General features: G+C 39.6%; 3 protein-coding genes and 1 pseudogene across 3 annotated transcripts; 2 read left to right on the top strand and 2 right to left on the bottom strand.

The window, feature by feature from the left end:
- Positions 1 to 14,680: 14,680 nt before the first annotated feature.
- On the bottom strand, positions 14,681 to 85,535 carry LOC127651356 (mitotic spindle assembly checkpoint protein MAD1-like; annotated as a pseudogene).
- An 8,128-nt stretch (positions 85,536 to 93,663) lies between these two features.
- Positions 93,664 to 99,324, top strand: LOC127651807 (phosphomannomutase 2-like). The gene is made up of 8 exons (XM_052137829.1): positions 93,664 to 93,853; positions 94,966 to 95,077; positions 96,525 to 96,601; positions 96,724 to 96,815; positions 97,064 to 97,163; positions 97,252 to 97,327; positions 97,451 to 97,566; positions 97,728 to 99,324. Exons 1-8 carry the CDS (start codon positions 93,779 to 93,781, stop codon positions 97,830 to 97,832), a joined length of 753 nt encoding a protein of 250 aa, XP_051993789.1. The 5' UTR covers positions 93,664 to 93,778; the 3' UTR covers positions 97,833 to 99,324.
- Positions 99,325 to 99,940: 616 nt separating this feature from the next.
- Positions 99,941 to 110,921, bottom strand: ints15 (integrator complex subunit 15). The gene is given in 9 exon segments (XM_052137828.1): positions 99,941 to 100,512; positions 100,515 to 100,651; positions 101,542 to 101,581; positions 101,684 to 101,885; positions 103,306 to 103,607; positions 103,743 to 103,908; positions 108,471 to 108,692; positions 108,853 to 109,055; positions 110,803 to 110,921. Coding segments are annotated over 8 exon segments (1,425 nt in total). The 5' UTR covers positions 109,051 to 109,055; positions 110,803 to 110,921; the 3' UTR covers positions 99,941 to 100,354.
- A 4,218-nt stretch (positions 110,922 to 115,139) lies between these two features.
- LOC127652051 (regulator of G-protein signaling 11-like) lies at positions 115,140 to 141,965 on the top strand. Its single transcript, XM_052138106.1, has 17 exons — positions 115,140 to 115,278; positions 115,930 to 116,026; positions 120,210 to 120,260; positions 121,480 to 121,586; positions 121,731 to 121,782; positions 122,541 to 122,599; positions 122,776 to 122,852; positions 123,283 to 123,364; positions 131,018 to 131,083; positions 131,398 to 131,421; positions 131,745 to 131,806; positions 131,916 to 132,029; positions 133,323 to 133,438; positions 134,560 to 134,647; positions 138,050 to 138,188; positions 140,771 to 140,853; positions 140,964 to 141,965. The coding sequence occupies exons 1-17, from the start codon at positions 115,216 to 115,218 to the stop codon at positions 141,097 to 141,099; spliced, it is 1,416 nt and encodes a 471-aa protein (XP_051994066.1). The 5' UTR covers positions 115,140 to 115,215; the 3' UTR covers positions 141,100 to 141,965.
- Positions 141,966 to 144,179: the final 2,214 nt, after the last annotated feature.

Raw genomic sequence — 144,179 nt, forward strand, 5'->3', positions numbered from 1 at the left:
TACATTTTGTATCATCAGACTAGAGGACGTTATTTGTCCCCATGTGCACTTTCAAACTGTAGTCTGGCTTTTTTATGGCAGTTTTGGAGCAGTGGCTTCTTCTTTGCTGAGCAGCCTTTCAGGTTATATAGAAATATTACTTGTTTTACTGTGGATATAGATACTTGTCTACCTGTTTCCTCCAGCATCGTCACAGGGTCCTTTGCTGTTGTTCTGGGATTGATTTGCTCTTTTCACACCAAACTACATTAATCTCTAGGAGACAGAATGCATCTCATTCCTGAGCAGTATGATGGCTGTGTGGCCCCATGGTGTTTATACTTGCGTACTATTGTCTCTACAGATAAATGTCCACAATAGTTTTTCTGAGGTCTTGGCTGATTTCTTTTGATTTTCCCATGATGTCAAGCAAAGAGGCACTGAGTTTGAAGGTAGGCCTTAAAATACATACACGGGAACACTCCAATTGACTCCAATTAGCCTATCAGAAGCTAATAGTCTAAAAGCTTGACATAATTTTCTGTACTTTTCCAAACTACTTTAAAGCACAGTTAACTTATTGTATGTAAACTTCTGACCCATTGGAATTGTGATACAGTCAACTAAATGTGAAACAATCTTTCACTTTAAAAAAAAATAAAAATACTCATGTCATGCACAAAGTAGATGTACTAAACAACTTGCCAAAATTATGGTTTGCTAATATGAAATCTGTGGAGTGGTTACAAAATAATTTTTAATGACTTCAACCTAAGTTTATGTAAACTTCTGACTTCAACTGTATGTCTATGACGAGACTATGCTAACCTGAGGTTAAGAGCACACTCCATAAGCGCTTGATCATTACAAATCAGTTTTGCAGAGTCGCTGAATAATAGAATTAACAGATGGACTGAAATTTGCCTCTGATTCACTTATTGTTTCGTTTAAAAAGACTTAACTGCAATTATCGTGTTGTTATAATCCCAAAACAAAAATGGGATCAGCCGTTGAACTGAGTAGGCTGGGGTGTTTGTGTAAAAGTGGTACCATATGTATATTGAGAGAGAGAGAGAGAGAGAGAGAGAGAGAGAGAGAGAGAGAGAGAGAGAGAGTGTGTGTGTTTGAGTGTGTGTGTGTGTGTGTCTCAAGGTTAATAAATATTGACAGCGAATTATCTTCAGCAGCAGGGTCACAGGTGGCTCCAACAGGCCTCATTTCACAGGCTGAGACAACGCGCACACAGACACACACACTAGAGGGCTAGACTGCCTCATTCATGCAATATAAAACTGCCAACATCTGAATTGAAAGCACTGCTTTACTAGACAGAATAAAACATATTTATTTATTTTCATGAGTCAAATTCAGGAATATCTTAGGTCAAATTAGGATGAAAAGCACATATTTAGGTGAACAGCCTTCTTCAAAGTAAAAGTACACACAAACAGTAAATCTAAGCCCCTATCTAAAGCTCTGGAAACAATTAAGATTAAGAGATCACTGCAAAATTATCAGTTTCTCTGGATTTACTATTCATAGGTATGTGTTTGAGTAAAATGAACATTTTTGTTTTATTCTATAAAGTACTGCTAACATTTCTCCAAAATTAAAAAAAAACATATAGTCATTTAGAGAGCATTTATTTGCAGGAAATGACAACTGGTGAAAATAACAAAAAAGATGCAGTGTTTTTAGACCTCGAATAATGCAAAGGAAACAAGTTCATATTCATTTTTAAACAACACAATACTAACGTTTTAACTTAGAAAGAGTTCATAAATACATTTTTGGTGGAATATCCCTGTTTTTCAATCACAGCTTTTATGCATCTTGGCATGCTCTCCACTAGTCTTTCACATTGCTGTTGTGTGACTTTATGCCACTCCTGGCACAAAAGTTCAAGCAGCTTGGCTTTGTTTGATGGCTCATGGCCATCCATCTTCCTCTTGATCACATTCCAGAGGTTTTCAATAGGGTTCAGGTCTGGAGATTGGGCTGGCCATGATAGGGTCTTGATCCGGTAGTCCTCCATCCACACCTTTATTGTCCTGGCTGTGTAGCATGGAGAATTGTCCTGCTGGAAAAAACAATACTCATAGTTGGGAAACATTGTCAGAGCAGAAGAAAATGTAACGTGTGTAATGATCCATCGATCTGGATAGATGTATCAATCCAATGACCAATGATAGAGTGTTATTGATACAAAGCTAAAATATCGATATAGGCATTTTTTTAAGATGTACCTTTATTTTAATACTCTAATGTGAGCCACGTCCGTACACATTTCCGGCGATGAAGCAATCTTATTACATTCCTTTGACTTTATGAGTGCTAAATATGCTTTTCATATAGGACACGGATAAGATCTTGCAGTCTTTGAAGCCAACTTGTGCTCTGCTATCCGTGCGGCGTGTGCACGCGTTAATCTGGCTTCCTGCGAAATGTGAGCTCCATTGACAGGATCAAACGCAGAGCAACTCACATGCAGGATAAATTCGGGCTTCGATCAATATTGTTGCGCATGTGACCCATTTGAAATTTACATGAGAATTTGCTATTTTAAAGTATCATGGAGAAGTTCAACCATGTGAAAAATCTTGACAATTCCAACATTCTGAACAGCACTAACAAGGGAAAAGAAACACCTGGTCAGCTCCAGCATCAGTTATAAGACTTTAAAAATCTACACATCAACACCCATACTAACATTTATCCCAGTTAACTGTAACAGAATTTTTCATTACAACTGTGGGAGTTGTAGCCAAGAAAACCACGGATAGCACGTAATGTTGGAAAGAGGTCATGGGTATGTAAATATTTTGAATTGGACTAAACTAAAATATTAGCTGTCATCAAACGAGTGATGATCACTTGTGTGTGACTTTTTTCATATATATATACAATTTATCTGTATACTTTTTTCAACATCTGAAGTAACTTATTTTGTTGTGGATGTCCCAATGTGTATACTGAGAGCTGAATAAAATAATCAAACAAAACAATTTTATTGTGTAAAATAGGCATATAATATCGGAATATCGACCGCAGGCCCTTGAATCAAATCATATCGCGGCAGACTTTGAAGTGTTGGCAAATATCAGATTGCAGGCCAAGAGAATCGATTCAAGATTGTATTGTGATGAAAAGTCTGATTTACACCCATAGAAGAAAGCAAGGTTGTATGTGGCTTGATTCATTGATTCGCAGGCATGTGAAAGACTCTGCCAAGAAGAATCTGCCCAATTCCAGCCTTGCTGAAGCACCCACACATCATTACCGATCCTCCACCAAATTTCACAGTGGGTGCAAGACACTGTGGCTTGAAGGCCTCTCCAGGTCACCGTCTAACCATTAAACGACCAGTTGGAGGATCGTGATGAGCTGCTTGAATTTTGCCAGGAATGACAAAGTCACCCAACAGCAAGGTGAAAGACTGGTAGAGAGCATGCCAAGACACATGAAAGCTGTGATTGAAAATCATTAGCTAAACATTAGCATTGTGTTGTTTAAAAATGTTCATTTTACTCAAACACATTCCTATAAATAGTAAATCCAGAGAAACTTATAATTTTGCAGTGGTCTCTTAATTTTTTCCAGAGCTGTATATGTCTATGACGTTTTCTTGATTTACAGTCAGGGAAAAATTAGCTGAACTCTGTCAGATCCGTGATATGGTATCATCGAATCATAAATTATCTCTTGATTTCCTCTAAAATTGTTGATCCAAGACATGTGACAATTACGAGCCTCCTCTTGTGCTTATTAATTTCCTGAAGAGGTTATTAGCAAATAGTTTCATTTAGCCAATTAAAAAGTCTGCATGGTCTCTTTAAATGTGGAGCCTTCCATGAGCCTCAACTTTAAGAGGCTAGAAGTGCCATGAACACATTATTCATCTACAGTACTTGAGAAGTGCACCATTAATCTGTTAAAATATGGGATACTTTCTGCATGTAATCTAACTGTGCGAGTGAATCTTGTGCGGCATTCCTCCCATATAAGGTTAAAGAGGCAGTAACAATATACCAATTTGTTTGTGATCGAAGGAACAATTTGTGACTGTTGACAATAATAATAATATATTTTTTTTAATTGATGTACTAAAAAATGAAGAAAAATGCTGTGGTCACACAATATCTGCCATTTTTTCCTCCCTAATTTGCATTAAAGAACATTTGGACGTGCTATTGTAATATAACACAAAAAATGGATTGCATAGAAGTCCTGGTTCTCCAGGTTGTTAAAACCAATCCTTTTATAAAGAGCTGCAAAGTGCAGTCTCATTTACATGTTGCTAATGTATCAAGTAATGCCCCTAATCTTTTCGCTATGAAATGTACTCCTGCACTCTCACTGTTAACCAATACAGACAGTCTTATAGACACTTTATTGATCTCTAAGGGGGAACATCAGTATACCCCAGCAGACTCTGGCAAAGAGAAGGACACCACATATTGAGCTACATATTCATTGCTGTCATATAAAGCATGAGTGCAAACGCTGAGTCATCACCAAGTTTAATGAAAAGTGCTAATATGAATATCATATCAATAATTGATGTTGTGACATGACCACTCACTTTTACAGAGAACAGGAAAGGATTGTGTACTAAAGCATAAAGTCTTCGCATACATACTGCAGTATGTAGAGAATATGGAACCACAACATGTTTAAATACATTTCAAAAATATTTAACAATACATTTGGAAAAACTATGAGCTATACTATAAAAAAAACATTTTGCTTGTTTTGGGGGGACACAGGCCTCAAAAACAGCATAAAAAAACAAAAACCAAAACATGGACACAAAAAATAAGATACTCTTGATTCTAATGGATTTTAGTGTCACTATTAGTCAGATAAAAGAAAAAGGATTAACTGAGGTTGCATGTATTGAAGCCCTGATTTAACTTTGTTAGAAACTGACAGTTATATAATTTAATTTCAATGCAGCGATTTTAAAAGCACCCACGTCGGATTTCTCATTCAACATGGAGACATTGAACAAATGTTTTTGCTTGTTATCATTTAGCAACCCACTCGAAATGTGTAGATCACTTTCCCATGAGTTAAAAGCTTAATCAATCTGTTGTTTTTTAAGTAATCAAAACAAGGAAGATATTCAATTTTTTAGGCCAATGACTCATACAGTACATTGACAAATGAGGGGAGGGAAAAAAGACATGGCTGTGTATCTCATTATCTTTTTCACTTTCTCAGACAGATATGGATCAGGATTTCAAAGCAGATCTTTGATCATTTGGGGATCAAAACATGCCATAAATAAAGCAAAATATTGCTCAAGTCAACATTGGGTAGAAAAAAGTGAAAAAGAGACCAGAATTATATACTAATATATCTTTGAGTGCCCAAGCTTTAAAAACAATTCAATGTCAAAAAATATGCAGAGAAAGAGAATGAACCATCTGTTCAGAAATTGCACATTCATAACATCATTCATAATGATCAAATTTCAGTAATTTTTGAAAATGTTGTGAGTATTGTGCAAATCTGCATGTCTCTGCAAACGGCTGCTGTGATTCCAGACTCTGTAATATTGTTAGCAGTTAACTGGCCAGTAGATTTTGCCAACCAAAATTCTACAACTTCTTGCCTGGTCCCAACTGAAAGTGTTTTTTATTTCCTTCTCTCTCCAATAAAATAGTAAGTCAAATAGTTTGTAAATGGAACTGCAAAAACGGCTTATTTTAAACTTTCACAATTTTCTGACACAAGACAGATGAATACATGAACACCTGGCCTCCCACATTTACACTTCAGTGTCTAGTGGTGGAGGTTTTGATTCATCCAAGTGGCTTGGGTCTTTTAAATCCATTAACTAAATCCATTCGTTCAGATTCATTCACTGATTCATTAAGGGACTATTGCTGCAAATTACGCCTTTGCAGCAGTTGGTGGTGACAGTCACATTTTTGACTGTGTTGAACCAAAATCACCAAGTCATTCATGACCAAAACAAGTCTAATTATCATTTATTACAATTGTCTTTTGAGTGTCTACAAATCTGCTAAAGAGACTTTAAAGCAACCGAGCGTTTAAGCATCATAAGCTTTTGCCCCACAAATGACAACACATTGGCTATCTATCTTTTTGTAAAAAGAGCATGATTTTTAACTAGCTATATAAACAAGACACTAATAATAGCCATAAAATATAATTATGAGTTTCAATAACGTCAATCACTGAATGTACGACATGCCTCCTCTCGTTCAGTTGGTCAGCATATCCTCATTAATGAATGAGATCTTATGGAGAGGAGATTTTGCATTTAAGATGTTTCATAAAGGCACAGCAGCAAATAACAGACAGGTTAACTTGAAGTTCCACCTGTTGCACTAAACAGAATTGCAGAAATGATCAGGTTTCCCCAAACACTACTCTTTTCATCCCACTTCCATCTTACATTGTTCCGACAAATAGGTTAAGCAAGAACTGGAAAGGTTGGACTGCTCAAAAAAATATGTTTAAGCCAGTGTGCTGAAAGTGCCACAGAGCTTGTGTGTGACAGCGGGGGCATGGTCAAGTGCCCGTCTGGATAGAGAGAGTTATGGGCAGCTGCCCGACACCTGTGTGTATATATTAAATTATCATTTATATTGTCAAGCCGGTTCTCGCCTCCTCCTATGTTACACTGGTGATTGAAGTACGCCCCATGGGGTACTCGCAGTTGGTTCTTTGAGATACTGCAAGCTCAAGCAGAGGACCGGCATGCGATCCGGAGCCTCCTTGGCCAAGAGAGAGCCCCGACAGCCCCCTGCCCCCACACATGCTCCTGAAGATGGGGGCGTAAGATGGTTCCGAGGCATTCCTCGATTTATTTGAGAGAACTGCCGAGATCTAGGGCTGGCCACATGACCAGTGGGTGGCCAGGCTCCTCCCATTGCTGGGAAGCCCAGGTTGCTGCTCAACAGTTGCCGGTGGCTAACCTCCTGACCTATGATGACCTGAAGAAGGCTATCCTGCAGCGGGTGGGTTGTAGCACAGAGCAGTACTGCCAGCTCTTCCGGTCCTTGAAGTTGGGAAAAACCGACCGCCCGCTTGCATTCTCCCAACAGCTCCGAGACGCTTGCCGTAAATGGCTGCTGGCGGGGAATCATGACGTCGGGGAAGGGATCGACCAGGTGGTACTGGAGCAGCTTATTCATCGATTGCCAAAGGGGATGGCGGAATGGGTCCAGTGCCACCGCCCGGCATCGCTGGAGGAACCTGTCCAACTCACGGAGGACCATTTGGTGGTGTATCTGAGGGCAGAAGATCCCTCTCCTCTCTCTCATCCCCCTGTGTATGCCCCGTTCTCTTCCCCCTCCCCACTTCCCTTTCACTCTGCTCTTTCCCCAGGGCCCATTCCTGCCACATGGAGGTGGGGAGCCCTGCCACCGAGGCCAGTTCCCCACGCGAGGTGTCTGCCGACACAGGTGCGGGTGTGGTGTCTGGGCCAGCCTGCTGGAGTTGCGGGGATCCGGGACACTTCCGGGATCAATGCCCAGTGATGGAGATGGGGACGATGGTCCAGATTCCCGACCCTCCGCAGGCAGCCTCCGACTGGGCCGGAGCATGCCGGATTCTAGTAAGAGTCAACCAAGCATTGGTGGACACAGGTTGTAATCAAACCACTTTCCATCAACACTTGGTTCAATCTGAAGCATTGGGCACAGCTAAGATTTTGAGGGTGAAGTATGTGCATGTGGATATTCACAACTACTCTGTGGTGACACTTCTGATTAAATTTTGGGGGACAAAACAGAGTCGAGGCCACGGTTAGTTCCCGCCTCACCCATCCGCTGATTTTGGGGACTAATTGGCCTGAATTTTGTACTCTTTTAAAGGGAATATGCACGGATAGGTCCTACACAAAAGTGATGAGATGTGAAATGAGCGATGCTCTGGCGGGGAGGCAGAGCCGGGGCCAGGTCCGTCTTCGTCGGCTCCACGTCAGGATGACATAAGGGTGGGGAGAGGCTGCAGTCCTTCCCCATTTGAGCTACTGTATGGGCGTAGCCCGCTCGGTGTGCTTGATGTCTTATGCGAAGCTTGGGTGGAGGGACCTTCAACCAGTATAAACGAAATTCAATACATTTTTGATCTTTTAGCAAAACTCCACACTTTGTGGCGTCTAAAACATTAGAATTTGCTCCAAGCCCAAGAACGACAGAACCGGCTGTATAACAGGGAGGCTTGGCTACAGGAATTCGCACCAGGAGATAAAGTGCTCGTATTACTCCCCACATCAAGCTCCAAATTACTCACCAACTGCAAGGACCCTTTGAGATCACACGACGAGTGGGGGATCTCGACTATGAGGTAAAGTGAACCGATAGATGGAGCGCAAGTCAAATATATCACCTCAACCTCCTGAAATTATGGACAATGACATTGCTATGGTAGTTCCGGAGAGGGTGGAGCTCGGGCCAGAGGTAAATACAAAACCTAATCATAACACCCTGGTCACTTGCGGAGACCATCTCTTACCTTTTCAACTCACAGATGTTGCCAAGTTACAACAAGTATTTGAAGACCTGTTCTCCCCTCTAGCGGGTCATACGAACCTCATACAGCACCACTTCAAGACCGAGCCGGGAGTGGTGGTACATAGCCATCCCTATCGTTTGCCCGAACATAAAAATAGTAGTTCAGGACAAATTGGATGTAATGCTCGATATGGAGTTAATGGAGGAATCCCACAGCAACTGGTCCAGCCTGGTTGTTCTAGTTCCCAAGAGCAATGGATCTGTACGATTCTGTGTGGATTATAGAAAGTACAATGTGGTGTCTACATTTTAAGCATACCCGATGCCCCACGTTGATGAGTTGCTCGATCGGTTGGGCACTGCTCATTTTTATTCGACACTGGATTTGACAAAGGGTTATTGGCAGATCCCCTTGACACCAATTTCCCATGAAAAAACATGGCGTTTGGGTTGCACCAATTTGTGGCGCTTCCATTCTGATTGTTTGGGAACCCGGCTACATTTCAGCATCTCATGGGCCGAATCCTCAGACCCCATTCAGCTACATTATAATTTACAGCAATGATTGGCAGCAGCACATGCGGCATCTGAGGGGGGTCCTAAGATCGCTGCGATGGTCGGGGCTCACAGCAAACCCCAGGAAGTGCGCGATTGGCAGGTGGAGGTATGATATCTGGGGTTACACTTGGGCCATGGGCAGGTGCATCCCCAAATTGACATGAGACCCAAGACCAAAAAGGGGGTGAGACAGTTCCTGGGGCTGGCTGGCTATTACAGGAGGTTGTGCTAATTATTTAGATGTCACCAGCCCGCTGACTGATCTCACTAAAAAGGGGGCTCCAGAACCGTTCCAGTGGACGGAGCGGTGCCAACAGGCATTCACGCAGGTTAATGCCGCACTTTGCGGGGGGCCGCTTTTGCATGCACCTAATTTCTCTCTCCCTTTCCTATTGTATAAGGACGCTTCAGACATAGGACTGGGGGACGTACTCTCACAGGTGGTGGAGGGGGAGGAGCGCCCTGTTCTGTACATAAGCCATAAGCTCTCCCTGAGGGAAAAGAAGTACAGAACTATGAAAAGGTAGTGTCTGGCCATCAAGTGGGTGGTCCTCACTCTCCAGTACTACCTGCTGGGAGGGCCTTCACCCTCTGCTTGGATCACGCCCCACTCCAATGTCTCCACCGCATGGAGTATTCCAACACGTGGATCACCCGGTGTTATCTGGTTCTCCAACCTTTTAAATTCAAGGTGGTCCACAGACTGGGGGCACAGATGGCTGTCGCTGACTTCCTTTCCAGAAATGGGGGGGATGGTAGGCAGGCTGGATGGCTCCCTGGCCTGAGTTGGGCGGTGGGTATGTGGCAGCAGGAGCATGCTCAAGTGCCTGTCCAGAGAGAGAGAGAGTTACAGGCAGCTGCCCGACACCTGTGTGTGTATATTTGTCTTTTTGGTTAAGTTTATTATTAAATTATCATTTATATTGTCAAGCCAGTTCTTGCCTCCTCCTTTCCATTGAACTGTGTTACAAAATATTTGCACTCTTTGGGGGAAATCATCTTTTCATTGGCTTACTTATAGGTGTCTCCGCACATTAAACTGGAAAAGGAGATAGTATTATTAAGGCACCATAAATAATGCATTGAGCTTCAGTTGAGCTGGAGTTAAAGCACAAGATATCCAGTTATTCTTATCATTAAACATACATCCTGTCCTCTTTGTGGCTTTTTACTTAGTTTCCATCAGTCTGTTTATTACACGAGCACATGCAATTCAATGCACAATTGCACTCAGAGGGAACTATTGGGAGTGCACTTCAGATGTGTCAACCAACAGCCCACTGTAGACACTTCAATTCCAACACAAACTGCCTGACTGACATTTAAATACATGAGTCCCTTCCGGGCCTGAGTGCCAGCCAAGATGCTGTATCTTAACTGCAGTGACAGAACGTTTATTTGCTTTGAACTAAAAAAGCAATTACAATAAGGATGTGGATTTTGGAATTTTTGACTGCTTGAGTACACTGATAAATCAGCCAAACAACTTAAGGCATAAGGCTTAATTGTTGGTCCTGGTACAGTACATATGCATCAAACAGACGGCTTCAGCCATTACATTGTTTTTTCAGCATCCCACGTCATTCGTAACATTCTTAGCGTATCAAGCTAGACATATTTCTTATCAACTTTTAAAAATACTTAGAGACTCTTAGATCTTACTTGATATTGGCCAAAGATACAAGACACCAATATCAAGTAACTTTGAGAGTTTCATGTTTTTTCTTCTCCAACTAAAATATTTCCAAAACATGCCAAAGCATTAATCTTTGCATGTCGCCAAGCAACGGACAGACCAACAGCCAACTGTTCAATCAAACTAGAGGACTGGAATTAGCCGTAACATTATATTAAATTAACATCGCATAACTAGATACAAATGAGCACATGTGAGTAAAAATGCTGAAACACACACACACACAATAACAGTCAATGCAGACTCACTGAAGCATTACTGCACCTAATTAAACAGCCTGGGGAAATTACCAATCAAATAACAGAAACTTAAATGTAATTATTGTGCTATGTGTGTATGCGTGTCTATAAGGAATAACTGAACATTTCTCCAACCCACAAAGGAAGAGCATTAATTAAGAAAGATACATTACATTTGCAGGTACAATATTGAAAGAGCATGCACTTTCACCCTGAATATGCATTTTGTATCAGATACAATGAATTAATAAAACTTGTTTTATTACATATAGACCTGACCAGAATTAAAAAAGGTTCCCCTACTAGGTTTCTATTGCTCAATTGGTGGATCATGCTGCTAACAATGCCAATGTCATGGGTTTGATTCCCAAAGAACAAATGCATAAGAGTAAATGCAAAGACTTGTCTTTTTTGCATTTAAAGCTGCACTACCGAATACTTTTTGGTAAAAAAAATTATATAATATTATTTATTATAATTATAATTATCATTATTGAATACAGTTGAAGTCAGAAGTTTACATACACCTTAGCCAAACAATTGACTCTTAGCCTGTAAGAAGCAAAATTAGGCTTGACGTCATTTTCTGGAAGTTTCCAAGCTGCTTAAAGGCACAGTTGACTTGTGCATGTAAACTTCTGACCCACGGGAATTGTGATAAATTCAAATAAAAGTGAAACAATCTGTCTGTAAACAATTGTTGGAAAAATTACTTGTGTCATGCACAAAGTAGATGTCCTAAACGACTTGCCAAAACTATAGTTTGATAATATAAAATCTGTGCAATGGTTACACAATTAGTTTAAATGACTTCAACCTAAGTGTATGTAAACTTCTGACTTCATAAAAAACATTTCTCTAAACAATGTCCTTACCTCCCCCCAATTGACTAAAGCCCAAAGTAGGCTTCACACTATTCTCTGCGGCATCCACGCACAACTCACTACACACCCCTCCGAGAGTGAACCACATTATAGTGACTACGAGAAGGTTTCCCCATGTGACTCTACCCTCCTTAGCAACCGGGCCAATTTGGTTGCTTAGGAGATCTGGCTGGAGTCACTCAGCAAGCCCTGGATTCAAACTCGCGACTCCAGGGTTGTTGCCAGCGTCTTTAATCGCTTTAAATTTTAAATAGAATAACATAATATTAATATAAAAATGTCATGGTTACTGTCATAACCTAAGGGAGGGAACGAGACGGTGTGTCGAATGAAGTGACAAAAAGGGTCTTCCTTCGATGCCGAATCGTACCTCTGAACCTGAGAAAAGGCCAATGTCAAGTTGGCAGACAGAATTTGCATACCCGGCCCCGGACATACGGGTATAAAGGGAAGCAGGTCAGCGAATGCCAGTCAGGATTTTGCACTGAGGACCTGACAAAACACGAGACGAAACCAACTCAACCCTCAGATTGTAAAACCTGGCAAAGGTATTGGGTGTTGCCCAGCCCAATGCTCTGCAGATGTCTGCTAAGGAGGTGCCATGGCTCAGTGCCCACGAGGATGCCACACTTCTAGAAGAGTGTGCTCGAACCTGCAAGGGGGCGGGCATGGCCTGGGTGTGATAGGCTAAAGCAATAGCATCAACGACCCAGTGGGCTAACCTCTGTTTGGAGACGGCGTTCCCTTTCCACCATCCGCCAAAGCAGACAAAGAGCTGCTCAGAACATCTAAAGCGCTGCGTGCGGTCCAAATAGGTACGCAAAGCACGCACCGGACACAGCAACAAAATGGCTGGGTTTGCATTGAGAGATCCCAAGAGAGGAACAGACTAGGCCAGGGAGGATTCTGTCTCTGGGCGCCTTTCAGGAACCTGATAATCAAGTTGTGCTTACCAAGGGACTTGCCGTCTACTGCGTCGTGGTGGGCTGCGATAGGGGCCAGATGTGGAGGATCCAGAGGTCTGGGTGCAGATGCCAGAGGGTGCCCCATCCCTGAGAAAGAAGGTCCTTCCTCAGGGGAATTTTCCAGGGAGGGGCTGCCTTGAGGAGCGTGAGATCCAAGAACCAGGTGCGGGTGGGCCAGTTCCTCGTCCTCCCTGATCTTGCACAGCACCGATGCAAGAAGGCTCACTGGGAGAAATGCATACTTGCGCAGCCCCCGAGGCCAGCTGTGTGACAGCGCGTCTGTCCTGAGAGGGGCTCCTGTCAGGAAGTAGCAGAGCAGGCAGTGGGAGTTGTCTTGGGAGGCAAAGTGATCTATCTGTGCCTTGCCAAATCGGTCCCATATGAGCTGGACCCCCTGGGGGTGGAGACTCCACTCTCCACTGGGCGAAACCTGTCGCAACAGTGCGGCCGCCATCGTGTTGTGGTTGAGTGGCTTCAGTGGCTCCAAAGGAGGAGATGGCGGGCGAGTTGTGACATATGACGAGAGCGTACGCCACCCTGGCGATTTATGTGCGCTACCATCGTGGTGCTGTCTGAAAAGAACAAGACGTGCTTGCCTCGGATTAGTAGGAGAAACTTCCGTAGGGCAAGAATTACAGCCATCAACTTTAGGCAATTGATGTGCCAACGCTGCCGGGGTCCTTTCCAGGGGTCAGCGGCAGCGAGCCCATTGCACACGGCACCCCAACCCTGTCGAGATGCGTCTGTGGTTACCACGACACGTCTGGACACCTGCTGCAGGGGGTCAGCAGAAAGCAGAGGTCTGTCCAAGGGTTGAAAGTCTGAAGACAGGAAGGGGTGATTGTCACACGGTGTGTGCTGTAGCGCCATGCCCATCTCGGGACTCGAGTCTGTAGCCAGTGCTGTAGCGGTCTCATATGCATCAACCCGAGTGGCGCGACCACGGCTGAGGATGCCATATGCCCCAGGAGCCTCAGGAATTGTTTTAGAGGAACCGGTGTGCCGCCTTCGAGCGAGGCACCTGAGCGGTGAGCCGCGCTGTCATTGAGACTGAGTCTAACTCCATGCCAAGAAAAGAGATGCTCTGAACCAGGTCGAGCTTGCTCTTTTCCCAGTTGACCTGAAGTCCTAGACGGCTGAGGTGCCTGAGCACCTGGTCCCTGTGGGCGCATAGTAACTCTCAAGAGTGGGCCAGGATGAGCCAGTAGTTGAGGTAGTTGAGTACGCGGGTGCCCACTTCCCTTAGGGGGGCAAGAGCGGCCTCTGAGACCTTCGTGAAGATGCGAGGCGACAGGGACAGGCCGAAGGGGATGACCTTGTACTGATACGCCTGCCCGTCGAACAAGAACCATCAAAAGGGTCGGTGTCACGGCAGAATGGAGACGTGGAAGTACGCGTTCTTCAGATCTACCGCCATGAACCAATCAAGCTGTCGAATGCAGGTGAGAATCTGTTTCTGCGTGAGCATTTTGAACGGTGCAAAGCCCAGTTGAGAACTCACAGGTCCAAGATTGGTCGCAACCCACCACTTTTCTTGGGTACGATGAAGAAAGGGCTGTAGGAACCCTTCTTCATCTCGGCTGGAGGGACAGGCTCTGTCGCATCTTTGAGGAGCAGGGTGGAGATCTCTGCTCGTTAGGCACTGGCTTGTTGGCCACGCACAAGAGTCGAGCGAATACCGCTGAAACGAGGCGGGAGCCGGGTGAATTGAATCGCGTAGCCGAGTTGGATGGTCCTGGATTGGGAAGTGAGAAATTGGGCTTTCTCTCGTGAGAAAAGAAAGCCGCGACCACAATGCTGCCATGGCTATGTTCTCGCACTGAGAACATGAACCATTCATAAAACGCTGCCTGCGTGTGATCGCAGCTCAGGCATGCGAGGCAGCTTTTATGACTGTCAGAAGTGGAGCGAAATCATCACATCCAGGAACTACACAGAGGCAGAAAGGCATCTTGAAAAGACACGTTGAAACTGAACACAGTCAAATTGGTATTGAGAACTGTGAAATTTCACTGGTATCGGTACCGACTACTGAAATTTTGGTATCATGACAACACTAGTATTGAACAATATTTAAACTTAAATTATAAAACTGATAGTGTCAATTCTGATTATGAACCGCATACAAAACCGTTGTAAAATAAGGCAATGAGCCACTAGAGGCTGTGTTACAATTATTATACGACGGCTAAGAGATCTGCCTAAAACACCCTTACCTGTGGTAAAATCACAGTATCATGGATAATAATTGGAAAAGCACAAATTTTCCACAAAGTAATATAGTAGATTATACTATAGAAATTAATTGTTGCAAAGCAACTACATCATAATTTTCTGTAAAGCTGCCTTTAAGCTATGTTTAATTTGAAAAGCGCTACACAAACAAAAATTGCAATCTATTTTAAATCAATTGTTGCATTTCTTCCATTTTAACATTTTGCCTACAACACGCGTACCTGTACTATAGTGCACAGCTTTTAATCACATCTTGCTTCATTCTAAAGGGGAAAACTAACATCTCACCAACACTTTGTTCTTCAGATGCACTGCTCAGCTTGTTCATATAAGGTACCACACAACAGCTCACTCACGTGATGTTCAAACAGTAGCTTTTCAGACGCCTGACCTCGGCCTTTGGGATCTAAAGTCTTCATTTTGATTTTCATGATTTTCAGACTTTTTCAGACCAACTAGTACAAAACTCCATGCTGCTCCAACATGGCTTTCATTTTCACACTGACATGGGTTTCGCCAAGGCAGCCCTTCAAAGTCATCCCATTAAAGAAAATGTCAGTGTTTTATAATTTAACAAAAACTCAGCATAAAGCCTTTCATAACAGGTGTGTTTTATCTTTAACATCTGCTCAGCTTAGACAGGGACATAAAATAAAGAGACCATAAAATCAGCACATTCAATCTAACAGCAAACTACATAACAGAGATATATCCTAACAACTGTTTTAAGTATACATTTAGCTTTGTTTGACATTTTCTAGGTCCTTTGCACACTGAATTTTCTTCTAGTTTGTACTGTAGGTCTTTTAGTTTGTTGTCCAAGTACATTTTTAAGTATAAAACCCATGCACTTTAAAACAATGGATTATGTACAGTAACTACAGACACATGTACATGTGGATGAACTTAATTTAAACAACAGTGAATCCTCCATGTGCTCCGAGTACACAGGTGAGAGTCGGTACTGGATCTCCACAGTAATGTCGATCTGGTACCCAGTCAGAATGTTGCATGCAGTGCAGAACTCATGAATCTTCTTCTGGAAAACTTCCTTCAAATGCTGGTTCTTCAGTTCAGCACTTTGTATTTGCTTATGCAAGTCTGAAGAACATTTAAATAAGGGATCAAAATGTAGAATAATTGAATACATTTCTCATTAATATGGACCTGACAAACATTTGGGATTCAAGCCGGGTCAGTTTTTCTATTATAGGGTCTGGTTTGGGTTTGTAATTATAAAAAAATTAAATAAATCAGCATTAAAAAATTATAAAAAAACAAATTGGAGAACGAGTAGGAGTAAATAAACTTTATTTCCCCATCTGTCGCTCACTTCGACGTTGTGTCGAAGAAGCGACACTAGGGGTCTCTCTTGAGCGCCGAATATGCCTCTTATCTATGAAAAAAGGGCAATGGGAATTAGGCAGACAGTATTTGCACACCCCACCCCATGACATACGGGTATAAAATCGGGCAAATACGTCGAGTTCATTCAGAAATTTCCTTCAGAGCCGATGGTCGTGTTGCAGTCAACTGCGAGTCACACACCTGTTCCTGTTTCCTCTGATGCTTTTCCTGCTGTTGGATCTATGGCGCACTTCAGCGGCTTTCTCCATTTTCTGCACGGCAGTGCAGTTTGTCCCTGGGTGCTTCAACAGTGCAATAACTAAAAGAGTTTTTTATAAAAGAGTGATTTCTCTGAAAGAGTTATTTTCTCTAAAAGAGCAATACACATTTGGCGTTGAACGTCCTTTTCAGGACACGTCTTTGTAAAGATGCCCTTCCACCCCTGCGTAGTTCCTGGAACAGGCGTTGTCTCGTCTGTCTGGGTTGCAATCACACCAAGGCAGTGTTTGTGGATGGTTCATGTTCTCACTGTGAGAAAATGACCATGGCAATGTTACGTTCGTGGCTCGCTTTCAACAGAGAGCACGCCACTCCAGCCGCCCCCTACATTGCTCCTTCTTCCCACGGGATTGAGGATGGTGTGGCTGGCGATGGAGACAATCTGGGGACCGCCGGGTATGCCCCCTCAGACCACCCACCACCCGATATGCTCGTTGACTCCCGTCCGTGCTCGAGGCAACAGTGGCTTGCCTTACAGCCAGTCTGTCTATCCTCTAGAGCTCGATGTGGATGAGCTCGCCGCTGCATCGGAGAGCGTGGCGTCTGACGCTGATGACTCCCCTGGGCTGCCTCATTCGGGCCAGACCGCACAGGCTGAGGCTGATGCGCAGATGTCCGATATGCTTGCCCGGGCCGCCGCCAGCATGGGGCTGGACTGGAACCCTCCATCCTTCCCACAGCCATCGAGGTTGGATGACTGGTTTCACAGCCGCGAGGGCACCCCTCTACACACGTCACAAAGCCACTCGCTCATCCGCCCTCGACGACGGAGCGGCCCACGGGTACACAGCGAGTCCTCAGGTGGATAGGGCACGTCTCTCCAACGACCGTGCGCAGTTATTGCTGGACTGCCTCTCCACCTTCAGGCCAGGCACAACAGTCCCTTTAAAACTTTTCCAGATCGGGTTGGGGCGCCGTGTACAATGGGCGCGCAGCCGCAGCCGTCGTCTCCTCCTTTGGAGCCAGCTGCGACTCAAGTCGCTGCGCGCCACTCACATCCCCGGTGACCTCAATGTGATAGCGGACACGCTGTCACGACAACTCTGGCCCGGTGGAGAGTGGAGGCTTCACCCCCAGTCGGTCCAGCTGATTTAGGAATGATTCGGCGAGGCCCATGTAGACCTGTTTGCCTCCTGACAGACCTACCACTACCCGCTCTGGTATGCCCGAACAGAGGCTCCCCTCGAGGCAGATGTGCTGGCACACAGATGGCCCTCGGGGCTGCGCAAGTACACATTTCCCCCAGTGAGCCTTCTTGCACAAGTGTTGTGCAAGGTCAGGGAGGACGAGGAACAAGTCACCCTAGTGGCTCCTTACTGGCCCACCCGGGCCTAGTTCTCAGACCTCGTACTCCTCGCGACAGCCCCTCCCTGGCAAATTCCCCTGAGGAAAGACCTTTCTCAGGGACGGGGCATGCTCTGGCATCCGCAACCACCTGCCATCGTAGACACGAACAGCCAAGCCAGAGCACCCTCTACCAGGCAACTTTACGCCCTGAAGTGGCGCTTGTTCGCAAAATCCTTCCCGGCCAAGCCTGTTCCCCTCCTGGGATCTCTCAGTGGTCCTTACGGTCCTTCAGAGTCCCCCCTTCGAGCCGCTTGAATCAGTTGGACTCAGGGCCCTCTCTCTAAAGACTGCGCTGCTGATCGCGCTCACCTCCATCAAGAGGGTCGGAGACCTGCAAGCGTTCTCTTAGTGACACTTGCCTGGAGTTCGGTCCGGCAGACATGCATGTGATCTTAAGACCGCGACCGGGCTACGTGCCCAAGGTTCCTACCACGCCCTTCAGAGACCAGGTAGTGAACCTGCAAGCGCTGCCCCGGGAGGAGGCAGACCCAGCCCCTTTCAATGTTGTGTCTGGTACGTGCTTTGCATACCTACTTGGACCGCACGCAGAGCTTTAGACGTTCTGAGCAGCTTTTTGTCTGCTTTGGTGGACAGCGGAAAGGAAACGCTGTCTCCAAACAGAGGCTTTCCTACTGGGTAGTGGACGCCATTTCATTGGCCTATCAAACCCAGGAGGGAACGAGACATTGTGTCCTCCCGGCCATGACGCTGAGCCGAGCCACTGTAGTGGCCGGACCATTTCTGGCTCCTCAGAAAATTCCTGAATGAAATCGACGTATTTGCCCGCTTTTATACCCGTATGTCCGGGGGCGGGGTATGCAAATAATGTCTGCCTAATTCCCATTGGCCTTTTTTCATAGATCATAGGCATATTCAGTGCTCAAGAGACACCCCTAGTGTCGCTTCTTCGACACAACGTCTCATTCCCTCCATCAGGGAACGGAGGTTACATCCGTAACCTAGACGTTTTGCTACTTGCCGATACAGACATTAAGGCAGCTTCCCACACTGAAAAAGCTGGTCGTTACATGACTCAAAGTGATTATTAAACTGCAAAAGGCTACCATTTCATTAAATAAGTATGTACTCTGTTATAATCTCACTAAGACATAACATGGTTTTAATTTGTGGGCTGAATAGAATGTTAAAGTAATGACATTCTTATGTCAGATAGTATCAGTTTTTGGTATCTGAGCATTTTTACGAGTAAGGGTACCAGTAGATGAGTGTATTATTATATACTCATATTTAAACAACGTTTTTTTTGCACACACAGACTCATTTACAGACATGCGCAAACCCTAGAGTTAGGAGCTGTTCAAACTGAGAACGTTTTCCTTCTGGACAACACACACTGGATGGACATCACGGTGGACAGACATCAAGACCCCTACATGTTTAGACAGTGTTTAAACAAAAAACTCTGCTTAGTTACATCAACTCATCGAGCCTCCATGAATAAGCAGTAAATTAATTTAGATATAGTTCTTCAGATACAATCAACTCCATGTCATTTTCTTTTTTATTTCCTTAATTCATTAACAACATCATTTTACTAATCATTAGCTCAAATCCATTAGAATGGTTCTTGCAAAAGGCTGCTCTTTTGCATGAAAAGGGAGGGGCTAGACTCTTCCAATCTACTAATAAAATGACTTTAATAACTAATTCAATCAACGTTAACATCCCAGTAAACAAAGAAACAAACAAAAAAACTTCAAGGACCGATCCCATCAAGGTCAAATGACAAAAATATTTTTAATATGTATTTACAGATGAAAAATGTATTACATGAATGGGCAATGAGGAAAACGCCAACTGTGTCTTATAGCTTCAGTATAATACTTCCATATGTACGCGAGAGGCCAAATCTATACAGTGACAATTTTCTCATAGGGCTTCATGAAAATTGTATTGTGTGCACAATAACAGTTCTGCTGGTAAGAGAAAGAAATGTTCTGCTTCTCTCAAGTGTGATTGCAAACCACATCCAAGCAGTTAAATTGTGAAAGTTACAGTCATCACATTACACAAGGTTTTGATGTGTTGAACATTAGAAAATAAGGCCATTTGTTCACTTGACTTTTTTCTTTTAACTGTTTATCAGGATCACTTTTAATTATATATCATGCTAATGTCTTGCCTCTACTGGAAGCTTTTTGAAATCTAAAAAGTTATCACTTTGGTCATTGTAACAGGGTTAAATTGGGCAAGAAGGAGGTGGGAATTGGCTGAACAGTCAAAGTAATATTTAATGTAAACTTAATCAAAAAGACACAAACATAAACACACACACACAGCAGTTGCGTTTGTGTGTATGTGACTCTCTCTCTCTCCCCATCCCTCTCCTTGGCTGATTATCCCAATTGGGGGCCAGTCGTGTGTTGTCACAGCCTGGCCACGCCCTCCTCCTCATCACACTCCTCCCTACTTTGCCTCAGGCCGGGACAGTGAGGGAGGAGAGAGAGAAAATAATTCACGCAATCGTCTGGTCCTCGACCACTTCTCCACACTCTGGCAGTTGACAGACACTCCTACCCGGCCAGACAGCAGAGTCATCTGACCCCTGGCGGATGGAACACCCCTCCACGTTTTGGAGCCACGGTGGCCGGTAGCAAGGCCCTCTGCACCTGGCAGCAGCTCCACCGCTCCAGGCGGCCAGCAGCAAGCCCCTCGTCCCCTCACAGACGGCGGCCGTTCTTCCATGTCAAGGCAGCTGGCAGCAACTCCTCCATACCTCAATGGATGATTGCGCCTGCTTCTTTGGGCACACAGCAGTGACGAGAACATCCCTCCGTCTTCCTGGGTTTCGGGAGCAGGAATCAGCTGAACAGTCAAAGTATTTAATGTAAACTTAAGCAAAAAGACAAAAATAAAAACACACACATGGCAGCTGAGTGTGGCACTCTCGACTCGAACAGAGGCATTCAGGATATGAGAAATATGAGAAACATAAAAGCAAAATAAAACACTTAATAATGTAATGAAACCTAAACATCAACATACACAGCTATTTCCTAGGCTTATGGAATATTACATGTTAAAACCTTTGGTCTGACTATATAATTAGGCATGTATAATGCTATAATTTCTGCTGTGCATGTGTACCCATCTATGTAAATGTAGCTGCTATCAAAAAAAAATTGTTTTTGTTAAAATGTGTGCCTATTTAAAGTTGTTCTTAGTGTCAGTGAAAGACAACAAGCTACAAAGTACTTTTCACTCATTTTGAACCGGATCTGTGAAAACAAACTTGTAATCATGCAGTTGCTGAGATGTAAGGAAAAGGGGTCATAAAAAAAGGAGGGAGAGTGAAAAGGAAATGTAGAGAAAAAGAAGCAACTTGGGTATTTGTTTACTTGTGGGTCTGTGGCCTAATTAGACTCTTGGCTCTTATTGAACTCATTCAAACAGAGGGAGAGAGCGAGAGAGAGAGAGAGAGATACTGTGTATCTCAAAAGAACAATGACTAACATTAGCACACAGCCCAGAAAGATGTACATCAGAAAACCATACATATGGGCTGAAAACAGCACAGAGGTGTACCAGAAAGCAATAAATAGTCAAAAAATACAAGCACACTTAGATAATTTTCTGGATTATTATATCCTTTATTTAACCAGGAAGGTTCCATTGAGATAACACAATCTCTTCTTCCAGGGAGTCCTGGTCAAGACGGCAGCACATATAGTTTCACAATAAAGTTTAAAATATAAATACTCCAAATATATATATATATATATAGAAAAAAAGAAAAAGATATATACAATCATATCAATAAAAACAATTACAATTTTCCTTTAAAACAGTTTGTAAAAGATCTTTAAAATTGCTCAAAGGGGGAAGTATATTTAAATTGATCACATTTTGCTATTCATTCCATGCCCAAGGAGCATAAAATGAAAAAGCTTTATTACCAAATTCAGAATGTACCCTTGGGACTGTCAGCTTAATTTGAGTTGAAGATCTTGTGCAATAGCTATTTGTACAATAGGTTAAAAGATTAGAAACATAAGGGGGTAATTATACCTAAATGTTCCTTGGCAATAAATAGAAACATATGCAATTTTCTCCTGTGATACAAGGATGACCAAGCTAACGATTCATACAAAATACAATGATAAGTACTTGACTCTGCACCACAAACAAAGCGTAGTGCAGCATGATAAATGGAGTCCAGTTTCTTAAGTAAGGATGTAGCTGAATGCATGTATAATAGATCACCATAGTCCATTACACAGAAAAGTACTCTCTACTATTTTTTTTCTAGCCCCATAAGTGAAGCATTTTTTTAATCGATAAAAGAATCCCAATTTTGGCCTTAGCTTTTTCAACAAGTTATCAATATGTACATCGAATGCTAATCTTTCGTCAAGCCATATACCTAAATATTTATAAGAACTAACTCTTTCTATGGATACCTTAGAAGTCGATATCGGCAGATCCACTATTTTAGAGTGAACACGACAAAAAATCATATATATTGTCTTTTTTTAATTTAAAACCAGTTTCAAATGTAATGATGAATGCTGCAATATTTGAAACGCACTCTGCAATCGCAGCAAGGTTTGATTTAAGGAGGGAGCCACTGTATAGATAATTGGATCATCAGCATACAAATTAGTTTTAGCTACATTTATTCCAAGACCTAGATCATTAATAAAAATGGAGAATAAAAGGGGAGCTAAAACAGATCCTTGTGGAACACCATTATTAACTTTAAGAATAGATGACCTATAATTTTCAAATGAGACACATTGGGTTCGTTCAGAAAGGTAGTTTTCAAACCATTTTAGAGCGACTTCACTAAGACCTATATGCCGGAGTCTCTGTAATAATAAATTATGATCTACAGAATCAAATGCTTTTGAAAGATCAATAAATAATGCTGTACAATACTGTTTACTATATAAGGAATTAACAATATCATTTGTGACTAACATAGCTGCTGTAATAGTACTATGGCCTGATCTAAAGCCTGACTGATAGTCATTAAGTATATCATTATAAGATAAGAATTGTTTTAATTGATCATTTACCAAAGATTCAAATACTTTAGCTAAGACGGACAGTTTGGAGATAGGACGATAATTATTTGGATCAGAAGGATCTCCACCCTTTAATAAAGGGACAACCATTAACGATTTCCACATTCTAGGTATAACTTTAGAAGTTAAACTTAAATTAAATATAGAGGCAATAGGCTGAGTCACAATATTTGCTGCAATTCTTAAAAAATAAGGCTCAATCTTATCAATTCTTCAAATCAATTTTTTTACTGTCTAATTTCATTAAAATTTCACAAACTTGTGTGGTGGTAATAGGAGAAAAAGTGAACAACTGCAAAGGACAATGTTGGATCGGCTCAGGACTTCCAGTGGGAGCACGAGCATCTAAAATAATAGAATCAAAAATTGAACCAGCAGAAACAAAATAATTATTGAAATTATCTGCAATATTTGCTCTGCCTTTAATTACATTTTGATTAACATTTCGAAAATCAGGAAAGCTAGTTGACAAACTTGACTCCGAAGTAGATTTAACTATTTTCCAAAACTTTGTGGGATTATTTAGATTTTCATTTATCATTGAAAGATAATAATCACATTTTGCACTTTTTATAAATTTTGTACATTTATTGCGTAATGCTCTATAAGAGATCCAATATAAGGAATCATTTGTTTTCTTTGCTTTAGCCCAGGCAGCATTCCTTTGTCTAATATAAGTAGAAACAGATTCATTAAACCAAGGATTATCTTTACCACTAATCCTAAATCGTCTAAAAGGAGCAAGTATTTCACATATGGCCAGGAAAGTGGATTTAATATAATCCCAGGTTAAATTTACATCTGCCATATGTTACAACACTCAAATCACTGTTATAAATATCATGTAGAAAAGCTTGTTCGTTAAAATGTTTAAAAAATCTAATTATAATTAAAACGCGATAAACTCTTAGGAATCTTATAATTTCTCACACCAACAATTGTGCAGTGATCACTAATATCATTACAAAAAATTCCAGCTGCAGAAAATGTATGAGGTGCTTTGATTAAAATGATATCCAGTAAAGTAGATCTGGCCTAATCCTATGGATTTATGCGGGTTGTTGAATTTATCAACTGCATCAAGCAAAGAATGTCACAAATCTCCTTTAATGGTCCGAGGATGATGATAACCAGTCCCAGTTCAAATCACAGATTTGGTCCAAGCATGGAGAAAGTCAACAAGTAAAATATCTACTTCACTTAGATATCACCTGTACTCAACAAATCTGCAAAACTGTATAAATTAAAAGAGAAAAGTGGACAAAACCATATACTCAAAAATTACAAAAATTGGTTTGATCAAGATTGTCAAGCAATTTGTAAAATACTCAGAATGTTATCTAATCAGCAACACAGAGATCCAAACAACACAGAGATTCCCCTTCTTTACTGTGAAACACTAAAATAATACAAACTCAGAACCAAAAATGCACAATGCACTCAAAAGCAATTGACAATAATTGAGAAATCTGTCAATACAAACTAATTTTGGGACAGTTGGAATAATCTGAAAAATGAACTGATCATGAAGAACTGGCTATACAAAATGGAGAAATATGGGAAACCCATTTTCAAACACTACTTAATAAAGTAGAAACAGACACAAATTCTAAACAACATCAAATAATCAAACAATTGGAAGTACTAGAATTGACAATCAAAGAAAATATAAATCCATTAGGCTTCCCTGTTACTGAAAAGGAATTTAAAAGGCAAAACTAGCCACTTTCACTCTAAAATGATTCAATATGGTTCTGAATGTAGGTTACTTCCCTGCCATCTGGAATAAAGGACTGATAACACCCATATTTTAAATAAATTTGACTCTAATAATTACAGAGGTATTCGTGTAGCAACCTGGGAAAATTGTTTTGTAGAATAATAAATCGAGACTTTTAGACTTCATCATGACACACAGTGTCCTGACCAGAAGTCAAATTGGATTTCTACCAAAATTACCATACATCTGACCATATTTACACACTACATACTTTAATTGAAATACATGTTATCAAAATAAAAGGCAACATTTTTGCATGCTTTATTGACTTTAAAAAATCATTTGATTTGATATGGCACCAAGGATTATTCTACAAACTTATTGAAAGCCGTGTAGGAGGTAAAACGTATGAGCTTATAAAATCAATGTGCATTGAAAGCAAATACAGCATGAAAATTAGCACAAAAAGAACAAAATAGCTTTCCCAGGAGCATGGAGTGAGACAGGGACGCTGCTGAAGCCTAACATTGTTCATTCTATACATCAATGAACTGGCAACCATTCTGGCACGATCTTTAGCCCCTGGTCTCACTCTTCACGACTCCGAAATCAAATGCCTGCTCTATGCAGATAGGCCCTGACAGTCAACATCAATAAGACTGAAATCATGATCTTCCAGAAGAGATCCAGTTCTCAGGGAACACAACGCACATTCACATTAGGAACTAACCAAAGAGCACACTCATCACACTATAATTATCTAGGGCTACAAATCACTTCCACTGGAAACTTCAACCCTGCAGTTAAAGAACTGAGATATAAAGCCTGCAGGGCCTTCTATGCCATAAAAAGACAAAGTCCTATAGAGTTACCTGTTAGAATTTGGTTAAGATTTTTAGAATCAGTGATTGAGCCGATTGCACTATATAGCAGTAAAGTGTGGGGTCCACTGAAAAATCCAAATCAAGAATTCGCCAAATTAGAAAAACCTCCAACAGAGACCCTGCATGCAGAATTCTGTAAAAATAGAATATTCTACAAGTACACTGGCACATAACAAATAATGCATGCAGGGCAGAATTAGGCAAATATCCACTTGGGAAATAAAAACAAATAATAAATGGACAATCAAATTCAGGAAACATCTACAACTCAGTGACCCCCAGTCATACCATTATAAAGCCCTGCAATACCAAGAGCTGAGCAAAGTAAACAGTCCCCTCTCTCAGATGGTCCAGAGCTTTAGTCCTGATGGGTCTCTAACATCCACTGACCCCAATCATACTAAAAATCTGGACCAGAACAGACTAATGAAAGATAATTATATCATCTATTGGGAAAATCAAACTCAACAACAGAGTAAAATGCAAAGCCACCTGGCCCTAAAAAGAAAATACACCATGGTAGACTATCTATACATAGTGACAGATAAAAAACTGCGAGCCACCATGACAAGGTACAGACTCCGTGGACACCACCTCGCAATAGAAATGGGCAGACACAGGAAAATATGGCTGTCACAGGAACAAAGGTTGTGTTCACACTGTCATCAAAACAAAATAGTGACAGAACTGCATTTTCTAACAGAATGCAAAAAATATACAGATATCCAAGAAAAATGTTACCACAAAATTAAACATATACACAGCTCATTTAATAATTTAACAAACTATGAAAAACTGCCCTTCTATTTGGAGAACACAAAGACTGCTGTGTGATAGCAGCACAATATGTGTCTGTCTGCCACAATATGAGGAACAGCGAGTGAACCCTCCATCTGTCTCTCCATTATTTTTACTATGGCTCTTTCTTATTCTTATTAGTTGTTTTTCTTTTTCTTCCTCCTTTATATATTTTATTTGTATTATTTAACATTACCATTTACCCTATTTGTAAAGTATACATTGTATATTTCTTTTTTGTATTATTTAATGTACACTGTTTTGCACTGTCTTCGTTTTGCAGTCTTATTTGTATATGCAACTCAGCTGTTAATGCATTAGCAATACAAATGTACAAATATTTGGCATGCCAATAAAGCACCTTACAAGAACAACAATTGAGAGAGAGAGAGAGAGAGAGAGAGAGAAAGAGAGAGAGAGAGAGTGAGAGAGAGAATAAATGAGTACCAAAGAAATATGGATCACACTTGAATCCAATTAAATATTTAGCGCTGGCTATTTCAAAAAGAGGGCAAGAGAAAAAGATTAATCAAACAAAATGAGTATTTGCAAAAGAGCACAAAGGGTGGATATTAAAATTACACAGTATTTCTTGAGAAGGTGGGATGATAATTGTGGTATCATCTGTTGGCATGCCACCAACCCCTCTATTTTCCGGAGGTGGTCCCTCAGACTTTGACACTCCACCCTCAGCTGCTCCACCTCTTCAGCGCACTGCTGTTTGGCGATGCTGATGGGATTCATCTGCATGTGAATTACCTTCATTTTGACTGGGTCATAGTCCCCCTAATTTACATAGGAAAGATGTTAAAAGGGTAACAATTAAGTAATTAAGAAACAATTTTACTTAAAAAACAAGCCCAGTCATCTAATTTAATTCCCCCCAAAATTGAAAAAAATTATGTTATGATTGCTGTGATTATTTTTGGTGTGTGGTACCAAAGTAATTATTGGCTGATGTAGTCTTTGGTCAATAAAACAACTTTCGAAAATTCATTCATTGAATGCTAATATGCTAGCACTGAATATAGAAAAAGGCATATTGGTTTACAACAATATGACAAAACTGCATTTTTACATGATTATCTATGATTAGAATAACAGGAAAATATGATTGGTGCTTGCCTGTGCCACCACTCACCAGTTGCTATAGGGCGTTGCTAGGTGGTTGCTTATTGGCTTTGGGATTATATTGAATGTTTTAATGTCTGTCCAGCAGGAAATCTCAAATCAGATCACTTTTGATAAACTGGATGGAATGTAATGTAATACACCTCCTAAACAAGCCTTGCAATTTGATTTCATATTTATACCACATATGGTGCGGGACACAAAAAAAATGAATAATGAGGGTTTGGGTTTTGAAACATCCTGGGTCAATGGCTCATTCATCATCCATTACAAATTCTTCTTAAGAAACTTTCATTCTTCAGAAACTACGAAAGAAAGCTAGCTTACATGAAGGGTTAAAAATCATGATATCTTTAAAAGGCTCTCACACAGTAAAAATACATCCATCAAAATTAAAGGGCCAAAAGAATTGATAGTTCATCCCTGTCTGAAACGAAAGGCTTTATCTTCTGTAATGATTCTTCATTTAGGTGTAAAACTTCAGGTGTTTAAAAGCCATTACTGAGCCTTCTGCTGCATTAAGGGCCCTATCAAAGAATAATGCTTCAATCTGAACATCTCATTACTGAGCAAATTACATCACCCTGAGCGGAGTGCGAGAAAAAGTGAGACAGAGAAAAAGAAGAGAGATAGAAGACACAAGGTTAAGATGGAGGTGACAACTCGGGCCTTAAGAAATTAGTTTTATTTATTTTCCCAAATTATTTGTTTTCCATTTAATTTCTTCTGAATTCCGTGTTTTAAAGTTAATATTTATAGCATTAAAAATGTGTAATTTATGTCTTAAAGCTAAAGTTATTTTTTATATAATTTTTTTTATAATTACATTTTAACATAAAAAACTGTTTAAACAATTAAATTATTAGAACTTTAATCAAATGACAAAAGAACAATTATTTTTCAACATATCATTGCATTAATTTTTATTAAATGATGTGCCTCTTTGCAGATCCTCACAACACAATACAAAACAAATTAGAGTTATTTTTTTGTCAAGTACAGTGAACGATCATACAGATGTAGGTATATTTGCACCAGCTCACTAATAAGTCTGCAAGCCAGTGTGTTCATGTTGACTGATCTTGATGGACTGAACAATATAGGCCTCAAACCTATGTGGAGCTCCAGGTCACATCTAATAATGTTGTAGACCAGTGGCAGTAAGAAGGTGTGTAGCAGCCGGAACACTGTTCTCTTAAAGTTCACACTGGTGAGCTATTACAAACCACCAGAACAAACTAAAAAAATACCATAATTTTAGCCAGATGTTGTTCTAAAGGACGTCATACCTGTTCGTTCTTCGATTTCGTTTGAAGCGTACCAGTACAGCTAAAATTAAATTAAGAACGAATAGTAAAATAAAATACAAATAAAAACTAAATTACATATTAAAAACTATAATATTCTTGTACAAAATGTTTTTATAGTTTGTAAAGGTGACAAACCCAAGTAAATCTCTCTAGCCATTAACTCGAATCATGGTATGAATCACAAATAAAGAGACTTGAAAAACAGAAAAGGTTAGCCGTCCTTGAGCCCAAAATAAACCTCTTACAACCAGTGAGTGAGTGGGTGGGTATATTTAACTGTCTGCATGAATTCACTTATTTTTCCTGCAACACTAAGTGTCACAGATAATTAGAAGAAGAGCTCTATAAATATTACAGCTAAAGTCTACGCATGTTAAGCAGCCTCAGCATCTAAGAGAGCAAGATGAATTAGTGACACAGCTCTTGAATTCCAAACTTTTCAGTTTGTTCTTGGCTGGCACCAGTGTTAAGGTCTAATGGAGCATGTCTGACTGTATTTTAGCCAGCTGTTTGCATCATTGAATCAGGAAGTGAAAGAAAGGTAAACGGACGAGATGCCACTGATAAATGTAAAAGTATCACAAAAATTAAAAAACAAATGGAAAATGTCCATACGTTTTCCCTTTAGGTCAGTGGCTATGTTTACATGCAACCAAAAAACTCATTAACAGTCTAACTATAAGCTAAATCTTAATGAAAAGCCTTCATGTAAACACCTCAATCTGGAAAAAAATATCCAACTGAGCTTGATTCGAATGACATTTCTATCTGATAGAAAGTGGTGGTGTAGATCTAAAGTAATCAGTTAAATAAAAGAATATTAGCCATGTAAACCAGACTACTTTCACCATCTGAATTCAAATACCTTGTGCACATACAGTGCATTGGTGAGTACATTTAGTAATTACACTGTACTCACTGCAGTAGCCTAATTTATACACGGCAATGGGAACTTTTGGGGGCTTCTGAACATTCTACAGGGTACCCGTGTTCACTTCAATAATAAACAGGGACTTTACAGGAATAAATTCCACCCTCGTGAACGTGCATTCCACAGCTGTCCGGAAGCAAACATTTTTAGTAAAAAAAATAAAGCTTTAAATATTGATTTATTTCTTACACACAGCTAATGTTTTGCTCCAGAAGGCATTAATTAATCCACTGGAGTTATATTTTATACATTTATTATGGCTATATGTGCTTTCTGGAGCTTCAAAAGTTTGCCGCCCATTCACTAGCATTGTTTGGACCAACAAAGATGAAATATTCTTCCAAAAATCTTCATTAGTATGCAACTTCACTTGCAACTTCCTGATTCAGTTATCATAATTTATAAAGGATTTCTTCTTATCCACAGTCAATATGTGATAGATTTGTTAAGTAAATGTGTTTTACAAGAGATGACACAAAGTGAGCACAGTTAGTAGCCTCCTCCTCAAAACTCATGTTACATTTAGAACATTACAATAGACATTCAATTAAATATTAAAAACATTAAAAATGGCAATATTAATAATAACATCTAGAACTTTTAGACTTATTGATATCATGGGTATGGCACATACAATCAGAATTTAGAATTTGACATCCATTTTATTTATGATCTTTTCTTTTGTTTTTCATCCATCAAGTTCCAAATGTGAAAATAATCAAATGAGATAAGAGTACTTTTCATTTGTTAAAGTATTTAATTCACATGATAATTAAAAGAAATTGGTATTACCACATTTATCTATTATACAAAAGATATTTGTATTTTTTTTCCCAGCAAATGTTTTTTTTTTTAAATAACATAACTATTGCAAAATATGTATATTCCATTGCTGTGAAAAAACTCTTTTGCTCATACTGTTGACCACTACCATAAATATAGCATACAGATACATACACACATACCTAAACAATGTAAATATTTAAACACTAGGCTATGGACTTTATTTCCACTAAATACCTCTGTTGCCACATGCTTGATTGACTAACAGAAATAAGTAAAACAATACACTCTTTGCTTGACATCATGGGTAAATAAAAGAAATCAGCCAAGATCTCAGAAAAAACTATTGTGGACCTCCACAAATCTGGTTCACCCTTGGGAGCAATTTCCAAATTCCTGAAGGTACCACGTTCATCTGTACAAACAATAGTATGTAAGTATAAACACCATGGGACCATGCACCCATCATACCACTCAGGAAGGAGATGCATTCTGTCTCTTAGAGATTAACATAGTTTGGGGTGAAATGTAGAATCAATCCCACGACATAACCTGAAAGGCAGCTCAGCAAGGTACGTAGAAGCCACTGCTCCAAAACTGCCATAAAAGCCAGACTACAGTTTGCAAGTGCACGTGGACAAAGATCTTTGGAGAAATGTCCTCTGGTCAGATTAAACAAAACTTTTACTTTTGGGCCATAATGACCATTGTTATGTTTGGAGGAAATACTTTATATTTACTTAACAAATCTATCACATATAGACTGTGGATAAGTAGAAATGAAAGGCTTGCAAGCCGAAGAACACCATTCCAACTGTGAAGCAGTTCCAACACCATTCCAACAGCATCATGTTGTGGGGGTGCTTTGCTCCAGGAAGGACTGGTGCACAACACAAAATAGATAGCATCATAAAGAAGGAAAATTATGTGGACACATTGAAGCAACATCTCAAGCCAGAAAGTTAAAGCTCTGTCGCAAATGGGTCTTCCAAATGGACAATGGCCCCAAGCATACCTCCAAAGTTGTGGCAAAGTGGCTTATGGACAACAAAGGAATTAGAGTGGCCATCACAAAGCCCTGACCTCAATCCAATAGAACATTTGTGGGCAGAACTGAAAAAGTGTGTCCGAGTAAGGAGGCCTACAAACCTGACTCAGTTACACCAGTTCAGTCTGGAGGAATGGGCCAATATTCTAGCAACTTATTGTGAGAAGCTTGTGGAAGACTACCCAAAACGTTTGATCCAAGTTAAACTATATAAAGGCAATGCTACCAAATACCAACAAAATGTATGTAAACTTCTGACCCACTAGGAATGTGATGAATGAAATAAAAGCTGAAATATCTAATTCCCTCTACTATTATTCTTACATTTCACATTCTTAAAATAAAGTATTTATCCTAACTGACCTAAGACAGGGAATGTTTTCTACAATTAAATGTTAGGCATTGTGAATTTAAATGTATTTGACTAAGGTCTATGTAAATATTTTTGATAAGAACTGTAAACACTTTTAGCACTAGGAATCTAACAGAATTTTAAGTGAAGTTATCACCTGGAGTTTATGCCTCTCCAGTCTCATCTCCAGAATGTTATTTTGCTCTTCCAGTCTCTGACGTTCTGTCTCCAATTCCTCAAACTTCTGCCTGAAATCACAAACATATAAAAATGAACTTTTAGCCCAAAAATAATGCATACTGCTCCATCAAATAGTAAAATCAGACAAGAAATTATCCATCAAGAAGTCAACAGCTTGATTTTCAGGGAACTAATATTATATTCATTGTTATTAGGGCTGTCGATTTAACGCATTAATTAAGTGCAATTAATTTGACAGAAAATAACGCGTTAAAAACATTTACGCAATTAATCGCACCATAATAAGGAAGATTCCTGAGAAATGCAAGCTTGTAGTACCACCTGTTTACTCCAGAGGGCAGTAAGTGAAATTTCAGCTGCGTGAGCAACGCACAGTTTATACAGTGAAGAAAACACATCAGTAGGAAGAACAACGCAAACATACGTTACATACTTGCGTTCAAAACACTTGAAGGAGCAAAAATGCAAACTAAGGGATCTCAAGATGTGTTTAAATATTGAGTATTAAACTATATTTAACTTGAAACAGTGAACTAAACATTTTATGTTTATGATGCAACGCACCCAAGACACTACACAACCTGTCTGACGTAGGTATAAATTGACGGGCTCTTAAACAAGCCCTCATAATAAATCTCCAACTGATTGACAAATTCACTTGTGAAATGGATTGCTGTGAACTGTATGCCAATGATTGGCTTATGATCAATAATATGGTAGTAAATGATACATTGTATTCTAAAGCCACTTTTTGTATTGTCTTATCAATGATTAACTCTTCTGCTATTAGCAATATATATATAATTTTTAAATATTTAAAGATAACTATGTACACTCACCTAAAGGATTATTAGGAACACCATACTAATACTGTGTTTGACCCCCTTTCGCCTTCAAAACTGCCTTAATTCTACGTGGCATTGATGCAACAAGGTGCTGAAAGCATTCTTTAGAAATGTTGGCCCATATTGATACGATAGCATCTTGCAGTTGATGGAGATTTGTGGGATGCACATCCAGGGCACGAAGCTCCCGTTCCACCACATCCCAAAGATGCTCTATTGGGTTGAGATCTGGTGACTGTGGGGGCCATTTTAGTACAGTGAACTCATTGTCATGTTCAAGAAACCAATTTGAAATGATTCGAGCTTTGTGACATGGTGCATTATCCTGCTGGAAGTAGCCATCAGAGGATGGGTACATGGTGGCCATAAAGGGATGGACATGGTCAGAAACAATGCTCAGGTAGGCTGTGGCATTTAAACGATGCCCAACTGGCACTAAGGGGCCTAAAGTGTGCCAAGAAAACATCCCCCCACATCATTAAACCACCACCATGTGGATCCATGTTCTCATTCTGTTTTTGCCAAATTCTGACTCTACCATCTGAATGTCTCAACAGAAATCAAAACTCATCAGACCAGGCAACATTTTTCCAGTCTTCAACTGTCCAATTTTGGTGAGCTCTTGCAAATTGTAGCCTCTTTTTCCTATTTGTAGTGGAGATGAGTGGTATCCGGTGGGGTCTTCTGCTGTTGTAGCCCATCCGCCTCAAGGTTGTGCGTGTTGTGGCTTCACAAATGCTTTGCTGCATACCTCGGTTGTAACGAGTGGTTATTTCAGGCAAAGTTGCTCTTCTATCAGCTCATCGGCCCATTCTCCTCTGACCTCTAGCATCAACAAGGCATTTTCGCTCACAGGACTGCCGCATACTGGATGTTTTTCCTTTTCACACCATTCTTTGTAAACCCTAGAAATGGTTGTGCGTGAAAATCCCAGTAACTGAGCAGATTGTGAAATACTCAGACCGCCCGTCTGGCACCAACAACCATGCCACGCTCAAAATTGCTTAAATCACCTTTCTTTCCCATTCTGACATTCAGTTTGGAGTTCAGGAGATTGTCTTGACCAGGACCACACCCCTAAATGCATTGAAGCAACTGCCATGTGATTGGTTGATTAGATAATTGCATTAATGAGAAATTGAACAGGTGTTCCTAATAATCCTTTAGGTGAGTGTATAATTATATTGATATTAATATGTATAATCTTTATATATTGAATTATTGTTATATGAGGGGCTTTCTCAGCAAATATTTACATGCGATTAATCACGATTAATTAATTGGGACACCAAGCAATTAATGCGATTACAAAATTGTTGTAATTTTTTGCCCAGTCAACTAACTTAAGCTTGGTGAAACAACCATAACAACAATTATTTGTTGGCAGATGATATTTGCATCCTAGTGCAAATAATGGTATATGCTATTTAGACCCCAGTGCAAATAGTGGCAGATTTTTTTGCACCCCAACCCTGGAGCAAATAAAGGTAGATACCAATTGCACCCTGGTACAAATAGCGTCAGATACTATTTGCATCCATATTTTAATACTATTATACAGTATGGGCATCACTGCGTGATGTTTATTGTGTTTATTTAGAGTCCCACAGACACACTACATTAACCTCTACCCCTAAACCTAACCTTAATCTTTTTAGATAAAATAACCTATTTAGAAAAACAAATAACCTTGGTTGTACTACAGTAACCATGGTTTGACCATGGTCATTTTTTTAAATATACAGTAACCATGGCAATGTCCATGTTGGTGGTCCAGGAGTGCCACCTTTGGCTGAACCTGGTTGAGATGAGGGATACCGACAAGGTTCGCTTTCTTGACAGCCACATTTCCCTTGACCGTCAAAGACTTTGCGCAGCAGTTTTTGACACTAAAGCAGCAGACCAAGGCCATTCAGCACATCTTGCCCCAGTGTGGTTCAAGATTGTGCACCCCATCTGCCCGTCACCGTGGCAACCTTCCTGCGCCGGCAACATCGGCTCCACCACAGCCTGAGCCAATGGCTCGGCCCTGGCGTATGACCGCTCGTCTCATGAACGAGCGTGCTCAGTCTGTGCTGAATTGCCTGAAGGCATTCAGGGGGAGAATAGTATTTCCACTGAAACAATTTCAGAGGCTCCTGGGGCATATGGCATCCTCGGCAGCAGTCATGCCCTTTGAGTTGATGCATATGAAACCGCTTCAGCACTGGCCTCAGACATGAGCCCGAGATGGCGCTGTGTCACTCATTGCCCTTGGACAGAACTGGCATTTCTAAGGGCAGGGGTTCCCCTAGAGCAGGTCTCCAGGTGAGTCGTCATCACGACAGATGCCTCCATTTGCTATGAGCACGCAGCCGCTGTTTCCTGGACAGGCCCTTGTCTACGTTGGTACATAAACTGCTTTGAGATGCTCATGGTAATGCTAGCCCTGCGGAGGCTTCGGCCATTGAACCATGGCAAGCATGTGTTGGTCCAGACGGACAACATGGCGACTGTAGTTTACATAAACCGCCAAGGCAGTTTGCGCTTGTCCTGCATGTCGTAACTCGCCCGCCATCTCCTCTGGAGCCAGCAGTGGCTCAAGTAGCTGTGGGCCACTCATATCTCCGGTGAACTCAATCAGACTGCGGCTCCCCTCGGCACGGACGCACTGGCGCACAGTTGGCCCATGGGGCTGCACAAGTATGCGTTTGAGCCTACTTGCACAGAAGTTGTGCAAGGTCAGGGAGGATGAGGAACAGGTTGTTCCTTGTTGGTAGTGCCACATTTGCCCACCCAGACTTTTCAGACAGGTTGTTGGAACTCACACTCCTTGCGATAGCCCCTCCCTGGCAAATTCCCCTGAGGAAGGAACTTATTTCTCAGGGACGGGGCACAATCTGGCACCTGCGACCAGACCTCTGGAACCTCCTAGCCCTTGGAATCGATGCCGAATATCTGAGTGGCCTACCACCCGAGGTGGTAGACACTATCACTTAGGCCAGTTCTTAGGCCTGTAGCGGCACACCATGACACAGTAGACGGTAAGTATTTGGGGAAGCACGACCTGATCATCAGGTTCCTTAGAGCGCCAGGAGGTTGAATCCTCCCAGGCCACACCTTGTTCCCTCATGGGACCTCTCTATGCTCCTGCTGGGCCTAAAGCCAAGTTCCAGAGGTTGACAGGAGACCATATAAATTCTACAAACAAATCTAATTAAACATTCATAGGAAACCTTTCTGAAAAATTACTCTGGAAATAAAGGGTTCAGAAATATAATTTGTTCATTGAAAAGCCATTTTAGAAGTAGGCAATGCTCACCTTTGTTTAGTTTGGGTTTTGTAGATTATCATGTGAGGTCATGGAGTAGTATTCAGTACAAGAAATATTCAATTAAGCTGTAAATGTTTAGTGAAATGATTCAAAGTGTGATTAAATTACATTTTTTTGAGCGCAATTACAGGATCAAATAGAAAGAAGGAAAAAAAGGAAGAAATAACACCATGAAAGCTCACACTTCAAACGAGCAAGCAAGGCCACAAAAGCTAATTTACAATAATCACATTTCCATAGTAATTAGGCAACAGACCAGGCCATGGAAAAAAACAGACTTCAGTTTCACTCAGTCTAATAAGTTACATGCTAATATTCTTTGAGGCCTCTTTAATGTTTTAATAGCAGAGGACAAATAATATTTCTTTAAGTTCTTCTATTTCTTATGCAGCAGAAATACTCAAAAAGCAAATAGCTCTAAGTAAAGGTTATTTATTTGCCTTGTACAGAGCTGTAAATAAACACAAAAAAAACACATTGTACTTTTACATAAACTGCAACTCCACACTCAATCAAAACTTGTTGTATGTGTTTTTTTTTTTTTTCTCCCCTGCCTACACATCTGAGACATTATCACATGGCTTGTTGAGCACACTATTCCAGAGGTGGGACCAAGTCATTGTTTTCCAAGTCACAAGTCTCAAGTCATTGCATTAAAGTCCTAAGTCAAGGCAGGCAAGTCCCAAGTCAAGTCCCAAGTCAAGGCAGGCAAATCCAAGTCAATTTACAAGTCCTCAACTTTTAGCTTCAAGTCTTAAACAAGTCATTAGTGCGCTTTGCCCAAATTAATGTCAGAGTATTAATTACTATAGTAAATTTATACTAATTTTATCTAGAAGTTTCTAATTTATAATCTAATTGTATCTTTCTTTTTTTTTTTTTTTTTGCGATATCTACCTGTAAAGCCCAAAGAGGGTAATAAAGATGATACATGGATCTTATCCTTAGACACACATTAAGGCAAACCAAACTTTTACTCTAAACACGCAGTGAAAGGACGCTGAACGTGCTGAACTGGTGAGTGAAATCTGAAATATTACCAGGCAGTGGCTAATTGCAAACATTTAAGTTGCATATACCAGTTATATACTGTGAAGTGCTGCGAACAGAGTAAATTATCGGTTTTGTGATTTTTAGAACCATATCCAATATAATAAAATAAATATAGCTAAACGCATGACAGAGGACCAGCACGTCCGCAAAAGAATGAGTGTGTTTTCATGCACGTTCTAACCAGTTATGCTCAAAAAGCACCAACGTGTGCGTGGTCACAATAAATGGCGTTCCTTTATCGAGGTCACACATCAGCGTAATAAAACACCGGGTAGATTTTGTCCATTACACCAATTGCTATAACATGTTAAATGCTACTGACTGCAGTAAAAAATAGTTTGCGGTTCGATATGCAGACTTTGTTAGCCTGTAAATCTGCCATGTGCTGCCATAGACATGTATGTTACTGAACCATAGCTGACGTAAATTAGTTAACAACTTACCTCTGTCTGTGGATTTTCAGATGCCTCACAAAATTGGATGTTGTTGACGAGGTGTCTGTAATTTTGGAACCACAGGTTCTACATGTTGCAATCCTTTTGTTGCCTCTAACGCTGTATTCAATATATTCAGATTATATCACATTTGGTATAATTTTTGCTGTGTCCTTGTCCTTAAATGCGCACCGCGGCCTTCAAACTTGGTCCAGCTTTCGTGGAAGCTGATTGGTTGGTTGTCTGATTGGTTGAATATGGAGCATTGAAATGCAGATTTGAAAATCAAATGAATCGTTTATTTGGGAAATGAATCGTTGATTTACTGCACATTTTTTAATTATACAACTCTTCTCTTTGGTTTTAAAAAGTATAAGTATTTCCAAGTCAGAGGGCTGAAGTCCAAGTCAAGTTGCAAGTCATTGCTATCAAAGTCTAAGTCAAGTCGCAAGTCTTTTTTGAATCTATCGAGTCGAGAGTCATCAAATTAGTGACTCGAGTCCGAGTCAAGTCCAAGTCACGTGACTGGAGTCCACACCTCTGCACTATTCCCTGAGGAACCCATGCGCAACACACCACACGTCTCACCGAGAGCGAGAACCACATTATAGCGACCATGATGTTACCCCATATGACTCTAACCTCCATAGCAACCGGTCCAATTTGGTTGCTTAGGAGACCTTTCTGGAGTCACTCTGCACACCCTGGATTCGAACTGTAGACTCCAGGGGTGGTAGTCAGTGTCTTTATTATATTATATTTCTGGTACCAGAGAGTGCTGATTTCTTCTGCTGTTGCGAAGGGCCTTTATTCTGCTATAGACATCTGCTGCTCTTTCAGAGCCTCAAGTTCGGCAGCCACCTGACCGAGTGATCAAAAATGTAATGAAAGATCAGCACTTTAAGTCAAAATCAGTAACTGACTACAAATTTCAGGAAATGAAACACCTGCAGCCCAGCAACAGTGTAATAGCTTGACTTTCTGTCTGCATGTGGTTTTCAATTCTTGTATATCTTATAGCACATGTTTTCATCAATTATGTACGATTGAAATGGTAGCTGACATAACAGTATAAATGCCAAAAGTTCCAGTGGTGAAGGATGTGACTTACCATTTGAGCTTGTAAATTGAAGGTGCCAGCTTCCTCCTGTGCTTTAGAGTCTATCAGAGTGACATCAGTGTATTACTGTTTATGAGTGTATTATTGCCATAAAAGCAAGAACAAAGACAGTAAACCACTAAGACTTTATTTACAAAATCATGATTGCAGTTAATACCAGGAGAGTTGCCTGGATATTTGTGTACAGAATTTAAATTATCCTTGCACATTTTTTTATACACAATTAATTTGAGAGCAAGTAACTTGAGGATAAATAAATTGTGCATTTTTCGAAATAAAATAACATTTTAGGTTAGTTTCTTTATGAAAGGATGATTTAGGGAGGGAAAAAATAGTATATTGTCATTTCATAAAAATGTACATTTTAGACTGCTTTGAAAGTATCCAAAAGACTTGAGACTAGTATGATTACATCAATGGAGTTGGATGAGTCCCACCACGGTCATGTCATCTGCGAACTTAATGATGTGGTTCGAGCTGTGCATTTGCTGCACAGTCTTGAGTCAGCAGAGTGAACAGCAGTGGACTGAGCACATATCTCTGGGGGAGCCCCAGTGCTCAGTGTGATGGTGGTGGTGGTGGTGGAGATGCTATTCCCGATCCGGACTGACTGAGGTCTCCCAGTCAGGAAGTCCAGGATCCAGTTGCAAAGGGAGGTGTCCAGGCCTAGCCGGTTCAGCTTTCCAATCAGGTGCTGAGGAATTATTGTGTTGAATGCTGAGCTGAATTCTATGAACAGCATTCGAACGTATGAGTCCTTTTTATCTAGGTGGGTGAGGGCCAGATGGCGTCTTCTGTTGAACAGTTTGGACGATAAGCGAACTGCAGTGGGTCTAGTGAGGGGGGCAGCTGGGTCTTAATGTGCCTCACGATGAGCCTCTCGAAGCACTTCATGATGATGGGTGTGAGTGCGACGGGACGGTAGTCGTTGAGGCAGGACACTGAAGACTTCTTTGGCATGGGGACGATGGTGGTGGCCTTGAAGCACGTTTGAACGACGGTGCTGCTCAGAGAGATGTAGAAGATGTCAGTAAGAACATCTGCCAGCTGGTCTGCACATCCTTTGAGCACTCTGCCAGGAATGTTGTCTGGTCCAGCAGCCTTCCGTGGGTTGACTCTACGTAGAGTTTTCCTCACATCAGCCGTGGTAAGACAGAGCACCTGGTCGTTGGGAGGAGGGGTGGTCTTCCTCGCCACCACATCGTTCATTGCTTCAAACCTAGCGTAGAAGTCGTTCAGCGCATCTGGAAGGGAGGCACCTTTGTCACAGGCAACTGATGTTGTCCTGTAGTTGGTGATGGCTTGGATGCCTTCCCACATGCGTCGCGTGTCGCCGCTGTCCTGGAAGTGACTTTGGATTCTCTGGGCGTGCGCGCACTTTGTCTCTCTGATGGCCCGGGACAGTTTGGCCATCGCTGTTCTAAGTGCAGCCTTGTCGCCTGCTCTGAAGTCGGAGTCTCGGGTCCTCAGCAGCGCACGCACCTCCGCAGTCCTCCACGGCTTCTGGTTGGAGCGTGTGGTGATGGTCTTGGAGAAGGTGACATTATCAATGCACTTGCTGATGTAGCTGGTCACTGATGCTGTGTATTCCTCCAAGTTGGTGGAGTCGCCATATGTTGCAGCCTTCCTGAACATGTGCCAGTCAGTACACTCAAAACAGTTTTAAGAGCAGAGATGGCTCCTGCTTGCCAGGTTTTCACCTGCTTCTGGAGAGGTTTTGTGCAGCTGACGAGCGGTCTGTATGCTGGAATTAGCATAACAGAGATGTGGTCTGAGTAGCTGAGGTGGGGCAGGGCTCCACCGACTGTTCGCTCTGTGCGTGTGTTGCTTAAATGTTTTGTATTAATGTGATAATACCTATAAGCCATTTTATGAGGTGGGGTGGAAAATGTTGAAAATACGATCCTTGTCTGTTTTCATTTGTGTGTTTGTGTGTGTTGCAAATGTACAGACAATGCAAATTAGATTAATTTTCTTGAAAATGTAAGTTTAAAGTTATGCAATAATTAAATAAAGATTTTTGAGTCTAAATAATTTATATTATGAAACATATTTTAATATAAAAAGTTATTATAATAAATATTACATAAAATTATTTACTAAAAATATTCACTTTAAATTAGTTTAAATGTTGTACATGCAAATCATATTTTTATATTATATAAATTATAATTTAAATGATATCATATAAATTGTTTGTGCAGTATTGGTTGTGCATTATGGGAGATGTAGTCACCTCCATCTCTGCAATTAGGGCCTGGAATTTCTGCTGCATCTCCTCTGCCTCCTTGACCCGGAGCTTAAGCCTAGGATAGTATTCACTCGTGGCAACTCGCTGTCGTATGACTCTATTATGGCCCTCATTTCAACTTGCTCCTGACCCACATACACAAGTAGACTCAATTCCAGGGCATAATTCAGTCCAAGTTAGGTTATTTGAATACATCAAAGATATCATGCATTTAGTTATCTGCATTGATGTAAACCTATCCGAGATGCTTGTTCATACATACACAAATCATTCTGAACTTAAACGTAGGGTAAGCTAGAGGAAAATTTTAATTTCCAGTTGAAAGAATCAGCTCACTTTACTACTGTACAGTGGTGGCCAAAATGTTGGCACCCGTGGTAAATATGAGCAAAGAAGGCTGTGAAAAATATGTCTTTATTGTTTCCTTTTGAATAACATCCTTTTTAATCTTTCATTAAAAATGTTCACAAAAATATATCCTCTAATGGATATCAAACAATTTCAAACACAAGTTTTATCAAAAAACAAATATTCTTATCAAATATATGTGTGGCACATTTATTGGCAGCCATTTATTCAATACATTGTGCAACCTCCCTTTACCAAGATAACAGCTCTGAGTTTTCTTCTATAATGCTCAATGAGGTTGTATTACACATGGCAAGGGATCTGAGACCATTCCTCCATATAGCATCTCTCCAGATCCTTTAAAATTCCGAGATCCAAGTGGTGGGCTCTCCTCTTTAGTTCACCCCACAGTTTTCTATGGGTCAGGAGACTGGGATGGCCATGTCATTGTGTTGATTTTGATGTGAGTTTTGGGTCATTGTCTTGCTGGAAGAGCCGACCAGGGCCAGGTTTAAGCTTTCTGGCTGAGGCAGTCAGGTTTTGATTTTTTTATCTGTTGGTATTTGATAGAGTCCATGATGCCATGTATCTGAACAAGATGTCAAAGACCTTTGGCATAAAAACAGCCCTACAATGTTAAAGATCCATCATCATATTTAACCGTGGCCATGAGGTAATTTTCCATATGGCTACCTCTCTGTGCGCCAAACCCATCTCTGGTGTTTGCTGCCAAAATGCTCTATTATTGTTTTATCTGACGATAGAACCCGGTCCCATTTGAAGTTCCTGTAGTGGGTGGCAAATTAAAGACGCTTGAATATGTTGTTGGATGAAAGCAGAGGCTTTTTTCTTGAAACCCTCCCAAACAACTTGTTGTGATGTAGGAGAAGTCTGATTGTAGTTTTGGAGACTTTCCGACCCCAAGACCCAACTAATTTGTAATAAGCTGTGATCCTTGGAGAATTTTTGGCCACTCGAACCATCCTCCTCATCTTGCTTGGAGACAATATAGACACGCGTCCTCTTCCATGTTGATTCATAGCATCTCCAGTTGATAGGAACTTCTTAATTATTGCCCTGATGGTGAAAATAGGTATTTTCAATGCTTTAGCTATTTTCTTATAGCCATTTTCCATTTTGTGAAGCTCAACAACCTTTTGCCGCACATTATAACTTGGTCTTACCCATTGTGATAGATGATTAAGGGACTTTGGTTCTGTATTACTTCATAATTATACCCCTCTGAAACAGGAAGTCATGGATGACCTTTTCACGTTCATACTCACCCAAGGGTACTAATATTTTTTCAATAATTCTAGGGGTGCCAACAATTGTGTCACACATATATTTGACCAAAATATATATATATATTTTTTTTATGAAACTTGTTGTGTTTGCAATTGTGTGAAATCCCTTAGAGGATATATTTTTGTGAATATTTTGAATGAAAGATCAAAAGGATAAACAATAAAGACTTAATAATAATAATTTTTCACAGCCTTCTTTGCTCATATTCATCAAGGGTACCAATATTTGTGACCACCACTATAAAGTTACTTACATCTGCTTAATTGTGCACTTATTACTGAACGTATTTCACATGCATTGCTGGTTGACCCAATAAATGCACTACATTTTAATTGGCAGGCTTCAGTTGTAAAGTCATTGTATCATTCTGTATATAGGAGAACGGATGTAAGAAATAATCTAGGAGAATCAGTGGAGTGAACGAGCTCCCCTCTGTGCCCAAGACTTTTGTGTAAATATCTCTTTTTAGAGTTGATTAAACTGAAATTAAATCTAGTCTAGTCTCTAAAGCCGAAACCAGCAGGATCAATAAAACATTGTGATTCATTATCCGGAGTGTGAACTGAGAATACGCAAACAGCAACAGATTAAAAATACAAGAAATGGGAAAAGACATCTTTACACGTACAAACAAGTACACACATGCGAAAAAGATTGTGGATGTTAATTTTGAAATGTAACCAACACAAACAAATCTCTCATAACAGTTCTCGGTCTAAAGGAAAAGCTAATGATGCATTTGTGGCACTTTAGTGAAGTCAATGTGACAGAAGTCAGAGCATTCATTGGTGTGCTATCAGTCACCTTTAACAGATGTGCAGAAAACAGATAGGTGATTCTCACAAAAAAAAAATAAATAAATATATATATATATATATATATATATATATATATATATATATATATATATCATAGAGAAAATTTACCCTAATAGATATTTTGCATTGTGACTTTTTTTAAAACGTAAAAGTAACAACCAGGAGCCTAGTGACGCCATTCAAGTGACTTTGCCGGTTTAATACTTTTTAAATCATAAACCGGTGAGATTCGATACACCCTGATTCTTCACTGTTCTAGGAGGACAATTGGTCAAAGAATTCTAAATCGGGATCTGGAGACATTAAAAGAAACTTACGTGCTCAAGCTGACACCCCTGACAAGGAGCAGGGAGCAGATTTGGCCAGAGAATGAGGGAATTCTGCAAGAAATGTTGAAATTGGCAGCAATGCTGTCAAAGGTTGTTGCTGACATAGAGGATCCTGCTGTGATACGTCGATCGATCACTGCCATGGAGATGAAATTCACTGAAGTGGTTACAACAGTGGGGTATGTCAAGAAATGTATTGATTATCTGGAGTCATCGGTAGTAACCAAGGTAGATTTGGAACGCAACTGGGAAAAGTTGAAGGATATGAAAAATCGAAGTCACCGGAATAATGTCTGGATTGTTGGAATTCCTGAGGCTGAAGAAGGTCAGGGTCAGGACGGGCTCCTTCCTAGTCTGCTCGACATAACAGGTTGTAGCAAATTTGGTAGTATAAATGTACACGGGATGGGTTAAAGTGCCCGCATATCTCCGCCATTATATGTAGGAGATTTCAGTTGATGTAGATGTACACGGTACGGATTAATGTGCCTTAATTTATAATGGAATTAGTCGACAACCATTATAAATGAGATAAATGACAAATAAATTGGTTATTTGTCTGAATAAAATTCTCCACCAAAAAAAATCGTATGTCTTGTTGTATCCGCTCACAATATCTATTGTAAGGAATAAGGTTTAGTAAGGGAATTATGATTAATTCACTTATTGGAGTAATATTATTATCATGGTTTATAGAAATTAATATTACACATATTTAGGTACAGCTTTGAAGCAAAATCTTTAAAAAACAGGGATGAGATTATATTTATCATAATAAACCACAGTCAAATTAACTTTGAATACAGACAAACTTTATTGCTATTCTAAACATAAATCTAATCTAACACATACAATATGAAACAGGTTTGTGAGTAAAGTGACAGAATGTGAAATAAACGATCAATACAGATAAAATTAACTTTACATCTGTTGACAATGCCTTAAGAACCATTTATCCTTCTTTGAGTCTAAATCAATTTGCAATAGGATTACCCAAAGTATTCAACTAATACACCAGCAATTTGAGCAAAAGTCTGGTGATGTACTTGCGAGTTGTTGCGTTTCCTCACGTTTCTTGGTTCTTTGGCATTTGTAGAAAGTTTGTTCCCTCGATGACTTGGACTCTGTTATGATCACGGATAGTTATTGTCTGGATGAAGCGAGGCCTTCTGCAAGGAAGAATTGTGACTCCCGTTGGGTGTGAACCATAGAGCAGAGTGTTAGAGGCTTAGTTTTCCTTTGACTCTACATGGCACGGAGGATTACGAAGAAGCAAGAGAGCCAAAGAGATGAGTTCTAAGAGAGGATTCTAAGAGCAGAAAAGGTAGAAGAGAGAGAATTATTTCTTGGTCGGAACATTTTGAACTGAAATTGGCCGCACACCAAAGGTGTCCTGAGCAATCAGAAGTGGCTCTTCAGAGTCTCATGGTCGACTGGTCTGTCCTTTCAAAGTTGATTTACAATCCTTTGTGTGGAGAATCCTTACATTCTTCCCACTCAAAATAGTGAATGTTTAATCATGAACTTTTATATCTTGAAACCAGTGCAAGTGACATGACATTCGTTGTCATCAACATTCTCTATTTAAACAAGCTAGCATTTACATACTAAATGCTTTCATGAATATCACACGTGTAAGTAACAAAACATGAAAATCCATGGTTACAAATCATACTGGTTAATTCATTGGTTTAACAACATGGAAAATACATTACACGTTATGAGAAACCTGATTGTCGGTGTATATTATCAAGTTGAATAGTTACCATTCTTAGTAGAATGAGATGAATCATAAAAGATTAAATATTATAATCATCGATTTGTCAGTTATAACTACACATATTTTAAAATGTGCATCGGCTATAATCATTAATTTGTCAGTTATACAAATGATCACGGGTCATAGATTAATTTTCAGAATTATCTAGCAAGGCTAGGTATGGTGTATATTTTGGGTCCAAATTAATTCTGTACATTTTAGAGGGTTAACTCAGCGAAGTACAGCTTAGTTCATGGATAATCCTACAAGGCCATAAACTGGAAATCGAGTGAGCTCACAGGGTTCTGGCTCGGAGGTCTGCAGAGGGAGACAGGCCCCGATCAATTCTGGCCAAATTTCTGAGATCATCCGATTAAGATCTCATGTTATACGAGGCGAGTAAAGGAAGGCTTTCTTGGAAGAACCACAACATTTTCTTGTACCTATACTTTGTGAATTTGACAAGAGAGAAACGTGATCATTTCAAGGAATGCAAGAAACTCTTAAATCAAAGGAATGTTGCTTTTGCACTGATGTTCCCAGCCAAATGGAGAATAGATGCTAGGAATGGCCATAAAATATTTACATGTCCCCAAAAAGCGATGTCCTTCATAATGAGTATGTTATTTTGTGGTACCACATTGTAGCCAAGTGGACCAACTCACTGAACATTCACTTGACCGTCTGAGGAAACTGAGCATCTTTTTTGTTTCTTTTTTGCTGGTTCAGCCTAGCGGCTGGAGTTTATTTTGTGTAGTAACACTCCTTCGGGACAGTGTTGTTAATGAATCTACAAGTTCTTTGTGTTTATTCCACCTATTGGCTGGAGTTTGTTTTATATTGTCTGTCTATTTTTATTAATTTGACTGTCTCGAACTGCCTTTTTTTTGTGCTGGTTCCGCTAGCAGCTGGAGTTTGTTTTGTGGAGGAACACACCTTCGGGACAGTTATGTGGATGAATCTACAAGTTCTTTGTGTTTATTCCACCTATTGGCTGGAGTTTGTTTTATATTGTCTGTTGTGTAATTCTGTTTCACAATATTTGTATAGAAATACCAGACTTGAGCAATCCGATGGCAAAGTTATCACAGGGGCTCTCGTAGGCATACATGGACTGTTTAAGTTTAGAGGGATGGACGCCAATTGGCGCTGTCATGCACAGGATTAATGCAAACATTTTTATTTTTTCTGCTTGTTTGGTTCGGGAGGAAGTTTAAGGGTTTGATCGTTGCACTAATGTTGCAATGTGGTCTTTATCATTGCATTTTTGACATACAATCTATTTTTTTCTAATATGTCAAAATGTGAAATGTTAATATGAGTGGACTGTCTCTCTTCATGTGGAATGTGAATGGGTTGGGGCTCCTCATAAAAAGAAGGAAGGTTATTTCTCTTCTTAAACATAAGAAATATGATATAGTGTTTCTTCAAGAAATGTATCTTTCCCCACAGGAAGCTGAAAAATTGGACATGTTTTCTTTAGTGCTGGCTCAATTAAGAGCAGGGGAGTCATTACACTGATTAGGCATCAAAAATTCAAATATCTCAAACAGTTTAAAGATAAATTAGGAAGTCATTATTGTTTTAGCAGGTCAAGTCTTATTTTGGCTAATATTTACGCACCTAACATTGATGATCAGGGCTTTTTTATAGGTCTTGAAGGGATGTTGCAAGTCGAATATTATAAAATATTGGGAGGAGACTTTAATCTTTTGACAGTCCTTGATCATAGTGAAGCAAAATTAAGTAAATGCTCTAGAGCAATATTGACGCTTCACAGGACCAAGGACGCTTCTTGGTCTTACAGATCTTTGGAGACTTTTGAACCCATCTGGTAGGGACTATTCATTTTTATTCATCAGTCCAGAAGATTCATTTTAGATTTTTTATATATATATATATATATATATATATATATATATATATATATATATCTAAGTCTCAACTCACTTCATCTGTCTTTGATTGCTCAATTGGAAATATTTTAGTCTCAGATCACGCCCTGGTGAGTTTAGAGGTTTTTCCACATATGGAAATTGTGAGGGGTAATAGTGGGGGTTAAATATTGATTCTGTGTATATATGTTTTGTTTTTCTGTGTTTAATATATGAATCAATAAAAACTGTTAATCAGAAAAAGTAACAACCTTTTATAAATCAGCATACATTTAAGACAGCACCACAAATACTACCAAGTAAGATTAATGCTTTCAACAAATCATTTTTAAACCATATCACTAACTCTGCATAGTGTTTATGTTTATGATCCATATAAGTTTGAAATGACAACTGATTTTAAAATATAGAAAAAGGTTGATTTTCCGAGCAACACATACACTGAAGGACAGACAGGTATTTGAGAAATTGTACATCACATATTTTCATTCATGGTTCTGTACCACTTTTTAAAGGTCAGCAGCATTTGTTATATTTTCTGAAGTCATGAAAACAGTTCAGGTTATTCTTTTTATGAGTTTTGCCACCTTAGGGGTTCACACACACATTGCACGCATAAACACGCACGTCTTCAAAGGCTATTTTTTAGCTTTTATGGTGATGAAATTCACCCGTGCTATCTTAAACTCACCTCATTCGTCCCACAGATAGTGAACTTTCATTTAGGACTCTATTATTTTGGCACTGGTATCAGTGTATCAGTGTTTCTGTGCTGTAGAATCTATGAGTGAGTGAGTGAGTGAGTGAGTGAATGAGCGAACGAGCGAGCGAAACAGTGCCGCACTGCAGTTTATTTCCACCCCTATGGATCATAATTTAATGGAGAATTTGTGTCAATGCTACAATAAAACTGTTTTATCGTGGCTTTAATTATAGCTAGATAACTGTTAGTCTATTAGAATTTGAAGTTGGCTAATGCATTTTCCAGGTTTTGCAGCAGATAATGTGCTAATGTTGTCAATAATACCTGGTGACAAACAGCATCCTCTCTTAACTCTTTTAATATAAGTAGTAAAAGCTGTCCAAAAAAAACAGGATTTATTATCATATCTTAAAGCATAAGTGATGGGAGGTTGTGCCTTACAGTGATTTTACTATAAGCAGAGGGTGTTCCTATCAGGCTCGCTCTCTCTCTCTCTCTCTCTCTCTCTCTCATATATATATATATATATATATATATATATACAGCACCAACCCACATCTCAGAATAGCATTCTGAGATTCTATTCTTCTCACCACAATTGTACAGTGTGGTTATCTGAATTACATTAGACTTTGCCAGTTCGGTCCAGTCTGACCATTCTCTGTTGACACCTCTCAGCAACAAGGCATTTCCGTCCAGAGAACTGCACCCTCACTGGAAGTTTTTTCTTTTTGGCACCACTCTGAATAAATTGTAGACTCTGTTGTGTGTGAAAATCCCAGGAGACCAGCATTATATATATACAGTATATATTGCAGTATTGATACAGTAGCTGAAGATTCACATTGCAAACTGAACATATGTGTCAACCTCACCTAAGTGTGGTATCATGGCAATATAATTAACAACTGAATAATAGAGTAATACATGAGCTTGCTTGCTTATCTTTATTCTTAATTACTTGCTCTGACAGATCTAATTTTCAATGTGTTTAGAGCAGTTTCCCAGAGTGGGAGGCTGGACATGATGAAGCTTTGAATGTCTCCAGTGTAGACATCATTAAACCAGACCACTGACCTCGTTAAAACAAATACCACCTATTAAGGAAACATGATTGGAGTTTATTGAAGCCTTTGTTATTGGCCAATTACCCAAGCTGTTGACAAACAATGAACAAGGGAGATTATTATTTGAATGCACAATAAGGTGTTGCTTCAACAATTTATCTAAATCTAGTGCTAGTCTTCGTAGAACACTTTAGGTTTAGCTTTAGATTGCTTAAGAGATATATGGCCTCTAAAATGAATGGCCTATGACCTATGAAACTTAAAGAAGTAGTTCACACAAAAATGAAAATTCTTTCTTCATTTACTGTATTCACACTCATGCCATCCTAGATATGTATGACTTACTTTCTTCTGCAGAAAACAAACAAAGATATTTAGAAGAATATTTTAGCTTTGTCAGTCCATACAATGATGGTGAATGGTGACCAAAAATGTTAAACTCCATAAATTACATTAAGGCAGCATAAAAGTAATCCATACGACTCTAGTGGAATAATCCATGTCTTCTGAAGAGATAAAATCGGTTGTCGGTGTGAACAGACCAAAACATAACTCCTTTTTCACAGAACATCTTGCCATCGCAGTCTCTAGGCATGATAATGATTTCAAACTTGATTACACTTCTTATTACTTGATGCATGCGCAGAGCACTAGATGGCACTAGGAAGTATAATCGATCTTGAAATCTTGATTGCCGAGGAGACTGATGAAGTCAAGAATTATATTGAAAAAGGAGTTAAATTTTGGTCTGTTCTAGGGCTGAAACTAACGATTATTTTGATAATCGACTAATCTAACGTTTATTCGAACGATTATGCAACTATTACGGAAATGTTTGCAATGATTAATCATTAGCTCTTAACCAATTAATCAGCTTGTGCCCTGACTTAAAAGGTTGTATTAAACATGCTTACTAACAATAAAGAGGACTACATCGTCTTTTAAAAATACCTCTAAATGACATTCAATGAATTACAAGGAAAATACTTGGATTTCCAAAGTGTTTTTGTCCAGTTTTCCATTTAAAATTATCTAAAAATCCTTTTTGTTTACTTGAGAACAACATATTAGATATTTAGACTTGCTTTCAGAGAATGTATCTTGAATATAGGTGTTTTTTTTTCACTTTTTCGTACTTCTGCTAGTGCAGTAAAGACAAAATATACTCATATTCATGACACATTCTCTGAAAACAAGTCTAAATATCTTATATGTTGCTTGTCAGGTAAATGCATATTGTTTTTTAGATATTTTAAAATATTGAAATATTAAATATTATATTCAACATTCTCTAATAGCAATTTTTTCTTCTGCAGTAGGCTATAGTTTCTAAAGCAAATGCATATGAGTTTTAGATATTTCTCTTGGAAACCAAAAAAACAAACAAAAAGACAAATTTAAAACCAAATTAATGGGCTAAGACTACACTCTCTACTTCACTTCGATTCATCTTTAACTCACAAAAAAACAAACTCTCTCTCCTTAGAGATAGAATGACCAATTTTCTTCACGATAAGATACACACCATGACACATATAAATATATTACGATTCACTGCGTCGCGAGCCATCACGTTATAATCTAGCTGCAGCAAGCGTGAGACAGAGTATCAGCTTTGACCGCACAGAGAAATGGAAGGTTTTTTTCAGAGATTGTGCTTACTTATACAACACACTTCCTTATTATTTCAACTTTAAAGGATGTATCAAAGATATAATGCTGGGGTTTTTCATTTTTAGATGCTATGACAGGCAAGTTTTGTTCAAGCGGAATGCCAGGAACTGCTCCGTTTTATTTCACGTCACGATGACACTGCTTCTGTATTTACTTATTTTGTATTTTTGTATTATAATTCCCTCATACTTTGCTATCTACATCACCTTGATCTGTTTGGAAAGTTTGGAGTGCGTCTGGACTTTGAGATGCGTTTTCTTCCTCTTCTCAATCAAGCGCAAGCTGAAGTGCTGCTGGCCACATCATCATTAGCGTTTCAAATGATCTCATGTTGCATTAAATGAGATCAAATGACTATTCGACAATGAACATTTTTTTTTGTCGAAGTTGCAGATAACGTTGTCTAATAGTTTGGCCCAAGTCTTTTCTAACCGAAACTGACTGTATCGCTTCAGAAGACTTTTATTTAATCACAGGAGCCTTATGGATTACTTTTATGCTCGCTTTATGTGCATTACAGGGCTTCAAAGTTTTTGTCACCATTCACTTGCATTGTATGGACCTACAGAGCTCAAATATTCTTCTAAAAATCTTAATTTGTGTTAGCATGACAGTGAGTAAATGATGAGAGAATTTAAATTTCTGGGTGAACTATTCCTAGACAATGGAATATATTAATTAAAGGAGTCATATCAAACATTAATCATCACTTTTTGCTGTCGGGTCCAATATAGCTTAACTGCCACACATTTCAATAACAGCCTCTTTGCAAAGCCTGCATTACATTATGCCAGATTTTGAAAATAATCAGTGTGTAAATATGCTGAATTACCAGTTAAGATCAGAATGAAAAGATCAGGGACCTATAATAAATTATTTGGCTATTTAGGAATTAAATCATCTGTCCCTCTTTCTTAATGCTGTATTACCTCACTGCGACTAGGCAAAGTTTCTGATCACCCAAGCGGTATGAAATGCTGATGAGTGTTGCTGTATGTGTCTTTATGTACGTTCAACACACCTTGGTATGCAGCAAGACTCTTTTCAGCAGGCGACGGACCAACACATCCTGGTTCTCTCGTTTCTTCTGTTCCTTTTGAACTTTGTAGCGCAGTTGTGTTATCTCAGGCAGTAGATCAGCACAGGCCTTCTCCACTGAACGAACACTGAGAAAGACAGATTGAAAATGCCAGAATAACATTACGATGAAGCACCTCTGGGGAGAGCACAAAGAACTGCGTCATCTATATCCTGGAAGGTCATTTCCTTATAACATAAAAGCAGCCTTCTTTTTCTTCAATGGTGTTAAGAGCTGAATATACTGTACGCTCTTTGTAGTTGTGCCATTCTGGGAAATGGTGTACAATGTTTGAAAGACAGTGAGCTGTAAACAGTTCTTATACTTATTGAATATTACCCCTTAGTTGAAGTTAAATGAATGTGCACTGAAATGATAATTTTAATAACAATAATTTGCTAAATGTTTTATATTTTACTAGTATCTCTGAATGTACTATGGCAAGGTTTTGTTACATCTAAGGATGTACTCACTATTTTACTTTACTTTAAACTGTATTTAGAGCAAACAAACCACAAGAAACTCTCAAATGTTACTGTAATGACATACTTAGCTGATCTATGACAGTCTGGTGCACATTACTCTGGATATGATTCCAATAAATGAGAAGTAAAATTACTTAAAATGTTTACAATCTAGAGGGTACAAAGATCAGTCAATCCTGAAACTGAGGTGAGAAATATTAGTCTACACACTTTAAGAGCTTTTAAAGTAGCTCACTCAGAATTGCTCAAAAGCTATGATCTACATTTACCACAGTAAAATAGATATTTAGCAGTCAGTACATTGCCAGAGGTTATAAGCAGATTCAGAGATATATTCAATTTCATATAGAAATTTCATTCAATCAGCCGAATCATCATGCTAGCTGTCAATTACCACAAAACATTATTTTGTGTGGCACCTCAGTTTATTAAACAATTTTTTTTTTTTATATTTACAGAGTTACAATTAAATTCTATGGGGCAACTGTTGGATGTTTGCCCCCATAGACTTTCATTGCAAGTATGTACAGTTGAATTCAGAGGTTTACATACTGTACACCTTAGCCAAATGCATTTAAACTCAGTTTTTCACACAAGTCCTAACATTTAATCATAGAAAGCATTGCCTGTCTTAGGTCAGTTAGGATAAATACTTTATTTTAAGTATGTGAAATATCAGGATAAGAGTAGAGAGAAGTATTATTTCAGCTTTTATTTCTTTCATCACAGTCACAGTGGGTCAGTTAGTATTTGGTAGCTTTGCCCTTAAGTTGTTTAACTTGGGTCAAACGTTTTGGGTATCCTTCCGCAAGCTTCTCATAATAAGTTGCTGGAATTTTGGCCCATTCATCCAGACAGAACTGGAGTGAGGTTTGTAGGACTCCTTGCTCACGCATGCTTTTTCAGTTCTGCCCACAAATCGGATTGAGGTCAGGGTTTTGTGATGGCTACTCCAATACCTTGACTTTGTTGTTTTAAGCCATTTTTCCACAACTTTGGAGGCATAATTAGGGTCATTGTCCATTTGGAAGACCCATTTGTGACCGAGCTTTAACTTCCTGGCTGATTTTTTGAGATGTTGCTTCAATATATCCACATAATTTCCCTTCCTCCATCTATTGCCATCTATTTTGTAAAGCGCAACAGTCCCTGCAGCAAAGCACCCCAAAACAGGATGCTGCCACCACTGTGCTTCTTGGTTGGGATGGTGTTCTTCGGCTTGCAAGCCTCACCATTTTTCCTCCAAAAATGATGGCCAAACAGTTACATTTTTGTTTCATTAAACCAGAGGACATTTCTCCAAAATGTAAGATCATGTCCCCATGAGAACTTGCAAACATTTGCTTCTTCCTTGCTGAGCAGCCTTTCAGGTTATGTCAATATAGGACTAGTTTTACTGTGGATATAGATACTTGTCAACCTGTTTCCTCCAGCATATTCACAAGGTCCTTTGCTGTTGTTCTAGGATTGATTTGCACTTTTAGCACCAAACTACATTCATTTATAGGAGACAGAATGTGTCTCCTTCCTGAGCAGTATGATGGCTGTGTTCCCATGGTGTTTATACTTTAGTACTATTGTTTGTACAGATGAACGTGGTAACTTCAGGCATTTGGAAACTGCTCCCAAAGATGAACCAGACTTGTGGAGATCCACAATTTTTTCTGAGGTCTTGGCTGATTTCTTTTGATATTCCCATGATGTCAAGCAAAGAGGCACTGAGTTTGAAGGTAGTCCTTAAAATACATCCACAGGTATACCTCCAATTCAGTACACCTACTATAAGAAGCTAATTGGCTAATTTCCTAAAGGCTTGACAACATTTTCTGGAATTTTCCAAGCTGCTTAAGGGCACAGTTAACTTAAGTGTATGTAAATTTCGGACCCCCTGAAATTGTGATATTGTCAATAAAAATAGAAACAATCTGTCTGTAAACAATTGTTGGAAAAATTACTCATGTCATGCACATAGTAGATCTCCTAAACGACTTGCCAAAACTATATTTTGCTCAAATTAAATCTGTGAAGTGGTTAAAAAATGTGTTTTAATGACATCAACCTAAGTGTATGTAAACTTCTGACTTCAACTATAACTGTCAAAATATAAATGCCATGAATGACGTGTTTGTTTGTCTCATTAAGTTGAAGTCTGAGCGTCACTGAGCCACACCGCAGATGTCAATCAGAGCAGCTTCTGTCCAGATGAGTACGTGAAGCACTTCTCAAACACTCTAATGCACGCACCATCAACATTCTAGCGAAAATAAATATGAAAAAATTTAAACTTTGTTAGTGAATGCAATGGAACTTTTAACAATTGTAAAATGGCAAATATTCCTGGTCATAGCAGGTTCATACACATGCAGTGACACAGAGGAGGAGATGCACTATTACTCGATTTATGTGGAGTGATAAAATTTAAAACGAAATCTCAAAGGTTTTGTTTCATGAGAAATAAGGGATTTTTGAGGTTTAATCAAAGAGCATTAAATTATGTGTGAAAGTGAAAAAATTAGTACAGATATATTTGAATATTGCATAATATAATATAATGTAATAAAATATAACATAATATAATATGAGTTCCAAAAACAGAAGTGTAAATGTAAAATTTACCAAAACGAATGAAAAAAAAACATATTTTAAGTAGTGCTTGTTTACATACACCAAAAATGTTAAATAGCGCAGATGGTTACAAGAAAAGCTCAGACTCAGAGAAGCTTTATGAGTTGTAACTGACACCGTGTCTTTTAAGAGGGCGCAATTAACATGACAATAGTCAAAGACGTCTGTGTTAAGTATGTTATATGCACAAAAAACTTCAAAATACTCCAGATGAGTCCCCATTTGATTGGTAACACTAGGCCCGTCTCCCTCTGTTTACAATACAAATTGAGCGCTAGTGGGCGGGGTGTGTAAATGCAACTGAGCAATGTCTCAAGATGTTTCAATAGATTGGGAACTATAAATGCTATTTTAAGACTGGGTAGGAGATTTTGAGTTCTGAAATTTAAAGTGTGTTTTTTTTATAGTACAGTTGTACTATAAACATACACTACCGGACAAAACATTTGAAACACTTGACTGAAATGTTTCTCATGATCTTAAAAATATTTTGATCTGAAGGCATATGCTTAAATGTTTGAAATTAGTTTTGTAGACAACAAATATAATATGAATTATAATATTAATATATTTCATTATAAAATTAAAATTTAATAATAAAAAAAAGTTTTTGGAACAAATAATAAAGAAAAGCAGCCAATAAGTGCCCAACATAAATGGGAACTCCTTTAATACTGTTTAAAAAGCATCCCAAGGTGATACCTCAAGAACCACAACCACAGTTTTGATTTATTTTGGATTTTGTTTAGTCACAACATAAGTCCCATAGTTCCATTTATGTTATTCCATAGTTTTGCTAACTTTACTATTATTCTAAAGTGTGAAAAAAAATAAAAATAAAATTATATATATATTATAAACAGTGAGTGAGTGTTTCAAATCTTTTGACCGGTAGTGTGTGTAAATATCATGAAAGATTCCATTTCATGACCCCTTTAAATATAGTGAACAATATAATTATAAAAAAAAGAGGATATCTGCTGTATATGTATTCACAAATGTTATTTCACATCAGGCCATACATGCTTTAACCCTCTCTCACTTGCAGCACACACAGGAAAATGTCCTCTCACAAGATGAGAAAGTAGCTGTGGAAAAGCAGATTTTTGAAGCATTGACATGCAAGTCACTTTGGATGTTTTCACATTTGAATCTACATTAAATCTGTTCATGCTTGCAAGTAGAGTTAGGGTACTTGAGTTTGAACTCAGACTCGAGTCCGAGTCACAAGTCCAATTTTAATGGACTTGTCACAAACTTGGATGCATTTTTAGTCTGATTTGACTCGGACTCAAGCTTTTGGGACTCCAGGACATTTGTGATGCAATGAAAAAAATTAAGAAATACATAAATAACAAAACAAAAATGAACAAACACATCTCTGTCTGCATGCAGCTGTATTAGCCCCTTAAGTCGTAGATGTAGCCAGAGTTGTTTCATGCACACACATATATGCATGTGCACAGGCACACTCATCAGTCAGCTTCATCAGGAAGCATAATTGCTAAAGCAGACAGCAACTCGGAAAACAGTCAATCAATAATAAATACATTTAAAGCACTGACGAGCTGCTTAAAATACATTATTTTACAGCATTTGTCCACCATTCACAACATTCAGCCATTCACAATAAAATATTAGAATATTTTGGGCAGTGAAATGTTTTGTTTATAATTTAATAATAGACTATAAAATAAATGTATTATTTGATGACAGAGTTTGTGTATGAAGTTACACTTCCTGTTGCGAGATGAATTTAGTTGGTTATGCCGTTTTTATTTTAAAAGTTTATTTAATTTTTATTGAAAACCACCGGGTAACTTATGCACGTCTTTTATTCGCCTACATCTCTGAATGTTTTGAAGGACAATTCTGTTAAATTTATGACTCAAAATTATTATTCTCCATGCTTTTGTGGTTAAAGAAGAGCTCAATGAAAGTTTTTTTTGGTTGGTATTTAAAGATTGATTGTCGAAAAACGCGGCTGCCGCTCAAGCAATTATCAATTTATTTTGTATCTTCTGCGACAGCTGCTGCGAGACGCACACGGATGCATCAGTGATTTAGGTACACGAGCAGCACGCAGAACTGCCCTGTATTGTGCGTTTTCCCACAAATTAACTAGAAAATCATGTCCGTTACGACATGGCCATATATTATCAGTGGGCTTTTCCAGTGTTTTTGGATTTGCAGAGATGTAACATCTCAGCGAGTGCTAATTACTACTGTGTTGACTCATTTGTATGTGCTGTATTTTAACAAATCAGTCAGCAGATAGAGAAAAAATTATTCAGAAAGAAATCTCAGTATAGACAATTTTTTTCTTTAGACAGGGATAATTTTAAATAAAACAAAATTAAATTGAAATGACAAATTGAAAATAAAGAAGAACTAAAAACCAAATTAACATTCGAAACAATAATAACCCTGTGTGGCAGGGCGGAGGGTTATTTATTTATATTGTCAAGCCGGTTCTCGCCTCCTCCTTTCCATTGATTCCTTTACACTGGTGCCGAAATCCGGGAAGGAAGAGGCGAGAACCGGCTTGACAATATAAATAATAGTTTTAACGATAAACTTAAAAGATAAACACACACATGACGGACATGTCCGTAAACGATATCTCTCTCCCGCACGATCCTCTGCAGTCGGCCTTTATCCCTCTCGAAGGCTTGATTAGCCTAATACGGAACCGGGTGTGTAGGATCACAACCCGGCCCCGCCCTCCGCCCTGCCACACCCTGGTTAAATGACTAACGCAGTTTTCACTTTCTTTAGTCTATGTTTGAGTGGAGGGGAAAAAGCAACAAATAATTGAAATGTCAACAGAATGCAATAAGAATTGTGTTTTTGTCTTCATGCACCTAAAGCATATTCTTTCATTCTGAAAACACTTTGAAGTCTATTCAGCAGGATACTAATAATAAAATGTATACATGAAATGCAGGTGTTTTTGTTACATTTATATTGACAAACTGTTTTTCTTAGTTTAAAGTAAACTTAAAATATTGATGATGAGTTTACGATTACAGTTTTAATTCAGATTCATAAACAGATTCATTCGGACTCGACCTGTTATGGACTCGGTCTCGAGTCTGACTCGGCCCCTTTTGGACTAGGACTCAACTCGGACTCGATTGTTTAAAGACTCAGATTTGACTCTGACTCAACTAAGGTGGACTCGAACCCAACACTACTTGCAAGTTATTTTTCCACGGAGCTGGCTTTTTCAAGTGCAGGATAATTGACTTGGAGGTCCTGTCTTTCACCAGATCATGTTGACATTAATTTTGCTCATCAAAAATGTTTGGTCTGTGTAAATAGCATTGAAGATTATTATTTTAGGCTTGGGATGCCAATCTTTTTTATCCAATTATTTTTTACCCTGCTGATCAAAAAAGCCATTTTCAATTATGTGCCAACTGCTTGTTAAACTATCTTTTATTCTGTGCACATCATGTTTAGAACAATACATTAGGTTTATTGTAACATTTCTCACAGACCTATTTTTTCTATCCTTGCTTTGTTTTTGTTTTGGTTAACGTAATTTATGAATAGCTGACATAATTAGATCACAGGCTAATGTATGTCGTGTAATACAAGCATCTATTCAACATATTTTTCTCCCTCGTAGGTTTGGCTTACCTGTTCATTATTTTCAACAATGTCCTGACTGTTTTAATAGTCATTTGTACTTAGTGAATTCCATTTAGAACAGGCTACTAGGGTTGCTCTTGTTGGTCCTGCAGTATTCAATCAATTGTTTTCAATAACTGTGCCTGTATTTGCTAACAAAGATTCAGTGAATACATGTTATGTTCCCTTTACAAAAAGCTTCACTATGATGCTGCGCTGCTAAGCGCTACAGGGAACAACCCTAGTTGTGACCGAGCTGAATAATGTGTGTAACACGTCAATGAACATTGACCGGAATTTATAGCCTCGGCTGATGTAATCATTAGATGCACCTGTGGCCAGGCTATAAATGGATACATCACCAGGTGTCGTCGGAAACTCTTTTTTCAGAGCGATTCTGTTTCTGTGTGTTTTACAAACCCTGTCAAAACTTTCTTTCCTCTGTTAGGAGTTAGAATTGGTTAGACAGTGTGCAGTGAATATTTTCCTCTACTTCTCCCCGAGTCAGTTTGTGTTGTGATAGGGTTCTCTTCGCACACATTCATTGGACTTTTCTAGTTTGATTGTTCTGCACTCCAGGCTCTTATGCCCTTGAGTCGACATCTCAGCCCATGCCTAAACAAGTTTGTGATGCGGCAGGCTGGTCCTCTCCGCTCACATTCATCAGTTTTTATGACAAGTTTGTGTTGTGATAGGGTTCTCTTCGCACACATTCATCGAACTTTATGGGTTAGATGCTTTGCTACTCCGGGCTCTTATGTCCTTGAGTCGACATCTCAGCTCATGTCTGAGACCTCTCGCGTTTTTGTGAGTACACTGCACAACCGTAGGGGTCCGGACAGCCCCAAGTGCGGCGGCGTGGGTATTGCGTTCCCCGTAGCACTTAGCAGCGCAGCATCATAGTGAAGCTTTTTGTAAAGGGAACGTCTCGGGTTACATGTGTAACCCTTGTTCCCTGAAAAAAGCGGAACGAGATGCTGCGCTTCTTTGCTGCACTGGGACGTCCCAAGACTGCTCTTCAAAAAGAAGTATCTGACGAGACACCTGGTGACTTATCCATTTATAGCCTGGCCGCAGGTGCATCTAATGATTACATCAGCCGAGGCTATAAATTCCGGTCAATGTTCATTGAAGTGTTACACACATTATTCAGCTCGGTCACAACTAGGGTTGTTCCCCGTAGCGCTTAGCAGTGCAGCATCTCGTTCCGCTTTTTTCAGGGAACAAGGGTAACACATGTAACCCGAGACGTTTTGTATTTAATGTACAATGATCATATTGCAAGACGAGCACCTCGCAGATAAATGTTCCCTTGTTTCAGCGGAATTTAGTGTTGGATTAGGCTGTTGGAATAGATAAAATTCTTTAAATAGCTTGCATAAACACACAATGTTTTTGACTGTTTTCTGAGGGCTTCTTACTTTTTAGACTAGTCTAAACACTTTGTTTTTGAATGAATTAATGAATGAATGTTACACTTATATTGCGCTTTTCTGACACTACACTCAAAGCTCTTTACATGGTAAACACCAGACTCTCCTCAACAACCACCAATGTGCAGCATCCACCTGGATGATGCGACGGCAGCCATAGTGCACCAGAATACTCACCACATACCAGCTGTTGATGGAGACACTGTTTTTAGAATGTATTTTCAATGAGTGAAGACAAATGCTGATGGAAAAATGTATGTTTATTTCAAAAGTAATAAAAAATGGGGATCAATTAAGGGTCGAGGCTCTTATGTGCATCAGACAAGGACCACAAAAATAAAATGTGGTTCAAAACCCATATGACTTTCTTCTGTTGAACAAAAGGACATGGTAGGCAGAATTTTAGCATCATTCACCATTCACAAAAGATGCATTAAAAGTGAATGGTGACTGAGACTAACATTCTGCCTAACATACTTCTGTGTTCCACAGAATAATGAAATTCATACAGGTTTGGAACAATGTGAGGGTGAGTAAATGATGACAGAATGTTTATTTTTGGGTGAACTATCCCTTTAAAAGACAAGTATGGATTTTAAAACAGTAAGGGATATGGCAGCACATATTTACATGAAAGGAAGCTGTTTGTTTGTGTGTGTGTCAATGTGTATACTAGAGATAAAGGAGGAGTGTTTGATACAGATAGGTTCTGACTAGGAGAGCACTTTTCCACTTGACCTTGTAGAGTGAGAGAAATTACACACAGCATGAGTTCAATTCCATCAAATGTGCTGGAAAAGTGTGTGTGTGTGTGTGTGTGTGTGTGTGTGTGTGTGTGTGTGTGTGTGTGTGTGTGTGTGTGTGTGTGTGTGTGTGTGTGTGTGTGTGTGTGTGAGAAATAAAAGGAGAGAAAGTGCTAAGACTGTGTATGAGAGAATGTAATTGTAGTTTCTGGAGGTAGTTGAATAGGAAAATACATTTTTGGGAGGGTGAGTTTTTGTGGACTTTGTGTGTCCTTGTAGTTAAATTTATTAACTCCTCTCATCTGTTCCAGATGCTAACTATCCAGCCCAATTTGTGCTGTAATGAAAAACATCATAGCCTGCCGTGGAGGGTCAATAAGACAATAATGCACAATCTAATCACAAAACCATAGTCATCTCCTATCAATCTGACCCTGGCACATGCTGAGGCTTATTATGCAAATTGCCTCTATACGTTAGTGAATAGGGTAATTGATTTAATTGGCCAAGGCGTTCTGAAGGAGTAGCTTTTATGGAGTGATTCAAGTATGTGGAAAGCATGAATGCTCTACACAACAAAAAAATATAAGATTGTAAATAAACTAAGCATTTATATTGTAATGTGAAAATTCTATTTTTCTATTCCGTAAATACTTTACCCTAAAGCCACCATTTTACTTCTAGTTTCCATGCAAAAACAATAGCGAAAATTGTGACAATTGTTCTCAACAGGAATTTGGATTGCAGTGGGTTACATTCTTTCAGAGAATAACTTTTGACTAGCAGCATATCATTACTTATTTTGAGCAAGATCCACCCACTTCGCAAGGAAGGGTCACGACAAACGTTTTTTTATACGTTTATGTATTTATTATTTCTAAAATCGATGATACCACAAAAGACATTCGTACAACAGTGAGTGCGTTTACATGGACATTCTTGAACCGATTATTATTAGTAAGCCGACAATGTGTAAGCCTTAAACAGTTCAATCGGGGTAAGATTATAACCGGTTTAAGCAAAAACTGATTGGCACACATAGATTTATGCCCATTACAAAGGACAATTTAGGCCGGACCATTCACTTCTTTGTGCTAGTTATATGACACCTGGCTAAGTGATTATGAAGCTTTCGTGTATACGAGCGGCGCAGGAATGCGCGTTCGGCTTTAGTTCTCCCTAGAGCGGGAACAAAGCCCGTTCAGCGCTACATGCTTTGATTCCCACTCTGCGTGTGTTTCCTCTCTCCCCGCTATAGACATGAGGCATCACAAAGCCTAATTTACACATCTTGAGATCCCTTAGTTCGCATTTGTGCTCCTTCATGTGTTTTGAACGCAAGAAAGTAAAGCATGTTTTTGTTGTTCTGCCTACTGAAATGTTGTTTTCTTCACTGTATAAATTGCACATTGCTCACACAGCTGAAATTTAAATTACTGCTCTCTGGAGTAAACGGGTGGTACTACAAGCTTGCATTTCTCAGGAATCTTCCTTATTACGGTCCGGGGGCATTGTGATTAATTGCGTACATTTTTTTAACACGTTATTTTTTTTTAAAATAATCATACTGAATTAACGCGTTAAATCAACAGCCCTAAAGTAAACACATAACAGTCAGAAAATATTTTGGTCTAAAATAACTGTAAAGCAGTTCAATGGAAAAGAGAACTGGTTTGACAATATAAATAATAGTTTAATAAAGAAATAAATCAACAGAAACAAACACACACACGGGACAGACAGCTGCCCGTAAACATTCTCTCTCTGTCACACCACTGTCCACAGTCAGACATTTAGAGGCTTGATTAGCCTGATAAGGGACTGGGTGTGTAGAATCACGACACGGCCCCGCCCTCTGCCCTGTCACATTCCTCTCTCATTCTCTCAGGCCGGGGAGCCCCTCTTTCCCTGGGGGAGGGCTTGCCTTATGCCCTGTCTGCTGGCAGGTCATCCCCGCCTTCCTGAAACTGGGAAGGGACAGGAGGGAAACAATAATGATAAATGGGGGGGTACTCCCTGTAACACTGCAGTACCCCCCAACAAAAAAAAGTTAAACGGGGAGTGGCAGTGGAGAGAGAGAGAGAGAGAGAGAGAGAGAGAGAGAGAAAAAAAACACTTACTCACCTGTTCTCCGATACCCCGTAGCTTGGTCCTCAGCCACTCCTCCACCCTCTAGTGGACAACATCCGCCTGGAGGACTGCCTCCCCTGGTGGATCGGAGGCAGTCCTCCAGCCCCTGGCGGACGGAACGCCCCGCCACGTTCTCGGGGAACAGAAGGCGTCTCCCCTGCCCCTGGCAACGGATCTCCCCAGTGAGCCCCTCGCCGCTCGGCGGTCTCAGACCCCACCACATTTCAGCGGCATGTAGGGGTCTCCTCCTCCCCTCGCAGTTGGCGGCCAATTCCTCCACTTCCAGGCGGCCGAGCTCCTCCGTCCCCCGGAAGGCGGCCGTGGCAGCTCCATTGGGGTGGATGGTAGTGTATCCCTCCTACTTCCCAGGGTTCGGCACCAGTGTAAAGCAGGTAAATGGAACCAGCTTGACAATATAAATAATAGTTTAATAAACCAACAGAAACAAACACACACTGGACAGACAGCTGCCCATAAATGTTCTCGCTCTGTCGCGCCACTGTCCGCAGTCGGCATTTATAAGGGACCAGGTGTGTAGTATCAAGACCCGGCCCTGCCCTGTCACAATCACATTTCTAAGTAAAAAGCCCATAGCAACTTCAAACTCAACATTAAACATCTTACCTTTTAGAATTTAAGACAACTGTGAGGTTTTCCTAACTTTAAGATTTTATTTACGACGATTTTTAAGAAGAAATTTCATCTTAAGAATGTTTCATGAATCCAGCCCCAAATGCCATTTCTGTATAGCAAAACCTTGCTATTCACTAAAGATTCCTTCAGTAGGCCTGTAGCAGAAAGAAAAAAATCTGAAAAGGAAAGGTGAATGAAACAATTAGACAGTTCCAACTTCTTCTAAAAACAACTTGAGGGGGAATGACAGCAGACTCTGTGCTCAATCTCAGTGCTCAGCTCATTTTGTGATCTGATATTGTCAGCTTTGTTTGACTCGACTGCTCAAGTGACGAGCTGTGCAGCGCCGACACGCACCAGCTCCCATCGACCAATTACTGTCTGACAATTAGAGAGAGGAAGAGACCTAGAGATAGACGGAAAGAGATCAAGCTAATGCTGGCCAGCGAAACTCAAGAAAAGGCCTTGTTACTGCCTTTGACAGATATGAATAGGATGAAAAATGGTTCACATTAGAGGCCTTGTCAAATTATTACATTTTTAGGCACAATAACAGACATTGACCCACAGAGACAGGCATTTGACATCTCGATCCATTGGTTGTAGGGGTGGGTCACTATGGTCGACTAAATGACTAGTTGTCCACCATTTTTGTGGTGATTTTTTGTGGATCTATGAAGTCAGTTCCCCTTCTGTCCAAGCAGAGAAACCATATTTTTTTCTTGATCTTTTGACATAAGTGTTCAATGTACTATAAAAACATACTGTTAGTTTTAGAATTCAAAACTTTTTCCACAATGCAAAAAAAAAGCCCTGCTCAATACCTACTTTTACATTATCACACCCTTGGCTTGCCCACTGACACCCAGTCCGTAAGTTGAAGAGAGAGCAGGATAGATAGGCCTACTATTCCTGCACACCAAAGGGGACTTACGCATGATGCCTTCTTGAGCCCATCTGGACTATTTTTCACCGACCAGTCAGCTATCTAACCAGGGCATTGAATTCATTCAGTCACGCTCCAGATAAACACTGAATCACAGGTGTCCTCTGTAGCAGACCTCAGTGAATTATTACATTTGTCTTTGTTAACTTTGTTAGCTTTCCTTCACTGTTGTCATCTTATTTTGTGCTATATTTGTTCAGTAAGAGGATTTCCGACCAGCTACTCACTAAGTTAGTAAGAACACGGCTATTTGTTATGTAAACCGGTGGGATTCTCAAACAAGACGTAAAATTTCTATCATATGCTATGTCAAAAATCCAAGCATAACCATCTGTTACGCCAATGTTAATAATTATCCCACTGTTACAGTTTACAGAACTTAGCATGTTAAGCCATAGTTCATACAAAATAATGTAAATGACATTACCTGTCATCTTTAGCGTAGAAGTCGTCTCTGGTAATCATGTTGAGCAATGTTATAACGCTGGATTACATTACTCCGTATGCCTAAATATGTCCTCAAAAACAAGAGCAAAAGCTGTATAAAAACACAGTGATGCAGCATATTTGTTTGTAAGCAGGTAAACCTAGTGAAAAAGTAATATACCAAATTGTATTGAAAATGCATTTATTTCATGATAAGATTACTACAAATACATTTACATATATGTACAAATTGAAAATACCATGTCATTGCACTTAAGTATTCTTCAAATGCACACAAAGAAACTTTGATCACTACTGTGGAGCGGGGGGGCGGGGCCGGGTCGGAATATCGCGCACCCGGTCTCCAATCGGCCTGATGAGGCGCGCGAGGGATAAAGGCGGCCGGTGATGATTGTTCGAGAGAGAGAATAACGGGCATGTCCGCATGTGTGTTTGTTTATGCTGTGTTTTAAGTTTCTTATTAAATTATTATTTATGTTGACAAGCCGGTTCTCGCCTCCTCCTTGCCCATCCTTTAACTGTTTTACATTGGTGCCGAAAGCCGGGAGGGAGGAGGGATGCCCGTCGCAGAGTCCTCGACACTGCCATCCACCCTGGGGAGCGCTGCTGCCATCTGCCCGGTGACGGAGTAGCCCGACCGCCCGGATACGGGGAACAGCCGTCGTCCGCGGGGCAAGTGGGGACGGGATACCCCGACTGCCTGGAGCGAGGGAGCCGCTGCCGGGGGCGGAGGAGTGCCCTGCCGTCCCCAGAGACGCGGAGGGGTCGAGGGAGACCGCCGTCCGCGAGGGGAGGAGGGAAGAAACTCTCCGACCGCCCGGAGCTTAGGGCCGCTGCCAGGGGCGGAGGAGTGTCCCCATTTGCTGCCAGGAAAGCAGTTGAGCGTTCTGCCCGCTTGGGGGTCGAAGGTTTCACTCCGGTTCGCCCGGGGTTGGAGCGGCTGTCGTCCGCCTGAGTGTGGAGGAGTGTTTGAGGACCACAAGACGGTACATCAGAGAACCGGTGAGTGAGCTTTTTCTCTCTCTCCTCTCTCTCTCCCTTTCGCACCGTGTTGGCCTTTTCCCTCGCCTATTTTGTTGTTGTTTGTCCCCTTCTGTCTCCTCCCAGGGCGAGGAAGGCGGGGATGACCACGCGAGATACACCCCGCCCCAGGGTTGGGGGGGGTGTAAGTCATGCCGGTGGCACCCCGGCCTGAGATAACGCCAGGAGGAATGTGGAGCGGAGGGGGGCGGGGCCGGGTCGGAATATCGCGCGCCCGGTCCCCAATCGGCCTGATGAGGCGCGCGAGGGATAAAGGCAGCCGGTGACGATTGTTCGAGAGAGGGAGAATAACGGGCAAGTTCGCATGTGTGTTTGTTTATGTTGTGTTTTCAGTTTCTTATTAAATTATTATTTATGTTGAAAAGCCGGTTCTCGCCTCCTCCTTGCCCATCCTTTAACTGTTTTACAACTACAAATTAAGTGGTTTAAGTAGTATAGCTTTTACAAATGCAATTAGCTTAAGTATACATTAAGTTCAAATATAGTGTACTTTAAGAAAGTACACTGGTTTGGTGCTTGTTTTCCATCTATAACTTGCTTTATGATTCTACAACTTGTTTTAACAAGTGTTAAAAGTGATTAACATAAAAATTAACATTTGGGTAACAAAATCCGGGAGACCTCTGAGTGGGGGTTGGGGGGGGTGTCCTGGATGGCATAGGCAGGCTAAATACATACAAATTGTGCCGTTGTGATCTAATGTGCTGAGTAACATAATTTTTTCCACCATGTCTGATATTAAAATCAGTGCGACACACTTTGCAAAAGGCGTGGCCATTGTCGATATGGCTTCGGGATATGAAATTAAATTCTTCCGTCCAGTGTTGTTATATTTACATGTATATTTTGTTTTTTTCGCCGGAGCACAATCTAAGTCTTCTCCTCCCATCTACCAGTGATGCTTGGTTCAACTTCCCGCGTCTACTACCTGCGCAGATATCAACAGCGCAACTGTGTTGTAGGTTGCCAGGTTGAGTTCACAATTGGATTGAAATTTGTATGGTGTGTCGATTGTGTGAGTAGGATGCATTTCATACAAGATCTGTACAACCTTGGAATAATATTTTGATGTGATTATTCATATAACAATGTTTGAGTTATACAAATTACAGGAGTTTCCCGGGAGAAATAACAAAACGGGAGGGGGCGTGAGATGGATGTGAAATACGGGAGACTCCCGGGAAAAACGGGAGTGTTGATAGGTATGCTGATGCGTTGTGTGTGGATGCCACATAGAATAGCATGAGCATCCACATGCGCTAGGTCACCAAGGTAACGTGCTCAACAAGCCACGTGATGCGCGGATTGACTGTCTCAGACATGGAGGCAACTGAGATTCGTCCTCCGCCACCCGGATTAAGGCGAGTCACTACGCCACCACAAGGACTTAGAGCACATTTGGAATTGTGCATGCCAAATTGGGGAGAAAAAGTGACAAAATCCCTCAAAAAAATAATTATAATAAAACTACACAGAATTATAGTCCTTTCCAGGAATATACTGTATTGTCTGTTGATGTTTCTGCTTGGGGACTTGCTATTGGCTATTGTGTATGTATAATTAATGAGGCATGTCTGTGTAGGTTTTGGGAACTGTTTGATTACTATTAACTAACATTTAAATGTAATTGGGGTTATAGTTATGTTTCGAGTTCAGCTTAATATTAAATGTTTTATGTTATGAAAAGGGGTTATTTTTAGTTACCCTGGGTGAGATTAGTGTTGCTTTGCAATAGTGAAACTGTGTGAAGCTGTGAAAAAAAAATTATGATTATTGATTAACAGTGGTTTAAGACCCACTATGCTTGGTCTCCAAACTATCTTCCCAATGATACCCATTCTTTAATACTATGTATTCAAGCACCAGAAATACAGATATTAATGCCAGCTGAAATTCAGTTGTAGTGTGGGCCAGCAATATATTATCAGAATAACATTAATATATGTCAAGCACTCTTAAAGAGTAATGGAGTAATGTCATAAAAATACATTATAAGTTTACATTGAGTCAATTCTGTGCATTTCAAAAAATGTAATACAAGGGTAGATATTTAAAGTGTACTAAAGTATACTTGAAATAGTTATATTTTAGCACAACCAAGTATAATTCTATATACCAAGTATATATATTATGGCAAACTAATGAGCATTAAGTACTAAATTAGTTTTTCCAATTTAGCAGACTTTAAGTATACCAATTAATAGTCTGCCAGCAATACACTTTAGTATACTGAAGCACCCAATAATAAAGTGTGCTTACAGTGCATTCGGAAAGTATTCACAGCGCTTCACTTTTTCCACATTTTGTTATGTTACAGCCTTATTACAAAATGTATTAAATCAATTAATTTCCTCAAAATTCTACAAACAATACCCCATAATGACAACGTGAAATAAGTTTGTTTGAAATCTTTGCACATTTATAAAAAATTGAAAATGAAAAAAAAAAAAAATAATAAAAGAATCACATGTACGTAAGTATTCACAGCCTTTGCTCAATATTTTGTTGAAGCACCTTTAGCACCAATTACAGCCTCAAGTCTTTTTGTGTATGATGCTACAAGCTTGGCACACCTATTTTTGGGCACTTTCTCCCATTCTTTTTTGCTGGACCTCTCAAGCTCCATCAGGTTGGATGGGGAGCGTCAGTGCACAGCCATTTTTAGATCTCTCAAGAGATGTTCAATCGGGTTCAAGTCTGGGCTCTGGCTGGGCCACTCAAGGACATTCACAGAGTTGTCCCGTAGCCACTCCTTTGTTATCTTGGCTGTGTGCTTAGGGTCGTTGTCCTGTTGGAAGATGAACCTTCGCCCCAGTCTGAGGTCCAGAATTCTCTGGAGCAGGTTTTCATCAAGGATGTCTCTGTACATTGCTTCATTCATCTTTCCCTCGATCCTGACTAGTCTCCCAGTTCCTGACGCTGAACAACACCCCCACAGAATGATGCTGCCACCACCATGCTTCACTGTAGGGATGGTATTGGTCAGGTGATGAGCGGTGCCTGTTTCCTCCAGACATGACGCTTGCCATTTAGGCCAAAGCGTTCAATCGGTGTTTGAACCTGGTGGTCCTGGTGGTTCCAAAATTCTTCCATTTACGGATGATGGAGGCCACTCTGCTCATTGGAACCTTCAATGCTGCAGACATTTTTCTATACCCTTCCCCAGATCTGTGCCTCTCTACAATCCTGTCTCGGAGGTCTACAGACATTTCCTTGGACTTCATGGTTTGGTTTGTGCTCTTGACATGTACTGTTAACTGTTGGACCTTATATAGACAGGAGTGTGCCTTTCCAAATTATGTCCAATCAACTGAATTTACCACAGGTGGACTCCAATCAAGTTGTAGAAACATCTCAAGGATGATCAGTGGAAACAGCATGCACCTGAGCTCAATTTTGAGTGTCATCGCAAAGGCTGTGAATACTTATGTACATGTGATTTTTTTTTTTCGTTTTCTATTTTTAATAAATTTGAAAAGATTTCAAACAAACTTCTTTCACATTGTCATAATGGGGTACTTTTTGTAGAATTTTGAAGAAAATAATGCATTTAATCCATTTTGGAATAAGGCTGTAACATAACAAAATTGTGAAGCGCTGTGAATACTTTCCGGATGCACTGTAAGTATATTATTTCTTCACTAGTTAAATTTTGGTTCTAAAGTCAGTGAAAAAGTGCTGCCAGTTTTCAATAGGCCAGATTGCCCTGGCCGTGAAACAGACGAGTACAGGCTCAGCACAAGTACCATCGCAATTTCAGTGGAAAAGGGCTATGAGTGCATATGAATGAGTGTGTGTATTTGTTAACAGATATTAAGTGTGTAGTTTTGCTGTTTCAGGTTCAGTTCTCTCTCCCTTCAGGGCCAGACAGTGAACCTGCAAGCGACTGCCCCCTTATCGTTTCAATGTCCAGCTCGTGCTTTGGACATTGGACAGCGGAAAGGGACTCTGTCCCGAACAGAGGTTTGTCCACAAGGTCATCAACGCCCTTGAACCGGCCTATTAAACCCAGTCCGTGCCCGCCCCCTTGCGGGTTCGAGCATGCTCTATGAGGAGCGTGGCATTCTCGTGGGTACCGGCCAACGGCGCCTCTCTAGCAGACATGGGCAGAGCTGTGGGCTGGGCAACATCCAATACCTTTGTGAGATCAATAACCTCCGACGGTTGAGTGGGCCCTGGCCTGTGTTTCTTCAGGTCCGAGCACGTAGAACTCGTTAAAACAGGACAGCTGACCGGGTGTTCCACTTGCACATAGCACCTTTTACCCTCTTCTGAGTCGAACCTGTGCGCTTTTACCCCAGGTGAGTCCACAAAAGCTTGCACTCCCTTGATGTTTATCCTCCATAGTCCTCTGGCTCACGAATTTGGCGGAGGAATTCCCGACCAGACCCACAACGGGTACTAGTTACTATCTACTGGAATAGGTGCTCCACAAGTATCAGTCATCGCGATTATCCCTGTGTTGTATTTTCCACGGTACGGTCCCCCTGTCCGCGGACCCGCATCTCCCTTGGGCAGCTCCCTCTGCCCCCGGTCGCTGTGTTTGTAGAGCTCCTCCCTCACCAGATAGGACCTACCCCGACGCATCTTCCAATAATTGTCGTATTGCCACACGTTGACCTCCCCTTTTGGGTAGGATGTGGTCTCCGCAGGGTCTTTTCCCCCTGAAAGTATAGGAGCCGGAAAAGAACACCTTCCCCGATGTGTGTTATGGCGTTAGATGGCCCTAGCCGCTTCTAACAGCCCTAAGGTTAACATAGAGAGAGAAAAGGCAGCGGCTGGCATGGCCTGCTCCCGTGCTTGGCACGTCGCTTTGTTCCCCCCCTCAAGAGAAGAGGGAGGCCGGGAACCTAAAAAGTGTATGATGTTTTTATATTAAATTCAATAATTCAAACATAATTTAAGACCAGAATATAAGAATATTATCCAACAAGAGTGAGATTCAGAATAAAGCTGGTAACTTTTACCCAACTAGCTCATAATCCTGTCTGCATTAAGCATTATTTGCTCAACATAATCAGTTTACACATATTATTATAATTATTAGGTAAAACTCATGTTAGCTTTGTAAGCACTTGATCAAAACTTTTCAATTCCCATTGGTCACGAAACTTGGTAAGTATCTGCTGTTGCTTAGGGCTTTATTGTTTTCTATGTTGCTATTCTCTTCAGGCATTCTCATAAAAGCAGGTTTGGAAATAATTATGTAAATTTGGTTAACAATTGTTATTTAATGCTTGCTTGAAATACTCAAGAGCAAGGAAATAGGGGCAATATGTATACAAATGTGTAATATCTTCACATTTTTATATATAACATTCCAAGCTAACTGTCTGGGTCATGCTTCAAATGATCATAGGGCATGTTAAATTACATTTGCCGTCTTTGATTTGCATAATTAACAGAGCTGTCAGCATCAAACAAAAGCTCATGAACGCAATCACACCCTCAGACAGAAAGGCTTTGAATGCATTTGCTCATGTTTGACAAATTTTTAAATAAATTTCCATGATGAAAGTGCTATATCTTACAGCTGACTTTCTGTATTCAGGACTAAAGCCAATTGTGGAGACAATTGGTTCAGCATTCAAACAAAAGGAAAACTGAAGCAAAGGGGAACATAAACGGAAGGAATCATAAGAAAGAGCATGATACAATATTCTGAGTATGAATTCCAATATCCATCTTAATTTTTCAGGACGGTATCTCCTGTTTCCATCATAGTGTAACAAAATGAGTCTACCGCGCAAAAAAAAATCCAACCGCTGCGCTTTTCTTTGCGGAGACAAAAAAATGAAAAGATATGACACCAGCTTCTTTTATTTGGAGAATACCCCTGAGAGTTACATTGCTCACTCAGGAAAAACATGAGAGAGCAGAATAAAACTACCGTCTGACATATTTATATTCCCGGCGAATGTGGTGGTTTGTAGGCCCATTGAGTAGAAAGAACAGAATGAAAAATGCTCACTGATCAATCAGAATCCAGACACAAATTTTTGCTCCAGTAAAGTGAGACGGGCACTTTACACTCATACAGCATGCCATTATTCTGTCAGAGTAGACAGTGAAAAAGCATTAGGAAGAGTCTGATTACATGCTGTGTTTTAACTACATGAACGTGTGCATAATCAGTAGAATCCTGCATTCAAACATCTCGCTCAAGGCCATATCACACAACTTCAAAGACAGAAAATGCATTCAAACAGGAACAAAGACCTTCACTGAGAAACACAGATGGAAAACAGAGAAGGGCACAATGATCCAAGAGCAAACAACGTAACATAAACAGGAATTAAGATTCTGACCAGATACAAGGGTTAAGTCAATGTGCAGCAACCAATTCCATGGTGTTTTGAAGTTAATAATCATTACTGAATAATTAGTAAAACAGTTTGCCAAGAAACATGGAAGGTTTGTTTTCTCACTTGTTCAAACACATGAATACTAAATAGAATCATTACAAGATAATTGGATCTCTCAAAGATAGGTCCTTGGCGTTACATCCTAAAGTCACTGCAATTGTTGGTAATTAAATAAACAAATGGCAGGTTACATTATATTTGTGAGAAGTCATTTTGATCATAGCTTTTCCAGTCCATTCCATTTGATGTGATCAAGATCACAGGCTTGCTGTTGAAAATGATTGCACTTAAACATTACATCAGTCTGGTTATGGCCGGGACGTAGTGTATCTGAATGTTTTGGGGGTAACTACAATTATAGTGTCTTGACGATAAGAAGTTATTTAAAGTGTAGTGGTTCTGGACTGGTGGATTACAACCTAAAAAAGCTCTTGATTAGATACAGTTTCATATGGGTATTTTACAGTTTATAATGTCCGTTTTGCTTAAGTGCATATTAATAAGAAATTGTCTCACAGCTAATGTTGTTAATTATACAGGGGGCCTTTTATACGAGGAAATTGTAAATTTTACTAATTATATTTTATCATTAGTTTCTCATCATTCTGGTAACATTTAGCTTTTTAAAAATTTACAAATACATGTATTTAATCAATAAATACAATGATCAGCCACCACATTAAAACCACCTGCCTAATATTGCCAACCCACATCTTAGTATAGCATTCTGAGATGCTATTCTTCTCACCACAATTGTACAGAGTGGTTATCTGAATTACCATACACTTTGTCTGTTCGAAACACTCTGGACATTCTTTGTTGACCGCTCACATCAACAAGGCATTTCCATCGGCAGAACTGCCGCTCTCTGGATGTTTTTTGCACCATTCTGAATAAATTCTAAAGACTGTTGTGCATGAAAATCCAAGTAGATCAGTAGTTACAGAAATATTCAAACCAGCCTGTCTGGCACCAACAATAATGGATGGTCCAAATCACTGAGATCACATTTTTTCCCCATTCTGATGGTTGGTGTGAATATTAACTGAAGCTCCTGACCTGTATCAGCCTGATTTTATGCCCTGCACCACTGCCACATGATTGGCTGATTAGATAATCGCATAGATGATTGCTGGTCAGGCTGGTTTTAGTATTTCTGTAACTGCTGATCTCCTGGGAGATCACTCATAACATTCTCTAGAGTTTACACAGAATGGTTCCAAAAAACCTCCTGTAAGTGGCAGCTCTAGAGACGGAAACGCTTTGTTGATGAGACAAGTCAATGGAGAATGGCCAGACTGGTTCGAGCTGACAAAAAGGCTCTGGTAACTCCAATAATCACTCAATTTTGTACAATTGTAGAGAGCAGAATAGCATCTCAGAATGTACAACAAGTCAGGCAGATGGGCTACAACAGCAGAAGACTATGTCGGGTACTTTATAAGGACCATAGTGTTCCTGATAAAGTGTTTGGTGTGAGTATATTTTTTAAACATTTGTAGTTTACATGCATAATCTGTACTATTTACATCTATTTACATTGATTTGAAGAATAAGTACTAAAAATCAGTAATGTCTCTTTAAGAATACAGGCAGTTCAGTGAGTGTCTCCATGCGCATATTAATGAGGGAGGAGTTGAATGACTTTTTAACTACATCCATGCTTTGCATGATTAAATTTATGTTTTGTTTTTTTATTTATTTAAACATTTTTATATCAACAATTTCTATATTTAAAGAGACGATATTCAATGACAAATGGGTAGCGTGCATCTTGTCTTTCAACACATATTGCATGAAACGAGAACCAAAAATGTCACTCCCAACACATAGTGAAAGGATCTCGGTACTCAATTGCTGCCGAGTGAAATCGTCTCGTCTTAACCTCCGTTCCCTGATGGAGGGTACGAGACATTGTGTCGATGTCATTCAGGTTTTGTGCTGAGGAGCCGAGAGCTACTACAGCGTAGTGGCAAAAGCGACACGTCTCGTTCCCTCCATCAGGGAACGGAGGTTACGACAGTAACAGAGACGTTCCCCTTCTGTCCCTCACTCGACGTTGTGTCGATGTAGTGACACTAGGGGCCCCTATGGAAAAACGCCACAACAGCTGAACCGTGTTACGTGAACTGCCGATGCAGGTTCAAGCAAGCTGCTGCGTACGTAATAGCAGGTGCATCAGACAGCACGTAACCTCTCCCAACGCCCAAAAATACGTCATGTAGTTCCACACATCCCTTAGGGGGGGAAGCAACGTAAATACCATGGGAGCAGGCCATGCCAGCCACGGCCTTTTCTCTCTATGTTTTCTCTCCACAGAGTATTATAGTCGGCTGGGGCCATCTAACGCTATCATACGCATTGGGGGAAAGACCCTGCGGAGACCAAAAGGGGAGGTCAACATGTGGCAATATGACACATGGACTCAGCAGCCGCACGTGGAAGAGGCGTGGTGGTAGGTCAGCCAATATGGGGGGGGGGGGACTATACAAACACAGCAACAGGGGGCAGAGAAAGCTCTACTCAAGGGAGACGCGTGTCCGCCGACAGGGAGTCCGTACCGCAGAATATATACATCACAGGTGTATACATCGCATGGCACTTAGTTATAGCACAAGGTCACGTTAAGATATCTGGCTCAGCAAATCAAAATCTGTCATTCATGTATTAAAATGCTGTCAAGTTGCTTTGGGGGGGACGTTTGTATTTGTCCCAGGGCAGAAAATGACAACACAATTCCAAACTGTGAATGTCCTAGTTTGTCAGGTTGTCATTCAAAGGTCCACTTTCAGTAACCTACACTGAGTTTAGAGACTCCATTCTTGTCCATATATAATGTAACAGGCTAATCACGACTATTGTATGCATGTTTAAAACACAAGTTCAAACTTAAAACCATTATACATTTGTATTCTGTGTCTCATCGCAGGAAAACTTATAAGTAGGCAACCAACTGGCAATAATTCTGCATCTTAAATGAATAAACAATGCCAAAAATTGGGGAAAATAAACCTTTTTTGAGGCAAGCCAAATGAGATGTGCATATTTAGTGTTTCTCATTAAATTTAGTTCAAACAGATTTTTTACTAGTGCACTCATCTTAAATGCACCATATCCTACAATGTTAGCTTAATTATAATGGCAGTCAAGATTTTTTAACCAAAAACAGTCAATATTTAGCTTCACATGACCCTTATCTGACCCTTAGAATTAAACTGGTGGTTTTGTTCTATTCAAGTTTTATGTGAATGATATGATTGGCCATTTCTAAATTACTATGTATATGTCATATGTTAATTTGCTTATGGTTATGACATCAGCCATTTGGGAAAAAATGGTCTGGGTGAAGAAGGGAGGTCTTCATAGCATGTAATATTTCAAAAATGTATTTCAAAAGAGCAAGGGAAATATTTTAAATTTTTGTATTATTATTATTTTCCAGTGTATGATATAGTCTGTAAGAGACACTTTCCAAAAAACAAAATAAAACCTTTCTTTATAGGAAATGCTCTGTAAGTTTGGGATCATTGTTTTCTATGGTTGTTATTGCATGAGGTATTTCAAGAGCATGAAAGAGCAATGTGTGTGAGTGTGTTGCTCCAAATCCCCCTTTCCAAAAACCACTAAATGAGAACGTTTAAATCTTTCCACATGACTGATAAAGCTCATCTACATCTCACACAATCAATAGAACACATGCATATGCAAACACACAAAATATGTTTGGTAAAACTCCACTATATCAGCCAGTTTTTCAGCATTTATAACAAACTGACCTTGAGAACACTGCAGATCCAGAGACCATGAAGAATTTATCTCACACACTAAATAACCTTATGCAGGTTGTTCAAAAGTTACACACGTGCAGAGATGAACCAGACAAACAAAAGTCTATTTAGATCAGAGCCCCATCTAGTGGCTTTGTTAATCACCACATCATCCAGAACTTAGGTTTCATGCATTTCAAACAGTGTTAAAGAAATGGGAACATAAACTCTTTCAGCTAATTAAACATAAGAAATCTAAATATATCCAATACATTTTTTTAGCCCATAAACAAGTTATGACAGGATGAATGGAACAGAACAGTGTGTACGGATGCCTCAGAGTACCCAAAAACAACACTGATCTAAATGGCTTGTTAACAAATTTGCCAGCAAACAAATTAAGCCAAGAATAATTTTAGAATAGAATAAATTACACAATTCAGCTCTAACTTAAAAGCACGTAAATTATTAATTCCCACCCAAATATTTACTACAGTAGTGCATCTCTTTTTTAAACATCTTGATTGATTGCCCAAGCCTGCAGTTCATGTTCCAGTTTCTGGAAGATGATAAAAATATATTTACCGACAGAGATCAAAGAGCAAATCATGCACAACATCTGCAGACCAGATATTCCAATTAACAACTTGTGCAAAGGTTGCAACTGCTCCACAGAAACGTGTTCAAATCAACCACATCATCCACAACAATTACATGTAAGAAACAACATTGTCAGACCTTTGGAGGAGAATTATATGGAACACATAAACGTTTGGAGGGAACTGCTTAAAAAACAAAACTGTACTCAATGATACACATATGCCTGTTCACGTTTGTTTTAGGGGTTTGATATGTGATTATGTTCAAAATATTACATCAAGATAGGAGTCATTTTATATCACTGTAATAATATGTCACAATATAGATCATTTTTGCAGGAAATTCAATGGGGGGGGGGAAGGATCTAGGGTGCTTCATTTTTCATTTGATTATTTTTTCATTTATTTCTAACTTGGTGGATCATAACAAATGGCAAAGTGCAAAAACAGCTTCCATTATGTAACACTTGAGTAAAATAAACTTTTTTATTTCTTTTTTTTTAACTGTTCTTACATTATAAAATGGGTGTTTTCATAACAGGATAAGTCACATTCTAAGTTGTTGTAAAAATAGCCGATATACTGTATGCACACCTGCGACTGCAAAGCAGGTACGTTTTTCAAGTATAGGGCAAGTTAGGGGCTGTTCACACGTGTTTCTGCACTGTTTTTCAATAGTCTTTCTATGTAAATGTGCTGGATGGGTGTCTTTGACCGTTGCACTGCATCTCAATGTTTTTTAACATCTTGCGCAAGGTCGACACATTTTTAGACACCGTTAAAAATCAAGTTAAAAATAAATTTACATTTTAGAAACACATCTTGAGACACATGCATTCTGTTTCATTTGTTGTGCTCCATTGAGCTTTTTTTAGCGCAGGTGTCACAAAGTTGGCCTAACCGAAATGTGAACCTACCCGGGCTGAGTAAATATCAGGTTAGGCACTTACATGTTTTATTTTACATTGGTTATTAATATTATGTGCAGAAACAGTTTGATTATTCTTGTTTGAATATAATGTGAATGGTATTTTTGAAAAACTATGTATTGTGCTATTTACTGTATGTTCATAGCTCACAGTGCACTTTATTCCCTGCCATTTTGAGTGGTGTTTAACACATTCATTGTGATGAATATTCTTTTTTAACCAGAACCCTTGCAAAGAACAGAAGTTATTTGAATATTACAAAAGGTTACCATGCACAAATCTAGTATATGATGTTATACTGCCCAGCCACAATGTGTGCATATTAATGTATCTCTTTCTCCAATTCCAATTTGAGTTTTTCCTCCACTGCTCTTTCCAATCTCTCCAGCTTCAACCTAAACCTCTCCGTCTCTTCATTCAGCAGACTGCTATTCTCTTTCATCTCTCTGAATGACAGAAGTAATGGAAGAGCATAAGAAAGAAAAGATAAATGACACCGAAATTACGGTGTGGTTATGGTTATTATGATCGAGCAATATATCTGCCATAGAAACTGATTGATAATGATCATGACGTTGATATTCGCGAGTACCTTATTAAAAAGTTTTCCTCCAGTAGATGTTTCATCTCTCGCTCCATCTCAGGCGGTCTGGTCACTTCAGAATTCATGTTCTTTACAATTACAGAGTCTTGCTCCTGAAGAGCCAATTGCCTCTCCAACTCCTGCAGACACAGGGTTCAACAATAAGGATCGCCTGCTGGCCATCCTGACCAGTGCAAGAAAGTTTCTGGGCAAATTGACCGATGTCACATGCCAATCAGGCTAGTAGTTTGTTGTCAGATAAGTTCTGGACATCTTTCATTAGCTGATAATCTACATGTGTTTTAATGGCTTGCAAATTCAAAGTTTTTTGTGTGATGTATTTATTGTTGTTGGGAATTCTGTTGATTTAATAAATACATCAGGAAGACACAGATGTGGTTTTGTTAGATTTGAATATATTATTTGATAAAGTCTCAGATGCATGTAACAAAGCAAATGTTTTGTATTGCATGACATCATTTTCCAGCAAAACTGTGAGTAAAAATTCACTTTTACATTCTAGTTGTATAACTACCAGCTATTATCGCAAGGTAAAAATTAAAAAAAATATTTGTAGTAAATTGCTTTTTATACAGTAAACTTTATACATAAATTCTACATTAGTTGTTTTATATATAACGTTTTATATACAGCACTGCTAAATATGGAATGTTGGAAGAACTACTGCAGTAAAGACTTTGAAAAGTGAAAATTCCAGAATGAAATTCACAGGAATACAGAGACAGAAACAGAAATACCTTTATCTTGAGTTCACTCTCAGTGCTGGTGGACTGAGATGACTGTAAACTCTGGTACCTCTGACTAATGCCCTGGAATTTCCTTCGAGTGACAAATGAAAAACAACTAGTATATTTATTTATTAAGTGCACTTGAATGTGTTTTAATTTAAAGAAATAGTTTGACCAAAAATGAAAGTTCTCTCATGCTCATCAGAGAAAAAAAAAACTCCTTTCATGTTCTAAATAATAAAGAAAGTCATACAGGTTTGAAACAGCATGAAGGTGAGTAAATTATTACAGACTTTTCATTTTTGGAAGAACTATTCCTTTAAGAGAAAGTAAGTGAATGAATGTGTGTTTATGTACATGCGTGTACTTGTGTTGAACCTCTAGTTGTTCTTGCTGGCCTGGATTTCCAGGTTTTGGGAGGATAATTTGGACTCCTGTATCTGGATCTGTTCTTTCAACTAACTAATCATCTACAACACAAGACTTTAATTAAAGACCTCATTAAATCTAACTTGGGACTTTGTGTCTATTATGCCATGTCTGTAAACTTTTCGCAGATATTCACATTCAAAATGTACAGTCTTTCTGCTCTAGGAACATAAATGCCCCTGTCTTGCACACAGGGGCATTAACACATTTTTGTCCAATAAAATGCTCTCTAGATGAGAATTTCCCCTCCCCATAAATCATAAATACCACCTGCCACGCAAATCATTGTTTTCCATTGCTATAGATTTGCCCCTCTACCCAATTCCCTGTTTTAACAGGAAAGAACAGAATTACTGGTAATCAAACAATTTTAATAATACTTTAATTCTCTTCTTTCTACAAATACTCATGAACACACACACAAACACACACACACACACAGAGACCTGTTCTGCTCTATACGTTTGCTGTCTTTTTCATTTCCTTTCTTGTGGAGCCTTGTTGTTTTCCACTTGTTCATTGAGAGCTTGATTTGCTTTCTCTTCTCTTTCTTCCAGACATCTGATCTTCATCAGTAACTCCCGGTTACGGTCAATTTCCCTCTGCAAGTGTAATCAGACAGACACACACACAGAGATCAGATTAGGTTTTTTTCACATGCCCCATCTAGACTTAAACACTCCAAATCACAGCAGGTAATTTACACTCGGTTTAGAAAGTGTGCATTTTTAAAAACTAGATTCTTAGAAAGGTTCTTGCCCATGCAAAACACTGCTGGTTTGAGTGTTTCTGTAATAGCTGATCTCCTGGGATTTCCAAGCACAAAAGTCACTAGAGTGAAAAAAACATCCAGCAAGCAGCAGTTCTGTGGGAGAAAACAGCTTGTTAATGACAGAGGTTAGAGGAGAGTGTCCAGACTGGTCCAAGCTTACAGTAAGGTGACAGTAACCCAAATAACCACACGTTACAACAGTGCTATGCAGAAAAGCTTTTCTGAACATACAACATGTCGAACGTTGAACGTTGAAGTGGATGGGCTACAGTAGCAGAAGACCCCTCCGGGTACAACTACTGTCAGCTAAGAACAGGAAACTGAGGCTGCAGTGGGCACAGGCTCACAAAAACTGGACGGTAGATGATTGGACTAAACTGGTCTGACGAATCTCAATTTCTGCTGCAACATTCAGGTCATAATTTGGCATAAACAACATGAATCCATGGATACATCCTGCCATGTGTCAATGTTTCAGGCTGGAGGTGGTGGTGAAATGGTGTGGGGAATGATTTCCTGCTACACATTAGGCACCTTAATACCAATTGAGCATCGTTTAAATGCCACAACCTATCTGAGTATTGTTGCTGACCATTTGCAACCCTTTATGACCATGGTCTGCCCGTCTTCTAATGCTACTTCCACCCATCATCTCAAACTAGCTCCAGGAACATGACAATGAGTTTAGTGTACTCCAATGTCCTCCACAGTCAACAGATTTCAATCCATTAGAACACCTTTGGGATGTGGTGGAACAGGACATTCACAGCATGAATGTGCAGCTGACAAATCTGCAGCAACTGTGTGATGCTGTCATGTCAATTGGAGCAGAATCTCAAAGGAATGTTTTTTGAATTCAGGCCATTCTGGGGGCAAAGGGGGGTCCTACCCAGTATTAGAGAGGTATACCTAATAAAGAGGTCGGTGAGTGTATGTGCAATACAAGTCTTGTTTTATGTTAGTAAACTGAATAGTGTTGGTGGACAATGTTTTTAACTAAATGATTTTAAGATTAAGTGTCTATGAAGTCCATCTCAAATTGACAGCGGAAGTGCATGCAAATGCAGTGTCCTTTTTTTTTAGCTGATGAAGGCTTTAGTTGGCAGCAGGAATGTAACAGTGTCACAGTTACAGGTATACCATGGTTTTAAAAGAGATGTGTATCAAACCGTTAACATGTATGATTCACGGTATTGCATTCACAGCATTACTTTTTCCCTAAAATCCATTTAAAAGAATGTAAGTTTCCATTGTAAATATCCACTCTTTTAAGGGAGAGTCATTTACACAGCGTTATATAAACTTGATCAAATAAATCTCTAAATTGCTACGTGCGTCTCCCATTTCATGAGCTGCATGGCAGAGAGGGCACAGCGCTTTGAAATGTCAAAATAACCATTGTAGCTCTACAAAATCACACATGAGTGCAACAACGGCATGAAACGCAAACACCAATGAAGTGCATCTAAAAAGTTTTACGTTTGTGCCACACAGACACAAGTCAGATACGCGAGACAAACAGATCCTGGGCCATAATCCATTCAGATGACTCGTTGCTATATTTTTCTAATAATTTTAGCAAGACATCTTAATACTGCTGTATTTTTTGTGAAGGTTATCATACTGTGAACATTTCATACTGTTACATCCCTAGCTGGCAGTTAATTTATTGTCTATGTATGCCATTTTAAGAGAGTGTAGTCCATCCAATGACCAAGATGCTGCTGGCTGAGGTTAGCGAGATTACTTACGGCACTCGGCCTGCGGCTGAATCACAGCAGTGCTGATGTAGGGCCATATCGCACTCTTACTAGTGTGATATTACTTATAGATATATATATATATTTGCCATTTAATTTCTTCTGTAAATAAAGTTCTTTATTTATTTATTTTCGAAATGTTCAATTTAAAATGCCATAATGACATCTCTTCATATACAGGTGAAACTCGAAAAATTAGAATATCGTGCAAAAGTTCATTAATTTCAGTAATTCAACTTAAAAGGTGAAACTAATATATTATATAGACTCATTACAAGCAAAGTAAGATATTTCAAGCCTTTATTTGATATAATTTTTATTGTTATGGCTTACAGCTTATGAAAACCCCAAATTCAGAATCTCATAAAATTAGAATATTACATGAAATCAATAAAAAAAAAGGATTTTAAATACAGAAATGTCGGCCCTCTGAAAAGTATAATCATGTATATGTACTCAGTACTTGGTTTGGGCCCCTTTTGCATTAATTACTGCCTCAATGCCGTGTGGCATGGATGCTATCAGCCTGTGGCACTGCTGAGGTGTTATGGAAGACCAAGATGCTTCAATAGCGGCCTTCAGCTCTTCTGCATTGTTTGGTCTCATGTCTCTCATCTTTCTCTTGGCAATGCCCCACAGATTCTCTATGGGGTTCAGGTCAGGCGAGTTTGCTGGCCAATCAAGCACAGTAATACCATGGTCATTGAACCAGGTTTTGGTACTTTTGGCAGTGTGGGCAGGTGCCAAGTCCTGCTGGAAAATGAAGTCAGCATTTCCATAAAGCTTGTCTGCTGAAGGAAGCATGAAGTACTCTAAAATGTCCCGGTAGACGGCTGCGTTGACTCTGGACTTAATAAAGCACAGTGGACCAACACCAGCCAATGACATGGATCCCCAAACCAACACAGACTGTGGAAACTTCACACTGGACTTCAAGCATCTTGGATTGTGTCCCTCTCCATTCTTCCTCCAGACTCTGGGACCTTGGTTTCCAAATGAGATGCAAAATTTGCTCTCATCAGAAAAGAGGACTTTGGACCACTGAGCAACAGACCAGTTCTTTTTTTCTTTAGCCCAGGTAAGACGTTTGACATTTGAAGCCCATGTCCAGGACCCGTCTGTGTGTGGTGGCTCTTGATGCAGTAACTCCAGCCTCAGTCCACTCCTTGTGAAGCTCCCCACACATTTGAATGGCCTTTTCCTGACAATCCTCTCCAGGCTACGGTCATCCCTGCTGCTTGTGCACCTTTTTCTTCCACACTTTTCCCTTCCACTTAACTTTCTATTAATGTGCTTTGATACAGCACTTTGAGAACATCCAACTTCTTTTGCAATTAGCTTTTGAGGCTTTCCCTCCTTGTGGAGGGTGTCAATGATGGTTTTCTGCACAACTGTCAGGTCAGCAGTCTTCCCCATGATTGTGAATTCAACTGAACCAGACTGAGAGACCATTTAAAGGCTCAGGAACCCTTTGCAGGTGTTTAGCTGATTAGAGTGTGACACTTTGAGCCTACAATACTGAACCTTTTCACAATATTCAAATTTTCTGAGATTCTGAATTTGGGGTTTTCATAAGCTGTAAGCCATAATCATCAAAATTATATCAAATAAAGGCTTGAAATATCTTACTTTGCTTGTAATGAGTCTATATAATATATTAGTTTCACCTTTTAAGTTGAATTACTGAAATTAATGAACTTTTGCACGATATTCTAATTTTTCGAGTTTCACCTGTATATTTTGGTCTTTTACATACTGCTTTTTGGTCACAGACTATGGCCTTAGTATGGGGGCATTCTTTTAAGCGTATTAGAATCTGTGCATCGTGTACATAACTGTAAATAAAAAAAAAACGATTTTTTTGGGAAAAAGAGCGTGCTGGGGAAAGAGCGTGCTCTTCGCTGAGTTCACATTTAGGCCAAAGCTGTTTAGATGCTGAGGCAGTGAGACTCTGTGCTGACATAACAGCCAATCATCAAGGTAGTTCAAGATGTATACAGAGACAGTCCATAAGGCAGGACGTTGAATTGATATGCTGTCCCCTCGAACGTTAATCTCGAAAACATCCTACCTTCTGCTTCAAAGGGTTGTACCCATCAGGACATTACCCATCATGTTGTACCCGCGCTTTTGCTGCGCGTGCTGAAACACAGGTGCCGGTGAGGCAGCAGGTATGGGGATTTAGTCAGAACCTGGCTCAAAACAGTGCAGGGGCGAACCATCTGTGATGTGCTCCATGTGGTCATAAAGTGTCTCATAGCCTGTGACTGCTGCTGAATCACGATGTAATGCTCTGTAACGCGTATTCACAGAGCTGCTATAATCACACATATTTAAAACTATAGGGGAGAGTGGGAGCGGTTGCAACACTTTTTACATTTCCTTCAGATTCTCAGCGACTGTTTGTATTAGAAAGTCAAAAAAATAAAATATTAAACCCATATATGTCACCTACCTGCCCATACTGTTGCAACATGTGTACATATGATAATATGAATGTAATTTGTACTTAAATAGACCCTGAAAAATGTTGCGACTGTCCCCATATTTGGGGAAAGTTGCAACAGTACCGAGGGGCAGTTGCAACAGTCATTTAGATGTAATAAAACTCATACTTCTGCATCATTTTTCAAATCTTTTTTAGTTTATTTGAGACCAGAGTTCATCGAGTTAACTTATTCAAGTAAAAACAATTTTTTCTGGTTCTTGGACAGTTGTGACCCGGTCTCATCCATATTCCAGATGTCCTTCCCTTCAAATTTGTTTTTGTCAAGCACATTGGCAAGATTGTCGTAAAACAAGGATAGGCCTACATTGTAACGGTTGAAGCTTGTGTTCCGTGTGAGACTGGTAGCTTGAGGGCACCGTATAGACAGACTGGGCTGTCTTTTCATGAACCCCATAAACCAATCCCGGCCAGCCAGGGAGCACTCATTCCAGGTTTCAGGGTAGGAGCACTTGTAGTAGACAGCCAGTTGGAAGGCCAATCGACCGAACCTCTTGAAATGGATGGTAATTTCTCTTATCTTATTATTTCACAGTCTCAATATTCTTATATAAGGCTCCCTACCAGCCCTCCCTTTAAGCCTACACTCTGCTTTAATACCTTCCTCATGCTTAGGCCTACCTCTTTAGTGCTGAGACCATAGAAAAGATCAGCTGCTCTTTTTAGGTATTCTGCCAGGCTATCTTCCTGTTGGACTGAGAAGACCCTCCTCGGGGTCCAGTAACCTGTCCTCATCTCCTCTCCTTGACTTAGCCTCTCTCTTTTTAATAAAGCGGTAGAGGGTTGTGTGGCAAATTGAATACTGTTTTGCCACAGACCTCACTGTCCTGCCGTCATTGCTCACTACAGCAGCAGCTAAGGACAGAATAGGTAGAGGGACACCCCTATCTGTTGTCCTTTTCCTGTCTCAGTGGCATACTGAAAAAACAGAACAGAAAATTTAGGATATACTGCAGCCTAGTTTGACTTTTAAAAAAGCAATTTGCTGAAATACAAAGAGGAGACACCTGGCTATTGAAATATGTTCTTTATCAAACCACTGAATTGCCTTTTATATCAATTTTATATAATTGTCATTATTATTGTCATGATAATACAATACTGTCACACCATGTGGGGACAGTTGCAAAAATGCGTTGCAACTGTCCCACCCCTGGCAGCCATCTTAAAACTAGTGATGCTAGCCTAACACATTAGCTTGAACACATTGTACCTAAGTCTGTTAAGAGCTAAGAAACTGCACATTCAAATTATAAAACTCTAAAGATCAATACTTAAAACGTTTAGACAGTATGACAAAAAAGTTACTTTTTTACCTTGAATTTCAGTTCTCCCTTAAGGAAGTTTAACATGTGGCTGTTAACTTCTAGAAAGAAGGAGGGGCATACTGAGCATGTGCAGTAGGAGTGTCATGACTCCAGCTCATTCCTGATTGGAGAAATCAGCAATGTTGCAACTGCCACACGTTGCAACTGTCCCCACTCTCCCCTACTTCTCTCTGCCCCTCCGCGAGAGCCCTCCAAAATGGCCAAATAGCTGCCCCATTTTTTATTAAATGAATCTAAGTTGCCTAGCGCATTTTACGAGTTTGGCACGTAAAAACGTTTTTAAATATTTCTTGTTGCTTAATACTCTCAAAGCATTATTGGTGAAGCAAAAAAGTGTGTGTGAAAAACACTTTGGTGTAAATTGACCACTTTATAGACTTCAATGTATTCTGCAGCGCTGACGCGAGTCATGTGAGAGACCCTTAATGTGTAGAAATATCAGTCACTTTTGCACATTAATCATTGCTATGAACAATCACAAAAGTGACCAAATATGATTTAAAAATGGCGAATTTCTCTAAAAGGTGAGGAGTTTGGATCCCTTAAATTTTTTTTTTGTTTTTATGCATTTATTTATTTTGGGGATTTTTACAATTTTCCACGGCACAGCTGGCAATCTTTCACAGCAAACTAGTGTGCCGCAATACAGTGGTTAAGAAACACTTCTGCATGACATTTCCTTGAATGCCACTACCCTCCCAATCTCTGTGCGTTGTCCTTGAAATGAGGGCGCTCCAGCCAACTTCCATCTCCTAAAAATAGTCTGCCGATCATAACACAGGCTAGGACCTGATTTTTTATGCATTTATCCCCTTTATTTATGACCGCCCCATCACCTAAAATACAGAGTCTGCGGCAAAATTTTATTTGAGTGCCCAATGCATCAACCAAAATTCTTGGATTTTAACCCACCACCAAAAAACGTGGGTTGTGTCCCTATCTTCTGATTGGCATCACCAGCAGATTGGTGTGTAACTGAACAATTGAGACCTAGGAATCCCAAAATGTTGAACCATATTTTCAAAGGATCTCAACAATCCATTCTCATAGGTCTATGTAACGTATGACCTTGTCCTGTTTTTCTGTTTCCCCTTTGTCTTCCATTGTGATACTTTCGTCACTCCATAGTTTTCACTTTTGAACCTTCTGTACCTCCATAGTCTTGTTAGCCATCGTGTTCATTGTTCATTGTTCTCACCTGTCCTCGTTAGTTTCTCATTGGTTTCTGTTCATCACCTTATCATGTTATTTTGAGTTCTGTTTGTTCATTGGTCCCTTCTTGTATTTATACCCTGCCTTTTCGTTCAGTCACTGTCGATCGTTGTTTGTTGTTATGAATGTTAGTTTATGTTGTAAGCCTGCTCTGTTCTTCCTGCCCTTGTGCTCTGTTCTTCCTGCCCTTGTGCTCTGTTCTTCCTGCCCTTGTGCTCTGTTCTTCCTGCCCTTGTGCTCTGTTCTTCCTGCCCTTGTGCTCTGTTCTTCCTGCCCTTGTGCTCTGTTCTTCCTGCCCTTGTGCTCTGTTCTTCCTGCCCTTGTGCTCTGTTCTTCCTGCCCTTGTGCTCTGTTCTTCCTGCCCTTGTGCTCTGTTCTTCCTGCCCTTGTGCTCTGTTCTTCCTGCCCTTGTGCTCTGTTCTTCCTGCCCTTGTGCTCTGTTCTTCCTGCCCTTGTGCTCTGTTCATGTTTATTTCCCCATCGCAGGTGTTCCTTTGTGTTTGTTTAATTAATAAATATACTGCGTTTGGATCCTCAACCTTGTCTCCCTCGTTGTCCCTGCTAATTCGTAACAGAACGATCGACCACACATGGATCCAGCAGCCTATTCAGCCAATTATCGGCTCCTTAGCCTCAAGCAGGGGACCGCCCTTTGGAAGACCACATCCAGGACTTCCTTCCCTGGCAAGCGTCTCTGACTTCCCGGAACCAATCCTGGTGAGCTTCTTCAGGGGCAATCTGAGCGCCTCACTGAGGGAGCGGTTACCACCGCAACGCACGCAGTGGTCCCTCTGCAGCTTCATAGAGGTGACTTTGCGGGTCGGCGGATCGCCGTTAACCGTGGGCGTTGCTGAGGAGGACTTTACCTCACCACCCACAGGGAGACCCTTCAGCCATCCCTGGCGCTCCCAGTCACACCAGCTCCACATGTCAGCGAGCAAACCCCCAAGCCAGCCACTTCCCCAGAACCCACACGGTCAACCTCGTCTGCCCGAGGAGGAGGAGAAGACGGGCTTCCGCCTCCCGGCCCACGCCTGCCCGGTCTGTGAGCCAGACCCTCGCCTGTCACCGTGAGCGAGCCAGAGCCTCACGCATGTCACGGTGAGCGAGCCTGCGCCACGCATGCCGTGGCCAACCAGCCAGAGCCTGATGCCTCAGACGTCAGTGAGCCAGCGCCGGTAGCCTCAAGCATCAATGAGCCAGTGCCTGTAGCCTCGACCGTCCCTGAGCCAGCGCCTGAAGCCTCGGCCGTCCCTGAGCCAGCGCCTGAAGCCTCGGCCGTCCCTGAGCCAGCGCCTGAAGCCTCGGCCGTCCCTGAGCCAGCGCCTGAAGCCTCGGCCGTCCCTGAGCCAGCGCCTGAAGCCTCGGCCGGTCCCTGAGCCAGCGCCTGAAGCCTCGGCCGTCCCTGAGCCAGCGCCTGAAGCCTCGGCCGTCCCTGAGCCAGCGCCTGAAGCCTCGGCCGTCCCTGAGCCAGCGCCTGAAGCCTCGACCGTCCCTGAGCCAGCGCCTGAAGCCTCGACCGTCCCTGAGCCAGCGCCTGAAGCCTCGACCGTCCCTGAGCCAGCGCCGGCAGCCATGACCGTCCAAGAGCCAGTGCCAGTAGCCATGACCTTCCAAGAGCCAGCACCCCCCGAGCTTTCCAGAGCTCCGCCTTCCGAGCTTTCCAGAGCTCCGCCTTCCGAGCTTTCCAGAGCTCCGCCTTCCGAGCTTTCCAGAGCTCCGCCTTCCAGGCTTTCCAGAGCCCCACCTACCGAGTCTTCCAGGACTCGCCTCTCAAGCCTTCTAGGGCTCCGCCCTCAAGCCTCTCGAGCCTTCTAGGGCTCCGCCCTCAAGCCTCCCGAGCTTTCCAGAGCTCCGCCTCCCGAGGCTTTCCAGAGCTCCGCCTCCCGAGCTTCCAGAGCTCCGCCTCCCAGGCTTTCCAGAGCTCCGCCTCCGAAGCTTCCAGAGCTCCGCCTCGAGCTTTCCAGAGCTCGCCTCCAGCTTTCCAGAGCTCCGCCTCCGAGCTTTCCAGAGCTCCGCCCTCCGAGCTTTCCAGAGCTCCTTCCCCCGAGCCTCCCAGGGTTCCACCTCCCAAGTCTCTTGAGCCTCCCCGGGCTCCACCCCTCAAGTCTCTCAAGTCTTCCACGGCTCCGCCTCCCAAGCCTCCTAGGGCTCTTCTCCCCAAGCCTCCTACGGCTCCACCTCCAGAGCCTCCTATGGCTCTGCTCCCAGAGACTCCAGAACCTTCTAGAGCTCCGCCTCCCGAGCCTCCTACAGCTCTGCCTCGAGAGACTCCGAGCCTCCCTCGGCTCCGCCTCCTAGGCCTTCCTCGGCTCAGCCTCCTACGGCTCTACTCCCGAGCCTCCTATGGCTCCGTCTCCAGAGCCTCCTATGGCTCTGCTCCCAGAGACTCCAGTACCTTCTAGAGCTCCGCCTCCCGAGCCTCCTACGGCTCCGCCTCTAAAGGCCCTTACGGCGCCACCTTCCTCGGCTCCACCTCCTGAGCCTCCCTCGGCTTCACCTCCAGAGCCTTCCAGGCCTCCGCCTCTGGAGTCTCCTACGGCGCCACCTCCATCGGCCCCACCGCCAGAGCCTTCCAGGCCTCCGCCACTAGAGCCTCCTACGGCGCCACCTCCCTCAGCTCCGCCTCCTGAGCTTCCAGAGCCTCCCTCAGCTCCGCCTCCTGAGCTTCCAGAGCCTCCCTCAGCTCCGCCTCCTGAGCCTCCAGAGCCTCCCCCAGCTCCGCCCCCTGAGCTTCCAGAGCCTCCCCCAGCTCCGCCCCCTGAGCTTCCAGAGCCTCCCTCAGCTCCGCCTCCTGAGCTTCCAGAGCCCTTCTCAGTTTCGCCCCCGGGACCTGTCCCTATCCTGAGGCTGCCTCCCAGGCCTCTTGGACCCGTCCCTGTCCGATGGCCACCTCCCAGGCCCCCTGAACCAGTCCCTCTGTGCCCCCCGGGACTGCCTAATTGGCCCCGTGTACTGTCTCCTTTCCCTTTGTGCCCCCGTGGACTGTTTAATTTCCCCTTGTTGCCCCCCTTGGACTTCCTGCCTGCCCTCTGTGCCCCCTTGGACTTCCTTCTGCCCCTCATTGCCCCCCTGGACTGCCTGTCTGCCCCCGGTGCCTTCATTGTGTTTTTCTATGGTTTTTGTCTTGGGTTTTGTTTTTTGGTTTGGATCGTCTGGGATCCGATCCTTAGATGGGGGGCTATGTAACGTATGACCTTGTCCTGTTTTTCTGTTTCCACTTTGTCTTCCATTGTGATACTTTCGTCACTCCATAGTTTTCACTTTTGAACCTTCTGTACCTCCATAGTCTTGTTAGCCATCGTGTTCATTGTTCATTGTTCTCACTTGTCCTCGTTAGTTTCTCATTGGTTTCTGTTCATCACCTTATGTTATTTTGAGTTCTGTTTGTTCATTGGTCCCTTCTTGTATTTATACCCTGCCTTTTCGTTCAGTCACTGTCGATCGTTGTTTGTTGTTATGAATGTTAGTTTATGTTGTAAGCCTGCTCTGTGTTTCCTGCCCTTGTGCTCTGTTCATGTTTATTTCCCCATCGCGGGTGTTCCTTTGTGTTTGTTTAATTAATAAATATACTGCGTTTGGATCCTCAACCTTGTCTCCCTCGTTGTCCCTGCTAATTCGTAACAGTCAACAAGCCTATTAACCTCCCTCACAATCCACTCTGTCCAGCAGAAAGGGGACTAATTAATACATAACTTTGGGTTCAGCCATATGCTCGAAGCAACATTAAAATAAATGTGCAAATTAAACACTCTTGACACTTTTGTCCATACAGCGTGCAAATGTGAGATAACAGGGTGTAATTTAACTTCTCTGGTTAGTTTGATAGAAAGGCTCTGCAATGGCGAAATAGGGGCAAAATCTTCCTGTTCAATGCAAGACCAACCAGGGAGGGGCTCTCAGGTGGAAGCGATCAATGAACCAAATGTCAGAGACTGAATGCATAATAATAAAACAAAATCTTGGGTATGCCTAGCTCATCTTTGTTAACTAGCATATGCAACTTACTGAAATGTAATCCGGGACATTTACCATTCCAAATGAAGGATTTTGCTATGCTTGAAATAAGAGAGGGGGACACCTATGGGAGAGATTGTAGCAGATGAATTTTGGAATACAATTCATTTTAATAACAACAACCTTCCAAATCATAGATAAGAGGTGCCACATCGTATGAAAACCTTTTTATTAAAGGGTCAAAATTAACAAATATTTCACACAAATCACACAAATTTGCTGGAAATAAAATCCCCAAATACTCAATGCCCTGTTTAGGCCACTGGATGGTGCCCAGCTGAAAAGCTGGTATTTAGACCAATTAACTCTGTATCCTGAGAACTTAGAAAAGGAATTAATAATTCTGTGGAGGCAAGGCATAGATCTAGAGGGGTCGGAGACGAATAATAAAATATCATCTGGGTAAAGCAAAAGCTTATGCACCACACCTCCCTCCATCACCCCTGGTTAATTCATACTATATGACTATAGTCCATTTATACATTCTGAGTGTTCCCCTCCTGGCCCACCATGAGGGTCATTCACTTGCAGTATACTCATATCAGTCGCCGTCCCGCGGGACTGCAGCGTCATATTTCCTATCTGGAAGGTTATGTTGTGTAGTGTGTGGCATGATGGGATTCTGTTCCTCATAGCATCAGCTTCCTGAAGCAAATTCAAGTGTACTGAGTCATAAGGGCAATTCTCGGTTACATATGTAACCTCAGTTACATGAGAGGAAGGGAACGAGAAATGTGTAAGCTGATCGCACTACAGACTCAGAGTTCTTTGAGGTGCAAGCAATGCGCTCTTATCCCTCAGTCAGAAAATTCTGTGGAATGGTGTTTGCGTGCCCGCTTTTATATCAGACAGCTTCGTGCCTAAAAGGGAGGGGCTTAAACACCATAACCAACTTTAGAATTTCTGTTATTGTAAACGTTTCAACTAGGTCGTATAGAAGGACACTCCCTATAGCGTCAGCTTCCTGACACAATGTCTAGTTCCCTTCGTCTCAAGGAACCGAGGTTACATACATAACCGAGATAATTTCTGAAGTATATGGTTTTTCTAATCAAAGTAAAATATCACATGGTTCTGAGCATATGGTTCTCCATGCACACTTACGAGACCATCTCATTCTAGCGCTGAATGCTTAGGAGGATTCTAGCCTGAACCCTCCAAAGGACTGGTCTGGGAAGGACACAGCCTTACTAGGCTGCAGCCTTTCGTTTGAGAAGCAACCTCAAACTACTCCTATACTACTCTTACTACTTCTGTCATGTCTGTCTATGGCAGAAATAGTAAGAGTGGTATGGTAGTATGCTGTTCCAAACTCGGCCGAGATGTTTAGGTTTACATCTCAAATATATATAAGGGTTAGAGCTAAACTCTTCAAGACAGAAGTCCTCTAGGACTGGAGTTGAATAGCCCTGCTATACACTGTACTTGGCTATCAAACAATTTTGTGAAGGATAGGGTTTTATTTTATTTTATTGTAAAAATGGAAGCAATCTTCAGGCATTTATTATTTTTTTGAGGGAAATTACATTTCAAATGCATGTAATGTGAACAATTGCCACCCATTTGGTGTTGCTGCTAACTTTAGCATGGTCTACATTCAGAGAACCCTACTTTAATACTGTAAAATTTACAAATATTGTGACACAGAACACACAATGTGGGGTGATGGTAAATCATTCAACTCACATTTGTAAGATGCTGTCTTCTCAACAGAAGTTTCAGTAGTTGCCACCACTGCAGTCTTTACAACTTTTTATTATTACACCTCCCCATCTACAACCTAGGTTAGGTAAAGGTACGACCGTTGAGTGAACAAAGAACCTAAACGTAATTCACTATGTCTTACTGTATGTGAAAAACACAGTAAGCATGAATTACGTTTAGGTTCTTTGTGCACTCAACGGTCGTACTTTTACCTATCCTAGGTGGTTAATAAAAAAATTGTAAAGACACACTACTAACAGTACCTACACTAAAATGGCATAGTTTTATTAGCATGCAAAATGGGACACCTAATGCTGACTATGATATGAAAAATACACCACTTTGAAATGCTCTGTGTAAGTCCAAAATGGAGTATTGTATTACATAAAACTGGCGAAATTACTGCAGTTTTTTTTTTTTTTTTTTTTACATAGGCATCATTTACAGTACTTTGTATTTAAAAATAGAGTTGTTGTTTTTTTCTAAAATGCCATAAAATGCCGCGTTGTTTAGAGGTTTGTGAGTGGCGATTTATGGCCCTTTTGGCGTTCCACATATAAGAGTTCACTGACGTACACATCACGCCCACTACACTTCTGACAACACGGAAGATGTGACGTTGCACTGTTGAATGAAAGAACAAACTCACATACTCAGCAGTTTTTGCTGGACTTAACAAGGGTCGGACATTAATTTACATGCATTGTAATTATTACGATGGCCAATTCAACCGTAGACACGGCGACGCTTTGCCTGTTTGATGTGGACGGGACCTTAACAGCAGCTCGGCAGGTGAATGAATCTAAGTAACTTTTAATGAGCTATTGAATTCCATACGAATTATTATAGCATATCAATTTGAGCGGTAGGCTACTAATCATACGACCATTTATTGATTTTTGGTTTTGCGATGAATTTGCCAGTTGCCTTTGAAGAACGAAAGTGAGATTGAATTACGAATTTGAATGAAACTATGCCAGCCAAATAGGTAGGGAATGAATGCAATATACAGATCGTTTCTGTAAATGTGGCTTTAAAAAACGTGCAGTATGGATGACAGTAATGCAGAATTATTTGAACTTTCTTCTTGACACATTCCCAATGACAAGTGACATAGTGATGGCCGATGATGAGGCCTGTTTGCTACTTTTCATGATCTATACAGAATGTGATAGTTTTAGTCTGTATGCGGGTTAAAGATGTTGCATGTCAACATTGAAAGTCAAAAATTGTTCTAAGCTGACCTTTAAAATGTATTTCTGTCCATAACAAATTTTGCAAAGTAGCTTAATACCATATGAAATGAAAGATTATGGGTTTGAATGCATTTAAGTGTTAAGTATATGCATCTGTTCCATAAGTTGATATGGGGACACTGGGGCTTGTTGTCACACTTTTCAGCATAAAATATTATTTTTCTTTTTAATTATTTCAAAATATAAAAAATTATTTCAAAATATAAGTAAATATCACATATTTGATAAGAATACACACACATATATATATATATATATATATATATATATATATATATATATATATATATATATATATATATAACACTACATTTAAAAAAGCTATCCTCCACATCATATCTGTATTTAAAATGAATTAAAGGCTTTAAAATGGCTTTCCGGGATTATTTACACAGCAAAATATTTTTATAAAACACATCTTAAAATCCATCTTCATTATATAGTTAAACATCTTAATTTAAAGTAACAATATAATTAAGGTGATATACTAGGTTTTATAAACAACAAATCACTGCTAGAGAAAACATGCATTTATGCCATTGGACTTTTGACCCAAAACCTCATAACTACTGAGATATTGCCTAGTATCCCCTATGCAATATATTATAATAAAAAACTGACATTTTATGTGTTTGTATGTGTGTTTAGAAGGCAACTCCTGACATGCATCAGTTCTTGAGTGAACTGAGACAACGAGTGAGAGTGGGGGTAGTTGGTGGCTCAGATTTTGACAAAATCAAAGAGCAATTGGGTGATGATGGTGTGTATAAACTGATTCATAACAAATACATACATCTTAGTAATACACTATATACAGTATTTCACAAAAGTGAGTACACCCCTCACATTTTTGTAAATATTTGATTATATCTTTTCATATGACAACACTGAAGAAATGACACTTTGCTACAATGTAAAGTAGTGACTGTACAGCTTGGATAACAGTGTACATTTGCTGACCCCTCAAAATAACTCAACACACAGCCATTAATGTCTAAATCAATGGCAACAAAAGTGAGTACACCCCTAAGTGAAAATGTCCAAATTGGGCCCAATTAGCCATTTTCCCTCCCCGGTGTCATGTGACTCGTTAGTGTTAGAAGGTCTCAGGTGTGTTCAATTTGGTGTCATTGCTCTCACACTCTCTCAAACTGGTCACTGCAAGTTCAACATGGCACCTCATGGCAAAGAAATCTCTGAGAGTATGAAAAAAAAATTGTTGCTCTACATAAAGATGGCCTAGGCTATAAGAAGATTGCCAAGACCCTGACACTGAGCTGCAGCATGATAGCCAAGACCATACAGCGGTTTAACTGGACAGGTTCCACTCAGAACAGGCAGAACAGATCAACTTATTTGGTTCAGATGGTGTCAAGCGTGTGTGGCAGAAACCAGGTGAGGAGTACAAAGACAAGTGTGTCTTGCCTACAGTCAAGCATGTTGGTGGGAGTGTCATGGTCTCGGGCTGCATGAGTGCTGCCGGCACTGGGGAGCTACAGTTCATTGAGGGAACCATGAATGCCAACATGTACTGTGACATACTGAAGCAGTGCATGATCCCCTCCCTTCGGAGACTGGGCCGCAGGGCAGTATTCCACCATGATAACGACCCCAAACACACCTCCAAGATGACCACTGCCTTGCTAAAGAAGCTGAGGGTGAAGGTGATGGACTGGCCAAACATGTCTCCAGACCTAAACCCTATTGAGCATCTGTGGGGAATCCTCAAATGGAAGGTGGTGGAGCACAAGGTCTCTAACATCCAACAGCTCTGTGATGTCGTCATGGAGGAGTGGAAGAGGACTCCAGTGGCAACCTGTGAAGCTCTGGTGAACTCCATGCCCAAGAGGGTTAAAACAGTGCTGGAAAATAATGGTGGCCACACAAAATATTGACACTTTGGGCCCAATTTGGACATTTTCACTTGGGGGTGTACTCACTTTTGTTGCCAGAGGTTTAGACATTAATGGCTGTGTGTTGAGTTATTTTGAGGGGACAACAAATTTACACTGTTATACAAGCTGTACACTCACTACTTTACATTGTAGCAAAGTGTCATTTCTTTAGTGTTGTCACATGAAAAGATATAATCAAAAATTTACAAAAATGTGAGGGGTGTACTCACTTTTGTGAGATACTGTATGTGTATAGTGTGCATGTTTCTATAAGAAATAATAACATTTTCATTACATTTTACATTTTTATAGTAATTGACAGAGTCGATTATGTGTTTGCTGAAAACGGTTTGGTAGCATACAGATTTGGGAAGCTACACTCAGTGCAGGTAATTTTTGATTTTTGAATTTGGGGAAGAAAAAAAATTATACCCACTGGCTTTACCCACTGCGTTTCCATTTTGACATAGATAACTATATTGTTAAGACAGTTCTTTAACAATTTTATTAGAATATACAGGCATACCTAGGAGAGGAAGTTTTACAGGATTTCATCAATTACTGCCTGAATTACCTTTCGAAGATAAAACTGCCCAAGAAGAGGTGAGGTTAGCATATTTAGATTTTTTTTAGCTGCAGTGAAACATTTCCCATTGTGTTTACACATTTCTCTGCTGCTTGTCAACATTGTCATTCTGAGTGCAATTGTTCAGTATTTTTACATAAATATTTCAGTTTTCTCTGTTAAAATCGGTTTATTATCCAATTGTGAATGTACTTTACATTCTAAATGATTATAATATTTTACATGCTATCACAATACTCACAGTATTATTGTTATGTCATCTCAGAGGCACATTTATTGAATTCCGTAACGGAATGCTAAATGTCTCTCCGATTGGTCGAAGTTGTAGCCAACAGGAAAGAATCGAATTCTTTGAACTGGATAAGGTAATTTGTTGCTTATTCATTCACTCATGCCATTGTACTTTTTTAAAGGGTGTCAATATTTCTTAATCATTCTTTTTCTCTCATGCAGAAGGAGAAGATCAGAGAAAAGTTTGTTTCTGTTTTAAAAGAAGAATTTGCTAGGAAAGGACTGGCTTTCTCCATTGGTTAGTTTATGTATATGTGTGCTTCTCTAGCCAATAAAAAGTTTATATAATCATTTTTGAGCTTGTATATACAGTATATGCAATTTTGCAATATACAGACATGTGTTTTGTTTTTTACAATAGGAGGTCAGATCAGCTTTGATGTGTTTCCAGAGGGCTGGGATAAGCGCTATTGTCTTGGAATTGTGGAGAAAGACTCATACCAGACCATCCATTTTTTCGGAGACAAAACAATGCCTGTGAGTAAAAGAAAACTAATATGTTCAGGAGGACCCATTCATAAACAGTATTTTTGTACACACAGACAATGAAAGGACTCTGGAAGATCCAGAAGTTAAGTTTCTTAATGTGCAATGATCTGTTTGAATTAATGTTGGCCTGTTTTTTGTTTTTCAAACAGGGAGGAAATGATTATGAAATCTTTGTAGACCCCAGAACAATTGGCCATGAGGTGAAATCACCCGAGGACACACAGAGGATCTGTAAGACGCTCTTCTTAAGTTAAAGGACCCTAACAATGACCTCTGCTCTCCAGACTACAATATCTGTGAACACAGAACGTCTCACTTGGCATGCCCAAGTCAATGTATTTACTAAATCATGACCCTGCCACCCATAACCTCAATATTGGAGAAACCACTGTTCATTTTATATGGGACCTGTTACATATTTACAGGTTTAAGAAACTGATTGGTGCTAGCATAATGATGTCATATTTCTGTGCTTTACATCAACTCTAATTATATAAAATGAACCCTTCTCTTTTCCATTTTGGTTATTTGCCATAAACACATATTTATATTAATATACATAAAGTAGATTTGTTAGGAGCAGGAGTGATAGGTGGGTTGGTGACAAGTGTGGGTTACATTTTATAACTAATTGGAGTCAAAGGTGCCACATTTTAGGCCTAGTTTTGATTGTAGAATATAATACATTAGATCAAATGGCTTTTGCGAGAATGAATTGCCCTCAGTTTTTCAATCAAGCCAATCATTTCATAAGTATATTGACAATTTTGCACTAAGCAACATCCAAGAGCTCAAATTAAACAGGCTATATACTTATTTGCATAAATAACATAAGTAAAACAAAACAAACAATGTTCCTATGTGGCACTATGTGACAAATAAATTGTTTAACTGAAAAATGAAAAGGCCTCACACAAGTTAACACGCCCTGCATATTTAATGTTTAATATACTGCATATGTTGGACAAATGAGATTTCAGTGTGGTCAAGGCTACCCAGCACTACATCAAGCAACCAATAAAATGTCCTGTCTCCTGTATGTCGTCATGCTTGTTTAGGACACAGCAAGTGTACTGTCAATATACTGACAAAATGGTGTCAAATGTTTAAAGTTATAATATTAAGCAGTCAGGAGGTTTTTTGTAAGTAACACATTTGAAAAATTAAATGTAAAATTCTCAAAGGTGCACTTTTTTTTGTCATCTTGGACTTACAGTGATGCCTAGTGGTGTGGATGCAGCATCATTTAAAATCAATATTTTTCTGTTACATATGCCATAGTAGAAATTCACTATTCACAATCAGCCATGATTCACTTAATCCAAGAGTGAAAGTGTCCAATAAGGAGACGGTTAGTGAGATTAAGCAAGTAGTATTCAGCTGGTCATGTGATTCTAAAATGTTAGCCCCCATGAGGGCGCCCCCTGCCTCATTTAGAATAAAACAGCTTTTATAAGGTTACTGATATGACTAGTCTTCATCTCACATGAGTGGTCATGCTTTTATACAGTACATATGTTTCAAAATTAGAATTAACTTCTTTAGGAGTAAAACATTTTTAATGGGGAAAAGTTACTGTTTGCACTTTTAATTTCCCTTATTCTGCTGGAATTCCATAAAAGCCTACTTAAATGCTAATATAATTTTGATTAATAAATGTCTTTATAGGGTAATTTTTTTTATAAGAAGTGTCTGTTATGCTACTAATTGTGAGACAGCCAAAGAACCACAAATTTTACTTATTACAAATATATTTAATGTTATGCAATATTAAAGATATGGCTTTGTTTCTATGGCAAACCAAATTAAATATATTTTTTATTTACCATTTGGTTGATTTTCATCATGAGCTTTGCGTCTTGACATTTTCATGGTTACTCCAAGTCACTCAAGTGAGTGTCACCTTGCAAAATTGATTTCTAGGGGCCATTCACACAAGACATGTTTTATGTCCATTTGCACTGTTTTGAAATTGTCTTTCTACCCAAATATGCATCAGATAAATGTATTTGATGTCTGTTGTGACAGATTTTACAGATTTTTCAGCATCTTGTGCCATGAGCCCAGCGTTTTAAAGAGATCATGTCAAGTTAAAAGAACTTCAAAGAATATAGATTTGAACTCATAAGACACATACATGCTCTTTCCATTTGTTGTGCTCTATCTAGCATTTTTAAAGCAAGAACGCATTCTGTGTGAGCAGACCTTTAATGATTCAAATTTTTAAAAATAATAAGACATTAAAAATGGATGCAAAGCTAGTAAAGTGAATGACATATTTTGATTTATTTAGTGATTTAATTATTAAAATGTATATTATTTTAAAATTATTTCAATTGACTTGCTTTTTTACATGTTTATTTAGTTCTATAATTGAGATATTTGACGCTCAATACATTTCTAGCTGGAATAATGCTTACGAATTTTATCCAATTTTTACAAGCACTTTTCAAAGTTCATATCTAACCTAAAATAATAATAGAAGGTAGTTTTGTAATGTATGATACAATGGACAATTCAACATTACATTTGAAGCATTTAATTGAAAATACAGAATGTGTTGCTAGGAAAAAACAAATTCTACACAAAAAAAAAATTCAAATTAAGAGCAAATGTTTTGAAGGTTATCTGTTATAAAAAGGTCATTGTAGTTCATTATCGTAATCATGGGATGATGCAAATCTCACTTTCTTTGACTTGACCCTGAATTCAGACAAAAAATATTATGTTCTCTTCTCAAGCGAAAGCAGAGAAAACCATGTGTCCTGTTTGCTGGTTAGCGGATGGGCCGGTACGGAAAGGCCATGGAAGCAGGGTGAAAGGCATGTGGAGACAGAGAGGGGTGTGCAGCGTGTGGCGTTAACGCTCGATGTGGCGAGAGTGCTGGGTGTGTGGGGTGTGGTGAGAGAACGGGGTGTGGGCTGTGTGGGGAGGGAGGGCAGACTGGTGTGGGCTGTGGGGAGAGAGAGGGGAGGGCCGGCCGGGGTGGATGTGAGGGTACATGTTGGGCTGAAAGGGAGCGCTGTGAGGTGAAGGCTGCACGACTGGACCGGACATCACCAGCTGTAACAGACTGGAACACAAAACAAATACAGCCAGTTAATTACGACTCATGGATTAGCATAAATCATTATGTTAAAAGTTGAAATAATATTATGTTAAATGATTACGTTAAAAGTGATTAACCAATAAAGGTTTTTTTTTCCATCCCTTTTTCTCCCCAATTTGGAATGCCCAATTCCAAATGCACTCCAAGTCCTTGTGGTGGCGTAGTGACTCATCTCATTTGCCTCCGTGTCTGAGACCATCAAGCTGCGCATCCTATCACGTAGCTTGTTGAGTGCGTTACCGCAGAGATATAGCAGGCGTGGAGGCTTCACGCTATTCTCCGCGGCATCCACACACAACTAACCACGTACCACACCGAGAGCGAGAACCAAACATTATGGTGGCCACGAGGAGGTTACCCCATGTGACTCTACCCTCCCTAGCAACTGGGCCAATTTGGTTGCTAAGGAGACCTGGCTGGAGTCACTCAGCATGCCCTGGATTCAAACTCGTGACTCCAGGGGTGGTAGTGATAAAGGTTTTTTTAAACTAACGATGCCGGCATATAGAGTTCATTTTGGCTGATCCCCAATAAATATAATACATAAAATAAAATGTTATGATAATATAAGACGTACACAACCAGTGAAAAGTTTGAACAGTTTGAAAATAGTGAATAGAGAATGAGCTTAGTGTGTCTAAAAGTAGTGTACACAAAATAGCTGAGACTAAATAAACAAATGACAGAAAAGTATTTTCAGAGGCGGACCAAGTTACTACATCTTTAGACAAATATGTACAATAAGACTAGGAATGTGTATTAAGGTCAAAAGGGAATGGGGTATAAAGTAAACATAATTTTGTTATTCCATTTTGCATTACTAGGTTGCTTGCTTTTTGAGGTAGGTGACTTACTTGTTGTGAGGAAGTCTGGAGCACAGAGCCCGTAGATCCTCTGAGGAATAAATGATATGATAGGAAATGACTTCACTGCCAAACTGCTTTTAGCAGATTAAAACTTACAGTAAATGGCCGTAATCACGTAAGCATCACTCACCCCTGGCACACAGAAGGGCTCCTGTCGCCATGGAGACCTGAAGGGCTTGTGCCAGCCTATCTAGAGCCAGCTGGATGTGATTGGCAGCAGAGAGGTGCGTGAGCTTTTCACACAGACGACTGACTTCCTCCACCAATGCAGCAACAGATTCCACAGGAAGCACAGCGAGCCGACCAATCAAATTCTGTTCTGTCAGATGGACCTGCAGAAGTTAAAATAAACATTGTTTATATTGTAAAATTATATAGGTTATAAAAAGGATTATTTCATCCAAAAATGAAAATTATGTCATCATTTATACAGCTTCACATTTTTTTTAATTTGTTTGACTTTTTCTTCTTCCGGGGAACACAAAAGAAGAAATTTTGAATAATGTACTGGTTGTACTTTTCCTGGCAATTACAATGAATGGGACTGGAGCTCTCAAGCCTTAAAAAGCATTATTAAAGTACTCCATACAACTCTTGTACAATGTTTTAAAGTCTTCTGAAGCCACATAATAGCTTTGTGTAACAAACAGACCAAAATTTGTATTATTCTTTGAAATTCTTCACAGTTGTTTATGGCTTTGCTTGGTATGTTGAGATAAAGGAATAGTTCACCAAAAAATAAAAATGATCTCATCATTTACTCTCATGCCATCACAGATGTCTATGACTTTTTCTTCTGCAAAACACAAATTAAGATTTTTAGAAGAATATTGCAGATCTGTAGATCCATTCAATTCAAAGGAATGGTGACCAGAACTCAGAAGGTCCAAAAAAAGCCACAAAGGCAGCATAAAAGTAATCCTTACGACTCCAGTGGTTAAACCCATCTCTTCTGAAGCGTTATGATAAGTGTGGGTGAGAAACAAATCAATATTCAAGTTTTAGTTTTTTTACTGTAAATCTCCACTTTCACATTCTGGTATGGAAGTAAATTTCACATTCAGCCACCAACTGGGGATGAGCAAAGGTGGACATTTAAAGTAAAAAAAATTATCACCACAGGAGTCATATGGATAACTTTTATGCTACATTTATGTCCTTCTTGGACCTTCTGAGTTCTGGTCACCATTCCCTTGCATTGTGAGGACCTACAGAGCTGAAATATTCTTCTAAAAATCTTTGTATTCAGCAGAGGAAAGAAAGTCATACACATTTGGGATGGCATGAAGGTGAGTAAATGATGAGAGAACTTTTGGTTGAGCTATTACTTTAATGAGAAAGTAAGCAATGTCCGTTTCATAAACACATTTTTAGTTTTAGTTGTTTAGTCTGTATGAATCATCTGATCTGGTTCACGGTCTGAATGATTCGTTCACAAATTGGACTAATCTCAATGGAAATATTATAAGAGAATAATTACTTTTTAGGTCTGTTTCTTACACAAAATTATCATCTGGCTTCAGAAGACTTCTATAGGAATATAGCGCTAAAGTCATTTGGACCACTTCTATCTTGGTGTTTTTACATCCTTTTTGTAACTTGAAAGCGATAGTCCCCAGACTTTGTAACAGCATGTAAAAGAGCGACCAAAATATTTTTCAAAATCTCTCCTTTTGTGTTCCTAGAACTTACATTTTAGAAGAACTATTGCATTAAAGCCTCACAAACTTATCTATTAAAGAAAAACAAAACCTGTAGCATAAGAAAGACTTGAAGAACGCTCAGGTGCAGTTTAGAGTACAGCTCTTCATTTGCTGTCCCTTTTTCACTTTCCCCATGACCATTGGTCAAAGCTGACTTCTTAGCTCTCTGATAGGCTAACGGAGCTTTCACACACCATCGGAGCAGACCTAAAAGGGGTGTAATCTCAAGGCAACCTAACGGAAGGCTGCTATTGAGGGGTGTGTTGATGAAGGTGAGCAGCAGCAGTCTGGGATCATCTGTGATCCAACCAACCAGCATCTCCAAGAGTGCAGGGGGCGGAGTCAGCTCATCTACAAAAGAAAACCCATCATACATTAAAGTATATTTTACTTAAGCATATCAGCGGAGCTCATGCATTTCTAAAATAACTTAACAATAACTGGTGTGTCATCATACACAACATAAAAGACAGTGAGAGTCAGTACATGAGGAGAAGTCAAAGAGGGCTGTTACTGCAGTGATGAGCTGGCAGCAGAATCGTGGACTGGCTGAACAGATGTTTTGCAGTGTAGAGATGGCACACGGCACTAGGGTGCAGTAATCATCCATCAACACTTGAGCCAACCGAACACACCATGCAGTGTGTGTGCGCTGTATAAATGTAAAATAAATGTTTAATTAAGTTAAATATGTTGTTAAATATTCACACCTTTCAATGAAGGCCCTTTTAAACACTTTATCAAATACAATTAGCTCATTGGTAAATCCCAGGTGATATTCCACCCATAAATCAAAAGTTATATTTGGCATAAACTTAAGCCTATTTTTCTATCTTTATTAATTTTTTTTTTTTTTTTTGCATAAAAGTTGAGTCTAAATTTGGCATAAAATTAAGTAAATTTTAGGACCATTAAGATTTTTGGAATTGTGACATTTTCATAACAATTAAGCACATCAAAATGACAGTTAATGAGAATCTAAAAAGATCAATTAAAGGAACAGTTTGGCCAAAATGAAGATTATCTCATCATTTACTCACATTCAGGCTATCCCATATGTATATGACTTTTTCTTCCGTTGAACACAAACAAAGATTTTTAGAAGATTATCTCAGCTCTGTAGGTCCATACAATGCAAGTCAACTGGATTCAACTTTGAAGCTCAGAAAAGCATAAAGCAGCATAAAAGTAATCCATAAGACTTCAGTGGTTAAATCCATATCTTCAGAAGGGATATAATAGGTGAGGGTGAAGTCTTTTTTAACTATAAATTCACCTCCCTGCCCAGTAGGTGGCGATATTCACAAAGAATGTGAATCACCAAAATCAAAAGAAGAAATCTTAGGAAGGAGCACCTAGGAGGGCTGTTTGAAAGTGGAGATTAATAGTAAAAAAGGACTTAAATATGTATCTGTTTCTCTCCTACACCTATCATATAGCTTCTGAAAACATGGATTTAACTACTGAAGTCTTATGATTACTTTTATGCTGCTTTTGTGTTTTTTTTTGGAGCTTCAAAGTTTTGGACCCAGTTAACTTGTATTGTATGGACCTACAGCACTTAAATATTCTAAAATCTTTGTTTGTGTTTAGCAGAAGAAAGGAAATCATACACATCTGGGATGGCATATGGATGAATACACCAATCAGCCACAACATTGAAACCACCTGCCTAATATTGTGTAGTTCCCCCTCGTATATTCTGAGATGATATTCTTCTCACCACAATTGTACAGAGCGGTTATTTGAGTTAACGTAGACTTTGTCAGTTCAAACCAGTATGGCCATTCTCTGTTGACCTCTCTCATCAACAAGGTGCTTCCATCCACAGAACTGCCGCTCACTGGATGTTTTTGGCACCAATCTGAGTAAATTATAGATACTGTTGTGCAGATAGAGAAATACTCATACCAGCCTGTCTGGCACCAACAATCATCCATGCAATTATCTAATCAGTCAATCGTGTGGCAGCAGTGCAGTGCATAAAATCATGCAGATATGGGTCAGGAGCTTTAGCTAACGTTCACATCAACCATCAGAATGGGGAAAAAAAATTAGCTCTGTGATTTGGACCATGGCATGAATGTTGGTGCCAGACGGGCTGGTTTGAGTATTTCTGTAACTGCTGATCTCCTGGAATTTTCACACAAAACAGTCTTATAATTTTCTTCGAATGGTGCCAAAAACAAAAAACATCCAGTGAGGGGCAGTTCTGCGGACGGAAACGCCTTGTTGATGAGAAAGGTCAACAGAGAATGGCCAGAATAGTTCGAACTTAAAAGTCTACAGTAGCTCAGATAACCCCTCTGTACAATTGTGGTGAGAAGAATAGCATCTGAGAATACTATTGAGATGCGGGTTGGCACTGTTTTGGAGGCACGAGGCGGATCTACACAATATTTGGCAGGTGGTTCTAATTTTGTGGCTGATCGGTGTAAATGCTGAGAGAATATTCAGTTTCAACTATTCTTTTAAGAACAATAGGAATTACAACAACACTCAAAAGTAAAACATCCAGACATATTGGTAATGAGAATTTGTGTAGAAAATGTGCATGAAAAAAACATCACAAAGCACAAAATCTTAATGGCTGTTAATCGTCATTTTTTTCTTTTGATTTCAGGATAAAATGTAACCCGAACTTGTTTTCATGATATTCACCCTAATATGCTCCACAGAAATCAAGATTTGAATGAATGTTTTAGATACAAATTAAGCTTAATAGACAAAATTTGTAGCATAATGTTGATTACCGCTAAAAATTATTGCGTTTAATTTTTTTTTTTAAACATTTAAAAACAACTTATTTGAATTTTAAGACGAATTATTGAGCGTGATATTTTACCACATTAAAGGAATGTTCCGGGTTCAGTACAAGTTAAGCTCAATCCACAGCATTTGATGCATAATGTTGATTACCACAAAAATACATTTTGACTCGTCCCTCCTTTTCTTTAAAAAACAAATATCTGAGTTACAGTGAAGCACTTACATTACAATGGAAGTGAATGGAGCCAATCCATAAAAGTTAAAACACTCACTTTAGTTCTTGCACACTCAGTTTTCCCTCGGCACAACCTGAATTTTGTTTCTGGCTGCACCAATGGACTGTCAAGCTCCAAAAGCACAAAAAATCACCATAAAAGGTGCCCATATCACTTTTGTGGAACATTTCAAGTCTACTGTAGCCATTTGATAGCACTGTGAAGAACACAAAAAAATGTTAGTGGTAATTCACTGAAATCTTCCTCTACACCAGGTGTTGGGAACCTTTTAAAACTGAGCCAATTTTTTCATTTTTGGTTGATGCATTTTTTCGAAAGAGCCATAACACAAACTAATAACTTACTATTTTCAAAAAATATTTTTAAATATTGCGATATCCGATTACATGGTTCTCTGTTGACCTCTCTCATCAACAAGATGCTTCCATCCACAGAATGTCCCCAAGGTCTGTGAATATTTTAGCTTTATTGATTTTCCTTTAAAACTTAATTTATTGAAACATGAAAAACCTAAACAAAAGACATTTCTAAATTCAAATTGCACTTTAAATGAAATGAAAAAAATATATATATAACAAAGTGATTTCAAAAATCTTATATATAACCACCTCCCGAAATCCAAACATTTCTCCAACGGCCCCATTTGCCATCACGCAAGTATCACAACATGTGAAAAATTAATTGCCTACAAATTACTAAAGACAATTATAAATGTAAAGATAATTATATTAATCATCATAATATATAAGCCTAATAAATTCCCTAGTGTTTCCAAAAAATGCTGCCAAATGGGTTTTTTTTATCGAATGTGTTAGTATGGTATTTTGGTAACAGTTTATGCTGCCTAAAGAAAAGAAAATATAACTCAATTTTAGGTTCACGGTTAACGTGTCTTGTATTACTTTTTGATTTAATCACTTTCGTCTTTGTTACTTTAATACAAAGATACCTGTATATATTACTGAACCTGCAGAGTTGCATTCACAATGTGTATGAGCGAACTGCTCCATGGAAATAAAGCAAACTAAACTCACAGTACCTCACGAGATGTTCAGACATAATTTGCAGCATTCTTTTAGATTAGGGGCCGGCCGCGATAAGCTGAAATGGGCTGCCGCGTTATGCAAAACGGTCCACAAAACGCCACCGCAATATGCCGAAAAGGACAGCGACACCCCTGATTTCTCTTCCCAGTCAACCCCTGTAGATTACATTATTCTTCCAAACAGTTTTCAGTCGAATGAAACAGAGAAAAAGGAGTGATAACTCTTTACATGCGCTTACTCCACAAGACAGGGTCCCGTTGCACCAACAGTGAATCAGACATGAGCACTGAAGGGTTTTCTTTTGTCTGTTCTTAAAAATACAATAAAGTGTGTTCCACAGTGGCTGGTACATCAGCAAAATAATCTGCATGAAAAATCCGCATTTGGCAGGTGTTCATTTCAAACCTTGTTCACCAGGTCTAGGGTGTACGAAAAATTCGGAAGGAAATTAAAACTGTCATTGACTTCAAGCTTTGCAATCGCACCCACAATTTCTGTTGGAAAATTATCTCTAGAAAGTTTTAAAGTTTTTGAGCTTTTGGCTAACGAGCCATAGGTTCCCGACCCGTGCTCTACACCAATTTGAATCTGGCGTGCAGAAGGGAACATCATTGTTTACATACAGTAAGCGCAACCGACACCTCATGAGCGAGAAAAAGGTAGAGTAAAAGAAATAGTACACATTGGTTTTTCTGTTCTTCTTTCATTGCAGCAAATTTGGATTTCAGAACATGAAGATTTGAGAAGAAAGCAGTCTGCTTTAGGTATTTATTGTAAGGGGTCATGCCCCACACTTTAAGAACCACTGCTTAATACTGATAAGGTTAGGAAGTTAGGAATTTTATCACACTAAAATCACGTTAACATGTATGTCTTTTGGCTATACTTTTTAAACGTATTTTAAAGTTGACTAATTGGCCTCATTCACTTCCATTGTTAATGCCTCACTGTAAAAGAAAAGGAACAAGCGAGTTGAACAAGTCGAAAAAAAAATTTTTTAGGGAATAAACAGTATGCCACAAAATGCTGTTGATTGAGCTTAACTTGTATTGAACTTGGAACATTCATTTAATATTAACATAACACAAGGATCGAGGCATGGCATAATTACTGAGAAAGTAAACAAAACCAGGGTAAACACTCTTTTCCCCCCTATCACACACCTGTAACCAGGTGGCTGCACACTCTAGTATGGGCACCCGACACACAGCTATCGCCATGGAGACCAGCTTGCCCAGCATGGCCATGCGGCTCTCATCAGCCTTGTTGCCTTGGAGACTGAAGAGGGAGGAGAAAATGATCTGTCGGATTGCATCTTTGCTTTGTTCCTGGAAGTAACTGCACATGATCTCCAGCAGCTGTAGTTCCTGAACACAACTCATCCTCTGTGTCAAACACAACACAAGATGCATCAGCAAACACATACCATCCTCAGTGTCTCATAGTGCCCTGCTATACATAGGCAAAACAATACAGAAGCCAACATTGGAACTGAGAAAAATGGCTTCAAAACTACTTGGTATTAATGTGGACTTTGTTCCTCACCTTGGGTTGGACGTTTCTGTCTTTAGGAACATGAAAGATAAACTCCTCCACCAGCTCCACAGTGCTCTTCTCTAGTCCAGGTGTTGGACCACTGGAGCTCTGCAGAGCACTGCCCAGTGAGATGTCCAGATGATACAGAACCTCTTTAGCTGCGCTCAGCGGATCACGCCGCAGCAATGCATGCCGAACGTCACTCATCTCTGCTGTGGAAGAGAAACAATAACATTCTAATTTATAAATGCATATCTAAAAATGTAATCAAATTTGACACAAAAGTCATCAGTAGACCATTAATAAAAGTAACAAAAAGTACCATAGTACTACCATGATTTTTTGGACATGTACCTTGGTTATACCATGGTATTTTGGACAGGTAACATGTTTACAACAGCTTACAACTATGGTTTCTGGACATGAAACATGATAGTAGTACTAATATTTTGGACAGGTATGTGCCATTGTATGCTTTGAAGCACCATGAAAATACCATAGTTAAAGAATATGGTAATCATTTATTACCAAAGTGTCACTTTAAAAAAGTACAATAGTTTTTTGGACATGGTACCATTACTAGGACTGGGTAGAAATATAGATTTTTCAGATGCACCGCAATCTTCATTTGAACAATCTTGATATTGATTCTTAAATCCTAAAACCTATGTTTTACTCTACGTGACGAAAAATGTCAATGATTAGCCACTGGCTGGTAAATGTTTAGATATCACTCATCAGTCATCATAAAGTATAGTGGGGAATATGTTCAGCACCGAGATCTTTTCACTGCGTGTTGAGAGTAAAAGTTTTGTTTGATTCATTCTGTGTGTCAAAAAAAACAATATCCACGCAATCCATTTGTCATTGCATAATGTCTCTTTCTGTTCTTAACCGTCAGTTGCTGATCAAAAACAACCAAAGATTATATTTAATTGTAATCCAGCATAAAGTCCACTCTCCTTAATAAGCACTCATTTACAGAACTGCCGGTTTCCTTAAAGACACAGTACCGTTTTTTAGCAGTGTTCAACAAAACCATTTGTTCTATTTACAATCCTTGTAAATAGAACAAATTATGCAATTAAACAATAAACATAACATAATATAATAAATGTGATATAATGCAATATAATATCATATTTATTAATGGAATACAAGGATTTCTTAGTTTTTAAAAATGTGACCAAAATGATGAAAAACTAATACAATATAAATAGTCAAATTCATATTCCATAATGTACCTATTTAGAAGGTCCCCTGTAACAGCATTAGTTGAGAAATCATTTCTTTCATAAGCAAGTAAAAGTGACATTACAATTTAAATATACCCATCAGAATCAACATTGAATCATGAGCTTGTAAATCTGAATCAAAAAGAAAAATCTGCATCAATAGATAGCTTTACCTACAACTATTGTATGGGTATGTACCATAGTAATACTACGTTTCTAACATGTTTTTTGGATATGTACAATGAGCTAAAAAAATAATAATAAAATTGGTTTTTATTGGGATATGGAAGCATAGTAATGTTGTTGTTGTTGTTGTTGTTGTTGTTGTTGTTTTTTAACCATGGTATTACCATATTTTTGGATATATATCAAGTCAATACTGCAATAAACTAAAATACTTTAGAGTACTGTGAGCATACCATCGTACATGAACAAGGTAGTCATTCAGCATCTGATACGTCAACGCACCAAGGTACCAGACAGTAAGAATAACACCGCAAAATACTGAAACAGAGCATCTCTAAATAAATATCTAAACCAAGAAAATTTATAAATAATTATAATTTACAAGAGCACTTCTTTTGAGTCTCTATGGTGATACATATTGTTCAAAACGATGCTGTTTACACATGACTTCTGCGCAGCCGGCTGCTAATGTTTCCTTAGGGCATTGCACATATTTGTTTGTAAAAATGTAAGTTTAGGAATAGGAATATAATCTTACCTTTTTTAATTATTTAGACTGCTTACATTAGTTTATTTCAAGACGTAAACCTAGCTCTCCCATCACTGACAATGTGAAAGTTGTTAATCGCAAAATAACTACGGAAACCCGTAAAGGACGTTTCACACTCGGCTGAGTGAAGAGCGACACGACTCATCAGCGCTCCTTGTGTACTGGAGTCTGGATAGCTCCTTGGTTTACTGCACCAAACATGGACGTTGAAAAATATGTTTTGTTTATATTGTATTATTGTATTGTGGCAATGTGTAAAAAAAAAAAGTGCAAAACAAATATTTTTGGGGGCCCAATGGGAAAACCATACATTTAGCAATTAAATGCATATTTGGATCAGTTCAAGTTAAGCTCAATCAACAGCATTTATGGCAGCGTCTGCATACAGTATTCATTCACTTTGCAAATTTATATATATATAAAAAAACTGAAATATCTAATTAACATGTAATCAGACCCTTGGCTATGACACTTGAAATTTAGCTCAGGTGCATCCAGTTTCTCTGGATCATCTTTGAAAGGTTTCTACACTATCATTGGAGTCCATTACATTTGATATGTAAATTGTGTCGTGTATGTTGTTTACTGTAATTGGTATATGTCTCGTCACTGTCATGACTGCTATGTTGCTCGGAACTGCACACAAGAATTTCACCTACTGTTGCACTTGTGTACATGGTAGTGTGACAATAAAGTGATTTGATTTGATCTGTGGCAAATTCAACTGACTGGGCATGATTTGGAAAGGCACACACCTGTTTTTATAAGGTCTCACGTTTGAAATTGCATATCAAAGCAAAAACCATGCCATGAGGTCAAAGAAACTGCCTGCAGAGCTCAGAGACAGGATTGTGTCGAGGCACAGATCTGGAAAAGGCTGCAAAAAAATGTAGGCTGCATGGAAGGTTCCCAAGAGCACAGTGGTCTCCATAATTCTTAAATGGAAGACGTTTGGAACAAACAGAGGGTGTATTACAAAAAGATTCTAACTTTAAAATCCTATCTTATCTGTTTGGTAGCCATGGCAATATCAGTTAGGATCTGATTTAGGACAAAAGCTATTACAGAATAACATTTCCTTAGTGCATAATCTTATCTTAACTACAGTTAGTATTTGCTTCTGTAATATTAATTTGTGAAAAATCCTAACTTAACTGATCAGATTTAAGTTTAGACTTGAGATAGAAAGTTTTCTGTAATATGCCCCAGTACTCTTCCTAGAGCTGGCCGCCTGGCAAAACTGGGCAATCAGGGGAAAGGACCTTGGTAAGAGAGGTGACCAAGAACCCTATGGTCACTCTGGTTGAGCTCCAGAGATCATGTGTGAAGATGGGAGAAACTTGCAGAAGGACAACATCACTGCAACACTCCACCTATCTGGGCTTTATAGCAGAGTGGTCATACAGAAGCCTCTCCTCAGTGCAAGACACAAGAAAGCCCGCTTGTAATTTTCAAAAAAGGACTGTGAGAAACAAGACGCTCTGGTCTGATGAAATGAAGATTGAACTGTTTGGACTCAACTCCAAGCATCATGTGTGGAGGAAACCATGCAGGCACCGCTCATCACCTGCACAATACCATCCCAACAGTGAAGCACGGTGGTGGTAGCATCATGCTGTGGGGGTGTTTTCAGTGGCAGGGACTGGGGTACTGATCAGGGTTTCAGTTTTGAAGTTATCAAAAATCAGGTTTTTGCTTTGTCATTATGGGGTATGGAGTGTAGATTGATGTGACATTTTTTAAAGCATTTTAGCATAAGGCTGCAACATAACAAACAATGTGTGAAAAAATTAAGGGGTCTGAATACTTTATGAATGCACTATATGTTGATTACCACAAAAATGTATTCAGACTTGCCGCTCCTTTTCGTAAAAAAAAAAAAAAACAATAAAAAAAATCTGGGTTTCAGTGAGGCACTTGCAATGGAAATAAATAGGGGCAATCAATAGCGGTTTTAATCACCATGCAAACCCCGCAATTGCGCTCTTAGAATGGTTCACGTTAGAAGCCGCCGGGGTCGGGATAGGTGAGTTTTTCAAGTATGGTTCGGGATGATATTTATGAAAAAACATATAGGCCGTCTAAACCTTTTTCGCGCATGCGCTTTCACTTACAGCTACGCGTGAACGATGAGTTAAGGGCTGTTCACACGGAACGTGCTTTTCCGTTGTTTTCCTATGTAAACATGTGCTGGACGAACGTCCATACCTGCTGCACAACGTCTCGCTATTTCTTGAGTTTCTCACGGAGAACACCGGCACATTTTTAGACACTGTGTCAAATTAAAAAGAGCTTCATGTTTCAAAAATGCATACCGAGACAACTGCGTTCTGTTTAATTCGTTACACTGTGTCTAGATTGTTTTTTAGGGTAGGTGCCACAAAGATTTAACGCTCTGAACAAGTTCAAATTGCGAGTGACTGTTAGAATGACTGTTACAATGTTTAACGTTATTCCAGATTGTTCTGCAACAAGCAAAGTTTTAGTACTTGATAAACGGCGATGTTTTTTCCCCTTCTGCTCTAGTGTGCTGAGGGGCTGCCGTGCCTTGTATGTTTATAGTTACAGATACATTGCTTACATAAAATATACCCTCAACGTCAGAATATAAGCTACAGGTGAAAATAAAGTAAATAAGACAGGAATATAATGTAGGTAAATATTGCTTTTTCATCTTTAACTATATTTTTCATTAAACATTTTGAATGTACTTGGCAGTGTTGGGCAAGCTACTCAAAAAATGTAGCAAGCTAAGCTACAAACTACTCAACAGAAAAATTAGTTAAGCTAAGCTAAAAGCTATACTTCAGAGTAAGTAGCCAGTTAAACTACAGCTGTGGCCAAAAGTATTGGCAGTGACATACATTTTGTGTTTTGCAAATTTTTCTGCTTCAGTTGTTGTGGTGTTGATTCACATTGTTTCTAGATGGTTGTGCAGCGTGATCAGATGCATTTTAAATAACTGCAAAAAGCTTCATTGGTCAAAAAAATTAACTTTATCACAAAAACCCAAATTTCACAGCTTTTTGGTCCTGGCACAAAATGACCAGCCAACATCATTTCACTAATCATATCAAAAACACTGCCTTGAATAAAGAACGGTATCAAAACATCTGGCAAGAGCAACTTCTTTCAACGATCCAGGAGCAATTTAATGATGATCCGTACATTTTCCAGCATGATGGAGAACCATGTCACAAGGCAAGAGTGATAATGAAGTGGCTCGGAAATCATTATCTTGAAATTTTGGATCTGTGGCCAGGCAACTCCCCAGATCTTAATCAAATAGAGAACCTGGGGTCAATCCTCAAAAGGCAAGTGGACAAACAGAAGCCCACAAATTGTGATCAAATCTGAGCACTACTAAGTCAAGAATGGATCTCCATCTGTCAGGATTTTGCACGGATATTGAATGTTTTTGCCTATAAATGCCTTTAAAACGTATGAAACGCTTATCGTTGTTTTCCAGTATACCATAGAAACAAGTCATTACATTTAATTTTTCATTTTTATACTAACCTCTACAAACCCATACCCGTTTAAACAATTTTATTGGCACATTACTGTATAAAAACTCTGTGTACATAGAGTATACTTTTCATCTTTATATTCATCTATACAATACAGAAATACAGCTGCTAAACACAGAATTACAGGATATAATTCAGAGGCCAAACTGCATGTGTGTGTGTGTGTGTGTATGAGAGAGAGAGAGAGAGAGACATCTGGTAAACGCATTCAGAAACAGTTCAAACCTATCTGTTTCAATATAGCTACAAGAAGTAAACATTATGCGTGTTAACAGGACTTTTACTGTGATAAAATCGCTTACCTTTTCTGCTTAAACTAGCCGATGATTTACTATTTTTTTTTTATTTATTATTTATTGTAGCAGGATTTTTTTTTTTCTAATTTTACTATAGAATTAGCCATTTTATGCATATTATACCATTTTTTTTAATCACATTATATTAATTGAGAAACTGTATGCTACATGGTATAGTTGTACTATGAAATTTCATGTCACACTACAGGACTGTTAACATAAATGACCTGATAAAAAAAGCTTTAAAAATTATGTAAATTAAACCAGTTACAGCACATCAAATTTGCACTTCCCCAATAATTTTTATATAAACAAATAGCCATTAACCTAAAAAAAAAAAAAAAAGAAATAAAAAAGTTCATGTTCAGGCTATTTGACAACTATCCATATGCCATTTTCAATTATGTTGTTGTAATCACCACTGGGCGGCGCTATTTTACGGCTGATCTGTGGAACTCTAATGTAGCGCCACCCCCATTGCCTCTCCGCTGACGGGACACCAGACTCTCCAAACATCAGCATCAGTATCCAGCTTCCTTCAACTTCACATCCAGATCACAAGAGCAGCCGTGAACATGACCATCAACACGTTCAGTCAGAATGGAGTGCAACGACAGCAAATGCACTGCCTGACCAAGGTAAGACCCTAAAAGTGTATTTCATATACAGTGCATCCTAATGAACTGCTGTAGAAATAATAATAACAGTCATTTTGCAAAAGAGCTTCACAATGCTGCATTTATATATATATAGTACCCTGTAAGTCAGACTGTAGGACTTTTTTTCCCCTATTGGGTTGTGTACTTAAATTACCTTTAATGGTGATCACTTTTTAGTAGCAACCATGCACTATATATTTTACATTTACTAGTTAATATGAGGGTTCTTCCTCCTATTATAGCCTATTAAAATCCCTATACAGTATAAATGTAAAAGGGAAATTGTTTCTTTTAGAGTATTTTGCGTGATGTTTGTAGTCATTTTTTTTTTTTTTTTTTTGTAGTTCGCTTAAATGGTACTATGTTATTTAAATTATTTAATAAAAAAAAAAAAGAAAAAATAAGAAAGAAAAAATATTTATTGTAGTTTCTTTATTAATATGGGGTAATTAAACTGATGGTATAACAGTTCAATTAGAATAAAATCATACTTTAAAATAATTTTAAATGAAGTAGAATGAATGCAGGTATTTTTTTGTATGTATTATTTCCTTTTTCCTCTCTTTTGTTGAGAATAAAGCATAAAATATTAAATGGTACTGTGTGAAGGGCTAAACTATTTGCTTACAGATGGAACGCATGATAATCTCCATGCAGGACCCTGACATGGGCATCAAGCTGCGGAACCAGCGTCTCCTTATTACAGTCATACCACATGCAATGACTGGTGAGCCTCTCTCTTTCCATTACTGCATCAAACTTCAGGCATCACTCACACTCTCTTGATAATCCCAAATGGACGTGACTGCTTATTTTCCAGTCACTGACATGTTATGGCATGATTACAGATACCGCTGAGGCACGACTAGTATCTCGTCATTATTGTGGAAATAGTGTGCATTTCACAGTAAAGTATCCATGCATATCTCAGAAAGTCTTGAGTGTGCGTGAGGACAGTGAATCAATAGAAGCTTGCGCAGTGAAATCAGACTCCTGTGTGCACATTCAGTCTCTGTGCGTCATTTTCTTGTCAAGTCAAGTCAAGTGGTTTTTATTGTCATTCAACCATATACAGTTAGTACAGTACACAGTGAAACAAGACAATGTTCCTCCAGGACCATGGTACTACATAAAACAACATAGGACAAACACAGAACCATACACAGACTAAATAACATAAAGTGCATGTGCAAATGTGTGCAAAATTATGGGACAGTACAATAAATTACTAAAAATGAACAGGACAATTGGCACAGTGAGAGACCAGTACACAGTAGTGCAAAAAGATGACAGTTTCTAAAAATGCCAAATGTAAACATAACATACTATGAGATAGTGTTCTATGCACATAGCAGTTATTGAGGTAGCAGCCAGGTATAAGTGACAATAATTAAAGTGCAACTCAGGACACGTGTGTGTGTGTATCAAACCAGTCTCTGAGTATTGAGGAGTCTGATGGCTTGGGGGAAGAAGATGTTACACAGTCTGGCTGTGAGGGCCTGAATGCTTCGGTACCTTTTGCCAGACAGCAGGAGGGTGAAGAGTTTGTGTGAGGGGTGTGTGGGGTCATCCACAATGCTGGTTGCTTTGCGGATACAGTGTTTTTTGTAAATGTCTTTGATGGAGGGAAGAGAGACCCTGATGATCTTCTCAGATGTCCTCACTATCCTCTGCTGGGCTTTGCGGTCCGAAACGGTGCAAGTCCCAAACCAGGGAGTGATGCAGCAGATCAGGATGCTCTCAATAGTCCCTCTATAGAATGTAGTGAGGATGGGGGGTGGGAGATGTGCTTTCCTCAGCCTTCGAAGAAAGTAGAGACGCTGCTGGGCTTTCTCGTAATAGAGCTGGTGTTGAGGGACCAGGTGAGGTTCTCCGCCAGGTGAACACAGAGGAATTTGGTGCTCTTGACAATCTCCACAGAGGAGCCGTCGATGTTCAGCAGAGAGCGGTCACTCTGTGCTCTCCTAAAGTCAACAACCATCTCTTTAGTTTTGTCCACATTAATAGACAGGTTGTTGGCTCTACACCAGTCCGTTAGACACTGCACCTCCTCTATGTATGCTGACTTGTCATTCTTGCTGATCAGACCCACCATGGCCGTGTCATCGGCGAACTTAATGATTTGGTTCGAGCTGTGCATTGCTGCACAGTCGTGAGTCAGCAGAGTGAACAGCAGTGGACTGAGCACACAGCCCTGGGGGGCCCCAGTGCTCAGTGTGGTAGTGGTGGAGATGCTGTTCCCGATCCGGACTGACTGAGATCTCCCAGTCAGAGGTCTCCCAGTCAGGAAGTCCAGGATCCAGTTGCAGAGGGAGGTGTCCAGGCCCAGCAGGTTCAGCTTTCCAATCAGGTGCTGAGGAATAATTTTGTTGAATGCTGAGCTGAAGTTTATGAACAGCATTCAAATGTATCCAGTCCATTTTATCTAGCTGGGTGAGGGCCAGATGGTGGGTGGTGGCGATGGCGTCGTCTGTTGAACGGTTTGGACAATATGCAAACTGCAGTGGGTCTAGTGAGGGGGGCACCTGGGTCTTAATGTGCCTCTTGACGAGCCTCTCGAAGCACTTCATGATGATGGGTGTGAGTGCGACGGGACCATAGTCGTTGAGGCAGGACACTGAAGACTTCTTTGGCATGGGGACGATGGTGGTGGCCTTAAAGCACGTTGGAACTACGGCGCTGCTCAGAGAGATGTTGAAGATGTCAGTAAAAATATCTGCCAGCTGGTCTGCATATCCTCTGAGCACTCTGCCAGGAATGTTGTCTGGTCCAGCAGCCTTCCGTGGGTTGACTCTACGTAGAGTTTTCCTCACATCAGCCATGGTAAGACAGAGCACCTGGTTGTTGGGAGGAGGGGTGGTCTTCCTCGCCACCACATCGTTCTGTGCTTCAAACCTAGCGTAGAAGTCGTTCAACGCATCTGGAAGGGAGGCATCTTTGTCACAGGCAACTAATGTTGTCCTGTAGTTGGTGATGGCCTGGATGCCCTGCCACATGCGCCGCGTGTCGCCGCTGTCCTTGAAGTGACTCTGGATTCTCTGGGCATGTGCACGCTTTGCCTCTCTGATGGCCCGGGATAGTTTGGCCCTCGGTGTTCTTAGAGCAGCCTTGTCACCTGCTCTGAAGGCGGAGTCTCAGGTCCTCAGCAGCGCACGCACCTCCGCATTCATCCACGACTTCTGGTTGGAGCGTGTGGTGATTGTCTTGAAGAAGGTGACATCATCAATGCACTTGCTGATGTAGCTGGTCAAAGATGCTGTGTATTCCTCCAAGTTGGTAGAGTCACCAAATGTTGCAGCCTCCCTGAACATGTGCCATTCAGTACACTCAAAACAGTTCTGAAGAGCAGAGATGGCTCCTGCTGGCCAGGTTTTCACCTGCTTCTGGAGCGGTTTTGTGCATCTGACGTGGTCCGTATGCTGGAATTAGCATAACAGAGATGTGGTCTGAGTAGCCAAGGTGGGGGCGGGGCTCCACCCGGTACGCACCTGGGATGTTTGTGTAAACTAGATCAAGTGTGTTCGCCCCTCTCGTTGTAAAGTCCACATACTGATGGAATTTAGGGAGCACTGTCTTGAGATTCGCATGATTGAAATCTCCAGCGAAAATAAACAGTCTGTCAGGGTGAGCGTTCTGCAGTTCGCTCATAGCCCCATACAGTTCACAGAGCGCTTCCTTAGCGTTAGCTGGGGGAATATAAACTCTGGTTATAATAACAGTGGTGGATTCCCATGGTAAATAAAAAGGTCTGCATCTAACAGTCACAAGCTCCACCAGCGATGAGCAGTAACTAGAGACTAGCTTAGAGTTATTGCACCATTCCGTGTTGATGTAAACACACAAGCCACACCCGCGAGTCTTACCCCACAGTGCTGCATTTCTGTCGGCACGAAACGAGGCGAGCCCGTCTAGCTCGAGCCACGTCGCTGTGAAAACAAAGACGCAGCAGTCTCTAAGCTCACGCTGCCTAGTCTGCTGGAGTTGGATGTAGTCCAGTTTATATTCCAGTGAGCAAACATTTGAGAGCAGGATAGATGGGAGAGCCGGCTGGCTAGGGTTTGTTTTTAGCCTAGCATGGACCCCTGCCCTCTTGCTGTGCTTTCGCGTCCTCGCACACTGCTTACGACGTCCCCTCCCATCAGGCGACGGCGAGGACTGGAGGCCTGGTCTCCGCAGCAAGCTGAGTTTGCGTAACAACTCCTGCAGATCATCATGCAGCTTGGTTGTTGCATGACTCTTATATTTTAACAGTGTCTGCGATGGTAGACACGAACACCGGTTGCTCTGATGTCCGTGTGCCGTAAAAGTCAGGCTGAGTGACAAAAATAGCCCCATTTTGGATCCGGAGTGGCTGCTGCGTGCTACTGCGCCGCCATCTTCTCTTGTCATTAATGAGCAAAAACTGTGCATGTTTTTGCACCTGCACTGATTCTCAGAGGATGGTCACATGTGAATAAACAAATTACTATTTTAAGTAAATTAGAAAAATATAAGTCAAAGCTTCAATCAAAGTCAGCACTTAATGAAGTGTTAAGGCTATTTATGTAACTGAGTTTTTGCAACCGTGGTTCTTTGAAAACATGCTTAAATTAAATGTGTAGTGAATGTCCTGCTTTCTGAACATGTATAGCCTATAAGCTTGGTTCTGCTTACTGCTAAATGGTTAATTTTGCTATTATATAATTCTGGTATTAGATAATTCTGCTGATAGATAGATAGATAGATAGATAGATAGATAGATAGATAGATAGATAGATAGATAGATAGATAGATAGATAGATAGATAGATAGATAGATAGATAAAAAAAAACACAAAACATACATCAAATGTTAATATTGCATATTTTTTGTGCCTGTGTTTTTGTTTGAATTTGCTTATGTTAACAGAAATTTTGTGTAACTTTAAACAGGCATTGACATTATTGAATGGCTGATTAAGAAGTATTCAATCACTGATGAAGGTAGGACAGTAATTTGAACTTTTCCTCATATAAAACTGATAGTTCAGTGAAGTACTGTATATCATTTTAAGCCTCTTTATATAATTTTAGATCACTTTCTTCCAAATGTATGATCTCAAAAAGAGATGTAAATATCTACAAATATCCTAATGTATTCACAAAAATATATAGTAACACCCAGGCAACAATTCACAACACCCTACACATTGTAGAAAGTGGTAATATTAGCAATTGTTACATTAAAGATGATGCCACATGTAGCACATGTTTTAGGTTATGTGACACATTTTACAAAGTTGTCCTGTGCAATTGTTATAAGGAACAATTTCTTTCTGTCAGTACATTTAGAAAAAATCTGCATAAATGCACAAAGCACATTTGTTTTAGGTTAACTTTTTCCCAGTTAACAGTGTAGCACTGTGGCACCAAATTGTTTTGGCGAGTGCCACTCATTTGCATATGAAAATGTTTAATTCTAGATCTATTCATAATTTTACTGTGTAATATAATAATAATAATAATAATAATAATAATAATAATAAAAAGGTAATACATTTAATAATAGTACATAATAGTAAGCATATACTCAAAGGAAATAGCAAGTGTATAAGTCTAACACCTTTTCAGGTTTACTGAGTGCTGTCTCAGTCTGTGTGTAATATTTTCCATGTTCTCTGCTGTGGTGTATTTCTTTAAGATTTCCAGTTACCTCTTGAAGAGTGTGCCCTGTGAAGATAACATTATTCTCCATGTGTAGACCTTAGGGAGGGTTTCAAAACACACACACACACACACACACAACCCCAAGGGAATTTAATTGCTTATTAGTGTTGCTTTAGCACCACAAAGTCTGATTTTCTGTTATGTTAAGTGAGTTGTGTGAAAGACTGAAAAAATAAATGTATAAATGTCACATAAAAAGAACTTGTGGGTCTGAAAGCCTTAATAAGCAAGCCCTGCTTAATGTTGCTGTGCATGGAATAATCAAGACTCCAGAGAATTTGACACATTTGTGCACTGCAAAGAGGGAAAGCCTAGTGTAGGCGAAAGTTAGACCGAAATGTATTCCCATATTTGTTTTCCAGGTTTCAACATTCAAGCACTATATTTTGTTTAGAATTTCCTCAGAAAGCTTTAGTGGGTTTTGTTTTGTTATATAACAATGTAATACTGATGTGCTTGTAGTGTGTGCATTTGTTTTGTGCTTATTTTTAATTAGAGGCATTGTACATTGGACAAACCCTTGTGAAGTATGGTTACATCTACCCTTTAAAAGAGCCCAGAAATCTTATTCTGAAATCTGATGATTCACTGTATAGATTCCAGGTATGCACACACACACACGTACACACACACACACACACACACACACACACACACACACACACACACACGCACACCGTATAATTTACAGCTAAACTGCCATCATCAAACATAGTATCTCAGTAAATCAATCTCTTTCTTTACCAGACACCATATTACTGGACATCAACACGCTGGCCTGCTTCAGAGCTCGACTATGGTGAGTTATTAGTTCTCATTAAAAGAATAGTTCACCCCAAAATTAAAATTTCATCATAGTTTACACACCCTTATGTTGTTCCAAATGTGTATGATGTTATTTTATTATGTGAAACATGATAGAAAGATTGTATTGAATGTCCAGGTTGCCCTGCAACAAAAGTAGATAGTAACCAGTGGCTGTCAAGTTCCAACAAAGACACAAAAAAAAATCAAGCTACATAAAAGTAGTCCAAATGACCTATATTCCAAGTCTTCTGAAGATACACAACAGATTTTTTTGAGGAACAGACCAAAATCTTGCCCTCCTCTCAAATCTCATTCGCTTGTGCACATTCAAACTTGGTACATCACAACTGAACACATGAGAAGCAATAATGTTAAATAATGCAAAATGTTTTTTTTTTTAATATTATTATTTTAAAATATTTTAGCCTATTTTTAAGATTTTTGAGATAAAAAAATTAATTGTAACATTTTAAAAAAAAACTAAATAATGAAAGAAAAAGAAAACAAAACAAATATTTTTAAAGATTACAAAAATGTTATGAAATTTTGTTATGAAACTGACATTCATACATCTTAAAAATCATCAAGAATATTTTTTTGAGTGACATAAGAAAGAAAGTAATTGGTTTCGAACGACATAAGGTTGATCTTTTTTTTTTATTTTTTTTTTTAGTTAAAATATCCCCTAAATTACAAAACAAATTTGCTGACCAATGCACAAGTTTATTTAATTTATATTTTGTGTTTTAGCAATCTACTTGGCCAAGAAAAACATCCGTAAACAAGGAGAACTGATTGACTATGAAAAGGTAACAAGCCAAATCCACACCATCTACCATCTAATACTAATAAGTAAGACTACTAGTATCTTATCTAGTAAGACTAATGTAGCACAGGAACTATGGAGCAATCTGTTATTCATTTCTCTCTCTCTCTCTCTCTCTCTCTCTCTCTCTCTCTCTCTCTCTCTCTCTCTCTCTCTCAGGAGTGCTATACTGCTTTACATAAACGAATCAACCACACCTGGGACTTTGTTGTGATGCAGGCAAGAGAGCAGCTCAGGTAACACTCCTCACAGCACACTTACACACACACACACACACACACACACACACACACACACACACACACACACACACACGTTTACTTAACCACCTAAATGGGGACATACCATATACTTCTATTGTTTTCATGTAAAGCTAATTATAATTACTGTAGACTAACCCTAACCCACACCTTAAGCAACCCCTGAAATATTTTTTTGTATTCTTTTTCAAAAAAGATTGTTTACTTAATTTATGTATTGTGTCCTCAAAGGAATATTTTATCAGATTTAGCTAACTTCTGACGACAAATTTGTCCCCAAAGTAGTTAAGTACATATAGTTAAGCAGCTACAATTTTTGTTAGTAATAACTGTATTTTTGTTGTTGTTGCATATTTAATGTACGCTTATAAATTGGCCATGCTATGTACTATTTTCCTGTGCTAAGGGCATCAAAACAGCGTCGGAAAGCCGATCGTATAGTGTTGGAGTGTCAAGAACAAGCATACTGGCTAGTGAACAGACCTCCTGTGAGTATGATACATTCACAACACTAACTGTAATGAAGCTGGTAGGCAATGACAGGCAGATGAAGACGATGGTGATGTGAAGAACCCAAGTGCAGTTTATTAATAAATGTGAAATTCAAAAACTTTGAACTTAAACATGAACTAAACTAGACTTGACCTTACTTGACTTTACATAATTTGACTTGACATCCAAACAATGTTACATAAACAATACTTGACAAAGGGCCATGGCAAACATGAGGGTTTAAATTAGGGCTGCACGATTTGGGGAAAATGTCATATTGCGATTATTCAGGTTAATATTGCGATATGCAATTACACAGCGTGGCTGTGACATGGCATGGAGCAGGCCATGGCATGGCTGTGACATGGCATGGAGCAGGCCGAGGCATGGCTGTGACAGACTCAGGATCCGGGGCAGAAGGTGGCGCAAGCTCTGGCTCGTTGACCATGATGTGGGACCTTGGCTCGTTGACCATGACGTGGGACCCCGGCTCATCGACCATGACGTGGGACCCCGGCTCGTCAACCATGACGTGGGACCCCGGCTCGTCGCACATGACGTGGGACCCCGGCTCGTCGAACTTGACGTGGGAGACTGGCTCTTCGACCATGAAGTGGGACGCTGGCTCGGCGACCATGACGAAAAAGTCTGGCTCGGCGGCCATGACAATGGATGGCTGTAACATGGCAGTCACTGTAGGAGTGCATAGTTCCTCCTCAGCCACTCCTACAGCGAAAGATGAACTGCTAAATTGTAGGATTAAATCAATGAACTGAGCCAGATTGAGGGTAATTCGTTAATTCATGCATCAGGGAGGTGAACAGCTCATTCAGCCCAAAATGGAAAAAATCCTTGAGGGCTATATAATTAAAGTCCACCCTGCAGGGCAGAGCACAGAAGTCCTCTACATATTCCTCCAGGGGTTCAGTTCCCCTGACGTAGGTGTAGGAGCTGAGCTGCTGTGTTCATAGTAGGTCAGGTATTCTGTAACTAAGCCGGTAGGCAATAACAGGCATACAAAGATTATTGTGATGTGAAGAACCCAAATGCAGTTTATTCATAAACATGAAATCCAAAATCCGTGATCAGAAACATAAACAAGAGCTAAACTTGACTTCACTTAACCTGACATTAAAGCAACATTACGTAAGCAATGAGAGTTTAAATACAAGGACATGGGTAATCACATGACATAAAAAACCAATGAAGAGACTGAACTAATAACAATAACTATATACTAATACATGAAACAATGACATGACAAGACTGATAATGAGTTAACAAGACAGTAAACCAATGAAAACAAGACACATGAACATGGAGGGAAAACAGGACATTACATGACCAGGAAACCACATTACATGAACAGGAACAGGAACTAAACTTTAAAAATAAAAGTAATGAACACAAAACATGAACAAAACACATAAACGTGACACTAACACTACACACTAACATCTAAGAAGTATCATGGTATTACATAGTAATACAATGGTATTCCTTAAAATAGCATGGGTAACCATGGTAAAACACTTGGACTTGTCCGCAAAAATGTCTGTGAGTAAACTTTTTAATTAATTAATATTTCAAATGTCATGACTGTTTTATAGTGAAGCTATAGTGACTGCTTGAGTGAAGTTTAATATATTCGGACGCAATGTGTTGGATGAAATTTTGTTTTATAATGTTGTGGAGAGATTGTTTATTCTCTTCCGAATGGGTTTCAAATATGGCTGAATTTGAGGGGTGGCACGATGTTAGCCAATCAGAACAGAGGGCATTTACATTGAAGTTTCAAGGAGATGCTGTGGCCAAAACCGAGCATTTCAGTCAGAGGTGGACCTCAGGGAAGATAAGAAAATAAGAAAATAAAATTGCATTTAATGACCACTTTATAGTGCCACGATATCACTATGTTTTTTTGACAAGTACCATAAGAATACCAAAGCATTCTTCAAAATACCTTGGAATATCATGTAAATACCTTGGTATATGTATGTTAATCGTTCAGTACCGTGGCATATATCATACTACCAAGGTATTACCATGTTTTTTGGCATGTACCATAAGAATACAATGGAAATACCTTTTGAGTACCATTTAAATACCATGGTACATGAATATGTTAATCATTACCATGTTATATATCAAAGTAATGTGAATACCATGGTACATGTACAGTATACAGTAATGCAGTAATAGTACCATATTATTACCATGGTTTTTTGTTTTGTTTATTAGTACCATAGAAATACCATATATACCATATATACTTTTGAAGCAAATACCATGCTATATCTTAAACTACCATGGTATTACCTTCTGTAACCATCGCTGTACCATGGCACCATCACAGTACTTTTTTGTAAGTAAATTTCACAGGAAAATAGAGGAGGACTCAAATGCAGGATAGTGGGTCTTTATTGAATAAACCAAAGTGACAACCACAAAGAAAACAGAAAAACAAAACCTCCACAAGGGGAGAAAAACACAGTCCAGGACAACTAAACAAAGATGGGCTGGGCTGGAACACTTCAGACAGAACAGACTGGATGAGGAAACAAGACAAACTGGCAATGGACAGCGCACACTAGGAGACTAAAATAGGGAGAGAAATCAAACAGGTTAACCAAGAGAGCAGGTGAAACTAATGAACAAGGTAACACTTTATTTTGATGGTCCCAATAGATATTTAACTTTTTATAAGTGACTGTAACCTACTATAAGTGACTTATCAACTGGTTCGCTATAGCTAGTAAACAGTGTTTCAACAAATATTCAGTAGACTATCAATTGCCTGTATAGGCTACAGAATCCCACTTCTGTGGTAGAAAAAAAGAGACATTAGAAACGTTCATCAAACTCCACTCAGTCTTGGTGTGTGGAACATACAGTTCATGCGCACTCATGGACCTTGTAGCTGCTGACCAACCAGAGAGAAGATCAGCACTAATCACCAGAGAACTAGCCCGCTACAACATGCATATAGCAGCCCTGAGTGAGACTCGTCTAGCTGGCTACACGTTCTTCTGGAGTGGTCGTGGTGTAGATGAACGGTGGGAGGCCGGTTTTGGGTTTGGTCAAGTCCAGCCTTTTGAGCAAGCTCTCCAGTCTACCAAATGGAATCAATGACCGCCTGGTGACACTGAAACTCCAGCTACCTTGAAAGAAGCAAGTCACACTCAACAGTGCCTATGCACCAACCATGACCAACCCAGATGATGTCAAAGGCAGGATCTATGAGGATCTGGAAGCTGCAATTGCTGCTGTACCAAAATCTGGTACAGAAGTCAGCACTGATCAGGTTGCATGGGAGGGTGTCATTGGAAGACACGGCATCAGCATGTGCCGCAAATGACCTTCTGATCACAAACACGTTCTTCCGTCTTTCCAACCGCAACAAGGCAACATGGATGCACCCCGGATCCAAGCACTGGCATCAAATCGATCACGTTATCATTTGCAGGTAGGACAGGCAGGATGTCCGTGTAACAATAGACCCTCCTCCATCAACGACGAGGCAATTGACCACCTACCACAGGTGGAGATAAATTAGGTCATGGCAGACCCTGGTGCCGACTCCATCCCGACGGACATATACAAGGTGGGCGGACACACCATGGTGGAGAGGCTGAAGGAGCTATTCTTCAAAATGTGGAGCCAAAAATGCATTCCCCAAGAATTCAAGGATGTATCAATCTTCCACATTTACAAACGCAAGGGGAATCAACAAGCCTGTGACAACCACAGAGAGATCTCCCTGCTATCAATAGCAGGCAAGGTTCTCGCCAGGGTACTCTTGAACAGACTGACACTGCATCTTGACCAGGGTCTTCTACCAGAGGTCGAGTGTGGCTTCAGGAAAGAGTGAGGCACCATTGATATGATCTTTGCTGCAAGGCAACTGCAAGAAATGTGCCAGGAGCGGAACGTCCCTCTTTACACCACCTTTGTGGACCTGACGATAGCCTTTGACACTGTAAGCTTGGATGGATTTTTCTCCATGCTGACAGATGCGTTCAAGGACAGCAATGTCAGCATTGACATCAAGTACCTCATGGACAGGAAGCCTTTCAATCTAAGAGACTGCAAGCAAAAACCAAAGCCAGAGCAGCTTTTGGTCAACTGAGATGAAATGTCTGGGACAGAAGAGGCATCAAACTTTCAACCAAGCTGAAAGTATAAGCTTTCATGGTCCACATGTGCTGCCCAAGAATGCTTCAAAAGATCAAGTGGCAAGACAAAGTGTCAGACACCAGGACAAAGTGTCAGACACCACGGTCCTCGCACAGGCGGGCATGACCGGCATCCACACAATGCTCTGCAGGTCTCAGCTGAGATGGGCCGGCCACGTTATTTGCATGTAAGATGAACGCCTGCCCAAGAAACTTTTCTTCAGCAAGCTGCAACATGGCAACAGATCTCAAGGGTGACAGATCTTGGCGCAGACATGTCTCCACTGGCATAGCCTCTTTTGAGTGGAAAGACCGATGATGCAATCAAAAAGTGTGCTGCCAGGAAATCCCAAGCCAGAACCTACTCCGCACCCGGAAGGCTTCCTTGCCCGCACTGCAACAGACTTTTGGTCTGACCAGTCATCTGCACGCCCATCGATGATGGATTAATTCTGTGGTCCTCGTTGATTGAGATGGACGAACAACAGACAAAACACTAAACATGAATGTCAGAGCTTAGCCACAAAGACGATAAAAACATAGCTAAACGAAGTGGCTGAACTCTGACAGTAAAATGCTTCAAATTATTATAATTGGCTGTATAATGTATAATATGTGTGCCATACATTTACATAATTATCAATAACCCCTCAATGCCACTAATATATAACTACATAAGAGCCTTTTAGAAATGTGATGCAGAAATTCAAAGTGTGTCAAATGCATTAGCCAATCATGCGGCAGTGCAATGCCAAAGCCCTCATGTTTGTATCCAGCCTGTGCTTATGAAATATTCAGATAGTTCGTTAAAAGCAGGAAAAGGGGGAAGAGTTAGAGGTGAGGGGGAGAAAGGGAGGGCAGATACTTCCGAATAATGTAAAAGAAAAGAATACATTGGTGCCTGCAAAATGCACACACATGAATGCACACACAGAGGAAAATGCAAAGGATATATGCATTGCTTAACATGATTTTGCATGTGTTTTAGACAAGTGAGGTAACAGGATAAAGAGTAAACCGGAAGGATAGAGTTAAGGTGTGTGTGTGTGTGTGTGTGTGTGTGTGTGTGTGTGTGTGTGTGTGTGTGTGTATCTAATGGCTCCATGTTTTGGCTGAGCACTTAAGAGGATATACTATTGCTAAGTGAATATGTGTGTTTTAGTGGCCACTAGTGTACACTAGTGTACAAGGCATGTGCATGTTTGTGTATTAGTTAGCACTCTTGCACAAGGGCGTTTTAACGAGGAACCTAAATTATTATTTAATCTGGGAGGGATTTAGAGAACATTTCATTCCAACACAGTGTGTGTGTGTGTGTGTGTGTGTGTGTGTGTGTGTGTGTGTGTGTGTGTGTGTGTGTGTGTGTGTGTGTGTGTGTGTGTGTGTGTGTGAGCGTGTATTTATCACTTTGTGGGGACCAAATGTCCCCATAAGGATAGTAAAACCCGAAATTTTTGACCTTGTGGGGACATTTTGTCGGTCCCCATGAGGAAAACAGCTTATAAATCATACTAAATTATGTTTTTTGAAAATGTAAAAATGCAGAAAGTTTTCTGTGAGGGTTAGGTTTAGGGGTAGGGTTAGGTTTAGGGGATAGAATATAAAGTTTGTACAGTATAAAAACCATTATGTCTATGGAAAGTCCCCATAAAACATGGAAACACAACGTGTGTGTGTGTGTGTGTGTGTGTGTGTGTGTATAACGTTCTTCATCTCTGGATACACAGTAAATCAACCATAATGGCCATTTACCATTATCTTAAATCCTGGAAAAAACAAAGTTCAGAAATATTTTTATAATGCTAATACCTAAAACAAAATGATACACGAATCAACCACAGCCAACAGTGACACATGTGTCACTTTTTTCTTTTTTCTATGTTTGCATATGACTACAATAAAATTAAATAAAAGCAAATATCCACTGGAGACTGTGTGCCTCAGTGATCCTAATACGTCCTTAACTGTGGGAAAATCACTGAAGTGCAGTAAACAGCAAAATGATAAAATACAGCATTCAAACAATCAAAATGAACAAAAATTGTAATCGCAATAAACAATTATTTTGTAACACTTTATTTTAATGATCCAAAATATTGTAGGCTACTAGTTAAGATTGAATAAGACAGTGATTTATAAGAACCGAATGTATAGTAAGGCAAATTCTAATCCAGGGCGTGCTGAGTGTCTCCAGTCAGGCTTCCTAAGCAATCAATTGGCACGATTGCTAGGGTGGGTAGAGTCAGCTTGGGTTAACCTCCTCATGGTCGCTATAATGTGGTTCTCGCTCTCGTGGGGCACATGGTGGGTTGTGCATGGATGCTGCGGAGAATAGTGTGAGCCTCCACACGTGCTAGGTCTCTGCAGTAGTGCTCTCAACAAGCCACGTCATAAAATGCACGGATTGACTGTCTCAAACTTTGAGGCAACTGAGATTCGTCCTCCGCCACCCGGATTGAGGCGAATCACTACGCCACCACAAGGGCCTAGGAATTGGGAATTGGGCATGATAAATTGGGGAGAAAAAGGGGAGGAAAAAAATTATTCTGTCATCATTTACTCACCATCATGCCATCCCAGATGTGTATGATTTTATTTGTGTTCAGCAGAAGAAAGATTTTTTGAAGAATATCTCGTTATCGCATTTTGAAGACCAAAAGAACTGAGACTTTCTTCTTAAAATCTTTGTTTGTGTTCTGCAGAAGAATAAAAGTCATAAACATTTGGGATGGTATGAGGGTGAGTAAATGATGAGAGATTTACATTTTTGGGTGAACTATCCCTTTAATGCTTAATTTCAGAGGTCTTTTATAAAGTTTAATCAACAATATTTAGCCAGTAATTATGACTAATTAGTATAGGTTTTACTTAGCTGTTACTAATAAACTCCCCAAATCTTGTATTAAAGACAACTTGACCCCATGTCCTAAATTGAAAGTTTATTCAGGTTAAGTTTGTTTTGCACTTATTAGGTGGAATTTTAAGTTTATTGAACTGTAGTGAGATGAAGAAATTATGGCAAATTATTATAGGTTTTAATAAATGTTTACTTTTGAATTTTGTTTTCTGCAAATAGTGTTTTCACCTTTTAAATGTCAAACAAATTTATAACTTGTGTAAGTATATGTTTCACTTTGGGACAAGAAGACAAACTGTCCTTTTTAAGATTTATCAAGATTATTATATAATTTCAAGATTTTAGGAATTCATTAGTAACAATTTAGTAAAAAAACATTCAAATTAGCCTTAATTACAGGCTAAGGCTTAGTATTGCTTAGTAAACTTGATATATGATGAATCTCTGAAATAGAGCATAAATTACATTACTTTCTACACACAAATAAGCATTTAATACTTTGCAAATTATGGCTAATGTTAATGAATACAACCTCATTGTAAAGTGTTACGATTAAAAATACATTGTATAATAATTACAATAATGTAAACTGTAATTCTATTGCACAAATTTTTCAGCCTGGAACGCTGGATATTCTAGATCACGGGCCAGAGAGACGGACCATGAACACAAGAGTACAACTGGTCAGTGAGCTGACCCCCACAACACACAACTAACCACATCTACAACAACACATTATCCAACACAGAGCTAAAGGAAGTTTAAAAAATATATGAACAAACATTCACAACTGAATCGCACATGTTAAAGAATCATCTACAGCTTTCTTTCTCTTTCTTTCTTTTTTATCATGCATCCTTATTCAAGTAAGTAATTGCTGAAATACGGCATCATTTCCTGCTTTCATTTCATTGCAAAATAATGAAATTCATACTGTGTGCAAATGTTAGCAATCCTACAGTAACCAATCTTTTATCAATGCTAAATTTCAGTAAAGAATGCAGAATTCTACAAAAAAGAGGTAAGGGCTCTGAATACCAAGTACACATCTTTTATTACTGTTTTTATTATTATATTTATAAAAAATATTAATATATTTAAATAAAATATAAACAGTTTATAAATGTATTTATATGCATTATACATAATTATACTTTTATTCAAATTTTCTTAATTATTTCTATATATTAATTATTGTAATACAAATGTCTCTGGTTATGACAATACATGCTGGATTGAGTAATGCATAGTGTACACAGCCAAATACGTACGATGCATGTAACAGAATTTACCTGTAGTTTCCATAATGCATTATGTGTTTTTGTTTATGTTAAACGGTTTTAGATTGAACACAACAGGAGAAGCCTGGGGAGAAACCGTGTCAAGTCCTCAATTTGCCTCGAGAGGTAATGAATGTGTGTGCATGCACGTATTGCTCCGCAACAGCTAATGGACAGTGTCCTTAAAAGATTCCTTTTTAATGGATATGCCCTGACAATAGTTATGCGTTTGTAGTTTCATAAAGTACTGTGAGCAGTACCAGCCACACGACCCTATTATGCAAGGATGCCTTCCTAGCAACCCTTGGATCACAGATGATGTCTTGTTTTGGAACATGAATTCTGACATGTGAGTCAACAAAACACGAACACACATTAAGTTATTATTGGTAATGGTTCATTTGTAGTCACCATTATGGTGTTTGGTGTTCACTTTGAACTGGACCTTGTCTTATTTATTTTAAATGAAGTTTCTCCCAGTTGGTTCAATTGTGTTTAAGAACACTGTAGCGCAGAGGAGGGTGGGGCTGGGCCGGAATGACGCACACCCGGACCCCAATCAGCCTTTTGAGGCAAGCGAGAAATATAGGTGACTGCAGATGGCAACTCGAGAGAGAGAGAGAGAGAGAACTATGGGCAGCTGCCCTGTATGTGTTTATATGCCGCTCTCTCCATGCTTACTGGAATTAGAGACAGGTGCAAGTGCCCTTACCGCTTTCTCTCTCTCTCCAGAGGGATGCTTTACCATGCCCCCGCTGCCACATATCCCCACTGCCTGACTCAGGCTGGGGAGACATCCAGACTGTCTAGCCATCTCCACACCCAGTCTATGCACCACCTTGAACTTTTTCGAACCATAAAGTTGGAGAAGACCGGCCGCCCGTTTGCCTTCAACCAGCGTCGCCGGTCGCCTTTTTCCCTCGCTCGCCTCATCAGGCTGATTGGGGTCCGGGTGTGCGTCAATCCGGCCCGGTCTGCGCTACAAACACATTATTTTACTGTGATATATGATTGATTTTATGTCAGACCATGATGTGTAGACTACACTATATGATCAGTTTGAAAGTAAAGAAATACTATCAATTTAAAAGAACATCGAGTGTGGAACGTTTGCAGTGCTAGTCTATGATATGAATGATTTTATCTCTCATTAAGTTTTAGAAAAATAAACAAATAAATCAACCAGGCATGCACAAAAATCAACACTCAGCATACAAATCTCAACATGGTGACAATTAACAAACAATAAAAAAAATACAGATGATCATTGTGATTCTACAATACAGCACTGCTATATTACAGTAATTTCATTGCCCTGTTCACTGTGTAGTCACAGTGTACAGTGGTCTTTTAATTGTAATAAATTGTAGAATTAGTACTGTAAAATATACTGTGAAAGTAGTGCAAATAGTAGCCAGGAATTTTCTGTAAACGCAACACTAAATGTTTTCACAGTGTACCTATTAAATGTTATTGCATAACCCATCCTGCACTGTTTGTGCTACAGACATGATAGTTAAATGGCCTTTAAACATTTAAACTTCACAGTAAACTATGCAGAAAATATAAGTGGAAAATAACAGTGACCTGTTCAAACTCGCAGGTCAGTTAAGAATATGTTTAACCATGTTTTCCTAAACAGGGTTGGTGTGCCGACTAAACTTCGCGTGGAGTGTTGGAGCTTTAGTTTTATGGAGCTGCTAAACGATCCGTTGGGTAGAAAAGAGCTCCTGATTTATCTGGAGAAAGAATTCAGTGGTACACACACACACACACACACGTTTCGTTTTATATCATCGAGGGGACTTTCCATAGACTTCTATGTATTTTATACAGATATAATGATAATATCCATCCCCTAAACCTATCCCTCACAGAAAACATTTTGCATTTTTACATTTTCAAAAAAACATTTAGTATGTTTACTAAATCATTGGCAGGCTGGTCCTCACAATGTAGGTGATCTTAGTTTTTACTATCCTTGTGGAGACATTTAGTCCCCACAATGGAGGTTAAACCTGTACACATGTTGTGTTTCCATGTTTTATGGGGATTTTCCATAGACATAATGGTTTTTATACTGTACAAACTTTATATTTTATCCCCTAATCCTACCCCTAAACCTCACAGAAATCTTTCTGCATTTTGACATTTTCAAAAAACATAATTTAGTATGATTTATAAGCCGTTTTCTCATGGGGACCGACAAAATGTCTCCTCAAGGTCAAAAATGTTGTGTTTTACTATACTTATGGGGACATTTGGTCCCCACAAAGTGATAAATGTGCACACACACACACACACACACACACACACACACACACACACAGTTATTCAAGAAAAGGCCAGCTAAAAATACAGTATGAGATCATGTATTTCATAAACAGTAAATTGTGCAGTCACATTATAATTATAATAAAGAACCTTCACAAAACAATGCTGCGGTATGTGATAGTATCAGATGGTAATACTGTTGTACTTTGATATATAACATTCCATGGTACTGAATGATTACCATATTCATATACTATGGTATTTACTTAAAAAATAGCATGGTGTTTGTTTTAAAAAAACATGGTATTACAATGGTAATGTCCAAAAAGCAACCCCCCAAAAAAAAGATATAGTAATACCATGCTACTTTTTTGTAAGTAAATCCATCTTTTGATTAAACATTTTTTGTGATTTCCCCTCTGTACTGATTTTGGAGTTTAATGGGAGCTTGTCCCATTTTTATCCTGCTGCACACTCTGCATGTATCAATAATGTACCATCTTTTCATGTTTCTCTCTCCCTTGTTCCCTCTTTCTCATTCCTCCTCTCTTACGTTCATGTTTTTGACTCTTATTTTTATTGTGCTTGCTTTCTCTCGTTATCAGCGGAGAACTTGTGTTTCTGGCAGGCCTGTGAGGATGTACGTCATGGCGAGACCTCAAAAATCCCTGAAAAAGTGGAAGAGGTTTACAAGTACGTAAAAATGTTATCCATGTTACATGTATACATATTTAATGCATTGACATATTTTACCTACTCTAATATAACATGTTCACATCTACGTGCTTTTATTAATGGAAGTAGATACATAATGTCCACAAAATTAACTCTTAGGCTGAACATAATTCAAACATGGACAGTGTTTCCACATCTCTCTTCGGCAGTTCGGACTGCCCTTTCATCCCTCTCAGCTCTCAATGCAAACACAAACAGCTGATAGAGATAATATCCCACAGGTGTAAATCCTTACCATTCTTCAACTCTTAGCCTCGCTCTCCACAGGCATCTCTAAGCCATGCCACATCGCCACATACCCCATTGCCCAAATCAGGCCAGGGAGTCATCCGGCCTGTCAAACTTCAAGAGGGAACCTAATTGAATAAAGCAAACCCAACTAAATTAGACATGTTCAAGCTATACTATGTAATTTTTGGCCCTCTAGCGATTGAACACTTTACGTCAGTTGTAATTCGGCACTGCTCTTGTGGCGGATGAATATCAGGGTTTAAGCGAGGACTCTGAAATTACCTGTAGAGCGGAGTCATGACGAGCCATTTTCATGTTGTTATGTTATTAGCTTAAACATTTATAACACTTACTTTGAGAAAGATAAACAACGCTGTTAATTATATTTTAATATGATTATTAAAAAGTGTTTTATCCACTATACCAGGGGTGTCAAGCTCAGTTCCTGGAGGGCCGCAGCCCTGCAGAGTTTAGTTCCAGTCCTGCTCCAAAATGCCTACTTGTAATCTTCAAACACTCCTGAAGACCTTGATTAGCTGCTTCAAGTGTGTTTAATTAGGGTTGGAGCCAAACTCTGCTGTACTGTGGACACCCCTGGACTGCACAATACACATGTAAATTTAACAGGTGAAACTTGTGAAATGGCAGATGTGAGTTCAATTGAAGACACTATATTTTTATATTACAATCTACAGCCTCAAAGGAGAATGCGAGAGAATCATAATACTACAATACTAGGCCTATGCACTGCAAACAATAACACAAGGATTTTATAATGATGAAATACTTAATTGAATATGAAAATAATTCACAGAAATATGCAATACCAAAATTACAATAACAAAAAAATCTGTTTAAAGGGGAAAAATGGCAAGGGTATGTACAGTGATTTCTTGCTTCAAAAACACTTTATGGGCTTACACTTGCTTTCAATGTTTAGATTATTAGGTCTTTGTCAGGCAATAAATCAAATTTCAACTTGTGCATTTCTGTGGCTGAGGTAAAAAAAGAATTCTAAGAAAACTGGAGCACATACATACTTGGAGAAACACACTTTGGGAATCTCAAAATTTCAGCAATGTTATAAAATACTCCTTATCAGAATACACTCACTTGTTACAGCAGGTAAACTTCACCAAACAGTTAAAAATCAATGAGGAGATTGATTTCATGCCCCTGCCGTTCCACTCTTTTCCTGTTTTTTTGATACTCACAGGAATTGCACCACAGTTGGACTTTCTTTCTGAACTTTTGGACATGCAAGGATGAATGTATGCCTGCGGCTTCATGCCAAATCTATCCCGACAGCTCGAAATAAGAATCTCTATTGTAGACTTACAATAGTGAATCAGGATAAGGCAAAAAGATGGTTTGGACGACAGGTTATTGGTGTACTCAATAGTACACCAATAGTTAAATAGTTCCATTTTTAACAATAAAATCTTACATAGTACATTTTTAAATTAACCCAAATTAATCAAATCTCTGGGACTATTTGGCTAATATTGTGAATGTTTGTATAGTAAATGCAAGCTAATGAGACATACCATGCAAGCATAGCATAATATTTGTAATAAGAGCTTTCTTAATTTTTTTTTTACCTGTCCTCAATCTCCACTCTTCACCATGATTGTAACCCCCAAAGCTCAAGCATAAGAGAAACCCTTCTAAATCTCAACACAACAAAACATTAAACACTACAAGTCTCTCCAATTTACATTCATGGTTTGTTGAGGAAGGACCCAAACGCAGAAGGCATGTAGAAGAGCTTTTATTAAAAAGACCAAAAACTCACAAGTTAGAAACCAACAAACTAAAACAAGACTAGATATCTGGAACAAAACAAGGCACTCACAGGCAGTACATACACAATAATTCAAAACAATCTGGCAGAGACATGATGGCAGAAGGCACAATATATAGGCAGCAAGACACATGAGGAGCAGGTGAAACTAATTAACATTAACAAGGACTAAACAAGGGAGCCTGATGAGGGAACAAGTAGGCGGAGTCAGGAAGCATATGGCAAGACAAACACAATGACAAGACAATAGAGCACATGGCAATGAAACCATCATTAGTCATGTGCTCAAACAAAAGACAAGACCAGACACCAGCGCATGGCTAAAGAACTGAAACCAAACATGAAGCCATGTACTAACAAAGACAAGACATAGAGCATGAGTGTCCGGATCCCGAGACCGAAGAGTCAGGATCCAGATGTAACGGGAGCCAGCTGGTAGATAGCTGTGCAGTGTGTAAACCTCACTCTCCTGACCTCAAGAGGTGCACTAGAGGCTGTAGCTTTTAGCCTTCTCGTTAGCGCACCCGCCTCCCACGCCAGAGACGTCAGTTTGAGTCCCGTTTGGAGAGGGGGCGAGAAGGACCGGCAACAGTGGTGCCGTGACCCGGATGGGAGTGAGGTTTAGGGGGGTGAGTGTAACGGGAGCCAGCTGGTAGATAGCTGTGCGTTGTGTAAACATCACTCTCCTGACCTCAAGAGGTGCACTATCGACTGACGCTAGAGGCTGTAGCCTTTAGCCTCCTCGTTAGCACACCTGCCTCCCACACCGGAGATGTCGGTTCGAGTCCCGTTCGGAGCGGCGTGAAGGACCGGCAACACAGACATCATGCTCTAGACAAGAAACACAGTCCAGACAGAAGAGCACATGGCAAGGAAAACAACCAAACCCGTGTGCTCACTCAGAGACATAATACATAAATGTCAGGATCCTGTCAACGCAATTTTACTTAATTTAAAAGATTTCTCTCACTATTGAGAGCTGTGCATAGCATGCTGGGAATTAGAATTCCCTTGCCAAGTTTCAGTTAACCACACACACACACACACACACACAAATACAATTCTAATTGTCCCAACACAAAAACATTTAAGTTAAGCTTGAAAGCAGTGAAACAACTCATTAATTTAAGTTCAATTTAGTTGAATAATTGTTTTGAGGAAAATGAACAAGGGAGGAATCAGAGAACTTACCATTGTGAAAGTTTTTAGGGTGCATGCTTTTTTAAATTAAACGTCCACTAGTTTGTTTTTAATTAATGTGGTTTTATCTTGCTCTAGTGTTTTAAGGCCCTCTAAGCTTTAAAACTGATTTTCATTCTAATCAGGCAGTTTCTGGCCCCGGGTGCAATTTGCTGGGTGAATATTGACAGCAAGACAATGGAAAAAACTCTGGAAGGACTCAAGCATCCTCATCGTTTCGTCCTGGATGATGCTCAAATGCACATTTACTTCCTCATGAAAAAGGTATGAAGTTCAAGCATGTGTGAATTTAGAGGAATAGTTCACCCAAAATATATATTTGGTCATCATTTACTCACCATCATGACGTTCCAAATGTTTTGACTTATTGTTTTCCTTGATGTTTAGCAGAAAGCTCACACTGATTACATTCAACAAAATAAAAGCTTATATGCAGAATATCAGAAGAGATGAGTAACAAATGGAAGTTAATATTATCAGTATATAACAATAAAAAATTTGGGTCTGTTCCACAAAGCAACCATATAGCTCCTGAAGACTTAAAATATAGTGTACAAATAATATGGACTACTTTCATTACATTTATATGATGCTTTTTGTTGTTTTTGGCACTAGATGACCCCTGGTCACAATATGCTTTAGTTGTATGGAAAAAAGCAGTGTCAACATTCCTCCAAATCTCCATTTGTGTTCCACAGACAAAAAAATAAATAAAAAGCAATGTAATGCAGGTTTGCGCAACATCAGTGTGATGCCAGAATCTTAAGTTATAGAAACTTCATTTTTTAAAACTATTGGTGAACTATTCTGTTAAAGGAATGTTCCAGGTTCAATAATACTTCAAGCTCATTCAATAGCATTTGTGGGATAATGTTGATTACCAAAAAAGTATTTAACCATCCCTTGTATAAATCAATAAATAAATATGAATAAAGTAAGGTAAGGTACAAGAGGGCTAAAGGCCCCCTTGGTAAAAGGCACATGGTCACGTTCAGGAACAGATGAACCCAGGCACAGACCAGAGTGCAAACCAAAAGACTTTTATTATTAATGAAAAAACCACAAAGCTGGGTACAAAACAATGGATGCCCAGACTAGAGCCAACGTGGCTGGGGAATTACATGCGATGGAGCAAAATCAAACAAAAAACATAATGCAAAAGAAAACTAGACCAGAAGCGCAGGACTCAATTCTAGAAATGTGTGTAACCAACTGAAAAGGATGAGACAGGAGAAATGACAACAAAACATAGACAAGCACACACAAGGGGAATATAAACGGTAGGAAATGAGGAGGGTAACGATGAGGGCAGGTGGAACAGATAACAAGATAATTAGGTAAAGGAGTGGGTGGGGTATCACTAAAGACTGAACTGGCACAAGTGCACATAGCAATGAGAAAACACGACAAATCCATGTGCACTCACACAACTCTATAGTGTCAGGCTCCAGCCACAACTAAGCAAGACTAACCGAAGTGTCAGGATCCTGACACTAGATACACAAGATAGTACTAGATCCCGACACTGAAGCAAAGACTTAACTAGATTGTTGGGAACCTGACAATACCCCCTCTCTCCTGGGCGTCCCAAGACAGACAAACAGGAAGAAAAAATAAAAACAAAACTAAACACAAGGGCAGCAGAGAGACAATGGATTATCAAGGACTGGACTGATAGGACAGACCAGGGCGGAGGGGAGATGCAAAAGGGGGTGGGGTCCGGCAGCCTTGGTGTAGGGTCCAGGTAGGGGGCGGGGTCCGGCGGCCAGGAAAGAGGTTTATGGAAGGGAGTGGGGTTCGACATACTAGGAGGAGGGGTTGGGTTGGAGCTTTTTTAAGAAAAATGTTCAAAGTGGGCTCACATTGACTGACCCAATCACAATGGAGATTAATTTCTTTATAGAACACTTAATGCTAAATGAAATGCTAAATATGTTTGAAATTAACAGGAAATAGTTAACCCTTTTCTGAAGTGGTTATTTTATCTAAGCATTATCTAAATTTGTTTCTCAAAAAAGCATCTTGCCGTCTTCGTTGACACATTTTGCACTATATCTATTGGCCCTATATTTACACGATAAACATGTGGGGTAAAAGGCCCCCTCTCCACCTTTTTTAAAAAACTGAATTTTAATGAAAACAACCTTCATAAAAAAATGTTTCACAAATTATGTTAATTCATTAATAATCAATAAAAAGAAAGCTAATAATTTCAATCTTGATACATTTTGTGACCTGAAACAAAAGCTAATTTTCCTCATTGTACCCTACACAATGGAAGTGAACAGGAAATTGACAAATGTTAAAGCTGACTGAAAAGTAACCACAGGACTTATTATATATATTATTATTATTATATACTGTATATTATGTGTTAAAATGATTTTAGTGTGATAAAATATATTCTTAACCTTATCTGTGTAAAATTGCAGCCAATATTACAATGTTGTTGCCATGACGATGTAACACTATAAATCCTTTAATAGATTTTATCACAATATAATCATGTTAACATATACAGTATAATAATGAGTGAAGTCTTGTGGGTATACTTTTGAACCAGTGTGTATTTTATTGTTTATAGACTGGCCCCATTTACTTCCACTGTAAGTGCCTTACTGTAACCGCGCATTTTACTTTATTTTTATTTTTTTTACAATTGAGGGACGAGTTGAAATTATTTTCTGTGGTAATCAACATTGTGATAAATGCTGTCGATTTGTACTGAACATCTACAATTCCTTTAATAAAATAAATAATTGGATGCAGGAAGTTCCTAATGATCTCAGGTAATAATTTCAGCCCTTATGTGCAATAACAGATCTATTTTTTGTTTATATGTGCAGGATTCATACCCACGCTATCTCAAATCAGAACTCTATAAGAACTTATTAGCCCGAGCCATAGTACCACAGGAAACCAAGAAAAGGTACAAGTGCAGAGACAAAAGACAGTCATACAATATATAAACCCTTTTAAGTCAATTATGCATTGGTCAATCTGCAAGTGAAGAGACATCATGTGTGTGTGTGTGTCCAGTGTGTTCCCGTTCATGCGTCGTCAGCGACACTCCAGTCCCTCCCCTGCACTCATCACCCAGAACACAGAGGATGATGGGAAGGCCAAGAACTCAAACTCTATCAAAAGCAATTCTGGAACAGCATCCCGACTTTAAACATGCACAACATTATTTATTTCACAAATAAATCAGCTGTCATATATTTGTAGTTTTTTAAATATATCATGCTACCTTATCTAACCTAACAGCTGCAAGCAATGACATCTGTATTGTTTCCTGTTGCACTTAATTGTTATTTATTAAATAAAATGCTTGATATATTCCTCAATTCCTATTTCTCTGTCACATAGAATTACAGCTTTTCATGCATATTATAGATACAAGCTATAGCAATAATACCATCAGGCAATTCACAATAATCATAATCAAACAAATCAAATTCAAATGTTACAAGTATGTGATTTCTTTAGTGTTTCAAGTGTAAAGTCTCCCTTTCACATTATCTAGTCCTTTTAATGTTTGTTATATTTCTTCTTTGTTTATTTGACAAATTTTTTTTCCTGTATGCAATTAATGCATATTTTGTACTGTTTATTTTATGAGCACACTTAAGTGAATACTTGATGGGGAATAAAGGGACATATTGTATTTCAAGACAGTATACTGAAGGTCTAGACTCTAGGCTTAAAGTAAATTGCTAGCAAGTTAACATAAATGGCTGTATCTGGACGCCTGAGGAAAGAAATGTAACAGTTTTTTTCAAAATGTTGCGCCCTGCAGTCCTCCTGTCACTACTAGAAGAAATGGGTTTCTCAAGGCCTTAAACTGTGACTTCATAATACTCCAAAATGTGTGCTGTCTTAGGTGAAATCATTATATACTTTACCAGGGAGTCTTACCAATATTAAACTATATTTAAATACAATTTAAAAGATGGTTTTACAACAGACAGTAATCAAAATTCCTTTGACTTTTCTTTTCAGACATTTGCCTGTTTATGAATGAAATAAAGCACAATGGTAACGAAGAGCTCTCTATGGTGTTACAATTTCTCTGTTGAATTATATCCTTATTTAGTAACTAACACCACATCAGTCTAACCACATGAAGAATAAAGAGAACTCAGGCTTTTTTTGAAATTTAGAAAACCTAGTATGTTATGCTAATACTGTATTGTAAGCAAAGTCCACTGTAGATAATCATGTGGTTAGTTAGAGTACACTATATGTACAGTGTATTATTAATCATTCACAAACCTGGTAATATAAATAAGCCTTTAAATAATAATTGAATTGTTTATTTTTCAATTTATTAGCATGTAGATTACAGGTTTTAAGAAAAATGGAGGCAGGAATCAAGAGAACAAATGCAAAGAACTATAACAAATGTTTAACTCTGACAAGTACCTTCATCAACATAAATAGATTATCTTTGATTGCATTGCTTACGTCATTCCCACCTCCAAATACATGTGCATATACTGTATGTCAAAGTCATTTGACACATTTAAGAAAAAGGACTTTCATGAAACACTATATGTGTTGTGAACAAAATAATAAATAATGATACATATCACAGGAAAAGAAACCATAGAACTTATTGGGATTCACTAATAGGTGGAGATACAGTATTATTGTGTTAACATATTCTGAATAAAATGTGAATAGGGCACCTCACACCCTGTGACACATAAGTGAGGACGATTGCATCAAGATTATGTGAGAGAGAATCTTTGCTTTTTGACGCACATGCCTTTTGTGTGTCAAGTCCAGTCAAGTCAAATTTATTTGTATTGCGCTTTGCACAACAAGGTTTGTTTCAAAGCGGCTGTACATTACATTATGCTATAACAGAAAATGAATTAATATAATGCCAATATTAGTTATTTAGTTTATAACTATTAGTGGTTACAATTAGTAAACTAAGGATGTGTTTTGGGTCAATGATTAAACAAAATGTTTTTTTATGAACTATACATTTTAGTGTTAATGTCCTAGAAGTCATCCCAAATTAACTGAGGAAATACACGTAGATGCATTGTCCTTGATTTTGGATGATGAAGGCTTTTGTTAGAGGCTAATTCATTTTCTATGTAGTTTAAGAGAGTGTTGTCACTCCTTTGACCAAGTTGATATAAGTATCATTCAATGAGGAGCATCGCAGTCCAGCTGGAAGTTTATGGCAGACCACTTTGATGAACTCCATCCTGAGACCATGCTTAAGACAGTGGCTCATGATGAATCCCATGTCTTTGAGTTTGCATCAATTCATCCTCTGTAAAGTCCATCTTAGTGACTGACTGCTGGCACATGCTGCAGTTGGTCATCATCAGTCAGTGACACCAGGGCTGGACTGGTAATCTGGCATACCTGGCATACCACTTTGGGGCTGATTTGCCATTGGAAGTGGCTAGTGGGCCAGCCGCGAAACGGACCGAATGTGCCATGATAAGCTAAAATGAGCCGCCGCGTTATGCAGAACGGACCAAAAAACGCCACCGCGATATGCAGAAAAGGACAGTGAACACTCCCACTACCGCCCCCAACCCCCAACTCTCACCAACTTTAGGTTCAGCACCCCCCTTTTGGGCCAGTTGCGATGCAAAATCTTTCTCTTCCCAGTCCAGCCCTGAGTGACACAGTGGGAATTGGACATCAGGCAGGACCGGATATTGATCTGGCAGACTCTGGAAAACCTTGGGATATAATCCAAACGTTTAGACAGGGAACCAAATAGAATAAAATAAGCATTGATGTTTTCTGTTCTGGCAGACCTTACTAAAGCAGCATAACTATGAATTGAGGGATACATTAGGTGTTTGCCTGGCTGAATAGATAAGTCTTTAGTCTAGACTTAAACTGAGAGAGTGTGTCTGAGTGCTAGGAACTGCTAGGAAGACTATTCCATTGTTTAGGAGCCAAATATGATCTCCTTCCTTTTGTAGATTTTGATATTCTCTGTATTGTTAACAGGCCGGAGTTTTGCGATCCTAGTGAGCGCAATGGATTATATAGCGTGATGGAAGGTCACTTAAGTACTTTGGAGCTAGACCATTGAACACTTTGTATGTAATGAATAGAATTTTAAAATGAATACGAAACATAACAGGTAGCCAATGCAATGCAGATAAAATGAGGTTGATATTATCAAATTTCTTGGTTCTAATTCATACTCTCACTGCTACATTTTGAGCCAAGTGATGTAATTTATTAAACCTGCAGGATATCCACCTAGTA

Source organism: Xyrauchen texanus, chromosome 11 (assembly GCF_025860055.1).
Source record: "Xyrauchen texanus isolate HMW12.3.18 chromosome 11, RBS_HiC_50CHRs, whole genome shotgun sequence".
In the NCBI taxonomy this organism is placed as follows: Eukaryota; Metazoa; Chordata; class Actinopteri; order Cypriniformes; family Catostomidae; genus Xyrauchen; species Xyrauchen texanus.

Coding starts and splice junctions, on each gene's coding strand:
- LOC127651807 (XM_052137829.1), top strand. CDS start 93,779: ATGGCCAATTCAACCGTAGACACGGCGACGCTTTGCCTGTTTGATGTG. Junction 96,602..96,723: donor GGAAGCTACACTCAGTGCAG/GTAATTTTTGAT, acceptor CAATTTTATTAG/AATATACAGGCATACCTAGG. Junction 97,567..97,727: donor TCGGAGACAAAACAATGCCT/GTGAGTAAAAGA, acceptor TTTTTCAAACAG/GGAGGAAATGATTATGAAAT.
- LOC127652051 (XM_052138106.1), top strand. CDS start 115,216: ATGACCATCAACACGTTCAGTCAGAATGGAGTGCAACGACAGCAAATG. Junction 115,279..115,929: donor AAATGCACTGCCTGACCAAG/GTAAGACCCTAA, acceptor ATTTGCTTACAG/ATGGAACGCATGATAATCTC. Junction 134,648..138,049: donor AAAGTGGAAGAGGTTTACAA/GTACGTAAAAAT, acceptor CATTCTAATCAG/GCAGTTTCTGGCCCCGGGTG.